Raw genomic sequence first — 133,025 nt, 5'->3', positions numbered from 1 at the left:
AGCTTAACCCTCTTCTTCTGATCAAGTCTGTTTCAGGAAGGCTGAACGACAAGTAGTTTGGAATATGCCCGTGCAGACACAAACATTACGCACACACGCACACACACTTATGAAGATGGTGGTTGTTTCTCTCAGGTCACTCTCAGGCTTTTGCTCCCGATTGTTCAGTTTAATATAATTAAGTCTGGATTCGCTGAGGTCAACTGTGACTGTCACACTTGAGAGGCGTTTATGTAAAATAAACGAATCAGCGATTGGATTGTCCTTAACCATCAAGAGCATCTGAGATAGTGCTGCGATACACACGGGGGGGTAATGGTTTTTGTAAAGAAAGTGATTGGCAAGAATGGATTTCCAGGGTCGAGAGCTAATCGAGACGTGAGTCTGTGGAGAACGTCGATAGTGAGCAGTGGGCGTTTCGATGGATTGTCGGTCAGGCAGAGTCTGTGACCACCTGAGCCAGGCGCCCCAGTCGCTTTTGCTGATAAGAGAACGGGTTCTCATGCCAACCCAGCTATAAGCAGCCACGGTGTACTCCTGCACTGCACTCTGCCCCCTCGCCTCATATCCCAGCCCTGCTTTATGAGCAGTAGGGGAGGTTGTGAGTGGATAGTTGTGTGCCTGTGGGTGCTCACCTTTGCTAGTGATGCCTCTGAGGCCTGTATTGTACGGCAGACATGGGAGAGAACAGTGTTGGTCTTTCGTCTACAGTTGATGTGCTCTGTGGCTGGAACGCTGCCTACACTAAGTACTACTCTGTTGATGTGCGCCCCTGCAGTTTGCTCTCTGTCTGTACTCATGTCTTCTAATGGCAGTCCTCTGGTGGTCCATTTCCAAACCGCTTCCTGGAACTCCTGCGAGGCCCGTGACAAACAGGAAGCAGATGATGGCAGACTAAATAGAGCAATTAACAAACCTGACGCTCACCGCCTCTCTGTGCGTTTCTCCGACTACGGATGATGAGGGCTTTTTGTGGACCTCCCCAAGTAAACTCCCTGATTGAGGGAGTAGCGTTTCTACAGTTTGGTAGTCATTGGCAACGTAGCTTTATGATTTGTTTGGAAGGGTAAAGTGTCTGGTATTTAGGTCCTTTTATCACATCTCCGTTCTGTAAAGATGGCACTGTAGTGAAAGGTCAGAGAGATGGTTAACATGCCCCCAGTTACTCTGTAATGGAGACTTATCACAAGCGCAATTCCTTTTGATGGATCTCCAACTTGAACTTTTGACGACAAGAATTCTGTCTTTCACAAGGATCTGTAGCCGTAGGCGACTCTCAGAGAGAGAGAGAGAGAGAGAGAGAGAGAGAGAGAGAGCTGTAGTAGAACATGTAACCGAGACTGTGTGTGCGCTCTACTGTTTCTACCACACCGTTAATTGTCCGGGTGTTTAGTTCCCATCATCTCTCCGGTGTGTGGAGAGAACCTTGTTAGAACCGACCACCGACGGACCCCGAGATTGGCTGTACGATGTGTTACCATGACGATGGTTCCGGTCTAGGGAGCTCAGAGGGCCATCGTACGCGGCAGACTCATTGTGTGATCCGAGGCAGGGCTTAAACTACGCGGCGACGTCTGGTCAGGGGGGCAGAGACGAGGACCCAGCGTCTGGTCAGGGGGGCAGAGACGAGGACCCAGCGTCTGGTCAGGGGGGCAGAGACGAGGACCCTGTGAACGGCCGGCTGCAGGAGTTAATGAAGGAGACTTGAACACCAGATCCTCTTGTTATTGTTTTTTAATGAAGTTGCTGCATGTTCTTTTAAAAATAAATAATGGGATCAGTCAGTGTTTTACCCTCCTCAGATTTTCTTTCCCTTAGGCAGGGTGCAGAGGCCCCCCAAATCCACATACAGGGTTGCCAATACCAACATGTTCTATGTAAGCCAAGAGGTTTTAGGCAGGGGGGTGAAAAAACAGATCCAAGGGGCCCACTCCACCTAGTCAATGGTAGGGAAAAACCCCTGGTATCAGTTCAAAATCAAAATATTCAGACAATGGTTACCCCCCCCCGATGGTTACCCACCCCCCCGACAGTGTATAGAGTTATAATATGGTGCTCTTCTCCCTGCCACCACCCTGCACTATTCTGGCTGCATGGGAAGGGCTGATGTTGAAGGTTATTGACAGGAGGAATCAGAGCCCTTCCCCAGCTGTCCGCCCGCACGGCAGGGGTGTCGGGTTTACGTACCGGCCACTGCCAAGTGGGTTAGGGTGGAAATGAGCGCGCTGCCGTGGCCACACTCCAACACACTGCCACCAGCACCCTCCCCGGCAGTATAGTACACAGCGTTACACACCACTGCACAACAATAACACTGTAGTAAACCAAGCTGGCTTAAACACCCCCCCCCCCCCCTCTCCGTTCAACAAAACAATAACATTGTAGTATAGACGACGGCATTACACACCGTTGCACGACTCGCAATAACACTGAAGGACACCAACCTGGCTTAAACAGCACTGCTCAGCACAACCGGGCGCACACCTGAAAACAGTCACACGGTAACATTACATCAGGATGTTGCCAGGGCTACCTCTATACTGCAACATTGCTCTGTAGGGCACTGGTTACACTGCACTATAAGGCATTCGGTTCAACCTGAGGTAACATTAACTGCCCCAAAAATAACATGTTGTCCAAAGATGTTCCTCAACTGTTTTTAAAAAAAAAACTAAAAACTAAAAAAACAACTCATTGCACCCTATATCTCTCTACGCTCTTTGGCACATCAAAGTCCTATTTTTCTCTTTGGTGACCAAGTCAGGCGAGCCTCAGCCGGCGCTGTAGATGGACAGGGTAACAAGGATCTCGCATGAATATTTCAGCCGGAGGAAGCGTTGGGCAACTGCCCACTAACTGAGGCCTAAACACCCAAACCGCCCTCGACATGACCCGAGTCAACTTCCCTTTCCCCTCGCTAGAATTACAGGGCTGTATCGGTTTTCACTGTGACGAGAGAGAGAGAGAGAGAGACTTAGGTAGGCAAGCTGCACTGCAGCAGGTGCACCTGTATCAACAGCTTTTCAGACAGCCTGCGAGTCAACCGCTGATTTTAAATTCTCCTAGATGTGGTCAACAACGTCATATTACCGTGATGCTGTCGGCGTTAGTTACTGGTCGTCGTGAACCCTGAACGTGTCGGTGCTCGTGTTTGACTGGGATGCCCTGTGGCGGTCTGATATCAGCCTCAGCCAATGGAGGAGGAGGAGGTGGTGGTGAAGTGGCAGGGTGTTGTGGTTTGGCCTGTAATTGTGGGAATCAGGTCGTCTCTCTCACACACACACACACACACACACACACTCCCAGCCGGGGAGTCCGCTGGGATAGGAGTTGTTTGAAACGCATGCAGTCCACCACCCAACACACTGTTCTAGTGGAATGGCGAGCAGGACAGGTATGTGGTTGTTACTCCGACTCTGTGAGCTGAAGCAGACATGGAACTCCTCTCTAAGCAGTGTAAATGGATATGCAGCAGCAGTAGCAGTAGTAGGAGCAGCAGCAGTAGTAGTATAAGAAGTAGCAGTAGTAGGAGCAGCAGTAGTAGTAGTTTCATAGTTTTATGATATCCAGCCATATATGAATATAACCCTCTTACTCACTGTGACCTGTAGCATAAAGGTCAATGTTAACACCCCTAATTTGGTCACAAAGAGCAAGTAATTGTTTTCCAGTGGGCCTTCAGCCTACAGAGTCTGTTGTGTGATCTATGACTGCACACTGCACACTCCACCCCCATCAGACTCCGTTTCAGCCATGCACATTCCACATCCTCAAGTCACCGCACAGAATGTGTTTGTGCCTGGCTGGAACAGCCCATATCCCTGCTTCTCCCATTGGTTCCTTTCCCTCAGATAGGCCATGGTGTCCTCTCGCTCGCTCGCTCTCTCTCTCCCTCCCTCTCCCTCTCTCTGGGTAGGCTCACTAATGTCCTGGCAGGAGGAGTGAGTGTAAATGAGTGAATGGGGAAATAATTCTTCCCTGGGAGGAGACTGTAACCTCAGCTCTGTCTGAAGGTGATTCCGAATTGGCTCTGTGTGTGTGTGTGTGAGAGAGTAGCCCACTCAGGACACCTGCTGGTCAAAATGGGAACAGCAATTCGACATTGACCCCCGCCACCTCCATCTCTCTCTTTTTCCACAATGTCACTCAGACATCCAGTACGGTTAATCTCTGAGCCTGACGAATGGTTGTCTGTCTTATATATCCTCCATAGTCATTGGTCACACAGGGAAGTCTTGTTTTTTTTTTTTGGGGGGGGGGGGGGGGGGGGGTTTCAGACTATAACAAATGTTCTTCAAAAGCAACTATTCCAGGGTGCATGTCTGTTTGGCAAGTAGTGACAATGAAGTTTACTGGTGTCAAAACACTGACACCCAAGGTAGTACTCAGCCTTTTGTCTATCAGTGACTGAGTTAGTTGTTTCTTCCATTGTGGCAGTCCGTTGCGTTCACCACTTTTTGGATGTTTGCTCAGCCTGCACTCCAGAAGCCCTTGAGTCAGGGCAGGCTGGGGTCCCCTCAGCACAACTGTCTCTCCTGTCACAGTGATAGGCTTAGAGACTAATGAAGTCCTGAAAGAGCTGAGGCGGAGCACGCTCACACACACACACACACACACACACACTACACTGATAGACTCTGCTCATGGACAGAGTCTGACACCCTCAGTTTTGGATTGCCGCCTCAGACAGATCAATGCAACCAACCTTCGCTGAGTAGGACTTCAATAACGCTGTCTCTTTTTCTTCTCCCTCTCCCCTCCCCTCCCCTCCCTCTCTCTCCTCGTCTCTCTCTCAGGGTGTACCCCATAAAGGAGGTTCCTGTGGAGACAGAGCCCCTCACAGACTGGCTGTATCAGAGGTTTGTGGAGAAGGAGGATCTGCTGGCCCATTTCTATGAGACAGGTCTGTATTCACCACTAGCCCACAACAACGCAGCACTATCATGGCTGTCTCTCAGCTCCAGCCAAACCGTGTCCTAACTTCTCACCTTTTCACTCAGTGCATCCACCCTTCTCTCTGACTCTCTCTTCTCTCCAACCCTTCTCTCCAACTCTCCAATTCTTTTTTTGGCAATAGAAAATATGCTGTGTTTTCTAATAGTGTGCATATCCATGTAAACAAACAAAACGTACAAATGGTAGGTAAAGGCCAGTGCTCGACCACGGCACCAGAATTTAGAAAGCGCTTTGTTTGAACAAAAACAGCTACCGATTTGTATCAAGGCCATTTAGTACTATTCCAACACTCAAATCTACATACTGGACCTAAAACTCTCTCTTCTAACATCTTACCCGCTGCTGCCTCTGTGTTTTAATGACTCTTTTCTATCTGTTCATGGATGAGTAAATGTGTTCACACTGAGACGTTAAACACGTTGCTGAAATGGTTTTATTCCTGCGCCCCTCTTTTAACAGGAGCCTTCCCTCCACCAAAAGGCCAGAAGGTGGCCGTTTCCCGGGCGATGACCCTTGACCCGGTGTGGCTCTGCCTCGTCCAGTTCTTTGCCTTTGGCTCTGGCTACCTGTGGTACAACATCCTCCAGTACTTCTACTGCTGTCTGTTCTGAGTGCACTGGTGATGAAAGGGAGTCCTACCAGGGCGTAGGCACTGCTCCAGGATCACTCGGTGTGGCACCAGCGCCACCCCCTTACGATGGATGAATGTACAATTACAAAGCAGAGGGACTGGAAAAAAAAAAAACTATATGGAGGCTTTTTACCCCTGGATACATGAATATACACACACACACTCACACACACAAAATCTATCATGAATCATGTTTACACTATAACACACATTCAAATGCACACGCACACTAGTATACTCTTTCATTCTCTTTCACACACACACACACACACACACACACACACACACATTAATGTTTACACATCCCCATACACTTTAAGTGACATACACACACAATTTTACTCTAAAATCAAGAATGAGGTTTTGGACTACACCAGAGGTTGTTCTGGACCGGACTCTCTCCCTGGGCTTTAGCCGTAGTTTTTCAGAGGGTGAGTGTGTGCGCGTGTGTGTGTGTGTGTGTATGTGTGCGTGCGTGTGTGTGTGTGAGTGCCCTCGTTCCCTTCTGGTGAGAACGCCCACCGCCCGCTGGACCTCTCTAGGCCTGCTGATTGGATGGCTGGGCACACCCTCCAGACAGAGGGGCTGTATGTATACATAGAGACTCCACAGCCAACCCCTCCTCTGGCCCTCATTGCACTAAGGATCCATACTGCCCCCCCCCCCCCCTCCTACTCCACCCCAGGAAATATTCCTGAATGGTAGCTGTTTGATGTTTTTATTTGTTTTTGTCTACTTTGGTTTGCCCTTCCCTCTAACCCCAACAACGGCCATTGCATTTGTTGTTGAAGTTGTTGTTGCTGACTGTCGTTGTCTGTGGTCGTCAAGACATTTTTTTCTGTGTCTGTCTTAGACAGTATTCTGAGCTGACTGAAGGGGAATCATGTTTACACTGGTGGCCCATCTGGGCCTAAAGGGACGCTGGCGATGATGTCAGGCTCTAGTTAGGACTGGTTTCGATGTTGGGCAGGGGGGGTAGGAGGTGACGGATCGGAGAGGGTGGGGGGGGGGGGGGGGAGTGTCACACCCTGTGACGGGGGCAGAGCAGAGCCCAGATGCTGATGACGGAACACTGATGGCACATGGGACAGCACTCTGATTCCAATCCCCCCCCCCCCCCCCCAAAAAAAAACAACTAAAAAAACTCCTTTACATCTGTCAATTGGATTCTCAACACCCCTTTCTGCACCTCCTGCCCTCACTCGTGCATACGCAAGCATACATACATATATATATATATATATATACACACACACACACACACACACACAGAGCCATGGTGCAGCTACACAGAGCAGAGTGGATCTCTGTCGATAGGATCATCTCAGCGAGCCAGACTGAAGAGGCAGAGAAGCTGAATTCCCCCATTGGACTTCATAGTTTTACAAATATTTAAGCCATATGCTTAGTGTCATGGGGTGGGGAATGACATAATAATAATAATTAAAAAAAACTTTTAAAAAAAAAATCAAAAAAATCTTTTTATAGACGGAGCTACCCTAATGCTCAGCATTCTAAAATTCAGATTTTGGCTTAAAGATCCGTAGGTGTCATTACTGTAAATTTACAGCATAACCTGCCTAAGTGAGTGTGTGGTTGTCTTCCCCCCTGCCCCTTTTTTGATATATATATAATTAATGTCGTTTTTTTTCTCTGTGACATCAGAGTTGACGGCAAATCACTGTTAGTGGTCAGATTTTATTTCATTTTAAATTACTTGAACTTTTGTCCTTATGTCACGGTATGTTTAATCTTGTACATAACAAAGCTGAGGAAGAATTCATTGTTGTGAGTGACTGCAACGTTATCTCTCTCTCTCTCTCTCCCTCTCTCTTGGTCCGTAATATTTCTGATTTGTTTTAGTTTGAAATATCATGAATGTTTTAAAGGAAAAAAAGAAAAGAAAAAGAAAAGCAAGGTTTAGACCTGTCACTTCTCAGTGTTACCCTGTTCTCTTTTATTTGACCTCTGACCTGGATGTTATTGTGTGCTTCATGAAACCAGAGCTCGGCCAGGCTCTTAGCTCCTGCACTGTCACATTGCTCAGTGATGCATAGGCCCAGGTTCAACCCAACCCCCTGGCCCTTGCACCTTGATACTCCTCCCCCCGGTTTGCAGATCTGAAAGGACCGGGATGGTCTATGGAATACTTCGGACAACCACCGCACCTCTCCCGCTAGATCTAACCAGTCCTTTCCTATCTTTTAGGGGGAGTAAAGATGTGCACTGTGGTGTGCACCAGGGGTCCTATTGAAACTGGGCCATTGAGGAAGGGAGTCACTCTTTACTTTGAAGGGAAATCCAGACACGGCCCTGCAATGATTGCAGCTATTCTTTCAGCAAAAAAAAAAAAAAAAAAAAAAAAAGGACTATGGTTACACATAGGAGGTAACACTTTAAGATGGCCAGCGAAGATTCTGATGTTGAGATAATGCATAGAGAATGCATTGAGCCATAGACTCTCCTCTAACCATGGAAATATAGAGGCTGTGTATGAAATGCAGAGAGGGCTTTGCTGGCTTGGGAGATAAAGAGCTCATTTAATGATGGCCCATAAATATTATGGTTTCGTCTCACCTGTCCTGTGAGATTGCCCTTCAATGTGAGAGTGACTGGAAGTGAAGCGTCATCTTTTTTTGACTGTCTCTCCAAAGAAGGCAGGGAAAAGGATTATTTTCCTAGATATGGTTTTAGGAAACAAAGACATTAGGAATTTTAACAAATTATACTAGAACTGTCTGTAATTTTCCATTTTGTACTCCTCCCTTTTCTTCCTAGCTACACAGCCATTTTACAACACAAAGAAATTGTGCTGGAATAAAACTGATGGTCATAAAAGATCCTGAAAGCCTTGCCTTGTTTTTTTCCCCCTCTGCCTCATGCACCCTACGACACAAAGATTGACTATTGAGCAACTATTGACTATTGACTATTAAGTGTGATGCTTAGTTCCCCTTCAATAGCATCTCTTACTTTGATATGTCACCATTTGAGGCATATTTTATGCAAATAGAATCAGCAATCCCTTCAGGAAGTAGAGCCATTCTCACTGACACAACTGAGGCTGCTGCAGTGCTGAATGGATGTCACCATGGTAGAATGTGTAATATACTTAATTGTAATATAATGTTGAGCCTTGCCTACTGTACCGTACTCAGTGGAACATGAAACATTCACAAAGAATTCAGAGTGAAACAAATAAAGTGCCAATTGTACCCATCAATCAGCAAGTTTGAAAGAGGGTAGGCCTACTGGTAGGCAAATCCCTGTCTCTCAGCAACGGAAAAGTGAGTACAATAAATCCACTGTATTGAGATGTGTTGTGACATGCTGGCCTCTGCTGGATGATCTATTGTCATGTTAACTTACCCATTCTCTATTGACTCAGGCGCTGAATGCAGAGCGCGGTCTCCAGGTAACTAAAGCCTTTGTTTGCTTTGGTCCGTGCCCGTTGTTTAACTGTAGCGTCTTTCATTGGCCACCGAGAGCCAACGGTTTACATTACAGCTCTGCTTTCAGCTGGGAAATTGGGTTTCCATGTTAGAGAGGAAGTAACTGCCACTCTACTTCCTCCTGCTCTGCACTGGGTATATCTCCTACTGCAGGGATGTCTTTCTTATTGTGGGCTCATTGTTTTGGCATAGGGGCAGCAGAACCAAGATTGTAGCAGATACATGCGTTACCAGATATACATAAACCACTATGGGTTAAGTAGCGAGCGCTAAACCTCGCTGACACTTGTTAAGCTGCCTGAGTGGCAGATGTAGTAATGTTACGTTTAGGGTGAGCAGGAACGAAGGGGCAGCCTGGCATGTCATTGCCATAGCAGCTGGAGTGATGGGGGAGGGGGGCCAGGTCTTTGGAAGAGCCACATGCTGCAGGCAGCCAATGAGGAGCCAAGACCGAGGCACTGGGAAGTGAGCTGGAAAATGGGATTAAAGATGCGCAGAGGAGGTTCATATCCATACTAAACAGCGGAGAGGGCCCGAGATTGGTCAACAACGAGTCAGGGCTGCTCATTTTCAAGGCCAGTGTGGTCCATAGAGTGAATCCTAATCATCTACACATCACCATACTTCTGAAAAGTAGATAGTATGACTTGAGATGTGATCACGTCAGTGTAAAACAGCGCGACAACACAAACCCTGACACACGACAGGTACAGTGTCGCTTCCCAGGATGCCTGCAGTGCATGGTGTATATCTCAAGCATGGTTCTTTCTGCAGGGTCCCTCTCTCACGCTTGGCTGCTTGTCCCTTGATGAATGTTGTGTTTTTGGCTGCTCTGCTTGAATCAACAAACACTAAAACTTCCAGCTGTGTTGGGGAAGGCCAGGGTGACCTGCAAGGGGGACAGAAATAGCTGAGGTGCCTGCAGGCAGGCAGATGAATGTCACAGCAGCAGCCACAGGCTCCAGCACCACCTCCTGTGGGGATCGGGCATGTTGGGCGTGTGATGCCAGTGACCAAACTCCTCAGAGAGGGGCATGAGATAAACACATAAACACACATTCACTCAAAGACCTTAGGATAGATACACATATTGGGTCAAATGGCTTAAGAGGAACTGACACACCTGTGGTGATAGGGGACCCTGTGGCCATAATATCCTCTTCTGTCCCCTCTGGCCTCTCGGTTCTCTTCAGAGGCCCAGTACCCCAAGGCCCCCGGCAGTCTCTGTTGTTTTGGTTGTCAGGTTTCCGTTCAGCACCCCATCGCTCTTGGCTTATGAAGAGGCACTGGTGTCACAGCGACAGACCCTCCGTAGAAATGACCTTTGCGGTGACAGACAAGCAAGCCGCGCCGTGTCCTGAAGCGTGTCAGCGTGTGATGGCAGGACAGAGAAGCGAGGGAGACACCGCAGGGGGGCCCCTTGCCGATCATGTGACTCCACTGAGGAAGAACACCATGTTTTTGCGGTATCTCGGTTCCCATCAACTTCCCCTGTGCCTGATGGGCTGCCATGGAAACGGCTCTGGTGGCAGTGACCTTTTTGTCCAACGTGCACAGACATAATTGGAATTAGATAATGTCGCTAACAAGCCCGTGAACTTGCGCTGATGTTATTAACGTAACGTCACAACAAGGATTAGGCTTGGTGATATGATGGCAGTTAGATCATTTCACACCTCCTACTGATGGTTGTTATCGTTCAGTCTTGAACAAGGGCTATTGATGTCCATGGACAGAGTGTGATGTTTATAGATCCAGTTTCAACAACACTGTAATTGAAACGCTCTGCATTTTGCATCGCTGTACACTCTCTCCGGCCTTCCCGCCAGCCAACTCAACCCTCCGCAGTCAATTGAATGGGAATGATGATGTCATAGAGCAAACATGCCCGGCTATGAAAGTAATAAATCAATAAGCAATGGAGGGAGTATCCATGTCAGTGATAAGAGCAGATCATAACACTTGGTCATAGAGGGTGTCACCCTCTCTATGTGAGGTGAGCTGCTAACAGTGTTTAACACCCTACTCCCCTGACATTGATTTACAGGGTAGGCATTCATATTCATCATCCCTGTGGGACAGAGAACTCCTATGGCCACTCAATTACATGCGAAAACAGCCACACACTATTACCCAAATGGGTCATATGTATGCAAAGAGGATTGTTTCTCTTTTAATCATGATACTCTTTCTGGGTTTGTAAAAGATTTGAAGACTTTTAGTGTTACAAAGAATAATGCTATTTTTATTTGGCATAAGATTTGATATCTAATCAGATTTGTGTTACCAGGCATCCATTGAACATTCTATTCTATCCCATAATATTGTAAAAACTATGCATGAACAAGGACCTGTGCAGACCAGAGCCATAGGTACAGACTTGCTGTAAAATCAGACATACAATACACATTCAGTAAGGAGGAAGGGAGATCATTATTTGCCTGGCTAAACCGACTTAGTCTAAGTCAAGATCATTATGGGGTTTCAAATGAAAGCTTGACTGTTTTGTCCGTGTTTTTTTATATAGTATTCCGAATTTTTCTAATGGAAGAATTTCATGTAGGCCTAATTGAACAGCTGCGATTTGAGTTCATCGAGATCCTTTGGCATTAGCACGGTGTGGTTTTACTGCCACCTTGTGGATAGATGGCACAAGGTAATCGAGGACGCTGGTAGGTACAGTATCAAAAAGGGATCCGTGATATGTGTGTTTTTATTCTAACTCCAGTATTCGATTCAACTACATTCATATGTATTTTTGGTGGGGGATAAATGTACAATAAACGATAAACGTGTTTAGATATCTCATAATAATATATGAACAATTTCCGTCGGCAAAAATGTCTCCTTTTAATCGCTTAGTTCCCCTTTAAACACCCGCGCTACTCTCGCGGGTTTCCGATGCTTAGCAACCTACAGTTTGTACTCTTAATACAGCCAATCAGCATGTTGTATCTCGAATAGGAAGACCAATCCGATCCAAGGATTTAGGCACCAAATTGAAACAAGCGTACCTCTCCTCGCCTGTGTTTTGTCAAGTAGCAAACATAGCTAGCTAATCAGGTAGCTAGCAATACATTACGAAAATACGACCAAAGTAACTTACTTTTCTTTGCGAGAAGCGTTAGCTAGCTAGATACGCCGTTTTTGCTCTCAAGGGAATATAGCTGGTGAACTGTTTATATTTTGGCTAACGTTATAGGATAACGCTATCTATTCAACAACCACCAGTAGTTGCACCTTGCAAGATATATAGCAAAAGCAAGCAACGCTAAAATGCCATCTCGTGTCGAGGATTATGAGGTGTTGTATACCATCGGATCTGGCTCTTACGGCAAATGTCAGAAGATACGGAGGGAAACTGATGGTAAAGTAAGTGTCAAGAGTTTGTCGTCGGGTTGCACAGTCTTGCGTGGATTTCCTGTTACTGCATGCATTTCCTTATTTCGCAGGGGCCATCTCTGTATCGATCCAGTGTTAGTATATGTGCCACGGTGGCACATAAGACATGTGCTCTCTTACAGTTCCAAGAGGCAACAAACAACTCCGAGATGGAGCAATATGTGATCATCACCAACCAATAACGTTTGTAACTCATTTTGTGTAAAGATCCTAGTTTGGAAGGAGTTGGACTACGGGACCATGGCTGAGAGCGAGAAGCAGATGCTGGTCTCCGAGGTGAACCTCCTACGCGAGCTCAAGCACCCAAACATCGTGAGATATTATGATCGCATCATAGACCGGACAAACACCAAGCTGTACATTGTCATGGAGTACTGTGAAGGCGGTGACCTCTCCAGCCTCATCACTAGATGCATCAAAGAGAGGTGTGTATCTGTTTTGTGCTGTTGAAACAAAACCACTGTTGTATTAGCCATACAATCAATCGAATCAACTGTTGGAATGAGACAACACACACATGCACACCCCCAAGGAGAACAGAGTTCAGTGCTTTGGGCACAGGGTCAGCCATTTTCGGCCCCCCTGGAGCAGTTAGGGGTTAAGTGTTCAAGTTCAAGATTCTTTATTTGTCACGTGCATACACGTATACAGTGAAATGCAAAAGTGACAGTGCCACAGAGTAGAGCAACAATACGTTTTAAAATAAAATAGAAATAATAAAAATATAACCAGTATAAGCAGTAAGTGCCTTGCTCAAGGGCACAACAGCAGTTGTAGGCACCTTAGATATGATGTCAGCAACCCTCCAGTCACCAGCTCACATCCGGCTCCCTCCTGGGGAGGGAACCAGCGAGCCATCGATTGCTGGTTCGGCCTCTCTAACTTCGAGGCTACCTCCCGCCCCCTGTTGTATTCACTCTTGTTCCCTGGGGACCCCCCCCCCCCCCATTTCAGCTTGGCATGAATGACCAAATAACGTACTCATGTTTATGTTATGTTCCTGGCAGGCGTTACCTGGAGGAGGAGTTCATCATGCGGGTCATGGCACAGCTCACTCTGGCACTGAGTGAGTGCCACCGCCGGAGTGATGGCGGTGTGACCGTGCTGCATCGAGACCTGAAACCAGCTAATATCTTCCTGGATATCAAGCAGAATGTCAAGCTTGGTGACTTTGGTCTCGCAAGAATCCTGAATCATGACACCAGTTTTGCTAAGACTTTTGTTGGGACCCCTTACTACATGTCACCTGTGAGTCGTACATGTCACCCCACCCCCCCCTCAAAAAAGAAGAGAATCCCTCTTTGTATATGATTTGACGTTGTTTTTCCCTAATCTTTTTGCTAATTAATCCCTTTGTGTGGAAATGTTCATATGTTTACAGGAACAAATTAATCGGATGTCCTATAATGAGAAATCCGATATCTGGTCTCTGGGGTGCTTGTTATATGAGCTCTGTGCCTTATCGTAAGTTTCATTATCTGTCTCCTTTATCCTAAAAAAAAACAATTATCCCCTGTCAGTGCATTAGAAACAATTCTGATGCATATATTTTCTGCTTTGTAGGCCTCCTTTCACTGCTTATAACCAAAAAGAGCTGGCAGAGAAAATCAGAGAGGGGAGGTTCAGAAGGATCCCTTACCGGTACTCAGATGAGCTGAACACACTCCTGTCCAGAATGCTCCATTTAAAGGTTTGAAATACATTTCACCAATTGTATCTCTCTGAAGTTCACCTCAGGTCATTCTGAAAGCAAATCAAGAGGTTGTTTGTCTTCATAAACATACGCCTAGTAGACTACACGATTCAATTGTCCAGGCATTTTAATCCCTCCTGCCATCCCTCCCTTCTTTTCTAACTGCCTGTTTGTCTCTTCTTTTGATTTATTGTTTTGACTGATCTGGGCTTTGTTGTCAGGACTACCTGAGGCCCTCCGTGGAGTCCATACTCGGGAGCAGCCTGTTGGCGGCCGTGGTTGCAGAGGAGAAGAGGAAAGAACAGGCGCGACAACGCAGGAGGTCGGCTGATCCAGAGCGTCCAAAGCCCACTGATTCAGCTCCCTCCTCTACTGAGTTGAGGCTGAAGGAGCAGGTGTTGCGGGACAGGGAGAAAGCTCTGAAGGAGCGTGAAGAGAGGCTGGAGCGTGAGTGGTTCCCCTATAATGTGCAGAGTCAAAGACAATTTACGGTTTAATGGGTCAGTGTTACTGGATGCCCGAAAGCTACTTGGTATAGGGAATGCTGTAGGTCACTGGCTACCATGGAGTGGGGGACGTTTATAGTGTAACACCTTATCAGATGATGACATGTTTGCCATTCCTCCTACAGAGAGGGAACAGGAGCTTTGCCTTCGCGAGAGGCTATCAAACGAGAAGCTTGCGAGGTAAAATTGGATAACATTTTCGAATCGATCTCTAGAAATGGAGCAAACTGCTGCTGAAATTAGGTGCTAGAGTTGTAATCCTCTCCCAAGTAATGCTACATTTGCTCACTGCTTTGAAGTCATAATCTCATTGCTGTAAAACCGATTGGATATAATCTGTTCTGACTCACAATATTGATTTTTTATTTTTTTTCCAGAGCTGAGAGTTTGCTAAAGAACTGCAACCTGTTGAAGCAGCAGAAGGCACCGCTCTATTCCAATGACATAGGTATGGGACTGAGACGAAGGCCTCTGGACCCCCTGAATGTAGACAAGAATTAAGCCCTGCATGCGTTCACTTCTGCAGTTGGAGGGAGAGTGGGAGAGGGTTTTTAGTGTATTTATGAATTTTAACCTTGACTTTGGAAATAAACATTTGTCAATAAAATCTGAAACAAACACGGGGTGGGAAACACAATTAGTGAAACTTCTATTGGAGTTCAACAATGTAATTAAAGGGTAGGCAAAGGGAACTATTTATTTTTCCAGATGTAATAAAAGGGAGGATGTGCGGCTATGTCTCTTTGAGACACCTGTATCTGTTTCACCCTTAACGAGATTTTCTTTGGCTACCCCAAACATTTTCACAATTGGAACTATTTAGGAGGGTGCCCTACACAATATTCTGCGGAGGTGAATTAAATATATCTGTATTTGTAACCCTTTGCTATCTGACCCTGTAGATGAGGGAGAGGAGAATGTCTCCCCTGGAAAGAAGAAGGTCCACTTTGCTGGTGACAAGAGTCTAAAGAAGAGGCTGCAAGCAGCCAACATACGTGCCCATGCCCTGGGTGAGGTGGAGAGGAACTACCAGCTTAAAAGCAGACAGCTCCTGGGCATCCGCTAGCCAAATGGAGTTTGAGTTTAGGGGTTTGACTTATCAATGTCATATGGATGAATCTGTGAGGAACTGTGTTCCAGAAGTTCCAGGTCTCCTTTTCAGTCCTGACTAACAATAGATAGGGAAAGATATCAGTCACACCCTTAGGGGAAAATGGGAAGGTTTAATATATTTGTGTCATGTGAGTGTGCTACGTTGAAAACACCAAATGCTGGATGCCAAACATCTCAATATCTACAATAAAGTTATTGTAGTGTGTGTTTTGTTACAATTGCACAGAAGTAAGTGAGATTACCGGTATGAACATGTGATTTGTAGCCACAATCTACTGTGAATTTGGAAGGCTGTGTTTCATTACATAGAAATATATAAAAGGAGACCCACATGCCCATGTAAGTTATGTTCCAAATACATGTATAAGTTACTATGTAAATATGTCAGAACTTCTGGGAACATTAAAGTTGCAGTTATGTAAACATTGAAGGCAGCTATCTGTAATGTGAGGCTTTGATTATTGTCACTGAATGTAGTCGTGTTTTATCTTGATTTGTCTGAGTCACTCAAATTAAAGAGTTAATCTGGTGATTGATTGATCGACTGGTTTCACTTCAAACAATGGAAAGGGAAACACTAGATGGCATAGTCCATTAACACCTACTGTAACCTAACCTGAGATGTAAGAGATGTAGCTATCAGTATCTCCCACAAGAGGTCATCAATTCTCATCTTTACCCCTTCAGAGAAATCAGTTAAAGGATGAAGGAATGAACAGACCCCTTACTCCCTGATGTATACGTTGCCCTTAAGATTAACTTAAAAATCAAATAGTAAAAATAATAACACCTTTATTTGTAGAGTGCTTTTCTAAACAAGGTTAGGAAGTGCTACTAAACAAGAGAATGGATCATAGAAATACAGCATAAGTAAAATGCCAAACAGAAAGAAAGCAAGATTCAAATAATGCATATAATTGAGAATTAGGAAAGTCATTGAAATAAAATAAAACTAATTAAAACAGACTCATAAAATAATATTTCAAACAATAGACAACATTACACAATACTAAGAGTTTTGTTTATTGTTTATAAACAACTTTCTTTAACACTTTGGATAGAAATGGGAGTTTGGAAATGGGTCTGTATTTAGTAAGTATGGAGGGGTCCAGATTGAGTTTTTTAAGAAGAGGCTGGACAAGTGCATGTTTAAAGTAAGATGGCACTGAGCCAGTGGCCAGAGAGCTGTTAATGATAGAGAGAATGTTTGGGTAAACAGTTACCATGACCTCTTTTAGGAATCTGATGGGAACTATACCTTGGGAACAACTGGGAACAATCGCCTTCAGAGTTTTGTCTGATATTAGGTTAAATTAACTCAAGGTAGCATTCAAATGGTAGGTAACAGTGAGGTCATGTACAGATGGAGTAATCTGATTTCTAATGTTTTACATTTTCTTAATAAAAAAGGGTTAGGGTTAAACTTTTCACATTCTTCAGGAGAGTGCTCAATATTATAGATTGACTGAGCATTTTCTACCTGATCAATGGTTTTAAACAGTATTCTTGGATTATGACAGAGATCAGATTCAAAAAATATCTCATTCTTGCATCCTTAACAGAAGTATTGAATTTCAACATCAAGTCCTTCATATGAATGAAGAAAATGTGTAGTTTACAAGCCTTCCATTTTTGCTTTTCTGCATTCTCTTTTTATAGCACGGATATGGTCATTCAGCCATTATAAAGCTTTGGCAGTTGACCTTTTCTTTGTTTTAATGGGGGACCACAGTATCAAGAGTAGCCAAACACATACCATTGAAGCAATTCTTCTGTTTGTTGAATTGAAACGGAGTCAGCTTAAGAAGATAGGAAAACACTGGCAAAATGACTTGAGTTAATGATGCAATAAGACAGTTTGTTGGTAGGAGTAGAACACATCATGTTAAAAACAACACCAATATGGTCTGAAACACACAAATCCTTTACACGATTCATAAATTCATCATGTGGATGTTCAGCTCTACAAGTATTATGACATTGTCATATTTAGCCATGACACGGGGATATACCTAAAATGCTCTCCATGAATGACAGCCACACCACCACCAAGGCCAGTAAGAATCTAAACTAAATTTGAAGCTGGACAAAAATGTTTTTTTTGTTTTTTTTATAAGTCTAGTCAGTCACTCGAGGAAAATGGTGGTGAGCATGGGGTGAGGTAAGGGCTGTTGATGGGGACTACATGCTCCTAAGAAAAGGGAGCAGAGCAAACTCAGCATGCATGGATATCTTTGAGTTTCACTGACGGGGGGGTCTGCAGCTCTTTTCACAGCCTGGCGTAGCTCATCCTACCAGGCTGTGGCCCCTACAGAGGTGGGGGCTGCTACTGGGGAAGGAGGGTTGAAGACCTGGTCTGGGGAGGTCTGAAGCTGGGCTAGAGGTGCCTGTGCTGGGCTGGTGGTGGGGGTGTATGGGCTGTTGCACTGCTACTGAATGAGATGGAGGGCCTGTAGTTGCGGATAGTGTCTTTTAGGGTCCTGGCAAATGTTACTCTCTTTCTCTAAGATGCCTCAATAGATGGCTATATGACATAGTTTGGTTTATTTAGACTGAACTTATAAACAATGTTGAGATAAAGCATAGTCATGCATAGTTGGCAACAAACGTCTACTTTGGCCATTCATTTACATTCCCACACAGTGACTGGTTGTGGTTTTACTAAGATGACACAATTAGTACAAATAATGGGCAAACCACAGACAGAGAACACATTGTAGTACATCTATAGGACAAACACCCTCTTTGTAAATAAGCAGTGTGAAAACGATCCACACCATCATATGATGACTTTATGAACATTTGCTAGTGATGACTGATGATTCTAAACTCCTCCTACTTGGGGAATGGTTGTAAAAAAAAAAATTTGACCAATCATATTCCAATTGGTCCCCTAGCAACCAATAGCAAACGACCGGGGCGTGCCCCATATTGCCTTGTTTCGTGTGGAAACTTTACCGGCTCGGGTGCAAAGTTTCAACCGTCTGCAAATCGACATCTACAGGCAACGTTTTCTGGAATATGCGTCTGTTGAAATGTTCCTAGAGGACCGCTATTGAGGTGAAACAACATCGGACTGTGCTGTATCCGGGGATTGAAATTCGTTGTGATCGTAATATAAGATAATGATTGTAACCATAGATATATTAACAATACGTCGTTGTGCAATCACATTTAGCTAGCTAGCTTCCGCTTCATTTGATCGCATTGTGTTGTTAGCAAGCTACCATAGCATATCGTAAGCTAGCCGACGAGCTAGCCAGACCAGTCCGCTAAATAAGTGACCAGCTAAAGCAGGGAAAATGGCCTGTGAGCCTAACCGTGTCCGGCTGCTATGCATGCTTTCATTGACTTTTGGTTTTTTCATTGTGGAGGTAGTCGTCAGTCGAATCACTTCATCTTTAGCGATGCTGTCGGACTCTTTTCATATGCTATCGGATGTCATAGCGCTGGTGGTCGCTTTGGTCGCCGTGCGCTTCGCCGAGAAAACTCAAGCGACAAATAAGAACACATTCGGATGGATCCGGGCGGAGGTGATGGGGGCTTTGGTCAACGCTGTCTTCCTCACTGCGCTCTGCTTTACCATCATATTGGAGGCTGTCGAGCGTTTCACCGAGCCACATGAAATTGAGAAACCCCATATAGTCATTGGAGTTGGGGCCGCTGGACTTCTTGTGAACCTACTAGGGCTATGCTTGTTCCACGGACACGCAGGTGGTGGACACGGGCACTCCCACGGAGGACATTCCCACGGGAATAAGAAAAACAAGAGGGGTAAAATATCCAAGTCCGAAAGACCCTCGGGCAATGGCTCATCAGGAGAAGAGACCAACAACCTGGTGGGCAACCATAACAGCCCGAATGGCGTGAATAATGAGAGACACAGACATGGTAAGCAAAGCAACGCAATTTTCCATGTAGCGATGGTTTGTGACTATCAACAACTTTAATCTTCACACCTTCACTGAGCATACGATGCCACTGCGCCTCGTTAATAACAATGATGTGTTTCTCACAAGACAAGATATGTGTTTATCTTTGTAGGTCTGTTTTTTGCAAAGGAATTACAACACCACTAGCTTGTCTATGCATGTATGTGGGTTCATCAATAATACCTGTTGGAACATCACACGATCTAGGCTAACTCTCACAGGCAGTGAAAACTTGGCTTGACTTGTGTGACAGACTGTAGTCCAGTCTGAAGATGGACATATGTTTGGCTTAGGTTAGTCAACACAGCCATCAAACGTCTCTTGATGTCTTGGGTTTCCCTTTTATTGTAACCCATTGATCAATACAGCCTCAGAAAGGTGTAGGGCTGATGTGTGTTGTGGCTTTCATCTAGGCCTATTCTAGGAGTTAGGTTATTACCCCAAGCTGTCAGTGTAGCCCTCCCAGCTCCCCATTTACCAATATAGGCCAGTGACTCATGTACAACAGTCATGAGTGGGCATTCAATCTTTTGAATTAGCCCAAGTGATATTTTTGCCTTGAAGTCAGCGACAGACATAGCTTTAGACAGAGCAATACCTGTGCTGTGCCCCTATTGAGACCTTTTAGATCTGTGATACTTTACTCAAACAAAGTCACATACTGTTATTAATGCATATGCGCTTATTGTGTAGACTGTACCATTTTGTTCAGAGATATTGTTGCTGTCTCTGGGCCTGTCTGTAAAAGGCATATGCTGTCTACACAATAACTGGTCTTTGCATCCATATGTGGTCTTTGCATTCACACTATACTATACAATACAAAGATCAACTCATGGTCAACTTTTCTAGAAAATCTGGCCTTGGCTCAGGCAGGAGATGTTTAACATGTCTTTTTACAACCTGTAAATGTACAGTTTCCCTAGAGAGAGGGAAATGCAATCTGGCGGGAGTCCCGTGTTCTTAACTAGGCCACTCAAATGGTGCTAAATGAATATGGAGGAATCCGATTTGTATGAGTTTAGATTACATATCAGCAGTGTTTTTACTGACGGAGCTATACCCATAATTGGAGGGCAACATACTGCAAACCTCACCACGTTATGTTACAAGCAGTTTACTGAAAGTCCTCTTGCTTGTGCTACAAGCAATACTTCTCTTCTTAGTCATTTAGAGTGTACAGTGTAGTTACAAAGTCCTCCTGTACAACAATGGTTTCACTATAGTTGTTAGGAACATGGCAACCCTTGTCCTGAAAAGGCTCATTGCGTATGCTCTGGGATGTGAGAGTTGGACCTCCTTTTGGGCAAGCAATTTGGGTGGACCTAGAGACCATTTTTCCTCCTGCCCTGTCAGGAGTCTGCCAGTTTCACTAAATTGAGGCCATTTCCCCCTCCTCCATGCACTGATCGCTGCTACACAACCATACATCATCATAAGCAGGGAGGCGACAGCCCCAGGCCCTGGCCCTATTACCCTCTGATGAATTACCCCCCCCCCCCCCCTTTATGTCACAGTGTCACTGGACGAGGCTAGCGCTGGCTCAGGTGCACTGCTCTACCAACATGTAGGGGGGGGGTCAAACTTGTTTTGGTCGTGGGCCACATTGGACAAAATGCAACCTCACGCGGGACAGATATATACTGCATGTTTTGTTTTCATGTCCTCCAATCAGGGGAGGGGGTGGCGGGGGAGGGGGTGGTAGGGATTAAACGATTAAATAAAAAAAATAAAAACGGGGAAGACATTATGCAAGCAATGCTTTCTTCTAGAACTTAATTGCTATCTTCCCAATTCAAAGCTGATCTATCCATAAAAGGAAACCAAAATTCACCCACCGGCCTTATCGTTGTCTTGAAGGAGGGGTGCTTGTAGAGTTCTCTTGGGATGTATTGGTTTCTAGTTCAAGTTTCAAGTTGATTTCTCATTATATTGGATACATTGTAACGAAATGCTTGGGGCAGAGCAGCTCTTCAACATGAATCAACAATAGAATGTAAAAATATATATAATAAAGGTATTAATAAAAACAATGCAATAGTATATGAATTGTTTTTCTACCACACTGCCTGGTTCTAGTTCATGTCTAGGAGTCCTGCATGAGGTGATTAACTGTTTTATTGATGCAGTAGAACATGACTTTCCGGTCTTGGTGACTCACTCTCTCTCTCTCTCTGTGTCTGTCTCTGTCTCTCTCTCGCTCCATCTCTCTCTTTGTCTCTCTCTCTGTCTCTCTCTCTCTCTCTCTCTCTCTCTCTCTGTTTCTCTCTCTCTCTCTCTCTCTCTCTCAGAGATCAGCTGTAGTAACGACGGTATGGAAATGCAGATGAACGGCAGCGTTCCCCCCTACGACGAGCTGGAGCACAGCCACGACTCTGCCTCTCAACTCAACATGCGCGGCGTCTTCCTCCACGTGCTGGGCGACGCCCTGGGGTCCGTCATCGTGGTCATCAACGCCCTCATCTTCACCTTCGTGTGGCGTCCCTGCCCGCCCGGGGAGGTCTGCTTCAACCCCTGCATCAACAGCCACAACACGGACCACAAGCACGTCAACCACACCCTGGTGGACCTGTTCCAGGGCGGGAACGGCACGGGCGAGGAGCGGACCACGGCGGGGCCCTGCTGGGTGCTCTACCTGGACCCCACTCTCTGCATCATGATGGTCCTCGTCCTGCTCTACACCACCTACCCTCTGCTGAAGGAGTCGGCCCTCATCCTGCTGCAGACGGTCCCCAAGCAGATCGACATGCACCGTCTGAACGAGCGGCTGCTGAGCCTGGAGGGCGTGCTGGCCATCCACGAGCTGCACATCTGGCAGCTGGCGGGCAGCCGCATCATCGCCACCGCCCACATCAAGTGCCACGACCCCACCTCCTACATGGACGTGGCCAAGCGCATCAAGGACTTCTTCCACGACGAGGGCATCCACGCCACCACCATCCAGCCCGAGTTTGTCACCGTCAACTCAGAGTCGCGCGCCTCCCTCTGCGAGCTCTCCTGCCGGACACAGTGCGCGCCCAAACTGTGCTGCGGCGCCGGGGACAAGCCGCCCGCCCTGCAGGGGTCTGATAAGACGCTCCGCATGGAGGGCAAGGCGGCGGCTGCTTCAGCCCTGGAGGTGATCAACGAGACCCCAGAGGGCGCGGCCGCTGAGCAGGCTTCCGCTTTACAGGTGGTTCCACGGCCAGAGCCTGAGGTCATCATCACCAGAGAGGTGGAGTCATCTCTGTGAGCGAAGGAGAGACAGCAAGGAGGGACAGAATCACTAAGGTGGATGAAGTTCAACGTTGGGCCGAGGTTGGCAAGGTTGTCATTTGTGGAGAGCTCTCTTGTTTCTTGAGACAGAGGTTGGAAAATGGCGCCATTGTGCTCTGACGAAGATGCTCTCTCTTCTAAACCCTAACCCCACCCACCTCCACTGCCCCCTCCACGGCTACAGCAGCCTCACCCCACACCCCCCCCCACTCCTGACTACCTCCACCTCCTGACCCCTGACCTCTCACCCCTGGCCCCCTCCCTCTCTCACTGTTGTACTGGCAGCACAGTGATGATGTGTGTTGGCTCACCACTCACCCAGGCTGGAGCGAGGCCTGCTGCATGTGTGTTCCCCATTAGCACCGTGTTGTGATGCGTCGTCCCGTCCCATGGTGTTTCTGTGCCAAAGCTTTTCAATGCAGGACGGAAGGGACAGGAGAGACTCTCTCTCCTCCACAAGGACAAAGAACAAATACAACACATGCAAGCTGAAGCACACCTGTCTGCAGGATTTTAGTCTATGGACCTTTCGGTTAAGAGTATAACTTTTTTTTTTAACAGGCTTTGATCAATTCTATTTTCTTAGCCTTGTGGCCCCAATGCAAAGTTATTGTATGGCAAAAATAATTTATGTATTTAAGTTATTAGTAATGATCTTTTTCTCTCTGTAGATGCTTTTATAATATTTAGTTTGGATGATAGAGTTAATCTAGCAATTTTTCTGCCTCTTGAATATTTGAAAAACCATCTATGCTGTAGACATTTTTGAAATGTGATGTTTTATAAGTGATTTTTTTTTTTCTTTTTTTTTCTCATTTGTTTTCTGGCCATGACTCTGTTTTAATGGCAGTTGAGAGCAGAAGCTGTGTCAACACCTCTCACCTCGCCTTTAATGGAAACTGCGTTGGAAGCACTGAGGACAGTTCAAGAAGGTACACGTGTTGGTGACACTGTATTGGCAAAAACAAAACAAAGAAAAAAATCGAATGCCTTGCAAGCCTGAGGGTCGATTGCTAAAAAGTTAGCACTGTACAAAAATGTTGAAACACTATTATACTCTGTTTAAAATCTATGCTGGAGGGCATTCAGATGGCTGTTGAATTAATATACTACTCCTCATGAATGTGTTGGGAAAGGGACCATGTCAAAGTCCATGCTGAAAGTTTTTACATTTCCAGAGACATTCTACTGCAACTTTGCATGACCAAACTGAAGTGTGTTATTTGAATCACAGAGCCCAAATTCAAGCTCAAGGTGCTGCGAACCAGTACATCCTGGTGTTCTTCAACCGTTAGATTACTGTAACATTTAGGGACTGAAATGTGACTAAAGCTTTTCTTTCCTAGTGTCAGGCTTTGTGTGAAAAACTGTTGAATTAGTGGCCTTTTAAATGGTAGATAATCTGATCATTCCATCATCATTATTATTATTATTATTATTATTATTATGTCATTTAAAATGTGATTTCAAGGATGCATTGCTGATTTCCACTCAAAATAAATGTGTATGCAATGTAGAAAAACGTATTGGGAAATGTATTTTGACACATACTGTACACCTCGTTTGTAATGTCTGGTTACTTTTACTCTGTGTCTTGAGACTTGAGCTCTCTATGTGCAAAATTGTCGTTTTTTGGATTTTAGATATATGACATGTCAGCTGATGTGTTTTTGATATATATACAGTACCTGTCAAATGTGTCATTGTGAAATTAAACATGGCTGTTTGGTACAGTTGTATAACTGACGCTTCATGTAATTTGTCTCTTTTTACACTTGCATCACTTGCTTACAATACGACACTGATTAGATTTCAACTCTTTGAAGATCAATTATCTTCACCCCTCCCTGATGTTGTCAACTCAAGGTACATAGGCAATGAATAGTTCAGAGAAAAGGTTATGCTTGTTGGTCATACAAACTCAAACAGGTTATTTGAGTTAATGTCCCACTTATTCACCTTCTAATCAGTGATGTTTATCTGGTCGATAACGGGTTTACAATATACTATGTAGATCGCTGCAATAAGATTACATGTTAGTCCATAAAGATGAACCGTTTTGAATGCCTATGGAATGTTGGCCACCACGTGAAGGTAAATCTGCAGTGGCATTAAACTTCATTCAGAGTTGACTGCAAGGTAGCGGGGGCATGAGGGCTGCGTGTGTGTCTGTGTCTCTGTGTGTGTGTGGACTCTGTAGCCCAGTGGACAGCCCCAAACTACAGTGTCTTATGTAAGAGGCCCAGAGGCGCATTCCATAAAGCTACAGCCACAAGGCTCTAGCCTACCCAGCATTCCAGTCCTGATGCCCCACTCTCCCCTCTCTGTCTGCCCTCATTGCCCGCAGTTACAAAACTGACCTAAAGGGCCAAGAGAGGGGTTTCTATTGTCATGGTTTTCACACCTTTTAGAATGGGGTATTGTATGCACATTCTCGAAATCAGTGTAAGGTGTGGGGGTTTACGTAGCATAGGTGCTGCTGACTTGCTGGTTTGATGTGCTCGGACACCTTTCGATGGATGGTTCCCTGATCTCACTTTGAAAACCGCTTAGTCTATCTTTTGTTGTTTACATTGACTATGTTGGCTTACAAATGTTGTGCTGGGTACGACGAATCCATTTAGCTTCGGCTTGACCTCTAACCCTTGTGAACTTCATTCCACCTGCCCTGGCTTTTAGAGATTCATTCAACTCAGCCCCATGTGCCTCTTGTCACCCCCGCACCTCTCACCCCACCCCTAGTCACCCAACCTGGCTGTAATTTCATGAACAAAGCCAGTGAGACAGATGGTCTGGTCTTCCATCCACACAATGACCATCCCCCCACTACCCATGTACTGAAGGGATGACCCTCTACTACTGACTAGTGGTCAGCCTGGCCTACCAACCCCCCACAGTCAGATGAGGTCTAGAGTTGTTTTCAATGGGCCAGGCACACTCCAGCAGTTTGAGAGTGCACCGCAGCATTCAAAAGGGAAGCGCTGGTTAAATGGTTAGCTAGCTAGACTGCTGACTGGGCAGTTTCAGGTGAGCTACTGGTGGAATGGAAAGTGAGCTGAATCACGATGTTGTGGTTATTGAAACTGAGCACTGTTCTGAGTTAAACCATCTTAATATGAACAAATCAAAAGTTGAATCATTTTGGAAGGGTGTAGTCTAGGTCTACACAGAATATTGCATCTAGAATCTAGGTGATGATGCCACCAGACAGAATGGGGAAGAATCATTGGCAGTGTCTTATAATGTGATACATCATACGGCCAATTAGAATAATCGGTATTAAAGATAATGCAGGCAGGGAGGAGATAGAGTGGACAACTCAATTTCATAGAGGGGGGGGGGGGGGGGGGTTGATACTAAAGGATTAGAGAGAAAGAAAAGAACCGGCACATTAAACTGGATCCTTCCATAATTCCCCCCTCCTCCTCCGCCAACACACACAGCTCCCTCAACCCCTTCCTCAAAGTCGGACCACATGACAACTTTGCACCCAGAAAAGAGCTGTTTGTCCCTGTGAGATTAAGGGGTTTGGAATGTTAGCCACAGCCTCCACTGTCCGATGATGACGGTGCTACTGGAAGTCTCTGAGGTTGGCCAACTATGACAGATATCTCAGATATCTCCTATTTTAGACATACCATATTTGTGTCTCACTTGATACTTTAAACTAGGATATTATGCCTTGCCAGGTTTCTTGCTTTACAGAAGGGACATTATTTTAGGCTGGGGAAAGTCAGGGGGAAGGAAAGTTGGAAGGAAGGAGTTAATGTTTCACCGGCTGCGTATGCATGTACGCCTCATGCCTCACTCACCAATCTCCCAGACTTTGATCAGAGAGTTGAGTGGGGTCAACCTGCAATAATTAATGCCTGACTGATAAACCAACTGTCAAGTAGACTGAAAGGGAAAGGCATTCTGCATACAGTACAGATGAAAAAAACACCTGAGGTGCTTACTCAGTTGGCCCATGTGAAAAACACGCAAACATTGTCAAACATAAAACAACATTGTAAAACTGGATTCTCCACCGACGTTGTTCAAGTCCTGGCTTCTTGACTATCAAGGTTTTTGAACACGACAATATGGTGACGAAAGGTGGGCCTGTATGGACAACATGCCAAGCAAAACTAGAAGTGTCATTGAGACATGAAGGTTCACCAGGATGAATGTTGAAATCACGGAGTGGGATTGGGCATCATTACTCAAAATGGCCAAGGATAAGGTATGTTGTATTAAGCTTGCATGTCAACAAACAAGGGTACAGAGTGAATGATTCTGTTGTAAATCCTAATCTGTGTGTATTGTACTTTATCGTTTTTGTTGGATTATTTTAGCCTTTTAATCTATCTATCTATCAAATAACCATATAAATCATCAACCAACAGAGGTATTTGCAAGTGTAATTATGATGTCAAACATTGCAAAAATAATGCAATTGTGTTTAACACTAGAAAACATGATTTTTCCATATTTATCTATACTACACAGCAAATGTGAGGGTATACACTGATCAGATGGCATACTGCTGGGCTGGCATATTACTGACCACATTCCAACCCCCCATGACCTCTCTGTGGGCTCTGACAGGCCAGTTAAGCCCAAGCTCAATAGAGCTGGCAGCAGGCTAGGTGAAGAGAGCAGACATAGATGCCATGCTGGGGAGGTTGGTGGAGGCAGAATGTGTTTGATACCATTCCTTATTCCATTACAATGAGCCCGTCCTCCACCAGATTTCTACCTCCACCAGCCTCCACTGATGCCATGCCCTATCTATTCTCCACCACAATATTCCCTATGAAGAGTGAAAACAGGGCATTATGGGAAACCAAAGATACCCAGGGTGAAATCTGGTCCTTGGCACTCAATGAGAAGAATTCTCAATACATGAAGCAGAGGAATTTTGGAATTATGAGGTGTGACCAATACACAATCTCCCCTATGCATGGCTGTTTTAGTGATAAGAAACTGTTGACAAAGGAATTATCTTCATAATATCTCCCAACTTCCACACCCGAGAATCTTAGGGAGACACTCTTGTATCAATTCCCACAAACAATTCCCTATTACACACCCACACTCACACACATACACACACACACACACACACACACACACACACACACACACACACACACACACACACACACACACACACACACACACACACACACACACTCTGGTCACATGGATGAGCAGGAGAGAGTGCCTGTGGCAGACTTTGATAAGAGGACACTCTGAGGAGTTCCAGAGTAAACAACACACTGCAATGAGATGCACTGTGCTGTTCTGTACTATCCAATTAACCTTTCACTCACTTTCTCAGGATTTACCAGTGCTCTCACAGCAAAACAAATATCAAAGTTGACATTTCAGTCAAAAATGTCATCGCTTTAAAACTTGCATAATATGTCTTTTCATTTCCTGTATCTCTTTACCCCCCCCCCTCACTCTCTCTCTCTGTCTCTCACACACACACACACACACACACACACACACAAACACACAAACACACACACACACACACACACACACACACACACACAAACACACAAACACACACACACACACACACACACACACACACATACACACACACACATTTCTTCATGTCAATTATTTTGTTGACACTGGTTAAGTGTTGTACTGATATGGTATAGTATGTAAAGTATGTAGGTTGAGTTCACACCTATAAACCATAGGATCTAATGTGACTAATCTCTGTAATGCTCTTCTAATATTTCCACTGCTAAATCTTTAAATATTACCCAATAAGCTTCTATAACACACAATCAGCTCAAAAGCTGAGAGACCAAAGCGGACTTGGTTAAATGCGCTTTCGTGTAAAGTCAATCATTCTGGTAGCTTAACTCCCACTTCAGCTAAGCCATAGCCAGTTCATACTTTCCCCTCAAACAAAGTATAGTATAGTCATTTAACTGTTTAAAGAAGGTTGTAGCAGGTTGCAAAAGGTTGGACAAGAGCAGTCATTCATTATCAGAATAGGAACAACAACACAAATTCCCCAAAGGTTTGAAAGAGTGTAAGCAAAGGTTTGAAACAGAGTGAATCACAAACTCCTAAAGGAGTCAGTTGCAGGGGAGGCTAGTGGGGGTAGAAATTGGAGAACAGGCTCATTGTAATGCATGGAATGGAATGATGAGTGGTAGTAAACACATTAAATTCCATGCATTACAGTGAGCCCATCCTCCGATTTCTACCTCCACCAGCCTTACCTTGTCAGTAGAGTAGAGAGGCAAGGTCAGTTAACCCAGAGCCCTGTAGAACTCTTCCCCTATTAACCCACATTCATTCAGTGCTGGGTGTACAATTCTACCTAGGGTCATTGACACAGCACATCTTACATATTGCAGTTCTGTAAAAGAAAGATGGAAGACAGACAATACATGGTGAAACAGCACGATGTATTCTCCTCTTGAGGTCAAGAGGTCAATTGTTACTCAAAGGTTATTAATTTTGGAATTAATGTATTTGTTTTTATAGGGTCTCTGATTTCCATAGGGTCTGAATACTTATGTACATGAGGTATTTCTGTGGGTATTGTGTGTGGATAGATGGCAAATTCTTTTAATTTAATCCATTTTAAATTGAGTCTACAACACAACAAAATGTGGAAAAAGTGAAAGGGTCTGAATACTTTCTGAAGGCACTGTACGTGGGTCAGAGGCTGTTATTGACTACCACAAACACACAGTCCTCCATTAACTCTGGTTTAAGAGCGTCTGCTATCACCACTACAATCTGAGAGAGGCTGTGACCTCCAGTGTGATCCTCCAGAAACCGGTGTACTGCAGCATGGCACACTGTGTCAAAGCCTAAGGGGAGGACAGAGAGCAGCCTTGTGGAGTCAATTTAACACAAAAACAAGGAAACAAATGCACAACACCACCAGTTCACCCTCAAGAGAGGACAAAAAGTACTAAACTGTTGAATAATCTAGTTGCCATCCCAGCCAAACTCATGGTCACCGGACTGACTCTTGATTCCCCACTGATGAGTCATCAACTGAGCATTGCAGGGCTCCTCCCCCTCTGGGTTATAGGCTAGGCTGTGTGAGCTGCCATTTGTCAGAGGATGCTGGGATCAAAGAGACAGAAAAACAGGTTGACCAAATGGACCACCATGGCTCATCTTTCCCTCTCTCTCTCTCTCTGTATGTGTGTGTGTGTGTGTGTGTGAGTGTGTGCAATTTGTGTGCAATTTGTGTGTGTAAGTATTGAGGTGACTAATGCCTCAGTATTCACTTGGCAGACCTGAGCAGAGGAGGCATTTAGCATAGAATATTGGATATCATAAAACATACAACAACATACAGCAGTGAGGATACTGACCTCTCACCACCACTCTTTGGACTTTTCCAATGATGTCACAAAATAATATCTAGGACAAGGCCATACCGACTGTATCAGGCCCATTATCATCTCAACGTCCAGGTGGGAGAAATAACACTGCGTACTGTGCTGGAGAGAAAATAGGGTGTATGTTGAAAGACTTAATGCGGATAAATTTATGACTTTATTTCAGTGCGTTTCCAACCATCTGCTCTCTCATTTTGGTCATGTAACAGGCTGTGATATGGGCCTCAGGGACGCAATGATAAACTGATTCTCCTTGACTGTGGCAAGCTGGCACACTGTTCTCCACCTACTGGGCTGAGCTGAAACCAACTCACATCAACATCGTTTGCATGAAGAGTCATCTAATAATACATGTGACAGACTGCGTTATTGTTATGTAGTGCACAATAGTATACAACACGAGAGCCCTAATTTTAAGAAAGAACACTTACAACTACATCAGTATCTGTATAACGATCAACTTGTGGCCACTGACCTCATAAACCAACAGGGACAAATCATCCATAAAGGCTTCATATTGTTTTATGGAATGATGACATTTCATGTGGCACCTTAGTTTAATAATGGCTTACCAGGTACAATGTCTTATCAGGACACTTGGACAGTAAAGAACTGTGATTTACAATAAATGTGTACATAATCCACTGAGGCTCCCTCGCTGTCGAAACAGGACCTTGGGCAAAGGCCAACGAAAATGGGGATGTCAGCAAATCCAGGGTTTTTCACTTCGCTCATGTGATCTCGCCCTAACTTCCTTCCCCATAGTCACTCAGACCATGTTTTGCAATCTTGTACGTCTACACGATTATGAATTCAATCAGCTGTGAGTAATTGTTTACATTATGTATTTGTGTATTTGGTTTAGGGTTTTAGGCAAGAGGAATATTGGTTCTAACCCAGTCTTGACAAAAAATGAAGACAACAGAGAGGTTTATGTATATAGCACATTGTAAAAACATTTCATATGAATTCACTACTATTACACCATAAATGTAATGTCTACTAAAGTTACTCGGTTTTATGAAACGTATGGATGTATGGCCCATTCACAGTGGGAGAAGCTTGATTATAGTCTTAATGTGTCAACAGTAATTAAATCAATAGGCCTGACCGTTGGGTGCACTGATCGCACTTGTTTCAGTCTTTCACAGATTGAACACATACCACAGATACTGTATGCACACATAACGTCTGCTTCTGATTTCCACAGACTTCTTCCTTCTCTCTCACACTCCCTCTCCCTCTCTCCCCCACCATTTCTCCTCCTCCCCTTCTAGTGTGTCACCTCACATCTTCTCCCCTCTCTCCCTCTCCCCCTGTCCACCTTTACTCCCCTAATTGTCTCCTGCCCCCCCCCCCCCCCCCGTCTACCCCCCTCTCCCTCCCTCCTCTCACCTTCTCCCTATTCCCTCTTTTTTCTCCACTCTTTCCCTCCCATACTTCTCTCTCTCCACAGAATGGGCCTGAGCAGAGCTGACTCCATGAAAACCAGTGGCTGAATCATGGAAGGCGCTCAACATGTGACTTTGCCATTCCGTTTCGTTCAGTGTGCAAGCAGGCGGACTCTGACGCAATGACAGATGCGGGTGTAGGGGGGCCTATGTGGACTACACTGACAATGGAACAATGCCTTTATTCAGCTTGGCTGTGTCTACAGAACTCCACTGCCCCCCCCCCCCCCCTTTTTCTCTTTCTCTCTGGTAGGGCTAGTGTGTTACTTTGTACGCTCAGTGGAGGAGTGAAAAGGCCTGATTGTCAATGTAGTGCTGTAGTCCCCATTTTATGACAGAGGAAGTACAGACATGTATGAATGGGTGACATACATTTAATCGCAGACACCATAAGCAATGAGCTTTTTTGGCTCTTAAACTAACTTAGATGGTTGCTTTTGTGTGCCTGTTGAACAAGAGGTGTGGGTAATAGTACAAGGAGAAGTTATTTGCTTAATTGGTTTTGTGTGCAGTTTGCTTTGTCAAGTTGAGCTTTGCAATCTTTGGAATGCAAAGTGCCCCAGCTCATTCCTTCTCAACGTCCTGGGTCTTCCAGACTTAGCATACTGACAGCTTAAAATCATCCATGTGAATACGTCAATTACTAGTGATTGATCAATTGCCAATACCAATATGGTAAATAGGAGCCAGTGTGGAATGCTACGTAATTTATATGCCATCATATTTCATTTTACTGCATTTAGAAATATTACAAAACAGTCAATGGACATTAAATAGCACCATGTGCCAAACATAATGTGGCAAAAATTGATGAAAGAGCTCACCCTAGTGGCGATAGTGAGAATTGCCTGTCCCTGAGGTCTAAATGTGGCTGCCGATCAAAACAAACCACTACCACTACCACTACACCTTCTGCATTAAGGAGTAAGCCACTTTATTTATCGTTTGTCAGAGGATCCCCTGCCAACCCACCCGGTCATTAAGGTCTCCACCGCCAGTCACGTCACCAATTCCTACCTGCACAGTTTTGGTGAGAGGGCATTCTCCAGGCCTGCCCCCAGGCTCTGGAACTCACTCTCCCCATCTGTCTGTAACTCTGAATCAATAAATATCTTTCAGTCCCGCCTCAAAACCCAAAACCTGGTGACGTAAACTGAGGGATCTAAACCCCCAGGAACATCACATTGTCTCCCTCCACAGATCATCTGAACACTGATAAACTGTGTGATGACATCACCTAGGGCCTGTGAGTGAGTCACACGGCTAGCAGGCAGCGTTCCAGAGTTGAGGGAAGGGGGGGGGGGGGTTGGGTGTCAGGGAGAGGTGAGGTGACCTCAACCACGTGAGGGTATTACTATGGGGGATTAGACCAGGCATCTGCTTAGATTAGTGGGAGATCTTACCTACCCATCTGTCATCTACAGCCTGAGTCCCTGTAGTTTTCACATACTGTGTAGCCGCAGAGGATAGAGGGATGGAGGATTGAGGGAAAGATAGCAATCCTTCTTTTAGTATCAGACCAGGCAAGTTGTTAGTTATCCTTGAGACATATTTGGAGAACATGAGCAATTGTTCATTCCATGAGGCAAGCTCACGCCTACACAGTAAACCAACCAAGCATTCAAACAAACAAACAAACCTAAAACCCACCTACACAAGTACTGTACACGCACACACACACACACACACACACACACACACACACACACACACACACACACACACAGGCATGCTTTGTCCTCTCAATTCCTCTATTCTTTTCTCTCTTTATCTTTTGCCCCCCCCTCACTCACACACACACACGTATGCGCATGCACACGCACACACAGGCTTCACACACACACACACACACACACACACAGGCTTCACACACACACACACGCACACACACACACACACACACACACACACACACACACTGGTTTTCATGCTCATATTTGTGTTTTCATAGCTGAAGTATTGTATGTGCCAGTAGAGCTCATTAGATATGGGAGAAGATAATTGATATACAGGTATGCTGACCTTTGAACAGCAATTAATACCAGCTCACCACCACATAACTAAGCTATCTTGTCATGTTAGCTCACATACAGTATTCAATATCTCTCTCATCATCTCTCTCTCTCTCTCTCTCTCTCTCTCTCTCTCTTTCTCTCTCTGACACAACCCCCATCCTTTTATCTCCCTCCCTCTCATGCAGTCTCTGCCTCCCTCTCAGCTGATAGTGCTTATTGTGGCCAAATAGGCTTAGGATCATTGCTATGGCAACAGTGAACCATAAGGGCTGTGTGAGCACTTCATCAGAGGCTGTGAACCACAGTTCTCCTCTGAGACAGTGCCCTAACCTCCGGGAACAAGCAACGACAGGCCAGGGCTCCTGGGAGGAGGGGACAGACAATGTACGTGTGTGTGTGTGTGTGTGTGTGTGAGTGTGTGTGTGTGTGTGTACAGGGTGGGGGTTTCACTATAAGACGGAGAGTGGGCTCAGAGACTTCACGAGCAGGAAGGTAATCATCAGAGTCTGTGTGCCAGCTACACGTCTTTCAACAACATACATTTCTCCGTCTGTTTCAGATACAGGGAGTAATACATCTCCACCACGCTGAATTCATTTACCACTGAGTCTGAGGCAAACAAGAGTTCAGGTAAGCTGCTACTTTTTTTTCAAGTTTTAGGGGAAATGTTAAATAGTATATAATGTCAGATGAGTTTTCAACCGGGTTATGGGAGAAATTGAGCATTATGAGAATTTGTCCAAATTGGTATCATGAATAATTTCAATGTGTGGTATGACATTTCTATCTCAGAAAGAAAGCACTATGCAGACCAAGCAGAACATTTTGAACCATAAAAAATGAAACCATTTTGAACCATATGAAAATGTAAATACATTCTAGAAATTCTTAGCTCTTCTTTCCCTATGTATTTCACGACATTGAATATAATCCATACAACACAAGTGGGTACGCTCATTACAACAGCATTGAGGCCAGGACAAAAGTGTGGGACACACCTGCCTTATAGATATTCATAAGCTCCCTTACAAATGTTATCAATCTTACTGAGATCTTATTGAGACTGTATTTCTCATATATAATTATCTCGTATCGAAGTTTGAGAGAGTGGCAGGCTGTAAAGGTTAGGATTGAAGGTTCATAACTACAGAAAATGCTATAGGCTGATAAAATCAATGTAAAAGCCTAATGCAGACAAGGCGTGTACTGTAAGCCTCATGTAAGATTAAAAGACACCTACACTTACCTCATCTTCCCCTAAAGGCAGGTTTGAGTCTAATCTTGAGCTGACTCTTCGTTGTATACTGTATGCATCAACACATTCTTGTAAACAACAGTTAATCTACCTGACCTAGGATACAAAACCAACACATGTCAATGCATTCTGTATTTCATTGTGGATAAAGAAAATAATGGCAGAAACCCAGAGGCAGAAATCATCCCAACAGGTTGGAGTCACAAGACATGGTTGTGATTGATCCATTTGTACAGCTTCTCTTTGATAAAGGCTGTGAAGGGGCTGGATGTTGTGAGCTGTTACAGACACCTGGATACCAGGAGTGTGTGGGTGTAAACACCTCTCCCTGTTCCCTTTTGGAAATATTTTTAGATCTGTGATAAGAGCCTGTCCTGAGGAAACTGCCTCTGCTCCAATCAGGCTCACAGCTGTCGGAGAGAGAGAGAGAGAGAGAGACATCTACTTCTATACCTCCCATGGATCTCATTGATTTGATTTCAACCAAGGCCCAACAAACTCTCCACATCCCCAAACCATCCCAGTCCTCCTCTGAGTCTGCCATATAATATAGAGATCGAAACGTAAAATAACAGAATAACTTGAATTTAGCAGTTACAAATTCAGTATTTTAGTACAGTGTGATTTTCAATGACCACCTGGTTCATTCAAAACGACCAGCATACCTTATGTCAACATAACATCATCATACAATACTACTTTTAAGAGGCTCAGGATGATACCACATAGTTAAGATGAACACTCCTCTCTCCTTTCTCCCAGCACGGGGCGAGAGGGGGACAAGGCGATGGCCTCATGGTTTGGTTGGAGCGAGCCTTACTACCGGAGCCCCCGGCGGGACCCAGCGGACGTGGTAACGGACACCCTGATGCTGGAGCTCAGCTGGCAGCTGAAAGAGGCTGAGAGGATGCAGCGGGAGAGGGACAAAGAGTACAAACGCATCCAGACTGGTGTGGACTACAGCTGGCTGGTCACCACACCTCGCACCACCTATGACATCCGTGCTGGAGAGCGGCTGAGCCTGGAGGACCTCTGCTGTAAGGTGCATCCGTCCTACTGTGGTGCTGTCATACTGAGGTAACTTGATGCTTGATGCTTGATGCTTAATTGACCTGCTGGTCAAGTTACATTGGTGTTTTTCTTATGCTTATATCACCCTTGCCCCTAAACCAACTCTCTCTCCCTTTAATTGGCCAGCCCGTTAGGCCTACAGGACCAGGTAACTCCCTGAGATCATTTGTCTGATTGGGAAAGGTGATGCCTTTGATTTGTTGTCCTGATCTAACTTGCCAGTTACTCCATATCTAGTGTTATAGAGGTGTTACCTAAGGGTTCAATTGTGCTAAGTGAAAATCACACATGAACATGCAGTAGGCTATCTATAGAGACTGGGAGGCCCATAGAGACTGGGAGGTTCCCCCTGTTGTCAAGTAATCTCCTCCAAATCAACTCCCACTGGTTTAACACATAGGGATTCAGTGGATCATTATTTCAGGGTCATAATGTCATATAACTTGCACAATATCAGCTCCTATTCTGAGAGTTGAGATATTGGACAGTGATTTCACATTCTTGAATAAAAACATAACGTTGCAAAACAAATTAGAATCGCAGTGAATATGAAAACAAAAGAAACACCACCTCAGGTAAAGCCACACTCTAGATGCTCTCAAGTCTCAAAACCACTCTGCTCTCATCTCTCTGATCAAACCTCTGTGACTGTACAGCAGGTCTCTGGAGGAGAGGGAGAGAACAGGGCCGGAGGCTATTCAGCCAAATCAACAGGCGATAAGGTCCACTGGTGACTTTCTATTTAAAGGCCTCCAAAGGACTTATCAGCCTCTTGTTGGGAGGAGTAAGTGGCTTTGGTTGGCAGGACTGCCTCTCACTGCCAGACTGTTCAGGCTGCCTTAGGGGGCTGCCATTATCCACCAGAGGCAGGCTGAGGAGCTTGAGAGCACTGATGCTGTCACAAAGGCACAGAGTCAAGAAGAGGGAAGCTTTGTTAACAGGCTTTTTGCATCAAATGGTTTTGTGCATTTGTGATATCATTTGTGATATCATTTGTGATATCATATTGTGCTATGGTACAATGATGATGGTAAAAGCTACAGTATGTAGTATAATAAGCGTTCGCCCTCCTCCCACAAGTTTGAAATGTACTCTCTCTGACCCCACCATGATAAAAGTGTTTTATATTAAATAGCCAGACACCCACACTGTTTCTCTCCTCAACCTATGTTCTAAATAACAAAGCAAACACCTGGTATTTCTTTTATTAGAGGTACTATTTCAATGCATTAGAGATTAGACTAAAGCTTCGTATTTTGCGATTGTAGCGTTGGAATTAGACATTCAGTTATCTCGGTGCATGGCTCTACTAAGGACAGATGTGACTCTTATTTCCCTCCCAATGTCCAGGTTCCGTCAGGTGGTGACGGAGAATGAGCCGGACGTGCAGGAGGTGACAGGCCTGTTTCGCTCCATCCTCCTCGAGGCTCTGGATCGGATGAGGGAGGAAGAGGAGGAGCAGCGGCTCACCCGTCAGTGGAACAACAAGCGTGCCATGAGCATGTCCCTCGTGAACTTCAAGTCCCGCGTCAAGATCAACCCCTTCGGCAGCACTGTGGGCCTGACCTCAGCCACAGGCACTGGGGGTGGGGCCGACGAGCTCAAGACTGTGTCGGAGGATGTGGAGAGGAGTCTGGAGAGGGCCGACAGGGCCCAGAGAGTGTGGAGCATGCCCAACTTCAGACACAAAGTGCTTGGCAGCAAAGTGGTCTGATCAGGGCGTCCACTGGACAGTGCATTGGTACAGTGGGGTTGGTAACAGCTTGTGAGAGGAATAGACCTCCAGGACCTCCTGCTCAGTCTGTTCTGCACAAGGCTGGATAGAAATATGGACACGTGTCTCCCAGTGTGAAGTCAATAAGAATATGATCCACGATGGGGAGCTTTTACCTTGTGAATCTGAATTGGTCCTAGGAAACATTTTTTTATTGATATTTTCAGAACCTTTGCAGTATCTCCTCTTGAGGAGCTAAAACCAAGTTCTTTAAAAAATATTTTACAATGCCTTTTTCATGACACAAACTATCTGTACTTAAATCCTAACAATGTAATAAGATATGCTACATAAAAGTAATACAGAAAGACTAATCAGTCATTTCTGAATATACACTTACATTTAAATTGTGTTTCATCATTTAAATAGGTACCAGGTATTTTATGGCACTCTAAACGATGCTGTCACAATTGCTTGACAGTAACATAAATAATTATTTATATTAATAGAAAACCCACTACATTGTGTATAGCACAAAATTGTAAAATTGCACAAAAAGTTTGTCTGTCTTACTTGTCCTTCATTGGTATTGGCTTGGAGGCAAAAGCAATTTTTGTACTATTATTTTTCTTCCCATTCACATCAATTCTATTCTGCTATGTTTTATCAGAAAACTGCTTATTCTTTCCATGGGTACATTCTGTTACAGCAACTTCTAAAAGAGTAAGCCGGAACTATTTTACACATTCAGCATCTAAGATCAAGGAGCCTGGACGATTTGCAGGGACACAGGAAACACTGTGCCTCTGCATACCTTCACATTGGCAGCAATAAGTCATACACAAAGTGAATGGATGCTTTATTGTATAGCTGAAGTCTTCACATCACTATTGTGGACTCTCACAAGCAGTTTGACTTGGTTGACCCTCACAAGTTAGCCACATGAGTAACCTTCACAAAATATAAAAAGGTCGTGCTTAATCATCCAAATAAAATGTATTAGTATTACAGCATGTCATCCGGTTTTAAGTCAGATATATCTTTTTTTTTTTAATTTTATTTTTTTAACAAACTTTACATGATTTTCTGCTATTCAATTAATACAACACGTCTTCCTTTTACAACGGACCATCAAATAAATTGTAAAAAAAAAAACATATCCAGGGGGTTACAACGAAATGCTGATTCTTAAAACAACTAAAATACATAGATCATCATTAACAACACAATGCAATATCAGACTGTTTTTAAATGTTGAATTACACTACAATAAAGCTTACATTAAAGGTTTGGTTCATCACTTGGATGTTTGCTGATGACTGTTGTCTCCAATCACTGCGACACTGAGATGTTCAAACCTGTTTAGCCACACATGGTGCAGCACATTGGCAGTCTCAGAAAAAGGGAAAAGGGCTCCTTTGATATTATAGTAAAAAATACATCTCTAAAAATCAAACACAAAGACTTCAGTTACATACAGTCTGAAGAGGCCAACAACCACAGGGGTGACAGCACACGTTTGTACAAGAGTCTCAAGTCCAATACATGGCTTTTGTTGCCATTTTGAGACAACATGCACCACATCTCTTGTTGTGATAATTTAGGTGATCTTCTTTCAGAGCAATGCCCAGGAGCCGTCTTTCCCTGAGTTCTGTCCTGGAAAGTGAAAGGTTCTGGAACGCAACTAATGGTGGCCCCACTCTCATTAGACTGTTGAATTTAGGAACTCAAGCAGTTCTGCACGGTTTTTGTCCCTCTGTTGAAAAAAAGAGTAACATACATTCAGCAGCAAATTACCCACTTGTTCACACACCAACACTACTTATAGATTAGTGCAACATTTCAAAGGGAATTACCTGCTTGTCTCTCTTTGACTTCTTCAGTTTCATTTTTATTTTCTTCCCTGAAATCATGCTGCGTTTGCCACTTCTCCTTCTCTCCTTTAAGAACTGAAAGGCAGGTCATTCACTTAAAAATGTCAACAGCTTTTTAACCAATAGATGTCTACAGCAACTTGACTTACATGACAACAAACAGGTTGCCTCATAAATTCATTCTACCTTGGAGATCTTAACAGGTCCAGAGCTGACATCCTCTGCTTTCATTTTCTTGTCCTTCTTTCTTTTATGTTTCTTTTCCTTTTTCCCTTTCTGTTCCATGTTCAAACAAAGCACACATAACTATAGTGGTACAGTAGTGAGGGACAATTTGATATTCCACCATACATGCACCACAGCTTTATGTACGGGAACACAAACAGCCTTGTACTGAACACAATGGAAAATACCTTTTTGTGTTGTTTTTCCTTTTTCGTTTTCTTAGAATGCTTCCTGGACTTGCTGTGGGAATCTAAAGGGGACACAGTGTAACTGGGACAATGCACCTCTCGGGTTCTGATTATTGTACATTTTCCATATATATTTACGACCACAGAGCAAAGAGTAAGCACAGCCACTTACCACTGCTGCTGGAGCAACTCCTACTGCGTGAGGAAGACTGGGATGAGGAGGAGGACGAGGAAGAGGACGATGATGAGGATGAAGACGATGAACTGGAAGAGGAGGATGAAGACGATCTACTGCGGCTGCGTTTCCGTTTCCTTTTTTCTTTCCCTTCAATGGAAAATAACAACATAGTACAATCTATTACCTTGTGATAATGTTACGATGGCCAAGAGAACCTTGCTGCACGGGTTCAAACACACACAACCTCATCACATGGCACATGTACCTCTGCTTCTTGACGATGATGTTGATCTTCTTCTGTCAGTGTCATCCATTCTACTGCTGGATTCACTTCTTACCTTGGAGTCCACTTTTGAGGACTAACAAACAAAGACAATACAAAAGGTAATAAGCAAGGCCAGTTTCTGGTGCAATTTCTGGTCATGGGCAACTCCGCGCGGTGAATGAGTAATACCTGGCTACTCTATACGATGACAGCTCACTACACTGACAACATCAACTGATAGCATTACTAATAACAGCGAAGAGTGAGATATATTCCACCACGATGTTAATTATTTAGTCCTCAATGACAGCCATGATTACCCGAATGACTTGAGATGGGACAATATTCATCTCAGGTGGTTCGTAGAAACTATCTTTCTACATTAGCTTGCTAGCAACAACACAGATGCATGCAATCCACCCGCTCCACGAACATAGCTAGCTTGCGGACTTACCATGGTGTTTGATGTTGTCTCTCGTGTGCTAACTAATGTAATAACAAAGACACTGATTCTTAGAGTGACCTCAATAAAATCATCAAGTTATTATTGCCTTAACTGACAGTAAACATAAGATTGTGGCCAGCTGGCATGAAGAAGAAGACATTTTGTATCCCACAATGCACCATTGATTTAGAGGGCCTTTTTTTCGTTCTGATGACGAGTGATGACCGGAGACTTCAGCGACCTTCCTGACCTTGGAATGACCATGCATATCCATCTTCTGGACTGATTTAGGCATTTCTTTTAAAAGTAGAATATTGCACTCTATACAATATTTAAATATATAAAATATTTTTTAAGTAGAAAAATGCACTGTACTCACCCTTTGGGGATTTAATACCACGCGTCTAACAGCACTCCACACAAGTAGTCAGGCAGATAACGATATAGACGGTACTTAATCCCCAAGAGGAAATCCCTTTTTGTCAAACAAGCTTTAGCCAACTACAACCTGATTACCTTGAAGATTGAATTGGTTTGTTCGGTAAGATTGACAATGATGCAATGTTTATATTTAACTTATTTTTGTTACATTTTGTTTTTTTATGCACACCAGCAAATATTTACACCAGAGACCAAACTTCCATGTGTATATGAAATATTTTGAACAATATATTGAAATGCTGAAATATTATAAGAATAGTAAAGCAATTAAAACTTGTTATAGTTGTGACACATTTTCTCTAATAGATATGTGTTGTCCTGTATTGTAATGTTATTATATTGTAGATCATCTTTGAATCAAAAACAAACAAAACTTCCTGGCCATCATAATTGACAGCCTGACTAGGTCAAAACCTAAAACTGGCCCTAACCTTAACCAAACCCCTAACCCTAAACGCAAAATTAATTATATCGGCAGGTAAGGCGATAAAGTAGTGTGTATGTCCTTTTAAACAACAACTAAATGAGGAAGAGTAATAACTTTGAATTCAAAAGTCCTTAATAAGATACAGAAATAACTTACATAGGCTACAGGACATGCATAATTACAGTATGAAATGTGTTCAAGTCATTAGGTGATTGGTGGTAAAGCACTTGATTAAACATCTAGCCAAGGACGCCTCTCATGTAGTAAGTTGCATGGAACGTAATTATTAATGACAATAATAGGTATAGAGGATGGAGGTGACTTTGACGTACACACACACACACACACACACACACACACACACACACCACACACACACACACACACACACCACACACACACACACACACACACACACACACACACACACACACTCTGGTCACATGGATGAGCAGGAGAGAGTGCCTGTGGCAGACTTTGATAAGAGGACACTCTGAGGAGTTCCAGAGTAAACAACACACTGCAATGAGATGCACTGTGCTGTTCTGTACTATCCAATTAACCTTTCACTCACTTTCTCAGGATTTACCAGTGCTCTCACAGCAAAACAAATATCAAAGTTGACATTTCAGTCAAAAATGTCATTGCGTTAAATGATATGTCCTTTCAATTCCTATATTTCTCTCAATTCCTGTATCTATGTAGTAAGTTGCATGGAACATAATTATTAATGACAATAATAGGTATAGAAGATGGAGGTGACTTTGACGTACACACACACACACACACACACACACACACACACACACACACACACACACACACACACACACACACACACACACACACACACACACACACACACTAACTAGAGTGGACCCACAAATATTTACTTTCAAATTTGGAAAAAATGTACATACTGTTGATGTGGAATTCATGGAACAAATACACAGAGTCACTCTGATATTGTATAAAACCATATTTATAAATGACAGAATTACTATTTTATACATTAACAAAGAGTAATACAAATTCATTTTCTGTAACAAATAAAAAGCTCTGTCAAGCTCCAAACAAAAGCTTGACTGCTGGTGTTCCAAGCATTACTCCTAAATCACACATACTATTTGCAACTGGTAATACTAGCCTATTAATCTATCTATCTATCTACCTACCTATCTATCTGTAGTCTGTTTCATCTTTTCCTGCTCTCTGACAATGGCTTGTTACAGGAACTACTGTGTTTTCACTCTCTAACAATTTAGGCACTCAATTTAGATGTATTGAACAAAATGGTTTAAGATCAAGACATTCTGTTTTATCTGCAACACCCTTAGTACCACTTGCTAGTCCTTTGAGGCGCAGGAATTTAGAGAAACTGACTATATCCATTTATGTATAAACTATACTTTACATAAGAGATTACACTTGAGGTGAAAGAAAGAAAGAAAGAAAGAAAGAAAGTTTATTTATAGTAATTCTCTCAGTGACTTCACTTCCAATGCCCCATAATGCTGGTTTTATGTTATAAACATTTCATATTCAATTGGGCATTGTAAAAGGGGACTTTGTTGTATATTAAAAGTACTGGGTGAGTGAAATCATAATGGCAGACAGTCCACTTCACCTCACCTTAGCAGGGAACCTACAGGGCATTAGAATGGAAGACACTATAGAGTTATGCAATATCTATCCATGCCCAGCTCAGATCTATGTGAGACCTGGGCTACCTCCTGCTTCACAGGAGGAATGGGCTCCAGTGAGTGAGCCTGGCTTTACAGGCCAAAGTAGCAGTTAATTCTCTCTATGAAATGAGACTTAATATCACACAATATCAGCTGTGTCAGTTGGATGGCAGCATATAAGACTGTGAAGAGAAACTATACACTACTAGACATATGTAACAACTGAGAAAAAAACGGACAAACATCTGTTACATTTTAACTGTAACATAAAACAAACTTGCAAGAAAACCTGCAAGAATGTCAGCAATGCCTTACTATTTGTACAGTGGCTCAGGACTGTGGCACATTATTGGTCATCAGATTCAATGTAAAAAAATCCCTGAAAGTAGGCCTATATTCTCTCCAAATGTGTGAAAGAACAGTTTGCTCAATACAACTTAAGGGGTCAAACATATCACTTTTTTTGTTGAAATCAAAAGGTTTTTGCAATAACACAACCCAAAACACTGTAAGCATGTAACATTTGAAATGAGTTTGGGTAAACTGATAAACTTTTTAGCTAACAGAATGGCATCTAAATTGAGATCTGACAATACATCTTGGTTTAACACACCCATCTTTTTCACTTCATCAGTTCAAATTCTCAGAAACTAATATTTGATGCAAGTCTATGGACAATGAGGACTTAGTTTGGTTACACAGAAAAAGTGCAACTTGAGCTAACATTTCCCTGCTGTTGGGGTTGAAGTAGACTTGTGTAAATAAGGTAGCCTGAACCACTTAATTGTTCAAGAACATGACTTGAAACTCTCATGTCAATTTGACTGAAGTAAATCCAAATGGTGTAAAAATAAAACTGACAAATTGACAGCAAGGGTCATCATGTTGAATCTTTTAACTGGTTCATGATTCCTCACTTCCCATCTCTAGCTGAAAGGGTTATGGGTAAAGGTTCTGCAGCATAGGGCCAGAGCTTTAGACCTCTGCTTTGTTCTTGGAATGTTCTCCATGGGCCAGACTCTCCTCATTCTCCTCCTCCTCAGGTACCTAGAAGAGAATCACATGACAGTGAGTCACAAAACGCAAAATGCAGATTCCATTTGATTGTATGCCAATTGACTCATGTTGATTCATAAGATAATATAGTACTTGTTATCTACTGTAGCTACACAAACAACACAAATTGAATACTGGCTTTAAAGACACTTGATTCTTCTGTATATGTTAGATTCAACTGTGTGATAGTGGGAGTTAAGGAAAGATCAAGAGAATTAGTCATGTTTCTTTTCAGACGGGATGTCTCTCATATTCTTACCTCCCAATAAATTGAATCGTCAAAGCAGTTCTGGTCAGGAGGCTGACCCCAAAATGGAAGCTTCATTATCAGACCTGGACAAATAGAGTCATTGACAGTGTCATTCAGTGTTTCACCGCTGCATGGAAGAAAACAAAATATGTGCTTCATTGCCTCAACCTCAAGGAAGAAAAATATTCTTATAAAAAATTACCACTAGGTCATTGACTACTGAATTGTCACTATCTGTCTCCAGCTCCACCCACCTGTGAAGGCTCCTCCAACCAAAGCAATCCCAAGGGATGAGGCCAAGGCTACAGCCTGCATGCTAGCGGTATAACTGAAGGAAGAAGGGTGAGAAGAAATATCAAATCTGAGTGGTAATGTTGTCAGTATTAACAGGCCAGGAGTCGCAAATTGTGAGATTCGTTGATAACTGATTATAATTCATTCAAAAACTAGCTATATAGACATATTACAATACTATGTTATGGACCTCCAGTCACAGTTGTTTATCATATGGAATTTTATGTCAATGATGACTCATGACAGGCTCATATTGTCATTACCAAAGGTCTAGAATCATTCCTGTTTCATAATGCTTAACTGAATTAAGCATGCAGTTGGAAATAGGCTTACCCTTCCGGCTTTACCACAGCCACAGCCACAATGCCAGCCAAACCCCCCAAGATGCCAGGCATGCCGTGCAGATTGTGGACGCCACAGGTGTCCTGGATGCCCAAGTTGGATGCCAGGATGGGCTGAAATGCAGAGAAAAACAGTTTGTTTTTGCAGATAAATGGGTTTGCTGCTGCCCACTCACCATATTTCAAGCCATCTTTAATGACACACAAGGGTATTTCTTTTATTTTTATTTATTTATTTATTTTTTACTCGAAAGCACACTGCCAAGGCCACTGATTGTTTTCTTGTTTGTACAGACTTGTTGGTGTAACCTTTGACTCACACTGAGGAACTTGAAGCCCAGGGTGGAGATTATGCCAGCCAGAAGCCCGATCAGCATGGCACCAAACGGCCCAATGTTCATGTCAGCACAGGTTCCCACAGCAACACCTCCAGCCAGAGTGGCATTCTGAATGTGGACCTACAGTAGAAACACAACCATGTACTGTAGGAGCTACACTAAGTGCTGAATGCAATGGATTTGTATTTTGGCTGGATGTGAGTTTAAACAAGTCTATCGCTCTTTGTGTTTAAGTGAAGTATGTGAAGACTCACCATGTCCAGCTTTCCTTTGTGCTCCACCAGGCTGGAGATGGCATAGGCAGAGAGCACACAGGTGGCCAGAGAGAAGTAGGTGTTAACCACAGCGGTCAACTGAGGGAGGCCAGGTGCAGCAATGGCAGAGTTGAAACTAGGCCAGAACATCCACAGGAAGACAGTACCTGTGGAAGAGGGTTATTTGATTAAGAATATGTGTGGTACTTCAGTTTACACAAATTAGGTTGCATGATTTAGAATCTATGTCGAGAAGAAACATCGGTAATGTAATAATATCACTATGGCCATGCTACATTGTGTCCATTTTAACTGTCCACCAGGTGGTGTAAGTCACTATACTGGTATGAGGAAGAATTGCTTAAGCCCCATGCCTCTTGGTCAGTGAAATACAGGTGTCAGCAGACACAACATGGCTTTCATAAACGTAATACGTAAACGTAAAAAAACTTAATATGTCTCGCCAAGGACTTATTAGTTTCTAAACAAAATCCACTGCTTAAATTGCATTGAGTATGATGACTGCAGTGTGACCTGGTCTTACCGATCATTGCAAACAGGTCAGATTGGTAGACAGACCCGTCATTCTCATGTCCGTTTCTAAGAGCTGGTCGGTACAACAAACGAGCCACCGCCAGCCCAAAGTATGCCCCAAAGGCATGGATTGTCATGGACGCTCCAGTGTCACTGGCCTGTGGGGGTGTACAAATATTCGATCACATATTAGTCCATGTTACACCCCTTTTACCCCCTGCAAGTTGCTCCCTAAGACATTGCTGTGTGGCCCATTAGACTGAATTGCTAATGAAACAAACTAGTACATTTTGGTATTGTCTGACTTTCATCCTCATGAGTGCACTAACCTCAGATCAGAGAATTATTGTTAAGTGTTGTGCACTAACCTTTAGGATCTTTGTCACCAGGTGCTCGTTCATGCAGAAGATGGTGATCTCTAGGATGGTCATGATGAGGAGCTGGACCGGGCTGGTCTTACCCAGAACCGCCCCAAAAGAGATCAGAACTGTGGCTGTGCTGAAGTCTGCATTGATCATTCTTTTGGTGTGGAAGAAGAGAAGGAGAAGAGAGAGAAAAAGGGAGGGAGAGATGAAGAGAGAGGCGAAGAGAAAAGTGTCAAGAGAGGGAGAGAAGGGGAGAAAGAGAGCCCAAGCATTATTGTAAACATTAGAATAGAAAGTCTGATTATCAATTCTGACTGTTCTACAAATGACTGTATGATATTTACTTATCGATGTTGACTTTCATCTTGCCATTGTGCAAGTGCCAGAAGCCCTGCATGAGGAAGCCCCACTGCAATGCGAAGGCGGCAAGGAGCAAGTTCATGCCCACACTGCTGAAGCCATATCTCTTCAGGAAGGTCATCAAGAACCCAAAGCCAATGAAGATCATCACATGGACGTCCTGGAACACTGGGAACAAATGGAAAGACAGGTCAGTGCTGTAAAGTTTGACTGTCAGATTGGTAACATTTGTAGGTTTTTTTTTTTTTTTTCGCAGAAAGATGAGCAGAAAGCACTTATTGAATCAGATGCTACTGTATGTATGCCAACTTAAACCCTACTGTGGTATCTAAAGTACTATATATAAAGTAAAGATCTAAAGTACTATTTATAAAGTAAAGATCTAAAGCACTATTTATACTTTGATTTTGCTGCTCAATTGATTCATTGCCCAGTCACTCCCCCCACCCCTTGAGGGGGTAATTGTAAATCCCTACATGTCCAAGGGAAGAGCAATTCAATAAGGCTCTGAATGGGATACTGAGAAAAGGCCCCCAGTTAACCCTGTTTGACGTGTCTGCAGCCTCATGCTGCTCCATTCACTTCACATGATCTTAATAAGTTTAACCATATTAGCGAGTCTCAGGAAGAGGGCACCCTTGAGTTTAGCACATTCTTCTCTATTCGTTTCAGTTAAAAGAGTTATATGGATGGGGGTGACTGGAATGTGTTTGGATTACTAACTTGTAGATCTGGCCCCCTCAGTGGACAACAGGATGTGAGCTCTATCTAAATATCTATAAAAAAAATATTGTATATATAATATAATATTATGAGCAGATAGGAATTAGGTCCACTGGCCCGGAGGAGGGGTTGCTTAGAAGGGGGGGGCCACCGGGAGAAACAACAACTCTCCAAGCCCCACTCGCACCCAGCTGTGCTGCTCCATCACAAAAGGCTAGCTGACATGCCTGGCCACAGGAAATGAGACTCGTAATTCCCTGAAGCGATCAGTCTAAGCATGATGGGGCCCTCATCCTCATCTGGAAAGAACATCAAGGTGCGGCCGTTCATGGAAATATTCAACAATAGACCTCATTTCCCCAGGTCTGGTTAGCATTGTGGTGAGCTGAGGTGTCAGGATAGGAACTGTACAGGCTGAAAGCCCCCCAATCAATCCTGCACCCTTCCGTTAACGAACACATAAATAACTCAAATCTATTCAATCATCTCCCTGAAATGAATTCTGTGCTGCAGAGTGTGAGAGATAAAAAAATAGCCTCACCTTGACTTGACTTTATTAACAGGAAGGTATGTATACTTGTTAATACCTGCATTCTTTTCTGTTGTTTGGTAGTGATTAAGGGTAAAGCATTGACCCCTGTCTATGGGGAATGGGCAAAGCACGACTTTAAAAAGAATGGGTGGGCATACTGTAAGTGAAAGGACAGTATGCCAACTGTGGAACAATGGCCTCCAGCTGTTTTGTCAATATTGGAGACATCATTTGTTTCTTTTGTTTAATAAAAGTTATTATTATTATGACCTGAACATTTGATCCCATGGTGACATCATACCAGCGGGGGGGGGCAGAGAGAGTAAGGTGCATCAGAGATAGAGAGGTTCATTTGGAACACAGCCTCTCTGATGGGCACATTGCCCAAATGTTAAGTAATCCCCCATGGCTTTGGGTGAGCTAGAGAAAGGGAATCCCCAGTGGGCTCAGTCTTTAAGATTTTGAAGTCCCCTTTTTTCTATGAAAACAAGTAATAATACAGTAATAATACAAGTAATAATACAAGTAATAATACAGTAATAATAACAATAATAACAATAAACAAGTAATAATACAGACTTCCCCTTCACTAGGTTCCTCTCCATTAATTTTTTTCAACACTGATTGGTCCCTTGATGATAAAGCCAAGCTTGGAAAAGAAATTCTAAATCACATTCCTCTGCTTATTTCCTGTGCTTTGAACCTGTAATTGCAGACGTCTGGAATGTACTATATTAGCGGCTCATAGTCTTCCCTCATAGTCTTCCTCATAGTCTTCCTCATAGTCTTCCTCATAGTTTTCCCCAATTCACTTTTTTTTCTGGTTGAAGAATAATTGATGTGAGAGAAATAATAAAAAACATTTCTCCTAAAGTAGGTGGTTAGAAAAAAAACTGCTTTGTTATTTGCTATTATTATGTAACTATTTTTAATTATATGTCTAAACCTTGGATGTTATCCATGGATATAGTGGTTTATTTTGACAACTATAACGCTCTACAGTATTAATTATTAACTGGAATATGTGCAAATGTTAAGAACTAAGCTAATCTCTATGGGTCACATCTGCCCCGCCCATTTATAGGCAAACAGCATACAGTAAGTCAACACATTTTTTCTGCTGCAAGTATTTCAGGACAGATACAAAAACACTTTGGGAGATACCAAAGAGAACTAAGCAAAAATACACAGCTGTACGAATTATATTTACAGTAAAAACCTTTTAAGTAGAGTATGGTACTGCTGGAACATTGATAAAAACTACAAAGTCATACATTTTTTGTATTACAATTGCCTCTAAACGCAAATTCAAACAAACACATGCAAGCACAACCTCAATCATGTTTCTGACTAAGCAAAATAAAAATGTCGTAACACTTTACTTGAAGTTCCCTCTCATGAAGTGCTGTATAGCCTTATAAAGCCTTTATAACATTTGTGGAAACCTATGCAGTCATAGAGGACTATGGAACGTTATGATGAATCAAAAAAGCATGAGAGGCTATTAAACGTTGTGCATAGCTTATGCCTTTCCCTTTATTATTCAGTTTCATAATGCTCTATAAGTAGCTTCTGTAAGCTGCCATGATGCAGATTTCCTAAGAATATGCTCCAAATTAAGTGTTACCAAACTGTCTTTCACTCTGGCAAGTGCACATACAGGACAAGTTCCACTGTAAGCACTGTAACCATTCAGTTCAGGCATGCACCTGCCCCTCTGCCTTCTCCATCTGTGGCCAACTGGTCTGTACCCTCACAGTAAGAGATAGAGTGCGTTGCTCTACTGTTTGACAGCTGGAGCACCTGGCCCTTTCCCTTGTGGGTATTCTTAGCTGTTTGTGCTTCAATGGGCACATGTGACAGACACACACCGTACGAACCCATGACCCCTCTGATTGTTCTCAGCAGACCTGCGTTAAGTCTATACCTACTACCTACGCTATACAATCATCAGTACTAGATCCAGAAAAGCTGTAGCTATAGCTACTACAAAATAAAGGTGGCAGAGGATTTTTGGTTTGTTGCAATATCTAACAGCATTTTCAAGATAAATTGCAGCCACACCTGGCATCAAGAAGAGAAAAAAGAGATCCATTCTTCAACCAGGCTCCCACAGCATGGGGACCCACAGTATACATGACCCACAGCATACACTTCCACTGTGCCTCCAGTGAGGAGCCCATGGTGCACTTACTGGGGTAGAGTTTCATAGGGTCTTCTTCCGTCTGTGTGGCATTGGCACTGTGTGCATGCCCATCCGGCTTCCCATCATCGTAGACCACAAACACTGCAAACAGGATGATGGTGATAAACTCCAGAGTCAGGGCAAGGATGGGAAACTTCCACCTCATGTTGGTGGCATATGCAGGCATCCTGGGACTAACTCTCTCTGGCTATCTCTGGCTTTCCCTCTCTCTGACACACTCTCTCACTCTCTCACTCTCTCACTCTCTCTCTCCCTTCTATCTTTTTGGGCTTGTGGTGATGTGATGGGAAGGGAGCAACTGGTGTCTGGTTTTAAATTGGTGCAGGTTTTGTGGAGACCAATGAGAAGGCAGAATAGTGTAGCCCGGGTCACTCCCCCTCCTGCACTTTGCTCATGGGGATGGGTTTCCTCTCTGGAGGGTGTTTACTCTTTTTAAAAGGGGGCAAAACAAGATATTGGCAAAACACACAGTAATGACACCCTGCCAATGCGTTGACATGGGAGGAATGGTTAATGAGCTTTTTCCAACTCATTTGTCATTGTCAGACTAATGTTGGTGTACATTTGTTTGGTATCTTGCCCAATATGTTTATCCTTCAAGTGTACAGAATGTAATGTCATGTTAAGGCAGAATTTAGCCAAAGTCTTCAGAAATAGCATGAAGGTGCAGTAAAAATGCACTTTTTTTTAATATATATATTTTAGGCCATTTCTGCTTTATTGGGGTAGAGATTGACAGGAAGGATGGGTGAGAGAGAGGAGGGATGACATGCAGGATATGTCGACGGCCGGAATCTAACCAGGGACCTTGCGATGATATGGTATGCGCCTTAGTGTGCTATGCCACTGAATGCCCAAGAAAATTGCTTTATAACTCACATAATTAGATTTTTTTTTATGTTTACAATTTTTAAGAGGTGGAAATTATACATTTTCCGCAGTGCAGATGTGCTACAAGCTAGATCCTATTTGGTCTAAGGCCTGCCACTTACAGTATGATTATAATAATAATAATTCTAAATTAAAACTATATATATATATATATTATTATTATTATTATTTTTACAAATAATCAGAATAGACAGTCACATAAGCATGATTTTGTTCTACTTAGTGATTGCCATAATTTGGATTCCACACAGCATCTTTTTCCCAGTGAAGTCTTTCCCATCGCCAACCAGCCATACTTTAGCTGCCCCACTTCTCCTAGGTTATTACGCTGTAATTGGTTCCCACAGTGCAGGCCTGTTTGTGGTAACAATCTGAGGCCTCCTACCAAATTACTCCAGGTTAGAAGTACTGTACAGTACGTCTATGAAGCTTGGAGCTCAGAGTAGTGGACATGTTCCCAGAACGGTTGGAAATCACTTCCACATGTTGAGAGATGTTAGTTAACCCTCCCTCAACGTTCTCTCTATCAAGTGTTTCCAATGATTGGATAAAAGAAAGAAAGCAGGCTTTTTTGGTCTCCACCTGCCCGCCAGAGTAATGAGCCACATGTGAAAAAGGGAGGTCCTTTGGCTGCATTTCAATGTTTATAAATGGGTGCCAAAAATATAACACACCAAAATCTTATGCTTTCCTCTTTTTCTGTATGTTTCATCACTGAGTCAAACAGGTAGAAATGCTGCATGATTGGCTGTGATAAAGAAAAACTTCAATGAAAATTGAAGATGTGAGCAAAACATTTGTGATAGCCAAACACACAATAGCCCAGATACTTTGGGGGCTTTAGATGGGGTCTTGGACACAAACATCATGCAGCCTCTCTCTTTTCAACTGTGGGTTTCAGAAGCACTGACAATATTAGCAACTGTCATTTATCTTTCAGTAGTTTGATCAGGAGCTTGGGAACTGTTTGTAGAGTGTGCATGCACTCTTCTTTGACCTTACCACATTTCATTTTAAACAAGTGGTTATTTCTTCTCAAAACACTTTTTTTTACTCAGGTCCTTGTTGGGGAGCTGGTGATGACTGGAAGCTGACCTTAGTATGTAGGGGTCAAAGGTCCAGGATCCGGCTGCTATTAGCTGTGGATGGGGTGTGGCTGTCTCCATCCCAACTGGATCTGCATCCTGAGAGAGCGGGATGCTGACAGTGAGGTAAGGCCAAACTGTCATGAGGTCAAATCAGGCTACGGTGGCCCCAGTGGGACATTACAGTAGGTTGTATTACAGTAGATACTCTACTAATGTAATTTTTCAATGAACACTGACTGCCCATGACACATACTATAGGAGCGTTTCTTTCTCTGTTTCTACCTGGCAAAAAACCTCAGCATAAACTACTATCAGCAAGCTCTATAGCCTGACTATGTAGCAGCCGCACGGAGGTTGTAGGGCCCCACAGAGAGGCCCCCCCTCCCCACCAAAAAGAAAACAGGCGAGTATTTTTTATCAGGACCATTCACTATCTTAATCTAAACTCTCTGTGAACTACACATTCCAGGAAGGGCATGAGGCAAATTATCTGTGTTCGCTCACAACCAACTATAAAACACAGATTTGTGGAAAATAAACAAGTCATCAGGCGAAAATGCCCTCCATCCTTTGTCTCAAAACCTCCAACAATTATGCAACTTGCAGTGCACAGAACTCTCTAATGTTCTTTGCACTGAACTTCACATTGATTTATGCAGTTTACTTGATATATACCTTTCTGACCTGATAGTCCCAGTGAAATGGCAGGGGGTTGGTGGGAGATTAGAGAGTAGAGAGCAAGAGAATGATGGAGGATTACCCTTTTCATTTTCATTTACAGCTCTGATGGCCTCTCAACTGCAGGGGTTCTGAGGGTAGTTTTACTACCCTGAAATTCTTTACTCTTACAATTGATAGTTGGTACAGTAGAATGTTATTGTGTCAAGACAGATTCATAGACTAGCACTGCCTGTAAGTGATGTGTAATGTTCTAACTGTCTGTAACAAGCTCTTGATGTTTATATTTCGTAAAACAAGATGTCCAAGTTATTGACTACTCTCTAAATTTGGAGGGCCCCTTTCTTTTCTCATGCAAGGGTCTGTATCACGTATCCTTCGTGTGTAACATAACACCTTAAGCATCAGCTCCTCATCTCGCCTTGAGAAGACCAGTAGTATTTCTACTATGGCACAATGAAGCCTCTAATTTCTGAGGGACCACATGCTTCTCAGTGGAATGTCAAAGGATCACGCCAACATTCCAGAGTTGTCTATCATCTTTAATGGGATTCTGGAGTGTTCTGTGTAGTGATCGGAATGCCGTTTGGTGACCCTGCAGCGTTTTTTACTGGCTAAAGGATGGATTAAGTGTTTTGATTGCCGGTAATCAGTATTTATTACCTGCAGGATTCTTGTGTGTTGTGAGGCATGCATGAGTAGAAACAGAGTCCCCTGTTGCAGTGACAGAAAAAGCCCAGGCCAAGTGTCCTTGTTACTCAAAACTGTGATGCAACCCATGGATGCCTTCTTTAGAGGAGGGTGGGGGAGAGCGGCAGGAGTTTGCGGCCCTCTCCTAACAGTCTCACAACCCACACAGCTTCCCTCAGAGACCTCTGCGAGACATTGTTTCTCTTAGCTCCCCCTAGAGAGGAACCACTCTGTGTGACTGTTGAGTAATCCTGTCTGATTTATCGATCCTGTCTAGAGGAGTGGGAATAGACCAAGAAGTGATTCACAAGTTGCAGACCCCACCCCTGCAGAGCCTTGTGCGTTAGTGAATATTCTATAGACTCTAGTTGTGTGTTTGGAGACAAATTGCTGAGAGAAAGTGCACTAAAGTTCAGTCTACATCTGCATATGAGTATAGCTGCAGGGGTCTGTATGCATTATGTGAAATATTACTACTGGTAGTGCTTTTTTTCTTCTTCTAGTGCTTGGGTGTAAAAGTGACACCCTGTGATTCACCTATGATGGAAAATCATAAAACACAAATAGCCAAAACAATCAACACTAATATCAAATACAACAGAAGAGAAACAACGACACAGAAAAAAAAAATCACCCACATATAGAACCAAACAAACAAGAAGAAAAAAAACATCAGTCATACAGGTAAACATACATTATTCAAATAAAAGCCATTAAATAAAACAACAACAAAAAACACTGGATATTCTCACTTGAAGATATCTATAGAAATGGGAATGTGGTGGTCTGTACTTTTGCTGCAGAAGTTGTACTCCAAAATATCATCAAACATCCTCTGTGAAGGTTCCATCATTTTATTTGTGGACAAAGTAAAGATCAGCAGCTATTTTTCAGCACCAGGTCCAGGTCCTATTTTTCAGCACCAGGTCTTTCTCCTTACTCTTTCCTAAACTTTGAATGTATATTTTACCCCTGTATTTTCTATTCTGGCAACATCTCATCTGACAAATAGGAGAGTTTTCATTCAACCAGTGTAACGTCTCGACCTGCTCCTTAGTTTATGTTTGTCTTTGTTTCATGTTATTCATTTATCATTTCCTATTTATTTTTGTGTTCCTCACCTTGTCTCTCGTTTCAGACAATTCATCACCTGCCCTTGTGTGTTTTCCGCCTGTGTGGTTGTCTACCCTGCCCTGATTGGCTTCACCTGTTCCTCATCATCCTTCTGTGTATTTAGTCTGTGTGTTCCCCTGTCTCAGTGCCAGTTCGTCTTTGTACCTTGTGTCAAGCGGTCCAGTGTTCTTTCCTAGTGTTGAGTATTCCTGGTTATTTTGATCTCTGATAGTGTTTCTGACTTTGCTTTTTGCCTAACCCTTTTCGGATTATCTGCCTGATTTTTTGAACTGCCTGCCTGTGTACCAAACCCTGCTTTGCCTACCCCCTTCCTGGATTATCTGCCTACCCATTAACTGCCTACCTGTGTACCGAACCTTTTTTGATAGTGAAGATTTAAGTTTTTGTCTCCGAGTCGTGCATTTGAGTCCTCTGCCTATGTACAACAGCCATTACAACCAGGATCTTACAGATTGTATCATCCCATCCCACAGAATCCCATCCCACCAATTAGCGTGATAGTACTGTTCTTACTGAAGTTGAGTTTGCTCCATCTTGAATGGTAAAAATGAGGTCATCCTGTTAGGCGTTCTGCAGCGGTGCCTATGAAGAGCTTCTGAAAGGTGATCCACTTGGACCTGCTCACTGAGAGCAACCCCATGTCTATCCATCACTGACCAGGCCTCCTCATGCACCCTCAGCCCTGCAGCTGCTTCACAAATGCACTGTACCGTCAACAGCCCCAGGGCTCAGCCCCCTCTACTGAGAAATGACCAAGGACTATGCCTGAAAATGAATACCTATAGAAGGATTACATGTAGGCTCGAAGGTATGTCAGCATATTTCATATTACATTGTTCCAATCTGTAGAATTCTGACTGCTTGGCATTGGCAGCTGTTTTTTTAGGGTTTTGTTAGAGTCTGCTATTTTCAGTTTGATGTCGTTGAGGGCTAGGGTTTGTACCTCAAAGAAAAACTGGTTATATTTTGTCCAAAATTGTAAATTGTGATTGGAAAGTGTTAACATTAAAACATTTTGTTGGTGGAAAATAGGTTTGCAAAGATGCATCCTATGTATCTTCATTTCTGTAGCTCCATTTGGCAAAACCACAGGGGACTGCTTGGTCAGGTCCTGTCTACTATACACGTCACCAATTGAGGCACCTTCAACCAGTAGATAGGGTTAAAGTGTTGTTACCAACGTTGAATATGATCAGCTTGGCTCCTAAGTAAGCCTAAACCCACAGAGGGTGTCCCAGCCCTGGAAACTTGGCCTTGCTGCTGGGGGCCTGACCTGTGGTAGAGACACTGTAATAAATGACGTGTGGAGGTTGGAAGGGGGGGGACTACGAGGCCGGGCCTTTACAGGTTTCTTTGACACACCCGTGTTGGACCAGGGGGGTTAGGGGGTCGGAATGCAGAGGACACACTGGGGTGCCTCGCAGTGTGGAGATCCTGCCATCGCCTCACTGTTCGTCTGCACACCCACCCCACCCCTTGTTTCCTGTGACCCAAGCTGAGTGGAACAGTTGTGCACCCTGATAAGAGGCCCAGGAGGAAGGCCTATGCAGGCAGGCAATCAGTCCGTTAGATGTTGGTAATCAAGAACAATCGCAAGCCATCATCTTGTTTTGTTGCAACCGCCCTGCATGCTATTTAAGTGAAGGACGTACAATATGCTATAACATCCTATATGTTCCAGTGCAGCATATAACGTGACTCCACTGCTCTTAGTCCACTCAAGTACGCCCCTGACACACATTTAACAGCTGGAGAGAACTCAAGTCACGTACTACTATATGCCCAGAGACGTATCTCAAACAAAGGCAATTCTCCCAATACAGTCATCTAATTTCAATTGAACTATTCAACTGATCAGTCATTGTTATTTGAAGGTCAACAATCACTGAGACACCAGTTGCATGACTGTGTGACTTCTTGACAAAGCTTGCGTTCCATCGTCAAAACCCCCCCATTACACCTACAACCGATCCTCTTCATGCACTTGTATGGCAGTACAGATCACACTGGGACTGTTTGAAGATGGCTGACAGGCGTGATATCTGGGAATTTGTTCCGTGTTTAGAGCGTGGCCCTGGTATGTGCAACAGGCATCGGTCATGACAGAGAGCAGCTCGTAGCGTGTGTAACTTCCCCGTAACACACGCACACCAGCCTTACTGCGGAGGCTGCTGGGATGTTATTTTACATTTCTGTGGTACACTCATGTATTTTTACCCCTTTTAAAATCTCCTTTTTGTTTTAATCAAAACAGCCCTGTAATGTAAAGGATGTTCGCATGATGGGGAGGAAGAGGAATGAGAGAGTTTGGTTGAGAAACAAAGCGACTGCCATGCAGTACTTCAAAGCCCCAATTTAGGCGTGATGACATATTTGTATTGTGCCTTTAGACAAGCGCTCATTGACGTCAGAGCACAATCTTTGTTTGCTAAAACATGCTTGGAGAGAAGCAGCCATTTCCACAGATGACCATGTGTGAAAAGCAGAGGGGGGTTGTTGGAGGACTGGACGAAAGGAAACGCTAATTTTGTAGTTAGCTGATGACATTAGCTGCTGTCTTTTCCTGTTAAAGAGTTTGGCTCCATGAATATTCCCTCGCCTTACAGAGACATCCCTGCTCCAGGTTTAGAGCTGTGTGGCCCAAAGAGAGCCTGTACTGTACATGGGAGGTGAGAGGCGGTGCTGGTTGAGGAAGGGAGGTCGTTTTGTTACTCTACAGTGTCCAGGGACCTCTTCTATTTGCTCATACACACAGATAAAGCATCTCTTGCTTTACTTTTTAGTTTCCTCAATTACAAAGATAACGCAAGCAAAATCAGTTCTCAGTCCACTGCAGACATGAAATGTGCGATAAGCTCACATTCTCCTTGTTACATTGAAATGTGGACATGACCAGTAACCATCGTATTTGTTTTGAGCTCTTTGTGAAACACATTGTAACATTGTGTGTGTGTGTGTGTTAAGATGTGTTCAGAGGCTCATCCTTTCATTGCCACTTAGCTAGATATTGTCTTTTTGCTTTGCTTTCCACCATCTCTATCATTCTCATACTCATATCCAAATCAAATATAAACACATTCCATATTATTCTTGATAATCAAAGATCTGAGTGGCCATTACAATGGCTTCCTCTGTTATGAATCCTGATGTCATGCAGCATTTTAAAGAAAAGGCCTCCCTGCAGCCATGTGTAATTGCTTTTATCTAATGCGGGCTTCTTTAAATGAGGCCTAATTGAGGGACCCCACTCCACCCTTTCCTCATGCGGCTCCATACAGCAATCAACCTGCCCTGTTATCAGGACATCTTAATAAAAACTAAAATGATTGGGCCGCAACCCAGGACTTCCCATAGAAATCAGAATGCGAGGGAGGGGGAAAAAAAAACAACAAGGAAAAAAACATCCTGACTTGAACGACTGGGGAGTGGGCTTTGAATTCACAGGATGTCGAAATTGGTTGTAAGCATGTTGGTACAGAAGAAAAGGGAGAAAAATAAGGGAAATTTACTTGTCACGCGAACAATATTGAAATTCACATATCTGAGGGGAAAAATGCTTGTCTATTTGTTTCAATGGCGTAATTAATGGGTCGTGTTAAACCGCGAACTAAATTATTTAAAACAATGTTTGTCTTACACATTGCAGCGTGGGTTGGCGTGTGAATAAAGGAGAGTTTCCATTACCTCATAATAAACAGCATTCCACTGTTGCACTGATAGTTAACATAATAACCAATTGATTAGTTGGATGAATGATTGCCTTGCATGGGGTAATGCAGGGAATGGCAGCAAATACAGTGTATATTTTTTATGGATTGTCAGACATTTGTGTAAATGTTTTGCCACATGTTAGTGATTATGAGGAATGCTAATTGTTAAATGAGGCAGCACTCGGATGTACTGTATTCATTTGAGCCTTCTGGAATTTCCTGGATGTGGATGGAGGACCATCATGCTTGTTGCTTTAATGCACAGCTTTTCACATGACGGTTAAAAGGGTATGTGTCTCACACACCAATCTGGTGGTAGAAACCTGAGAGCCACAGTCTGAACATGGGAAAGGGGTAGTTAGAGTTCCAAATTCCAAAGGGAATGTTGAGATCTTGTCCAATGTTGTTCTATTCTGACATTCTATTACTGTAGAAATGACACAAAGTCTACTGCCCTTCGCCATGGTATTTGTCAACAGTTGAAGAGGATTTGTTTGGTGAACTGTATCTGAGCAAGGGATCACGAGTTAAACTCAAACCTTAAATTAAGACCAACATATTTTTGCTGCATGCAAAGATTATGCAATGATACAAAATTAAATTGATAGATGACAGCAGCTATGTTTGCTATGTAAAGATAAATGGGCAAAAAACAATAGGAAGACACACATTCCAGCTGTCAAGTCTCAGCAGACTACAGTTGCAATTATATCTGTTGACAGAAACTTTTTTACAAAGTTCAGTATAGTACAGAATGTCTGGTCAAGTAGGAGTGGAATGATTTTCCCACAATACAAATCTTCAAGCATAGTAAATCGTTTCAAATCAATTCTGGAAATGACTTAGGAAGCATCCGTGGGCATGTGTACACAAACCTCCTATCTAGCACGAGGAGTAAGATATCCTTGAACCATTGAAATGCTCTTTTTTGAAGGCCTCACCCTGCCCTGCATACATTCTCCCACATCAAAGACCACTGTACCCAGAATGCAATGCCTGCAGTTAAGATTGACCCTTTCTTGACTGAACCATTCCTGAGTGAAGCATATGGATTTGGTTTTTGCCCCAGTACGACCCAGCATAATGGCAAACAGATTTAAAGGGATGAAAAAAAGGAATGTCCCCCCCCCCCACCCCCCCCACCCCTTTTTTCTGACTGGCCTGGTGAATGTCCATGTCAGATTACCAGAGCGGCTCAGATAAGCAGATGTAAAGACCCACGTGACTTATTTAATTTCGGAGGGCAGAGTGGGGGGGAAACGGTCACGGAACTGCAGCAAGTGCAGTGATGAAGAGAAAACAACCCACTCTCATGCGATATTTGGAATGGCATTAGGCCTCTCTCGTGTGGAATGGCATGAGGCCTCTCTCGTGTGGAATGGCATGAGGCCTCTCTCGTGTGCAAACATACCAGGCCTGACGTATGCTTGTAAATGTGCCCAGTCATGTACTCTTCAGATATTTCGGGGTGTAACAGTTTGCGCTCACATGCAGAATATGAATGTTGATAGACGAGTTTGCATGAGAAACACATTTTTGTGGAGAAATTTGTATTCACAACTTGAGCCGTCAGCATTCCTCGCCTGTAAGGGAAGGAACTACTCGTGATTAGTTTCTTCCCTTACAGGCGAGGAATATTGTGGTCTTATGAGACTGATTTGACATCAGTTCAAATTGAAAACAGGTTTTAAGCTGTGTCTCTCAACTGCATTCCTGAAATTCTGGCGCATGTCAAGCGCATTCACACTGTTCAAGATGCTCATTATTTTTGCTATTTTTCACTCGGTTGCGCTTAGGGATATGGGAACGCCTTGCAATGCATTGTGTTTAGATTCACTTCCACTTTCGCCATTTCCTTTGTTATAGGATTGGGACCCCCAATCCATGTTTGGGATCTAAACATGTGTTTGTTTAATGTGCATTTGTTTTGGGGTGTGTGAGAGGGCATGGGCAGCTTTTTAAAGGAACCCTCTTGGAGAGAAAGAGAAACATGGTGCTGACATTAGTCTCTGTTGGCTTTTAGGGTTGATTGAGAAACCAACCCCCTAAACATCCATGCATCTTATATGTGGAATCCAGTACTTTTGGTGCTGAACAATCTTCTCTTGCCTATCCCTCCTTCTTTGGCTGAAGGTCGAGCTCATAAACATCAAGCTCTCTCTCGAAAACAATAGCCAAAGATCACCCCCACGTCCACTCTGGTAAACCCAGGTCACACACGATGAAACAGGGGCCCCATATACTGTACTTTGAGGTACTCTTTAAAACAATGTAGGGAAGTATAAGGTGCCATAGTACCCCCCCCAACCAGCACCTTCACCCCTGCAGATTAGAGAGAAAGTGCTCCCCATGGCTGTGATGTTTCCACATTCCTCCTTCCTCCATTACTCCATCGACAAGAGGGATCTGTCACTCCTTGCCGTGTGGTGAAGGACACTAGTGGGCTGCTGTTATTGGAGGGGCCTAGTTTGCGTGCAGGCCTTGTGGTTTGCCTTAGAGTATGATGAGAACTTGACAGTCCAGCGAGGGTGCCTGTTAACAGATTGTGTTTTGCCACCGTAAACCGAATGAATGAAAGGAAGTGAGTAGTGATGGCGCCACTTTCTGCTTTCATTGCAAGCTTTTCTTTTTGCGCTATATTTGAGTCCAGACCTGAACTCTTGGATCAATGTCAAATCAATTGTGACTCTTTTTATATTCCGCTTGCTAAGCAAATGTAAGTCCAGGTTTATGACCGCTAATGAATCGCAAACATGGAACATGGAACTCAGTAACGGCAAATTCACCCCAACAAAAAAAATATAATTTCATTCATCCTAGTAACACAATTTAGCCTTTATTGGCAGCTGTGTTTCAGATTGTCACTTAGAAATGTCTGCTTAAACTTGGTTTCTTGGATAGTTTCAAACAGATTGCACTTGCAGTCTTTTCCTCTGATGGTCATCAGCGTTTCCTTCAGCTTCCTGTCTCCCCACCCCAGTGAGACGATGATGTGGCACGATAGCAGCTTAGACTAAATGAACTGTCTATAGTCTCGACAGACAGATGATCAGATATAGCTCCCACTGTCAAAGACGTATTTACATCTCATACAAATGTAGCTCTCTCTTTCTTTCTCAGTTTCTATCTGTCTGTCTGTCTGTCTGTCTGTCTGTCTGTCTCTCTCCTCTTACTCAATACATAACCAACCAACTGCAAGGGAGAGGCATCATGTCTTTATTTCCTCCTCTATGATAACAGATCCCATCAGGTTTTCCACTTTCCTCATCTCAGATTCCATCTTGAGCTTAATACACACTGTGTGTGAGTATTCCTACTACCAGTGCTAAAACCTCAATGGCCAAACTCTTTGTACTATAAATATGGCGCTTAAAGTTTCAGAACACTGGTTTACAATAGAAATGTACACACACAAACACACACACACACACCCACACACTGATAGGCATAGTTTTAAGCATAGCAAGACAGACTGACGCCGATGTCATAAACACTCCTTGGCCATAGGACTAACTGTCGAGGCGCACTGCTCGGGGTGATAAGGCCCACAGGATGGCAGGACTGGGCTTATCATGTGTTGCCAAGCCCAGTGCCCGTTCCCATCAGTGGCCCCACTGGCATAGGAAAGACTCATCCCCCTTATCGTCCCCCAGCTGGAGAAATAACACTTGACTTTTACTCTCTCTGCAGCTCCCTCTGCCCGGGCAATTCATATGAACCCTGTTTCTCTCATTATTCTCTTCTTATTTGACCTCATGGGATTGTGCTCTGAAAGCTTTTTCTGACGTATCACCACCACAACAACAACAACAACATCTGTTTATTATTGTGTATACATGTTTGTAACACTTTATATTAAGGTATACCTTTGGGGTTTGTCAAACCTTTCTAATTAGTTTATAGAGAGTAAAAGGGAAAGTCCACTCCTAAAGTACACACTTAGTAGTGCTTATATTTGTCATTGGTCATCTTTAGTGAAGCTCAGTCACTCTGGTTCTGCTATCACGTGACATCACTTGTAGTTTACTTTGTTTTAAAATACAACCCTATTTTTTATTTTTTTATTATAAATGTTTAACAACCTCCCAAAACGTTTTCCTTGTAAAGTGTTACCATAGAGTGTTTTGAATTGGGGAGTTGGTATGAACACATTGACATATAGAGTACATAGTATAACTTGTCAGAACGAAAACCAATCTTAATAGGGTGCAGACGGAATGCTAGTGAGCTCCATAGTAACCAGATCCAGGCTGGACAAACACTAAGCAGACTCATGGTTCCAGCTGTATTTTCCCCCCCACACAACGTTGAATGGGTCTGACTCAAATAAACAAAGCCTGACTTGAACCAGGACACGACTGTGCAGTTGGAGCGTGTGTAGGTTGACTCCCGTGGAGAGGCACACTCTCATAGCTGTGTGTTGGTATCTACTCCCACTCTCCTTCTGTTGAGGATCAGGAGACCTATGGCCAGACGAGGGTCCACTATGGCCTGTGGAGGGAAAACAAAATGGAGGGGAAAGATACCCAGCGAGAGCCAGAGACGAAGAGCTCAGTGAGTACAGATGCCGTCAATGGCTACAACTCAGAAAAACCTGAGTCTGAGCAGTCAGGGGTTCACTGGTTGACCAAGAAATTTTCTCCACATGTCTGACTTGACAATGGTGTTACAGCAGTCCTGTTATTGAAATAATGTTCAAATGTGTCTGTGGGTTATGTGGCCCTGACTTGTAGTCTTGACCTTAGCAAAGAGGATGCAAACCACTGAGTTATAAACGCACTCAGGGGGTGCACTCCCCTAATTTAAATGCAATGAATTGGGAAGATAGCAGGTGTGTACTCTATGCATCTCTATGATGCAAACCAAGAGGGGGACAATTAAACATTTTTGGTAATGCTGCAAACAGGTAATATTGGTGTGCCAAAGTGGTATACAAGGAGAATAGGTTCTCAATAGGCCCTTTTAAAGTGAATAAGCAATGAACAGCAATGGTCCTCCCACAACTTTTGTGAAAAACTGCTCGACAACTACATAATGTTCTTTAATTATCATAAAACAAAATTTGTTTTCTAACTAAGGACATATATCAAGTGGTCCGTTGAGGAGAAAAGTGAGTTTGAATGAAGGAGTAGTAAATGTAAAGCAGCAATGTATGGGATTCCCTAAAATCACGCCGTTTCACCTTGTACTGTAGCTGGATCTCTACAACTTTCGTGCCCCTTGACACCTAATTGACACCAGAATTAGCAGATGGAAATCTTGGGGAGTAAGAGCACTGAAGATACATATATACTGAAGATGGTGTTGCTCTGTTGATGTGCCAGAAGAGGTTGTCCCTCAGGCAAAGGAACAAGGCTGGGGCCCAGGCTGGCAGGTTCCAGTAGGTGTGGTGCCGACTCTTTTGGCCCAGGTTTGGGTGGAAACTCCATTGTCCGTGAAGTTTACTTTTCGGCTGCCAAATCCAGGACACCCAAATCCGTAACTAACAGGTGATTCCTCCCTCAACTCAGCATTGTCCTTAAACCTCAGACATGGTCATGAGATACTTGTTGTCCTTGTAGGGACTGTTTTGCCAAGATCATTGCGTGCCACGGGGAAAATTTGCCACGGGCCCCTTATGGCCATACCTAACCTGAGCTCAGCTTTGAAAGAACAGAATAAGCAACAACCATGCCTTCACACTCAAACTGTCTCCTCATAAGGCTGATTATGCTCTGTCAATAAGGAAGGTCCACATCAAACCGTTGGAGTTTAGCAGCCCGGTTTAAATTAGCATTTTTCATCTCCCATTGAGAGACCCATAATGCATCATAGCTCTCTGCCTGGATTGGGAGTTTGAAAAGAGCTAGAGGTCTGTTTTTTAAAAGAAGATATGCACGCTACCCTTGCTCAAGGGCACAACGGCAGTGGTAGGGACCTGGATATGATGCCAGTAACCCTCCAGTCACCAGCTCACATCCAGATCCCTCCTGGAGCGGGGATCGAACCAGCCTCAAACCGGCCTCTCTAACCTCCAGGCTACCTGCCGCCACTGATGCTACTCCGTACTGATAGTCCTCCACCCACCTCGTCAGCCCAGGACTGGATGGCACCGCTCCAGGAGTTCCATAGCTGGCCATGTACAGGATGAGCTATATGGCAAAGCAATAAGATTCTCTGCTCAATTTATGACTCAAGGGAATTTACATATGAGGTGAGGTGTGGGTGTTGTTTTTGGTGATGGGATTCTGGTGACGGGATTGGTGCTTTTGCATCATCTCGCAAATGTATCATTTATACCTCGATAGCTACAATGCATATTTTCTTTTGAATATTGTATGTGAATGCATTAAATTGATCATTATTTGCATATGCGTGTTTGTTTTTGTGTAATCCAGATCTCTTTTTACTGTACGGTGACCGTGCAATAGTGACCATAATGGCACTACCTATACAAGGGTCGCCCCGTTCAGGAGAGTGCGCTCAAGCTTCACTATACCAAGTCCCTCAAGTAAACACGCCTCTCCGATGGATTGACCGAATGTTAATACCCACACGATGCAGGTGTTTAATGCAGTCTATTTCAGTGGCTTATAGTATACTAATGACGACTAACTATATTGTTATAGATAGTGAGATATATTTACAATATCAATATGAAATGGTTAAAAAAAAATAAAGTTCAGGGAAAATATTCAAGCCAGCACAGCATAGTTTCAGTCGGCCTAGTAGTGTGTCATGTCCCCAACAAAACACAGGTTGTGAGTTCACGTCAGGCTACCACGGTCGGCATTATACTGACCTCTGACGGCAAATACTGTAAATGCAAAGCGATTGGTTTAAAACGCTGTTGTACATACAGTATCTCGCTACAAACCTTTCTTTCCTCCCCTCCCTTCCCCCTTCCTAGGAGCGACAGACAATTCAGCCTATCAGGATGGTGATCCAGAAATCGAGGCGTCAACGACTCGGTGTGTGTGGGCTCTCCTAATTCTCTTTGGCTCTATTCTTTTGCCAATGATAAGCAACAACTTAAGACTTCCCGTTTCGTTTTCGCGAATTCAAAATAAAAGCGCTAGGTACGAGATGAATGGAATAGGATCACATTATGTTCTCTTATTTTTGCTGAAAAAAGACAATACCGAACAGAAAGTATATATCATTTCGAAAAAGTAATTTTGATCATCATATTTTACATACTGGTGCAATTATGTCATTTTACACATGCCTATTATATGTTGTATGTACACTGGGCTGTACACAAATATTTCTCGAACATTGCAGCTCACAGAACCGATGTAGTTGGCAACACTACTAGAATATGGAGTGAGTTTAAACCACGACTGTGTCATACAAAATGTTGATGGATTTTCACTGTGGTAAAACCGCTCAGGGTACTTAGTCTAATTAGAATTTTGTACAGTCTATCATTATTATGCAATGCTCTTTCATCAGGGTAATTAAAGTATTAGAAGAATTACAAACCCTTAAAAACACAAATAATACATTGAGAGGATTAAATGTTTATTTCCCGAGATAAGTTGAATATAATTAGTGGTTCCTTTATCCATATTTACAATTTTTAAATATTTAATGAAGTATAATGTGGGTACTTTTATTTGGAATAAACTCCTAATTTACATACACCGGAAATAGGTGGGCGGAGTTCCACTAATATTGCTCACGGAACAAAGTTAGCCATCGCCATCACTGTATCGGTAGACGTCGGTAAACATCAACCTCCTCCTTTGGATAATTTAAAGTACGATTATCATGTGGATAATGCAACTGTTCAAGCTTAAACTGTGATATGTTGTGCAACATCTCGGAAGCTAACACAGTTTCTGGCTAGCCTGGCTCGTAGCCAGCGCCTTGGCTTGAAAAGGTTCGCGCAGACTAGAACAAACTGTGCCAATCATTTTTTTGCTACCAGATCCAGGCCAGAGCGAGGACTGGACAACGAAGTCGGCTCGTAAACTAGTTGATAAGGTTAACCAGCTAGCCAGCTGTCAACCTGGGATTTGGACTGTCTATCCAACAACAGTGAAACCCCAACAGCATTTATAAGAGCATATCTCCGTTGTCAACGAAACCAGGAAGTGTGTCCTCTGACAGTTGCTTGTTAGCAGCTTGCTAGCTCAGCCGACAAATCGTTGTTTTTCACAAGGATTCCAAATAAGATTGGCAACGGTTGGATTCTGGCCACATCACTCCAGTTAGAAAGGTAAACTAGACAACTCCGTGCAGATAGCCTTTAGCTGTCGACTACAGTACAGTACAGTAGACGACATCAACGAAATCGGCTAATAATGTTAATGTAAGCTGGATTCACTAAGTTGGCATGTCATGTGTGCGTTGGTTCCAGCTACTTGTCATCCAAACACATAGCAATTTATGTCTAAACACACATTTTCTTGGCTGAATAATGTACCTATGATAGGAGGCCTTAATGTGCCAGCTTGCTAGCTGCCATCATCAGGGGGAGGAGCCACACTTGCTAGCTAAAGCGAAGTAGAACAGGCTGTACTCTGAAATACGTTGCTGTGAAGAAACTTAGTTTATTTCCTCAGCCTTTGCCATGTAAATGCATTCATCCATATTCAGAGTGGTATTTTAGCTATTTGTACTTCGTTATGCATTTTACACTACATACAATGATGCTTGGACGCTTGGTGTGTGACTACAATATTTGTCTTGTTTTGCAGCAGGCGGCCAAGCCTGACAGGAAGTGATGTCAGAGGGAGAGGGGAAGGCACCGGACCCTGTCCAGGAGGGGAAGCCGGAGTCCATGGTAGCTGCCACCACTGGACAGCCTGTGTCATCCGTATCCCCCCCTGTATCCATGACGACACAGCCTCCCCCCACAGCAGCGACTGAGGATGAGGAAGAGGAGAGTGAGGACGAGTCAGAGATTCTGGAGGAGAGTCCATGCGGACGTTGGCAGAAACGCAGAGAGGAGGTACAGTCTTTAATGAACAGCCCTAGTGTAGAAGCATCATGGGAAGGATCACTGTTTTTAGTCAGTTGCTGTGTTTTGTAGAATTTGAGGATTAATCTAAACACCTGCTACTGTTGCCCTATTTTAGGTAAATCAGCGAAATGTCCCTGGGATCGACAATGCCTACTTGGCCATGGACACAGAGGAGGGTGTGGAGGTGGTGTGGAATGAGGTCATGTTCTCAGAGAGGAAGAACTTCAAACTGCAGGAGGTGAGCTCACAGCTGCACAATGCCCTTTATGATGTCACGATGGTTAGTCATCACACACTGACCCAGCAGACATCTCACAATGGCAGACCCATAGAGATAGAACAATAGATATCTGTTCTATGTCTATGGGCTGGCCGTTATTATGTTCATTATTATGTCATAACAGTCAGGTTTAGGTCCTCAGAACCACTGGTACCCCCCCCCCTTGAGAAATGTTCACATTTACTTGATGCATTACAGCGCTGGATCTAGCAAAACGGAAACAGTGTCTGTCACTTTTTCCTCTCTGCATTCTGGTATCAGAGCTCATCAGCTTAAGAAAGAGTTGGTGGGAGTAGATTATTATTTTTTTTCTTTTACCTCTCACCTTTAAGCTCCTCAGGCAAAGTGGTCAGACCAGTTGCTGCTAAACCCATAGCAAATGGTAAACACAAACCCTTTGTGCGAGTGTTACTTCAACAGTTCTTGGAAAGAGAGGAGAGGGAACAGACACCAAAAGATTGTTGTTATATAAACCTCCACATTAGGTGTTGAAACCCTTTTCTGTGGACAGTTCTTGGATGTGTTCCACTCTGTGATTTTCTGTAAGCAGTTTGTGTGGAGTTCTTGTCAGTTCGCTGGCTCAGACGGTTAAGTCTGCCTTCTGTTCTGCAAATGAACATGCTGTGTTGGCGTCTGTTGAACAGAGGCTGAGCTTTGAGTAAGATGAGCTCCCATCTCCAATTTTGTGATGGTGTTTTCCGCTATATGAAAAGCAATACTTTACTTTATTTTGGCATGACTTGCAGAGAATTTTTATGAACTAACATAACAGTGATCCAGTCTGGATCTTATTCTGAATCGTGTGAGCATTGTGCTGCCACCTGGTCCAACAAATCTATAGGAACACTCTGAATTTTTATTTTATTTGTGCTTTTTACGAAACAGTTTTACATACATATTGAACAGTAACCTGTACCCAAGTAAAAGTAAAGTCATTTAGAATTAACTCCTGGGCACACAACGACTGCAAATATGGCAAAGGGCAGGCAACTTAATACTGGGTTAGCCCATTTCCTAAGAGTAGCCCATTCTGACACAGTCAGACATAAACTCAGGCTAAGTGGGCTAGTTAGGTATAAAGAGCTTAATTGGGCTTAAGTGTCAAACTCCATCCGGTAATACCTCAGTGGATTACAGCAGAGATTGTACATTTGATTAGGAAATAAGTATTAAGATCATTGATCCAATCATGTTTATTAGTTGATATTTGGTATGTGATGTTTGTTTTTGTCAGTAAACAGTTTAACTATGTCTCCCTTGTTTCTTTCCCCTCTTTCACTTCCAACAGGAGAAAGTCAAAGCGGTTTTTGACAACTTGATCCAGTTGGAACATCTGAACATTGTGAAGTTTCACAAGTACTGGGCTGATGTCAAGGAGAATAGGGCCAGGGTAAGTGTTCTACTTTCTGGGACAACATAACAATCATTACATTATTCATTTAGTACAAATGCCTTTGTTGAGGGACAATCTATTGCACAGGTCATTGATTTTAATCTTTTTTATTTAATTTATTTTTTTATAAACCCTGGCAGGTTATTTTCATCACAGAATACATGTCTTCAGGAAGTCTGAAACAGTTTCTGAAAAAGACCAAGAAAAACCACAAGACTATGAATGAAAAGGTATGGAAGACGTGTCTACTTTGGTCTTTTAGCTTATAGGAGTCAACAGATACTGTAGAATAACATGAAGGTAGGACTTACCAAACTCTATAAGAAGAATGTATGTCACCTGTATGTACTGCCCTGTGTTCCCATGGCTCAGTTAAAAGTTTCCCCTCTCTCCTGGCTGCAAGGACAGTGTCCCATTTCTTTGGTCTTATGACAGCCCCAATTGTAGACAAATTTAACAAAGCCTTCTGTTAATGCATAACTTGCCCAATGCAGTTACTTGATTAAGAATGTAATTTTAGAACACTTCAAAAAGTAGAAATCCCTACATAAGTTTGTCTCAGTTTCAGACATCATTGTGCTTCACTCATCTCTGTGGTGTCTGTTTTCTTATACCTTTCAATCAGGCCTGGAAGCGCTGGTGTACACAGATACTGTCTGCTCTCAGGTCAGTAACACACACACACACACACACACTCTCACACACAGGTTCACCTCTACAAGACAGATTTTCAAAGGTGCACTTTTCTGGAGACATCTTGTAACCATTCTCTCTCCCCAGTTACCTGCACTTATGTGACCCTCCCATCATCCACGGAAACCTGACCTGTGACACCATCTTCATCCAGCACAACGGCCTCATCAAGATCGGCTCAGGTAGGCCTCAGCCACACCAGACGAGCAACCTTCAATCTCTCTTGGCCTGTAACCAGGTGTCCTTGTTTCTAATCTGTTTCTCCTCTATTGTAGTGGCTCCAGACACTATCAATAACCATGTCAAAACCTGTCGAGAGGAGCAGAAGAGTCTACACTTCTTTGCCCCGGAGTATGGAGGTGAATTTCCACCCTCAGCATTTGTTTTGAGAAATCACTTGATGAAGTAGAGGATTCATTTATTTATTTTGCTGAAGAAATGTCTCTAAAATGGTTAAAAGGTTGGCTTCATTCTGATTTCAGCTGTTGCTGATGTCACCACAGCTGTGGACATTTATTCCTTTGGAATGTGTGCCTTAGAGGTGAGCAGGGAGGCCAACCTATTTCTCCTATGGTTCTGTTGGTCTCACACTCATACAACAAGCAACACATACTCATATTCGTAGATCACATTGAAAAATAAAATCATCATCAAGTAGATGACTAGCCTGATGACTGTAGCTCCACAGTAACTTGATAAAGTATGAAGTTCTAAGTCCACTTATAGTCTTGTAATCATCCCTCTTTTTCCCTTCTCCTCTCCTCAGATGGCTGTGCTGGAGATCCAAAGTAATGGAGAGTCTTCTTACGTGTCCCAAGACGCCATCAACAGTGCCATTCAGTCCCTGGAGGACCCACTACAGAGGGTGAGTCAGAGCCCAGTGGCACAGACCCCATTTGTGTCTTGATTGCCTTTAGATATTGCTACAATCAAGAGATTGAAAACATAAATTGGATATCCATTCTGAGGGTTTCCAATACCAGTCCAAGCATACTGCAAGTATTTGTCAGCATCGTGTGTGTGTGTGTGTGTGTGTGTGTCATAAATGTGTGTTTTCCTATGGTAGGAGTTCATTCAGAAGTGTCTGGAGCTGGACCCCAATAAACGGCCCACTGCCAAAGAGCTGTTGTTCCACCCGGCTCTGTTTGAGGTGCCCTTACTGAAGCTGCTGGCAGCACACTGCATTGTCAGCCACCAACGTAAGTGACCACACACACACACACACTAACACACACACACACGTTAACGCTCACTGCTCTCACAACTGATGTGATGTGAATGTTCTCATTTGGCCTGACCTCCATCTTGTAGACACGATTCCAGAAAATGCTTTAGAGGAGATGACAAAGAACATGGACCCCAACCTGGTGATCGTAGAGTGCAAGGAAGGAGTTCAGATGAAGTAAGTCTTGACTGTTGTAGGGATTCAGCTCTTCTCTTCCCTTTGTGTGACTACAACCTGGCTGTTCGATTCCTTGGAGACTTTTATCATTCAGAGAGAGAGAGAAAGAGAAAGCAACTCTGTCACCTTTTGATCACACACTGTCATGTCTCTTCAACATCAATGATCTGTTCATATCCTCAGGCTTTCACACTTTCCTGCTCTTGAGCTGGACAAGTTCCTGGAAGACGTGAGGTAAGGAAGCCCTCATGCGGTGTATGTGTGTAGCGTGTTAGAACCATCTGTATCGTGCGATACTTCACATTCTGTTTCTCTTCACTTATCCGTCTGGCTTTCAGAGATGGTTCCGTTTCGGTTTTCTGATTGTTTAAAGGCCGATCCAATCCCAATACAAATTAGTTTTGCGCCACACTCCTAGAATGAAAGGGGGAAGGTCACACTGATATGTGAAGTGAAGCAGAGTGAACGTGGCGATCAGGCTGATTCCGTCAGGCTAGTATGCGTGTGCTGTTCTGTTCTGAATATCCGTAGATGTATCAGTGAGTGTACGTTGATTTTAAGTCTGACCCATCTCCCTTGTGTGTCAGGAATGGGATCTACCCCCTGATGGCGTTTGGGGTGCCCTGCCCCCAGCAGCCCCAGCAGGAGGCGGCCAAGTCTCCCATTGTGCCCCCCTCAGTCAAAAGCCCCACCCCTGAGCCTGCAGAGCTGGAGACCAGGAAGGTAAGAGCTGGAGGAAGGGATTGATATTAGGGACGAGTAGAGGGATGGATAGAAAGGCACAACGAAGTGGAAAGAGGAGGGATGGTACAGAGGGATGATGGGGTGAATGGAGGAGGCCTTGTGTCTGAATATTACCGATTGTCTGATTGTATTGAAATACGCAAGCTGAAATAGAAACTCTATTTTTTTTGTTAACCTCTCATCCCTCACCAGGTCCTGCAGATGCAGTGCAACATTGAGCCTGTAGACGAGGCTAAACACCATGTAAGTCTGTGTCATGACTCCTAATGTTCTAGCGTAGGGGTAAGACATGTGGACCGGCTTCATTCAGCGGAGAGGCTGTGATTTGCAGCCAAAAGACTCTTGCACCTCCTTTAAACCTTCGTTTTGTCCCTTCTCTTTTTCAGCTTACGTTGTTGTTGAAGCTTGAGGACAAGTTAAACCGGCACTTAAGCTGTGATTTGTTACCAAGTGAGTATTCCCACATCTATGCTTGGGTTGGTTATTCAGAGCAGAGGTTGTGTGGTATATGTGTATATATAAGGGGAGGGGGGGGGGGGGGGGTTGTAGTGTGTCTATGGCTACGTCTGTTTGCCTAGTATGTCTGACAGCCTATGCGTCTTCTCTGTGCAGATGAAAATGTGCAGGAATTGGCTGTGGAGCTTGTTCAACTGGGATTTATCAATGAGGTAAGTGAAGGGATGATGAGGCCCGCAGCCATAGGCTCAATCACAACATACCAGCAGAGTTCAGATTTAAGAGAGCAAGGTCATTTTAGCCTGCAGTTTTACCCTCTCAATGACCTGTTGGTATTTGTAACTTAACTCGATCTCTCTCTCTCTCTCTCAGGGTGATCAGCCACGTCTTGCTTCAGTTCTCGAAGAGGCCTTCTCCAAGTTCTATAACCGCAATGATTCTCTGAATCCAGTCACTGTCTCCTCATAGCGGTGGAGTGTTACCCCCCCCCCCCCCCCCCCATCATCCCCACTCTTCCTCATCCTCTCCCACAGGACTCGCTGTCGCTCACCCCAAAGGATTGTGGGAAAGCTTTGCAGGGACAGAGGGAAAGCCTTGGTCTTTGCTCCCAAAATTATTCCTGCAGCCTGTCTTCACACCTTATGGTGGGAAAAGCTGCCACTAGGTGGTTGTCTTTTTGTACTTCTGTTTTGTTTTTGTGTAGCTAATAAGCTATCTGCTTCTCTGTTTTAAAAGAAGAAAACGACTCGTAACTGAAAGTCAGTATTACAAAGCTGTATTTTGAAAGTTTTTACTCAAACTGTTGGAACGTTTTCAGTCTGTATGTGAGCAAAATGTTCGTTCTCGCATACTACAGTGTATGCATGGTGTTGTGTGAAGTGAGTCTGGTTGTGATTGGTCTTTTTCTCTACTTCCTTCTCTCAGCGAATAAGGTATGTCTTCCTCTCAAGAATCAGTCATAGATGGCTCTGACGTGTCATGTTTATTTATTTGTACATCTGAACAAACTGTAGCTGTGATTATAACACCAATACCCGATCCTTCTGAGCCAAAATGATGAGAGCAAGAGACTAATATGGTAAGAATGTCGTGGCGATAAATTATGCTTATCAATATGGTTTATCATAAGTGTGTATTTCACTTTCAGCCCGAAGACGTTGTTTTTGTGAATGTTTGCATTTAGTTGCTGTATCGCTTTGAATCATACTTTAGTATGTGAAAAGCGGTGGTCACTTTATCATAGTTTGACTATAACTTGTATTTTATAAAGTGACACATTTTCACCTACTATGTTTCAGTGCCATTTCAGAGCAGAGACCCGGTGTCCATGTAAGGACCTCTGGTTTACACTTTGGGCCATATTTATAAAAACTCCATGGTCTGAATTTGTTAATGATTCAAAACGTAGTGAATACATGCATGTCTTCTGACTCCGTATAAATAATCAGTAGTCACAAAAGTTGAAAACGATCATTCCCTAATTCTCTTAGAGGACCTGGGTGTCTGTTGGAAATCTGCCAACCCTGGCCACAGAGGTGGAATTCAGTTTGAAATTCCAAACAACACTCTCCCAAATAATAATATAACTCCCTGAAATGGACTTGCAGTGTCAGACATTAGCAGTTGTGTTTCTTCATGCACACACGGTTTGAAGAGGCAGCCACCAGATACAGGTGAAAATTGGTGAGTCCACTCCCCTAGAACACCCCATGCAAATGGTCAATTGTAAACAATCCTAGTGTTGCACCTGATACTCCCACTTTAGAAAGCACTTTTCCGGACCAAAACAGCATTGGGAAATGAATTATGTATTTCATTGCCTGATCGCTACCGATTAAATATTGTCAACATAAGTCATTTAGAACCATTCGAAAGCTTGAGTGTTACATATTGCACCTTTTTAAGTATAATGTAGCACTTTCTTTTTTCTTTTTTTCTTTTCTTTTCTTTTTTTTTTTTAAACAACCATGGTGAAGGCAGGATGTTAATTTCTCTTCATGAACTGAAATGATAGTGTACCCTCCTTAGAGAAGTGGAAGGCTTATGTGTGAAACTGAGACAACATTTTGTCGTCACTGTTGAAGTTACCTGACTTTCTGTCACTAACCCTGTGCTGCAAGCACACACTCTCCTGCTTGCAATTGGAGGCAGTAAAGGAAGCTCATACAACAGTAGCCCACACGAGTCACAGAGCACCCACTTTTGCTATTATTTTCAGAGATATCCAACTCGCTGCTAGTTTGCACTACTGTACTGTTTTCCATTTTAATTCCTTATCTTTCAAATGCTGTACTATAGTCTACGAATTGTATAGACCAGCAACGTACATATTTACATGTTATGGGAGAGGTGAGGGTCTATTAAGCGGGTGTTCAATATTCCAGTTACTAAGTCATTGTCAAGACCCACAGTCTATCTATTGTACAGTCTGTATATCTTTACAGGGTGTCCTATCAGACACGGTTGGTATTGTGGGACTGCAGAGAGTGCGTATCCATCTTGTACACTGTCATAATGGACGTGTGCTTCTGCAACACATCTCTCCCCTCTTGTGTTTTTGATTACACCTAAAATAAATGACACCTAGAGCACTTCGCTATCTTGTCTTCCTTGTGGTTCTTCCTCTGACTTGTTTCCATTAATTAACTGTATGCTTGTTTTTTATGTGCATGTTTGTGGAGCCTTGTTTGTTTTTTTAAAAGCAGTCGTAATACAGTATAATCATTCTTAGGACAAACTCTATTAAGCCACATTCAGAGATGATTGGTTAAAAGTGTTTTATTAACAACTGTTCATCAGAATTGTAAGAAAACAGGAGCCCTTGTACTAGTATATTCATGTACTGTACTGCACAACCTTTAGTCACAAAAATGATATTGTGCTCAAAGAAATAGGAATTGTAATACACAACATTTCATGCTGACACACTGACATAAAAAATTAAATAAGTAAATTTTCATGTGAAAAGTACATCATGCCAAAAAAATATTTTCATATAAAACACCCTGTAAACATTGAATCTAAACCAAGAGACCAAAATGGTAACAACAACTTTATAAGTGTTCCTCAATTCTATAAACAATTAAGGGTGTTTTCCATTTCTTTACATATTGTGAGTGTAAAAAAGAATACAAAAACAGTACATAGCACTTCAAACACATTACTGTCTCACATCAAATAGTGTTTTACTTCCAGTTGTGAAAGTAATGTTGTATATAGGCACAAAAAGTCAATTCATGAGCAATTCTGCACATCCAGTATTTTTGGTCCACAAAATTCTGTGTTAACACCTCCCTATACCACCCACTGTAATTTATGGACAATATACATTTTCATTCTATAGAACACTACAGCAACCTCTTAGATGACTCGAAATGGTTGATGGTGCAGTGTCAACAGATAGTCAAAGGACCACTAGCTTGATGACCTGGGCTGGGTTTGTCCACTAAAACATACATTGAATGAATGTTACTGTTAAACATAGAATGAATGTTACTGTTAAACATAAGGCAAATTAATACACAGGGAAACATAAGGCAAATTAATACACAGGGAAACATAAGGCAAATTAATACAGAGAAACTGAAAACAACATTAGGACAGAGTTGCTGAGAGTGAGCTAAGACAGCCGTTCTATCTCTTCCAAGTTCTTTTTGACACGATTCTGCATTGAAAAGCCAATTGTGTCCTAACGGACAAGCACCTATGATATAAAATGTTGTCACATTTAGTAAACTGTAGCCAGGGGAGCTCAATATAGGGTTTACACCTGTTTCTTACCTCGCTATTTATTTGTAGAGACTTACTGATGTGATTTGTCTCTCCGTTCATGTTTTGTGAGAACCGCGATGTATCTGGTGTGGCCAGTAATTGGCCTGGAAAGTGTTCGAGCTCTGTGACACCACGTCCGTGAAATCTCGTAAATCCTCCATCCTCTTGGAGACGAGCGTTAAAGGTGTGTGTGAGCACAGACAGAGGACTGCCCAGGAGAGAGCCTAAGGAGGTCTATGGTGTGGAAAGGCCATGGCGTCTCTCACTTCTTAAGACACTGGTACATAAGTGCTCGTGGGTTGAGCATGTAGTGCTCAGAGTTGAGGTACTTGGTGAGATACTGTGGCACTGCAGGGCGTGGGGTCACATATGACATGCCGGGACTGACAGCCATGACCTCTGCAATTTTCTGCTTCATGCCTCCGATCTCCTTATCTTGCTTGATTACTTTTCCTGTGGGATAGAGGCAGAAACCTGGTAAGTAACCGAGGAGCCAAAGGTTTCTCAAAAGCCCATTGGAGGAGGAGGTCTCAGTAGAGGAGCCTCAGACCTTCTCCTCCAACGAGTTTTGAGAAGGAGGTGACGATAGAGGATGCGAGGAAGCAAGGAAAGACTTTTGAGATTTGGCCGTAGTATTCAAGGTGGGATTCATACAGGAGGAAGGGCTCTATGAAGTCAACGAACTGTTATAGAGCTCTTCACTCCTTAATGCACAAAGTGAATGTACAATTACTTTTTTGCTGAATATATACATGAAAATATATGACAAATGGCCAGTGAGAGGACAACCTTGTGCTAACTCAAGCTGCCTGCGTGCGTCTCCGAGGGCTGAGAACAGGTCCAGTTTGATGCGAGTCTCTGCGCTCAGGTTGTACTCCAGATGCTGAGCCTTGTCCTGCAGGGCAGAGAAAGCTGAGAGCAGCACGTCTGCCTCTTGCTCCACACAACGGTACTTTCCCAGTGCCTAGGAGCAGGGAGAGGGAGAGACTTAGAGTGGCCCAGGCATAGACAGGAGCAGCACAGACAACACTGACAAACTGGTGGTGTGAGCACTCTCAGGTGCTGGGTGCTTTGAAGGATGTGCTTTGGTTCCCAAAATTTCATTTCAGTCTCATTGCTTTTGAGTCGGTTATTTTTGTATGCGTGCACAAGACTATTGCAGTGTCAACATTGACATACATTACTTTCCTGGCGACTTTTAACCTCTCCAGTTTGGGAACCAATGCACCACATATACACATTTCCAACGGTGATGGTGGATTGGTGGATGGCAAGCCATTCAAAAACAATGAGAGCAGTGTATTTTTTTTAAAAATGCTATACGGAGATGATTCTTTCTGTGCTTATAGGTCAAAGGTTTTGACATTCACTTCAGAGATCTCATGGCCATGGGTAAGTAGGGGGGTTAATTTACTAACCTATGAGAAACTCACTGAAAGCTGTACAATGTTTTATGAAAGACTTGGCTTCTGCCTCTGCATGCTTCATGGATTACACATGTCACCACAATGAGGGAAAATATTACAGACAACAAGATATAAACTTGATGTAAAACAAATTACAACCACTTACATACAATATTAATGAATGCCAATACGAAGTGCCTTAATGTTGAATTCAAGCCAACACAAATGCTGATCAAAAAAGGCATAAAATCACTGCCACCAATACAGTCAATCCTACTCAAATCCACAAACAGCATACAGTGCACAAAGAATATACACACAAGTCACACACCACAAACCACACATCTACACAACTGCTTCATCCAAAACTGCAGACAACCGAGTACCACTTCAACAAGCTCTGTACATGAGTGCAGACATTGAACTCACAAACGTGACATGTACATCTCAAAGAATCCACTGATGCGAAAGGGTAATTTACCTCCACTTCATTCTCTAGAGCTATCACACGACCCTCTTTCCCTTGATACTCCAACTGTAGTTGTTTGTACTCTGTCTCTAGATCTTTAGCTTTTTTCCTTAACATTAGGGTCTCTGAGTGTTCCTGCCTAGTGAGGGAGATGGAGAGAATACAGGCTTTTGAGCAGGGGCAAAGAGGGGCTGCTTTTAGAGGGAGGGAGTATGTCCACACAGAAAGAAACATTACACACCATAAAAAGTGACCTCAGAAACATTTCAGATATCTTGCAATCAGTCTCAGAATGACAATTGGTGGCATAGACCAAGTCACTGATCACCTGATTCCTTCAGTATTATGCTCTTTTACTTTCTTTCTGTAATGTTGTAATTTTCTGTAATGTTGTAATGAAAGGCAAAGCTGTTATGAAAAGGCAAGTCCCCCAGTAAATTAATTCCATTTCTATTACTGAGCATCAAAAGAAAAACTTTTTTTTTTTTGTCACCTACAAGTTCTTTGGCACAGTAAGTTTTAACATTCAATGTTGACACAGCAGCAGGAAGGTGAGACGTTACCTGTTTGACAGACTACGTGCTAAGCTGGCCACCTCGTCTAGTTTCTGAGCCTGAAACTCCACCAGCTGTTTCTCAATGGAGAGCCTGGCCTCTGTTTCTGCTCTGGCCTTTTTCTCCAGCACTGTGCTGGTCTGCTTGTCTTTCTGCTTGGCCTTGGTCAGACACATAATCCTGAAACACAAACACAAACCCCACCGTTCTTGAGGCAGACCCAGCAATGTGACCCCTAAAGGCTATCAGTTACAAATTGTGTTGCCGTTGTCTTTGTTTTATAGTGGTGCATGTCCGTTGCACACAGGGAGGGATTGCCCCTTGGTGCAAAAGAAAGAGAAACAAATGGAATAACCAGTGGAGGGAGCCAAAGGCATGCTTTTGGTTGCAGGCAAGGTGGAACACTCACTTGCTTTGGAGCAGCTCATTGTTTTGTCTGAGCAGAGACACCTCTGGCCTCAGGCTCCTCTCGCTGTTTGTCAGGTTACAGACGTGGCTGCGCAACTCCTGCTCGCTCTGTCTGCTTGCCTGCAGCTCCCCCTTTAGCTTCCTGAACTCCTGCTCCAGCCTGGGGATAGAGAGAGAGAGAGAGAGAGAGAGAGAGAGAGAGAGAGAGAGAGAGAGAGAGGGGATTGAGGGAATGACAGAGTGGGGGCATGCTTAAGTACTTTATGCTCCAGCAGATTTCTCTACTTAGCAAATTATGCTCCGAAAATGTGGCCTACTTAGTGATCTGTTCAGCATGATGATTCTGATTGGACGAGGCATTCTTGTCTGTCACATCCCGGTTGGGACTAACTGTTTTGGAGCTGTTCTTCTGTCTCTTGTCTGTCCTGCCCACGGGTGGCAAAGGGGTGTTGGAGGGGATCCTACGAGCTTTGGGTGAGGAGCCCTTCACGGCCCGGGGGGCTTTGCTGCCCTGCTCCTCCTGAGGTAGATTTTCTGAGGTCGCTGAACACTCTGTCCCTCCTGCTCCATTAGTGGGGTGGTCTCTAGGTTCATTGCTGCGGTGTTTTGAGGATGGAGGCTGGGTGGTTGAGTCGCCCGGCCTTGTCTCCTCCACTCCCTTCTCTGCTCCTCGCTCCCCACTATGGATTTGGAGGCAGTCCACTGTGTGTCTCTCGTCAGAAGCCAAAGCATCATTCTGACACTGATATTGGCTGGACTTTGAGTCTGCAAGTACAATGGGCCATATTTCAGAGCCAATATATACTGATTTTTGGACACAGTTACTGAGAATCTAACATGTCTTTGATTTCTACAAGAACAGGAGCATTAAAGTGAAGCATTTAGTAATGTCTGTTCAAATGAACTATCGCTATGCAGAAATACTGACAGCTAATGAACATAAGAGCATTATAATGAATACTGTCTATATATGAATACTGTCTGTATATAGACCATACTGCACTTAGCATCAAACGGTTCAAACGGTTCAACCTATACAGTATTAAATTGTCATTCCATGGAAATCATTTCTGTAAGCAAAAAAAAACCCGGTATGGAAATGAACATATGAGTGCGCTTACCGCCGTCGCCATCTGTGAGACTCTTGGGGTAGATATGCAGGCCCGGAGGTAGGGACTGCTGCAGGAGGTGCATGTGGAAGTCGTTCTCGCTCTGCACGGCTTTCTGTGTGCGCAGCTTAAAGATGCTGGTGAAGTAGCATGTGGCATCAAACCCCAAATAAACAACAGGGTAGCCAATGCTGCAGGGCAGTACAGAAAAGAGAGACACTCATGGGTGGGCTACATAATCACAATGCAAATAGTGCATGATTCCCTGGGCTAAGCTCGATAAATACAAAACAGTTCTTTATTACCTCTGACATACTCATATAGCATTTATTTGACAGTTCCCCATATTAATGATTTATAAAACATGCTTGATTCATGCTTTCAACGGCTGGATTCAAATAGTGTGGAAGTCCTTGCGTGATAAGCAGATCATTTAATATGATCTACAGTAGACTGAGTCTGTTTTGGATTCTGCTCGAGGGAGCCTCTCCTGTGAGAAGTGCTTTGTGTTAAATCGACCTACCAGTGTGCAGCGAAGAGATGAGATAGGTTAGCGTGGGAGTTTTTCAGGTCTTTGAGCCTGAGTGAAGCCTCTGTGTAGACTAGCAGGATCCACAGGGACACTGTTGACATACAGATGCCTTTCTCTGAGAAAAATAAACTTTGCATGAGAAAATACAAAAACTATGCATAAAGCTACTACCACCACACATATGATTCAACTATGAACGATCACAGATTTGTTTAAACGGAAAAAATTATTACAATTATATTCCACAGCATGATAATCAAAATCAATGCACAGCTATCCATTGGCTATTTTAAGATAACACATAGCAATTTTCCATCACTAAAACACTATCAAGATACGTACCTGTGTGCCATATGTAATTGAATAAAACATAGGTGCTGGCCGCAAAGAACAGCCAGTGCAGAGGAACAAAAATTAAACAAAATATGTCCAGGGTGAACGCCGCACAAACAAACACCACACAAATAACCTGCAATAGAGAGAATTCATTCACTTTGGTGCCATGTCTTGGATTCACATTCAAAGAACAGAGAGCAAAATGATGTCTTGAAAACAAATTGGGACATAACCTCTATTCTGACGGTTATACTGTACTTGAAGATTCAACAAGAGGAAAGGATTAGGGTTGGTTTAAACAAAAAAGGTTAAAAGACATTTTCTTTAATTTATCGTAAACACTATTTTCTGCACATCTTGATCTTGTGTGCAGAATAAACCTAACTGGAACTGTCATGATTCCATGGAAGATTAAAGGAAGTCCTCACCAGCCCGTGACAGTGGAAAGTGCTGTACACGCTCCCAAAGAATAGCCAGCAGGGCCACAGATACTCCAATCTAAATTCCAGTATAAAATCTGCCAGGAGCACCAGGGTCCACACGATCATAAACTTCAGAAAGGTGTAAGCGCTGGCAAAACATAATTGTAAATGAAATATGTCAAAATGTATCAATACAATTGCATTAAAATAGTCAGGTGCTTGAATGAAAGTGAAACAGCTGAGATGAACCTTTGTAACAATCACTTCGGCATGCAGGCACAATAGTCATGCAAAACTGTCAAAAATGTGTTTCCCAAGTCGCTATCAGGCATTTCCCCTACTTTCCCGTCCATCCCGTGGACAATAGAGACGTGTGCTTGTTGCTTTTGTGTTGTTTTTATAGTAGGCTAGGCCTATAGTCCATTATTTGAAAACAGTCCAAAGACAGTATTATTTGAAAGCAATCAATGTCTGCTTTTGTGAACCTAAGTAGCCTAGACTCCGGCATTAAAAAGATAGCAGCCTAATTAGGAGCATTACAAAGATCATCCTGCACGCAAAGAACAGGTCTCTATCCCCCTCCAACCCACAGTCTCGTATCGCAAGTCAAAATCTGACCTACCATGCGCGGCCATGGTCACACGAAAGTTCCAGTTTCCAAAATACATGGCTATTAGGTATTTCACCTCCTGTCCCCGTCTCTCGCTATCCAACTTATGGTTAGTTGTGTTTATTTGATTCATTAGCAGCCCAAGGAGAGTATTATTTGAAGGCAATCAATCAATGTTTATTTTTGTAATCCGAATGAGCATTATCCTACCGGTCCTCTGTTCCACAGTCTCGCGCCTATCCACTTAACCCACATTGCGGTTTCTTGATCAAATCAAAAGTTGCCGTTATCGTGTATAAAAGCTCATGTTTGTAGACATTTGTGTGGATGCATGAATTGACCTTGCTTTATTGAGTAGCCTAGCATTATTTGAATTTAGCGCACAGATTTAGGGTTAGATAGTCCATAGCTGTTTAATTCAGTATCAACCTTGTTTTATTTTAACATTAAGCCTACTTGAGAGGAATCTAATCTTTAAGCATTTGAGGGTTAGTTTAGGAGTTCAGGTCAACGGGACCTCGTCGAGTTGTTATCCTGTGCCCATGGACTCCATGGACCACTGCCATGGACGCGCACTGTATGGGGATCGGAGACACCAAAGAATGTTGAATGTTTCATTATAACAAAACCGAATGTTGTATACAGGCAATTATGGGTAGGCCTATGTTGCCTAGTACTTTTCGAAACGGTCTATAGTGATGTCAGCAACATATTATGTCACAACAGCTTCTAAGCCCTGTTGCCCCGCGTTACCGACCACCTAAAATCACAAAAAAACTGAAATAAACAAAACTACGTAAAAGGAGGAAATTCTAGAGTAGATCACATCACGCTCACGGCAGCCCGGTTCGTTTAAACCGAAAACTGGAGATTACTCGTTGCACTCTCCTCTTGCTTAGAGAATTAGCTTAGGCTAATAGATAATGTAGCCTATATCAAATGGCCTTTAAATGTTTTTAAGTTAATTACATTATCATCTCACAGTTTCTTACACAGTGGAACAAAAGGGTTAGGTGATGTAGCCCTCATCCTTACAGGCTAATCTCTATTATCCTTTGTTCGTAGCCTACTTTGATCGTCGCCCCTTTTTTGTTTGGTAACCATGACAACCTCTCATCCGCTACACATCATGTTCACCATCTTATCAAAAGAAAGCGGATTTACAGCTCTATGAATCCGTAAAACCTAGAAAAGGTAACAAACACTACCCTTTACCAGAAGAACAATGGACCAAATTATGATATTTAAACATATATATACATATTATTATTATTTTATTTTTTATTATTATAATTTGTTTTGTTCTTCTTTTTTTTTGGGGGGGGGGGGGGGGGGGGGCTTTTGGGTAAAAGTGACAGATCATTAATGTGGACCATTCCCCTCTCTTGAATAATGCAAAAACCTCCCAACATTCCTTAGCGCTTTGTGTCGTCACACAGGGGAAATCGAATTGTCCTTTAGTCTAGACACGCTGTCTGTAGCCTAGTGCTTCAAATGGCTACCTACCTTTTGAGCAACTTGTATAACCCTTGCCACGAATTATGTAAACACAATATATTACAGTGGTAGTAATTAACAACAACAATAACAAAACAGCAGCAATATAATAATGATAACGATAACAACAACAATAATAATAATAATAATAATAACAACAATTACAATTATACTTCAGTCAATCATTTTTAATGGTAAGAAAGACTAACACGAAATAATGCATGCATAATGCGCACAGGCCGTCAAAATGTAAGTAGCCCCCTAATGGTAGCTAATGAATTAGCTTTACTGTATAATGCACGCCTGGTATGGGTTTCATGTTGACTTTGGGTAGCTAAAATGACTGTATTTTGCAGCTATGCTCCGTTTACCATAATCTATAACGTCAAATAGAAAAGTGAACAAGAAGAAGCAATCGTATGCCGATTGCGATAACAAAAGACACACAGGTGAGAATGACGAAGATGCGCATTTAAACAAAGCCTTGCAATAACAAAAGCAACGGCATCCGGTCGATGCGTCACCTCATCGCCTACCTTTCAGATATCTTCTCTGTAATTTTGAGTTTTTTCATTTTCCGTAGCCTGCTAGCGTCCACAAAACGTTTCTTCATTGTATGGCTTCTATTGCTTGTGCTCTAACTAACCGCAAAACGCGGCAAACAAAGTAGGAAAACCAATATGGATATGGATGGCCTTATACAACAACCTGATGTTTTGAGTCTTTGTGTATCTGAATGAAACCCACCCGCGAATGATACAATGCGCATGCTCTATGCCTATGTTTCCAACGCGCGATGGAGATGACAGGCGCACTGTGGCCAGGCACCAGACCGTTATCCCTCTCTGTTGTGGCTGTTGAAATTGCTCAGTGGGAGATATAGCACGTACGTCCTTCGCGTGCAGCGCGAAGAATAGAAAGTGGCTGTGTGTACTGTGCGTGCTTTATTTTCAATTTCCCTCCTGAGAACGTGAGACTATAGTGATTAGTCCTTCAGATTAAATGTATAGGTATCACAATGGTGTAAATGGGGCAATGCGGGGCCTCCTTTCCCAAGTGTGATGGATCTCTCCACAAAATCCCACCCTTAGTTTTAATCCTATATGCATTGGGTTTGTCATTACTCCAAAGCCTTGCATCAGCGGATATTCGACATATCTCTGAGTAGACTGCACATTGTAGACTGGAAATGATGAGAGAGGGAGCCTTTTTTGAGTAGCCTCCACGCCTCTCTCTTGAGGACTATTTTTAGATCCAGCACCAGAGAGGCAAAGGCAAGTGTGTGTGTGTGTGTGTGTGTGTGTGTGTGTGTGTGTGTGTGTGTGTGTGTGTGAGGGAGGGAGGGAGGGAGGGAGGGAGAGAGAGAGAGAGGGAGGGAGTTGGAGGGAGCGTTTGTGCATAGTGTGTGTCCTCGGCATATAAAGGAACTGAGAGTGAGAGTAAAGCACGAGGGAGGAGACGGGAAGTTTTGCAAGTTCATACTCTGCATCTGCAAATCTTAAAGGATTCATAATTTGGACTTTTAACTGACCCTCGAGGAATGACAAAGGGGGAGGCTCATACAGATAAGGGTAAAGACAAAGACAAGATGGCCCAACATGAAAAAATTCCAGTGTCAGTGGCGTTGCAAACTGGAGCATCACCTTTGTCTGAGGATAAAATGAATTACCCCACCACTGCCAGCAACGCCATGTACACTGCCATTCTGAGCAGAAACGAGGCCGTCAAAGATGCCAAACGCCTGAAGAACTTCTTGGAATTGAGGGACAAATATGTACGCAAGAATGTGCTGTTTGAAGACCCTCTGTTCCCAGCAAATGATTCCTCTCTTTTCTACAGTCACAAATTCCCCATGACTTTTGAGTGGAAGCGCCCATCTGTAAGTGTTCTAGTAACTGGTTTTCCATTTTAAGGTGTTGAATTGCCTCAGGGTTGGAACTATACCTCTATGTTGGGGTAGAATATTTTGTTGTAGTAATTACCCTATAAGAGCATCACCAATGTATACAGGTCTACCAACATTCTTCACCAATTCATATCGCATTTAAGGTGGCTAGAACACAGGATCTCAATTTACAAATTATGTTTTATAAGCCAAGACAAAGAAAATAGATCAAGCATGCAGTCAGGTAGATTAACAGCCCAATTTGTGGCTACCCCCCATACAAAGAAAGCTGGCTACAGACTGTATGTGAAATGTCACATCACTTCCTATAGACTATCCTGAAGCATTCGAGGGTAATCTGCTGCATGTTTGCTGAGGCATAGTTTTGGTTTATCACATTCTTGAATCTCATGCAGTTGAGACTTTGCAACAGGAGGCCTCACCAGCATTGCTGGACACGGCACAGGGCTGTCAGCAGGAGAGCTGGGATATCATAGTCAGCCAATAACCGGCCTTGTCAGGGGTGTGCAGTTACAGGACTCTGACGGGCAAATCTGTGTATTCAAGGCTTTGCAGCTTTCAGTTTAATGTTTTTTTTAAATCTTATGTTGCTGTTAGCCAGTTCTCCATGATGAAAATGAAAAGTATGATATTATGCATACAATCAAATATTGGTTTGGCATTAGAATTTCTAAATTAAAAGTATGCACTCTATTCATATCTATACACATTATTGTTTACCCATTATTCATTCGGCAAAAAACGTATGCAAAGTCACTCATCAGTGCATACAAATGTATGCAATACAGTAAGTTTGTATTGATTTGATGGTCAAGCTTTCTTGCAGGCATGTTTGAATAAGTTCCTGCCAAAGGGTCAACATTTGTCCAAGCTAATTTAAGGACTTTGCCATGCCACAAACCCAAGGGACATCTCATGTGATGTGGAAGGAGGGGTCACTGCTGGTGTGAGCATGCTGACTTGACATCTCTTTATGACAAACACGTGGTAATTTGTGCAAAATAACAACCATCAGAATCTTATCATATTATTTTTAGAAATAAATGTTTTAACCATCTGGGAAACCGGCCCTCATCAGGTTACAGAAGAAGCTGCCGACTGGTCGACTGCCAGACGGTGAAAATTGTAAATCGAGGAGTAATGAAGTTCAAACATTTCAGCGAAAGCAAGTTTAAATACTGTACCCTCAAAGGGTCAACGAAAGAGTGGTCTTCATAATGATAAAGCTATCTTTCTTGATACACTTTTTATCAAGTAGCTGTCCAAGTTGCTGTTACTCAACCCCTTTTTATAATGACCTCAGTATGGCTTTAACATATGCTCCCATAAACATGGCCTCACTGAACGCTGTACTAAGCACCACTGATCAGTACTAAACACACCAACAACATGTTCTAGAAAGCAGGATCACTAAATCAGCCAGCTAATTCAGATATATCACTTGATTTTCTGGTTTATCAAGATAGCTAAACTTGAATATGGGTTGTTGGGGGATGTCTAGTAGTCAATTACAACAAGAACTATCATTCTTTATACATTTGGAAATATGAAGTTATTGCAAGATATTTGACAGTTAGCTGGAGAACTGATCCTGCTTTCTGGAACAGACCCCAGGCCTCATGTTGACAGACTCCTATCAACCAACATCTTGATCATTTAAGAAAATAGTTCTCACTGCACTCTACCCCCTTGGCACTCAATCTTACTGACTGTAACATAGAAATGGCTGAACCTATTACGAGACACCACATTAACCTCTGGTGCGAGGACTCTCCAGGTCTTGACCTGAAACAGCTGCTTTCCCATGACAGAGCCCATGTAGTTGTTACGTCTTACTCTTGGTTGCAATAGTATTCTTCAGCCCAGCCAGAGCAATCAACCTGACCCTGATATCCTCTTCAATCATTTTCTTTGCTCTTGATGGACAGAAATTCTGGCCAGTCAGCACTATTTTGCTCATTGGTCTGATCAATCTAGCAAAAGCTATGTTCATCTATTTGGGGGTTGACACATTGTCTCTTTCTGCCAGCAATTCCTTTACTTTAGTGCTGCCACTGTTGGTATGAAGACCCCACTTCAGAGCTGTCATTGCATTGTACAGCTCTTAACATAATTGTTGGTAGACTGACTCGATCCACTGAGTCCTGTGGCTCTATCACAACTTGAAAAGGTTTTTGGCGAGGCCTTGCAATCCCCCCCCCCCCACACACACACACACAGTCCTGTCATCAGGACATGATTCACCTCATATTCTCGGTCAACAATTACACAGTCCCAACTGTAGGCTTAAATTAATGTTGCTTTTATGGTATTGATGCCCAAGTCTATATAAATGTCATTCTGCGGATGCCTTTATCCATAGCGATTTACAGTACAGTGAGAGCATGCATTTGTATGGTCTCAGCAGGAATCAGACTCACAATCTTAGCGTTGCTAGCGTCATGCTCTACCAACCGAGCCACACAGGCCTACTCTAACTATGATCAATGCCCTGATTCCTCCCACTCTCCTCCCAAGGCATAGAACTGTTTGATATGGAGTAGCTCAACTTTCTTACAAGATGCACCACATCCCCCAAAAAAAACTTCACAAAAACACCAGCACAGTTACATCTGTATTTCTGTCTGTTTGTCTTTGGCAGGAAATCTGTGACAACCCCCAGTTCATCATAGATGGAGCCAATAGGACTGACATCTGTCAAGGAGACCTGGGTAAGGTTCCTTCTCTTTGCACATGATCAATAGTTTCAAGCAGGCACTGAAAATAACATCTGCACACAAATTTAGACATCTGCACACAACTCTCATTAGACAGTGGGGGGTTTAGCGTTGGGATGTGCAAGTCTTAAAGGGAAGTTCCTCCTTTTAACATTTTGTTCCTGGTTTGGCAGTAATTGATAAGCCCAGACAGTTTTTAGTTGCATATTTTGCTTCCTTAGATACTGAGTAGTCATATTTTAGGCCCCATAGGGCTCAATTAACTCTGGAAATATGTCCAAAACACCTTGCAGACACCCCAAACCAACTAATAATATGACAGAATCATAGACAGAATAATGAAGACTTTGTCTGCATTACATTTTTGAAAAGTCACTTGACTGCCCTGTAATCGCATTTTGTAACAACTACTCTACTCTGTGTCTTGGTATAGTGGTCCTGTTTTAGCTTTGCTACAGTATACAGTATGCATGAACCATCTGGGTGCAGTGTGCCATTCTCTCTGGGGAGGTTCGCTTAACATGACACCGTCTGAATCAGTTTTGGAGAAAGGGATCATAATGTTTTTTACTACTGGATTCCACAGTGGTCTTTCTGAACCATCACATAGTATGTGAACTGATATCCTGCCATTTGACCTTTGCTTTTATAAAAGCCTTTGTTATTGACAGGTGACTGCTGGCTGCTTGCTGCCATTGCTTGCCTGACATTAAATGAAAGGCTGCTGTACAGGGTTATCCCTACTGACCAGAGTTTCACAGAGAACTACGCTGGCATCTTCCATTTCCAGGTATGGCCGACCGTTATCCCATTACCTGGAAAGAGCTGAATCTTCTGAGTATAAAGACATGTATTCCCAATACTGAACATGTCACACAACACAATCTCCTTGATACCGAGCTCTCATTCCCTGTCAATGCCTGTGTCTGCTCTACCCTGCAGTTCTGGCGTTATGGTGAATGGCTGGACGTGGTTGTGGATGACCGCATCCCCACCTCGAACAACCAGCTGGTGTTCACCCAGTCTGGCAGGAAGAATGAGTTCTGGAGCGCTCTCCTGGAAAAAGCCTATGCCAAGTAAGTGTGATGATGCCCACGAATGAAGTTTATTAATATACCCTCTGGAAGAGAAGGGTGCACAACACTTTTTCCTCTGCCACCCGTGACTAACCCTCATACTCCTCACTCCTCACTTTTCGACATCTCACCTGTACATATAACATTCAATGATTGGAATTAAATTCATTAATTTCAACTCTAAACAGGTAACATTTTATTCATATGGAAGTAAGCTCAGATAATCACGTTCTATAAGATCGTATGTTGCTGCCTTGCTTCCTGGTCAGGTTGCACGGGTCCTATGAGGCCCTAAAAGGGGGCAATACCCTGGAGGCCATGGAGGACTTCACTGGGGGCGTGACAGAGTTCTTTGAGGTGTCTGAGGCGCCTAAAGAGCTCTACAAGATCATGAGGAAAGCCCTGGAGAGAGGCTCCCTTGTGGGCTGCTCTATAGATGTGAGTCTGCTCTGTAACCCAATAGAGCTCCCTACTAATAGTCATGGATCCTAACATGACAGCTTGTAGACACATCTACTGTACAGTCTGTCTACCATCTGATTATCACACTTGTTATTCTCACTGTTCAGTATTTCTACTCGTCTTCTTGCACAGTTTTTCTCTCAAACACTTTCCACATAGCTTTACTTACTGTTTCACAGCAATGCCACCAAACCCTCTAAATATATTGGTTTCAATCTCTAACCCTCCTTCACATTTCCTTTTCTTTAACTCATGCTGAGTGGCCTTGTTTCACTGTTTTGTTGTGTGTGTATTTCCTCTGGTGGTCTGAAGGACCCACTGGGCTATGTCCAACCCCACTGTGTCACTTGTTGATAAGATGATCAACGGTGCCCTAATCAGCGATAAGGACCACCAGCGGAGTGGGGTTGGTATGACTCTACCACTCAGGAACGAAAAGCGTGAGAAAGAATGGCAGATGTCTGGGTTGGGTCTCTCCGAACAGGCACATTGGATGGAAGATCAGTAAATAGGCAACACACCAGCACATCCCAATTGAGCAAGAATCATTAAAAGTGGTACAAAGATATGCTGTCTTGATTAACCTCTTGAATAAGTGTATGCTGCTATTCCGATATGTTTAATTTCAGGCCACAGGCATTCAATTATCATTTGTGTATTGAATGAATGACAGTCAAATTAATATATATTGCAAACATTCACCTCTTTCTTGTGAAATTGAATACCGTTTTTGTTTTTATCTTGCAGTTGTCTTGCATTTTCTAAACTCTTATCTTGCATTTGGTATCCATGGTATCCATTGTGTATGTCTTTCATATGTGTCACCTTTCTGCATCTCAAAATCATGCATTACCTGGTTGGTAAAGTGATTAAAAAATTATAGTCTAAAGTGAGTGAAGACCAGCTGTATAGTATAAACTACTGCATAGCAATGCTTGGTGGTAAGACTGAACAATTAATTTAACATATCTTAAATTATATGCATCAAAAACAGTATATGGTGCATTATAGCCCCCCAATCTAAGTCTAACATCATGTAGTATTTCAAGCAAATTTTTTAAAAACTAAAACTTTTTTCACATCTGGCTCTCTTCTGTCCATCATCTCTCTCTCTCAGGTCCTGAACCCGAGTGAAAGTGAATCTAAAACTAAACATGGACTAGTCAGAGGCCACGCCTACTCTGTCACCGGACTGGAGGAGGTACAGAACACAAGCATGAGTGATGATGGTCAAAGCTGCCTAACTGCATCATTGCCAAGAGCAATCACTATTTTAAAATGCTGGCATCCCCTAGTGTTGACCGTGGGATCTCTTTCTCAGTGTGACACAGTTAGCAAGAATGCCAAAATTCGCCTGGTTCGCATGCGGAACCCCTGGGGTCTGGTGCTATGGAAAGGACCATGGAGTGCAAAGTAAGTAAGCTGCAGTCATCCAACCTACAGTCTTGTTTAACATCTATAAAGCATCACCCCACTGTACATCATGCTATACTGTCTCGTTGGCCCTCTCCTCTCCACAGGTCAAACGACTGGTCCTGCATTTCCAGCTCAGACAAGAACAAGCTGAAGAAGCAGACTGTTGAGGAAAGCGAGTTCTGGTAAGTGGGGCCGTAGATATAGAACTGCTCTCTATGAGTGGGGCCCTCTGAAGGTCACAAATGTTATCATCATAAACGCAAATACAGCACGATAAGCTGACACCGGTTAATGAGATGTTTGTTAGCTTAGCTGCTCATAAAGTATCTATAGTTTCTCCCCAACATTCCTCCCCTTTGCTGCTTCGTCTTCCTTCTCCATTCCGTCTCTTCTCTCCTCCCCTCCCTCCTTTCCCTCTGTCCTCTCCCCCTTCCCTCCTTTCCCTCTGTCCTCTCCCCCTTCCCTCCATTCCCTCCCGACTTGTAGGATGTCCTTTGATGACTTCCGGCAGAATTTCACCAAGCTGGAGATGTGTAACCTGACCCCGGACACGCTGCAGACTGACCAGACCCACAGGTGGACGGTGGCCGTCAACGAGGGCCGCTGGGTACGAGGCAGCTCCGCCGGGGGCTGCAGGAACTTCCCAGGTATACGCCTCGACCTCTGCCCTCTAACCCCTAGGACGAGAACAAGCACAGCTATGGCTCATTTTGGGCATGTTCATGCAATAGAAAAGGAGATAACGTTGGAGAATGTTGTTAAGATAGCTCCAATTGGACTGAACTGTGATGCGTGTCATATTTTGGAGTGCACTCGATTGATTTGATCAGCTGTAGTTGTGTCTAGGGTCATGTGGAATTCAGGTCCGTGGAAGGTCCTTAAGTTGGTCTTATAATGCACATCCTGGTAGCAACAAGTAAATAGACAGTAGGGAAGAAAACAATAGGCACCTCTGAGACGGTCTTCTATCGATCTATGTCCCACAGACACATTCTGGACCAACCCTCAGTACCGTCTGCGTCTGTACGAGGAGGACGACGACCCAGAGGATGAGCAGGTGGCCTGCACCTTGGTGGTGGCTCTGATGCAAAAGGGCCGGAGGAGAGACCGCAACAAGGGCGCCAAGCTATTTACCATCGGATTCTCCATCTACGAGGTACCCCTGGCTGCACTAAACTGAAATCATAGCCCATAATGTTAACAATCAACCCATAACATTAAAAAATCAGCCTCATGAACTGTCATGACCTATTTTTAGTTCATTCTGGTGGTTGTGATAGACTTTTCTATGTTCTTTGTCGTAGGTGCCCAAGGAGGTATGATCGTCTGGGAGGAGGACCTTGATGTGGTGATGTTAGAGCTGTCCCAGTTGTCAGGGTCTCCAAAGTGCTGCTTGTATGTGTTTGCTTCTGCATCTAAACCTCGGAGTAGCCCAAGACGCTCCGGTCTTCTGTCTTTCGCGCAGTTTTTCTGTCTTTAGTTTTCACCCATTCATCTTCTCATTCTCTCCTGTCTCTTCTTCTTCCTTACTCCCACCCCCCTGTCCTCTTCATCCACAGATGCATGGGAACAGGCAGCACCTGCAGAAAGACTTCTTCCTGTACAACGCCTCCAAGGCCAAATGCAAGTCGTACATCAACCTACGCGAGGTGAGCGAGCGCTTTCGTCTGCCCCCCGGCGAGTACATCATCATCCCTTCGACCTTTGAAGCCAATCAGGAGGGAGAGTTCATCCTCAGGGTCTTCTCGGAGAAGAGGAGCACCTCAGAGTGAGTGCCTAGCAGAGTGGACGGGTAGTGTGTGTGTGTGTGTGCGTGTGTGTGTGTGTGTACCTGCGACAGTATGAGGATTAGTGTGTGTCTATTTGTTTGAACAAATATACTTGTGTGGGTGGGTATTTGTGTGAGCCTGTGTGGGTGGATGGGTGGATGGAGTCAAAATCAAGATTAGCAGTAACAGCATCTTTGAGACCTTTCAACCTCAATAATCTGCCAAGTTGATGATGAGTAATGTCTGCCTGCACTCTCTCTCTCTCTCTCTCTCTCTCTCTCTCTCTCTCTCTCTCTCTCTCTCTCTCTCTCTCTTAGGGAACTAGAGAACACAATTGGGTCTGACGAAATAGAGGTGAGTAAGTTTAGCTGTGTCCCTCTCTCCCTCAACTCTGCTGTCCTAAATCACTCACCTCCTCTGTCTCTATATCCACCTGTTTGTTGTTCTCCACCTACCAAGAACAAATCTAAAAACCTGCATTAAGATAACATCTGTCATTTACTCTCTTTTGCCATCTTCCATCATCCCACTAATAAATCACTGTTGTCACTGATTCTGAACGACTGTACCTGTTACCGAACAGGCTGTTCCTCCTTGTCTTTTCCTCCATTTCATTTGAATGTTCTCCTTTCCATTCCTGCCTCATGCCAACAGCAAGGCAAAAGCAGCAAACAGAAAGTAAAGGTAATGCAATAACAACGCCTTTTACTCAAGATATGTAAATTGTATGTGTGACTGGTACTATTTCACATGCAAACTGTAGCCAGTAGAATGCACTTCCGGTAAACTGTCATTTCCCTTTCTACTTTGTCTGTAAACTCTATCATCTCTTACCCTTGGTGTCTCACTCTTCCCCAACCCCCACCCATCTGCCCTTACCCCCCCCCCCCCCCCCCCCCCCACACACACACACACACACACACACACATCCGCCCACCCTCCCCAGCCCATTGTGTTTGTATCAGACAGAGCACGGACCAACAAGGAGATTGAGCAAGACGACATTGAGGTGCAGAAAAAGAAGGGGAAGAAAGAGAAAGACAAGGTTGTTCTCCTTTGAGAGAGCAGAGGGGGAGGGGTGTGTGAGCATGCTGTAGTGAAAGTTGGTCAAGGGCGTCTGCAGTCAGGGAGGGGGAATCAGTGCAAGGACCAGAGGAGGCTGGTGGAGGCAGCTCATGAGCCCGTCCTCCAATTTCTACCTCCATCAGCCTCTCCTGGAAGTGACACATGAAACAGTTATGCTTTTAACCAAAACAATAAAATTGTTGGTATAGAGTGTGACCTTTGCCCTGATGTAATGTGTGGTCATAGACAGGACTGAAACCCAATCCTAATCAGGCCACATACTGTATCTCCTGACCAAGAATAAGTCAGCCCACTGAACCACACTCAACTTTAAAAGGTCAAACAATCTCCAGTGGCCATATTGCACCTGTTCTCAGAGCTGTGTTTACACTGTTGATGTTCAGTTCCGACTATTAAGCAGAGGCACTGCCCTCCTCTGGTGAAAAGAGGTACTGCAACCTCCAGAATCTATGCAGATGCATGGCCGATTTGCTAAATAGTAACAAAATAAAATAAAATAAAAACAGAAAGAAAAGAAAAGCATGGTTCGGTGAGGTGGAGTTGAACTATTGTGTGGTAACAGCATGTATTTATCTTTCTCTTGTCTTGTCTTTCTAAATATTCCCCCTCTCTTTCTATTGTACTCTTTATCAGCCAAAATCAAACAAACCAGAAGAGGAGACTGAAGAGGAGAAACAGTTCAGAGCCATTTTCCAGCAGGTTGCTGGAGAGGTAAGTGCTGGGTTTACTGGGAGCACTGGGTGCAGTGAGAGGGTGAATGTACCGCTAGGTCTAAATCGAAAAATAGATCCTGAGAAGTCAACATGGACACAGTTCAGATGATATTTGTCTCCCTCTAGGACATGCAGATCTGTGCCAATGAGCTCAAGGTGATCATGAAGAAGGTACTGGCCAAACGTGAGTATACACGTAGGACAGTGTGTCAGTCTGTCACCCAGACTTAACCTCTGACCCCCTCCTCTTCTCCTGTTCATCCTGTGTGTCTGCAATTCACTGTCTCTTTAAGATAATGACATGAAGACAGAAGGTTTCAGCCTGGAGAGTTGTCGGAGCATGATCGCTTTGATGGATGTATCCTTTCATTTCATTTGGACTGGGAATCTATTATCTACAGTCTTTTTCATAATCTTTTTATCTGCTTACACTGGTTAACAATGTAATCACAGAGCATGGTGTTGTACGATACTGCCCGGTGTTGTTGCCTTCACTGCTTCTCCTCAGACTGATGGAACGGGGAAACTGAACCTGCAGGAGTTCAAACATCTGTGGAACAAGATCAAACAGTGGCAGGTAAGACAGTGTGTCCATTTTTTTGTTCTCTCACTAGTGTAAAGGCGGCGGCCATCAGCATAAAGGGCCAAATCATATTCATCTGGCCAAACCCAAGCAGATATACATCATTAACATCTCATCTCTTCTCTGTCTACAGCTGATCTTTAAGCGATACGACAAGGACAGGTCCTGCTCCATCAGCAGCTTTGAGCTGAGGAACGCCGTGAATGAAGCAGGTGAGCACTATGAATACAACACTGTACACGCATTAACTCCCAACAAATGAATTGTCTTCCCTAAAAGCCATGGGAGTGATCCTATATAAACCCCAGGCTACAATGGATCATGAATGTATGCCTCTCATCATGTCCTGCTCAGGGTTCCGTCTGAACAACCAGCTGTATGACATCATCACCATGCGCTACGCTGACGAGCATCTCAACATTGACTTTGACAGTTTCATCTGCTGCTTCGTGAGGATGGAGGGCATGTTCAGTAAGTATGCACTTTAGTTTTCTGAATTTCAATTGAAATCAGAAACCACCTTGTTGTGCAGGCATCAATCTTTCACTGAGGAAGTCAAAGCACTGTCTGATGTGTACGGGGTCTCCTTGCAGGGGCGTTCAACGCCTTTGACAAAGACGGAGATGGCACAATCAAGCTCAATGTCTTTGAGGTAAGCCAACTCAATGATAGAGGTGATGTCACAAGGAAATAAAGGGACAGGAGGTCCTTAGACTCCCATCTCATTTTTTGTTTTAACCTGTCTCTTACTCTCCTTCAACAGTGGCTCCAGTTGACCATGTATGCTTAGGTCACCCTGCCCTCTGATGTGTCCCTGTCTCGGTTTAACTACAGCTAGGCTTCTACAGTCAATGGCACCATTTCATCCCCTCCTTCACCTACCAAACTCCTCTACCTCCACCTGTCTTCTTTTCTCTACAAAGAAGTCTCTGCTACTCTTTTCATTCAAAACACATAGCCTACTAATTCAATCAAAATCTCAATTGTGTGCACTGATTGAATGAGTATTGTGTTTCGAAACCATTTAGAATAAAGACATACACCATTGTCCCTCTTGTGTTTTTGAAGGACAATGAATAATATACACATCACAGTAATTAAAATGTGTCATTTTACTGTTGTATACATATAGATGTACAGTCTTGTAAAACATATTATACACATCTATCATATACAGAAATTAGTTATATAATGTGGCCCCAATTAATATGATCCAATAAGGCTGCTTGGTTTCTATAACAGCCATAAATCAATAGTCAGCATTTGTTTCATAACTTTACATAAGGCTTTTCAGAGATGCCACATATCACCTCAAACACAAGAAAGGTGGCCATTTGGAGGTAAACAACAGTGAACTCTTCTCAGAGTACCTATGAATTATCTGTGTTAGTTGTAGCAAACAGTCACAGCAAACCCAAAGCCTATTCCTTAACCACATGCCTAAACTTTCACAGTTAGCAATGGTTTTTTAAAAATCTACTGACACAAAATAAATTTAAATGAACTTTCCCAACAAAATCAAATGTCATATACTTTAGGCTAGAAATAATAAGATCTTACAAAGCAACTGGAACAGTAGGGAGAGGGAAAAAAACCATCTGGATATACGTTTTGCGTGTGCGCACAGCCCATCACATATTACATGTGAAAATACATGTTTGGAAACATATAGAATTTGTTTGTGCCTTCAGGGTACATGTATGGGTAAACACAACCTTTCGGCACAGTTATGCAAGACTGCTTATGGTAGGTGTGTTTCTTCCCTTTCTCTAGCACTACAACTGCTTTTGGCACTTACACTTAGAGAAAGTCTTCCTTATGATGATTGTGATGCAATGGTGTTCACTTATGAGTACATTCGCCTCCAGTAAGTCGCTGGATAAGAGCGCCTGCTAAATGACAAAAATGTAAATGTAAACATTTTATAGCAGAATACTATCCTTTTTTAAGCCCTTTCTCAAAACCTGATGGAGGAGTGATTCTTGTCTCCTCCTGTTATGTTGAATGGACCAGGATATTACAGGATGAATATATGGTCCAATTACTATGTGAGAGAGTAACTTCCCATACACACTGGCTGGCCAGTTCGGTCTCTGAACCACACCAGTATTTATACTATACATGAAGCTCATTGTCAGAATGAATGCCACAAGTTAATCTGAGTACCATGTGTCTGCCACAGTGCAAATAAAGTTCAGGAGCTGTGTCTGAAGGTGCAGTAGGTGATCCCCACACATCAGTTGCGGTGGGAGAAAATGTCTCTTCTCTCAGGTCAGGTCTCCAACTTGCTGTCCTTCGCTATGTGGATCTGCATGTGTCGAGGCAGCTCCTGTAGAAACAAGGGAGAGATCTCTAAGAGACATAAACCACCCAAAAACCCTTCTCACACGGCCACATAAAAAACAAATACGGTAGATCTCTAAAAATCGTTATTTTTTCAAAGAAAATGTAAAAAAAAAAATGAGCCTCTTAATTCACATAATTAGGTTATTAGATGTTGTGCACTAGACATTGGACCCATCTACTCGCTATCCATGACAAACATGAGCCAATCAGCTATTATCTCTGTCAGTCTGTCAGTCTCCTACCAGCTTGCATGAGTCTTGTGTGGCAAAGAAGGAGCTGCAGTCCCTCCAGCGGCACTTGAAGGTGTGCAGGCTAGGGTTGCCATGGTCATTGAGCAGGTGTTTGAGAAGGTGCTCCGTCACACCGAAGATCAGCGTGCAGCCATGCCACTGGACAAAGGTCAGAGGAAACAAACTCAAAATAGGACATATTCCACAATGTACCGTCTCTTCTGAACCACTCTGGTAAATCCCAGCGATGGTCTTACCCAGCAGCGGTGGTTACACATCAGGTTGAGCCTCACCGCCTGGACAGAACCGTCGTAGCACCCGGTGTAGATCTGGAGGTGGGAGCAGACATGACATCAGACACCATGGAATCAACACGATTATGGACATGTGTGGTGTCTCTTTTCCAATCTACTAAACGGAGCTGCATAGTAACCTTCCATTATTCATTCCCTACAATAGGACGACCATGCGACAGGTTCAGCAGACCAAGACACTCCCTTACCACGCTCTTATGGATGGCCATACACATCACCATGTCACTGTGGCCCCCATAGACCTGAAGGCGGTCATGAGACTGTGAAGAGAAGACACAGAGTGGTTAATTACAGGGACAGTAAATGAGTGAAGTGAGTGAGTGGAGGAGGAAGCAGACCTACATGCAACTCATAGACGCGCACCAACTTGTCCAGACAGGCAGTGACCATAACCTTCCCCAAGATGGCTAGCGCTGTGACCGCGTGGCCATGGCCCTTATAGATGCGCACCAGCTCACCTGTCTACAATGCAGACAAAAGAGAGAGAGACACAGGAAGGGGTTAACTTGCCAGGCACGAGCCAATTATACAGTTTCAACTATGTTCAACAAACCTGTGAAGCATATCTTCATACAGGAATGAATTGGCTTTATCATGATAACATGAGGGCAAAGCAGGAGAGACTCACATGGATGTTGTGGGCGTGGACAGATCTGTCACTGGAGCCACTGAACACCAGGTCATTCACCACCTACAGATACAACAGACATGGGTTTGTATTCAGGAACCATCGTGATTGACATACAAATACACCATACATGCAATTGCAACATACATGGAAATGTGTGACATGTCAGGGCCAACATTGTGCGAAGGAGATCCCCCAGTCCTCGGTCCCGTACCTTCATACAGAGTACGGTCTTAGTGTGGCCCTCCAGCGTGCGCAGTAGCAGGCCGCTCCTGGCATCGCGCACGCTGATGGAGCTGTCGTAGGAGCCCACCAACAGGACCCTTCTGGCGCCTTCCTGGGCGGTGTCCAGGCAGCTCACCCCTCGCGGGCCGTGGCACTCAAGCGTATCCAGCAGCCTCTGGGTCTGCAGGAGAGAGAGGGGCAACCAGGGAAGAGAGAGAGAGAGAGGGATAGTATAAGTGTGTGTATGTCCGTGCGTGTGTATGAGAAAGAAAAGGTATGAAAACAAACATCAGCCAGGTATAGTATTTTTTTTTTTACACAAGCTACTGAATGCATTACTAGACAGAGGTTGGAAACTGTGACAGGACATGGCCTCACACTCACCTTAAGGTCAATGCTGACCACAGATCCGTTGGCCAGCCCCACATACAGAATTTTCCAGCAAATGTGTAAACACAGAATCCTGTCTGGCAGAGAGATCAGCTCTAGGCACTTCTTTGACTGAGAGGAAGGGAGGATAAAATGATATTGAGTACAATATGGAGTAAAATCATGGTTAAAATCATGATGTACAGGAACAGGATATATGATATGATATCTCTCTGAGCAGAGTACCAAGCAAAATACCTTGATGCTGTAACAGCGGATGGTCCGGTCACTGGAGCCGGTGTAGAGGCGTGCTGGCAGGCCAGGGAGGGAGAACACCAGCAGGCAGTTGACCTTGTTACTATGGCCCTCAAACACCGCCTGGCACTCCCTGGTCTGAACACACACAGGGACAAGAACGAGGACATTATCAATGTGTTTGTGTGTTGATCTCACACAGTGCATTCTCACGCTGGAGTGCAAGGAGCGAGTGACACTGATGAGGTGACAGAGACCCATCCTAAAACAAAGTCTCTTCATACCAACGTGCCAAATCCCTATTCTAAAAGGTTACTATATTCCATAGTCCTTAATCACTCTCCTAAAACACATACATATCATGAACAAATAAGGAATGAATATAGACATAGGGAAGCAGATGTGAGTGACTCCATAGGTAAGATGAGGGGAGGGAACTGACCACCAGGCTATAGGCTTGTGCCGTGTGTCCTGAGCATGTGTACAGGAGGCCCCCGTGGATCTGGAGGTCATGAACGAGGCTGGTGTTGCCCTCGAAACTCCCCAGAGATGGCTCCTCTTCTTCAGCCACATCAGCAGACCCTGAGGGGGTGGCGGAGATGGAAGGCGAAATGGTTCAAACGTTCACATTGTCTATGCCTCATTCTTACCTGTCCTTTGTCTATGCCTCATTCTTACCTGTCCTTTGTCTATGCCTCATTCTTACCTGTCCTTTGTCTATGCCTCATTCTTACCTGTCCTTTGTCTATGCCTCATTCTTACCTGTCCTTTGTCTATGCCTCATTCTTACCTGTCCTTTGTCTATGCCTCATTCTTACCTGTCCATTATCAAACTATCACTCTGTAATCAGGGCAGTATTGGTATTAGAAGCAGTATTTGCTGTATTGCAGGTAACTCACCTGAGGAGATCTTTTGGTCTTTCACAGGAACAGGGGATAACTGGTCTTTGCTGGAGGATCAAAAGCCAAAGGCAGTTCACGTCAGAAAAAACCCACTGCATTCTGAACTCAAGACAGAGGGTTCTAGTGAGGGCTCAGGCAGTTAAGTGGAAAGACCATAGCACAGGGATGTACCTGAAACATTACTCTCCTAGTAATACCATCAGTATTTGATCTTGATTACATTACCTGCAATAAAACCTAGGCTAAGTTAAGCTACTTAGATCCTCATAATCAGCACATTATAATTTATTCCTGTCCAAGACAGGATGGTACATATACAATATGAAACTGACCTGTTGAAGTATTCTGTCTTTAGTTTGATGTTCTTCTGGTCCTCTGTTCTAACGGCTGTCTGGGTACTGCTAGAGCTCACCCCGACACAAACCTCTGTCAGGGACTTGGAAGGGTTGTGGCCAACAGGAACGTGAGCTCCAAGGTCGTCCTCTACGTCTGAGTCATCGATGGCCACAATCTCTAGGTCGGATCCTGAGGTGGACTCCACCGTCTCAACAGAAGAGTCACTGTCCTCCACTTCTTCTATTTCTTTTTCTGATACAGGGGCTCCCAGCCCCAGCTTGCCGTCAACAGACGAGATCAGCACTAGGTCCTCCTCAGACTCACTACAAGTTGATTCCTCATATTCTTGTTTCAACTTCATTATCATCTTCTCCTTATACTCCCTCACGCTCTTTAGAAGAGGTAAAGGCCCTCCTGAGCTGGAGTTTTCTGCCCTCTGCTGGTTGTCGAGTGGAACTGCAGGTAGGATCGTGGAGGGCATGGGTAAAGGTGTGGGGAGGGGCACAGGTATGATAGAGGAATACTTAGGAAGGGGGTGAAGAACTGTGGCGCTGGACATCTGAGGGGCAATGTTGTGAGTAACTTGCGTGGCTGCCTGAACCAAAGGGAAATGGCTGTTCCTCAGGAGGTCCTGGGAGTGGGAGGAGACACGCTCATGTTTGATTGACAGGGTAGGGGAGTTGGAGGGGGCAGGTTGGAGAGTGTTTAGGGTGGGCATGGAGGAGGTGAGGTGAGTAGGGGTCAGAGAAGGCAGCGAAGTGACCAGATTGGGAAAGGCAGGCGAGGGGATAGTGGGGGCTAGAATGGGGGAAGCAATATGTGGGATAGATAGGGGGAGAATCTGGGGGTGCTGGTTAGATGGCACTGTAGCTGCAGCCAACCCTGGCTCCACACAATCCTCTTCCATGCCAGACCCTCCAGAATACCCACCTGAAAATCAGAGGGGATGGGGAAAATAAAATGACTTAATTGCAAAGTAATCAGAATCGATGTGGAAAGCTGATAGATAATGACATTGTATTATTGTTGTCCCACTGCTACCAAAAATATGCTTGTCTTTTTACACGTGCCTATCTTCACTAGCAGAGCATTATTATCCAGTTTAGTCTTGACAATTTATCACTTGTCTTTGTAAACGTAAACTCTCACCTTGCATCCCCTGCAGAATGTCAATACGCTTGGCTCTTAGCTTGTTTATCTCTGCAGTAACCTGAAATGGGGAGGGCAGGTACATAACTAGCATGTTAAAGTTATGAGACAAAAACAAAAATAAAATCAACATTCAAACAACTAAATGAAACAAATGCTGTATCCTCATCCTTCACACAATTCATATTAGAACATTGACACAGGTCACCTGTGGCCCTGAGCGTACCTGTTGTTTGACCACTAGAAGGCGCTGCACCTCCGAGTACGCAGACTGTAGGACGTTACGGGCCTGGATCAGAGAGCTGTCCACAGAGTGCATGGAGCTGCTTAGCTCCTCCTCCCTCAGAGACACAGCCAATAGCTCGTCCACCTGGCCTTGGTCTACAGAGGAGGGGGAGAGTTACTCTGGATATCGTGACCACAGAGACATACTGTGCAATGACCGCAAAGTGACCTGACAGTCATTTCAATGGGAAATGACTCTGTTAAGCAAGTTGAATGGTGTATACTGCTGACAGAGACAGAGCACAGTTATAGCAGACACAACAGTGAAACAATATGGCAACTTACCATTTTTTGACTTGTTCACTTTTCGCTTCTTCACACAGTGATTCAAACTTGAAGTATTAGTCAATTCACTATCCTGGAGCAAGGAAAACAATTGAAGAAAAGAGTCAACAATAAATTGGTACAGTACCATTGGTAGAATTTAGATGTTTGTGTCCAATGAACCAGGTCCTTACCAGTTTGCGCTTCTTTTCTTTCCTCCTCACACTTATCTTGCTTTGTTCATCGCATGTGTTGTTGACACCTCCTGCACGCCCATACTGCTTCTCCAGTGCCTCAGTCTTCACCGTGACCGGAGCCGAGGGCTTGGAGGTCCTAGACGCTGTGCTGGGCTGCTCCATGTGCTGCGTCGAAGCCTCTGCTTGCTGCTGTCTGGCGACGTCATCAGCAGGTGTACTCTCGGGGGCAGAAGGCAGGGAGGGCTGTGCAGGTGGGGGTAGGGGCCCGTCGGGGAAGGCTGCCTCCCATTGGAAACCCTCTGCCAAGGGGAGGTCCTCGTCCTCATCCAAGGTGAGGCCGTCTGGGTCGCATAGTGGGTTCACCATCTCAATCCCAAACCTGCAACATTATAAAGAACTGTAAAACTTCAACAATCATGTCCAATAACAGATACATTGTCAGCAGGCAAAATACTGGATAAATGCTTTAAAATAAAGCAGTCAAATCCATTTAACATCTTGGCTTTCAATAAATCTGACCTAGGCATGCCTTTGATCGTCTCTTGCTTCTTCCTGTTGGCCTCCTGGTACATCTCCTTCCAGTTCACCTTCCTCTGTGATCCTGCCGAGCTGAGCAGCTTCTTCAGGGTGGGTTTGAGCCCTGCCACCTTCTCCACCTCCCCTTTCCGCGCCTCGCCGACGTTGCGGATCCTACGAGCGGCGTTCAGGTTGGGCTCATGGGCAACGGCCTTGCCCACGTGTCGGCTCAGAGAGGTGGGTAGCGCCACGGCACTGAGTCTGGGCACAGCTGACTCCCCCAGAGGCTCGGTTTCTCCGCTACAAGGCCTGTTGTTGTCAGAGATCATTTCTCTGCTTACCTTCGATAGAGGTGTATTTTCCTCTGCCTTGTCCGTTCTTGTTCGTAATTGAGCTCTACTGCCAGCCAGTGGTGGAAGAGGCATGCCACCTTTAGGTACAGAGTTAGAAGTGCTAACCTGTGGGGACTGTACAAATGAGGTGCTGGATGAGGGGAGGCTGGCAGGCTTGCTGACTGCTGCACTGTGCAGAGAAGTTGCCAACTGTATAAGTTTACTCCCGGGTGCTCTTTCTGCTCTGTCCTCCTTCATCCCTCCGGAGTGTATCCTGCTGCCAAGGGCTTCACCCTTGGCCTCTGCTCCCCTGCTGTGCCCCTGAGTCGGGGTGGCAGGAGAGCCTCTGCATGGCTCCCTCACCCTCAAGGCCCTCTTAACCTGGCGCAGCATCGCCGGGACGTCCAAATTTCGTACAGGACTTGTGTTATCATCCTGTGAGGGACCAGATGTGTTGTCCTGTAACCTGGAGGGAGGGACGGGGGCAGAGGTACTAGGCAGATCCTTGTCTGGACAATTGTTGAAGATGATGGCTCCAGACGAAGGAAGGTGGTCACTGGTGAAGTCTATATCTGTTCCATTCTGCGTTCCGTAACGCCTGTTTGTGCAGTTAATCCAAGCAAATTGGCTAATTGGTAACGTGGTATCTTCGTGGTTGGAGTACCAGGTATATTCTGGGGGTTTCCAAAAATTCGGAAGGGAAGGCTGAGCTATACTCTGCTGTGGTGTGAGTTTACCAGCAAGCCTGTTCTCCTTGTTTTGTGCCTTCTTCTTACCGTTTTTTATCTGCAGGGATTGCTTTGGTGTCTTCTTTTTAGGTATAGGTATAGGTAGAGGTTTCTTCTGAATTTTCTCCTTCATCTGTGTTGGTGTCACTTTCTTCTCCAGTGATGGTTTCACCTTCTTCTCCTGTGATGGTTTAACCTTCTTCTCTTGTGATGGTTTCACCTTCTTCTCCTGTGATGGTTTCACCTTCTTCTCCAGTGATGGTTTCACCTTCTTCTCCTGTGATGGTTTCACCTTCTTCTCCTGTGATGGTTTCACCTTCTTCTCCAGTGATGGTTTCACCTTCTTCTCCAGTGATGGTTTCACCTTCTTCTCCAGTGATGGTTTCACCTTCTTCTCCTGTGATGGTTTCACCTTCTTCTCCTGTGATGGTGTTTTTTGTTTCTCCGACTTTGCTTCTTTAAGATTTTTTTGCATTATGAGGTCTAGCTTCTTTTTCTTACTCTTTTCCTTTCTCCTACAATAGAAGATAAACAGAATAATAGTCTGATCAATAATAACTTCTTAGATGAACAGCTGTAGGCATGTGCAACATAACTTGGACAACAGACAGAATTAGAATAAAGGAAATAAACGGAAATTACGCAATTCTCTTCAGCTCTTTGTTTCTTGCATGGATTTGGATGATGAGAGCCTTGTCAAGGTAACTCTCTAGAGCAAGGGGCTTTTTATTCATCCTACACATCGTCTTCATCTTGACTCCGTGTTCAGAAGTGGAGATGTGCTTGGCAAAGTCATTCAGACCCTTGATGGACATCTGGCATGCCTGGCACTGGTGGTAACAGTCCCTAGGGAAGATAAGAAGCAGCTTTTATTGTCTGTTTGCACAGACATGCGCTTCACCTCATGTCAGGACAAATTAAGAGCACAACAGCAAACAAGAATGTATAGAAATCCAACATATAAAACAATGATGTATGGTTTTGTATAAAGTGCTGTAGTGTACAGTAGGCCAACAATAACCTAAAGTGCATGTAGTAATTGCAGTGTGCATGTGCCTGAAGACTAGTATGTATCCTCAGCTGCCACCCTGGTTCCGCAGTTTGATAGTGTGGGGGGACAAGGAAAAGAGGCAGGAGGAGGACAAGAGGAGGTCAGGGTTACCCACCTTCAGGCTGTTTTAGTAGCCAGTCCTTACACATGAAAGCACCCAAGTGTGGGGATATTATAGCTCACCTGCCCTTGACATTCTCAAGCTCTCTGTGGTGCAGCATGCCTTGCATGTGGTCATGCACTTCCTGTTGGATTGATATTAAATAACAGTCAGATAACGTTGAAAAATATATTTACCTAATCTAGCTAATACATATTATGGGAATCTCAATCTCTTCTGACAAACACTTTCCACAAGATAACATGTAGATAAATGTGTCATCGTGTCATAACATGAATCCTACCTTTTTCATATACATCTTGCGGCACAGGATACAAAAGCAAGAACCGATTGGGGTCTCGGCCGGTGTCATCTCTAGAAATAGCAAAGGTAGCATTCGGTGATTACATAGACATAGGAACACTTAGCTACCCTACCCTTTAGCTTACCACAAACCAATGCAGAACTATCTACGTTCAAACATCTTGACACGTTCAAAAATATGATCAAGCCCTCAGGAACACATATTTTGTTGCCTATGATTGGTGACTGCAGTTGATCACACTTGAGAAAACCATACCTGCTTCAATTTTGCTCGTAGTGTTATTATGCGAGTATCACATGGACTTTAGTTTTACGCCATGCTTGTCGGGTTCACATAAACCCCGCCCTTGGCTGTCGACGACACGATGTCGGAAGTTCGGGAAAACGCAGCTTTCACAGATCTTTCTACAATGTCAATTGAATACAGACGATAGCATGCTGGCATTCCCCTGAATGCATACTATATGAATCTATTTTATCTTCAGCACAGGGAAACGCATTCAGCAGCGTCACGCAAGTCTGTCTGCTGCGGAAGTGTAGGTCCAAGGAGGAAATCATTTTTTTGTTTTCAATTTCACATTAGTGAGCAAACGAATTACTGCTAGCAACTTCTTGGAAAATAGCAAAAATGTGCAATGGTTGTGTGCAGAAAGAATACCCTGACAGGGTGAGTTATTATGTTTAAAAAGATAAATCGAACATCACTGAGAATCTAAATGTGCTACTCTGCTGCCTGTAGCGAGATTTTTTAACCACCTATCCATGATGTCTACATTACATTTACATTTATGGCATTTAGCGTAGGGTGAAGAGGTCTTTAGGAGGGACCGTTAAGATGTAGCCTGAAGAGATGGGTCTTCAACAATGTAGCTTACTGAACTGTGCATTGACATGCTAGCCATATTAGATTGCCAGTGTTTTACACATTATGTAAATGTATAAATAATAAGAATAATCGGAAGGCAATTGTCCAGTTATTGTGCATTATTGATGTCTCGGTCATCGAAATATCCTCACCTATGGTTCACAGGGGAACACCTGTTTGGAGAATGGGTCCTACCTTATGAACTACCTAGGATGTGCAAACTGCCACCAGAGGGACTTTGTGTTGATCAGCAATAAGGCCACAGAAGATGAGGATGGAGAGGAGATTGTCACGTACGACCGTGAGTCATGTTGTAACCCTAACCCGAGCAGAAAACAGTATATCTGCAGTTCATATATATATATATATGTATGCCATTTAGCTGATGCTTTTATCCAAAGTGACTTGCATTGCAGTGAGTGCATACATTTCAGTATATATCAAACCTAAGTGTTGTTAGCACCATGCTCTACCAACTGAGCCACAGAGGACCACACAGATGCATTTAATCTGACAAATAACCTTTTCACTTTCTTGCAGATGTGTGTAAAAACTGTGACCATGTCGTAGCCAGGCATGAGTATACATTCTCTGTGGTTGATGATTATCAGGTAAGGAGCTTTTTGTGAGACCTCTTGACTTTATGCAGTCTATGTGAAAGAACCTCAAATTGAAAATTGGAATATGTTCTAGTGCGTAATATGTCTGTTATTGTGTTATAGTGAATGAGGTTGGGGGTATTACTTACACTTTGTCACTGCATTTACCTAATATCTTGTTGTTGTGACTTCTCTCCTGATGGCATGGTCCAGGAGTATACAATGCTCTGCTTGCTTTGTGGGAAGGCAGAGGACTCCATCAGTGTGCTGCCAGATGATCCCAGACAGTCGGCCCCTCTATTCTAGAACTCGGAGCACCATGGCTGATCATAAACACCCAAGAACTACTAGGCCAACAGGGACCAGAGCGGACATACCTTATCACTGATCTAGAACACAGAGCACATATTAAAATCTAGAACACATATCGCACAGACTCCAATCTTCTAAAACAGGGCCAAAGTCAAAACATTAACTACCAGTCCTCATTTACATACTTATAGAACACATCAAAGACATAATCACCAGTATGTAGACACAAAGACCACAATGCAGTCAGAACATAAAACTCACAGGAGAGTATTCCAGAAATATAATTTCTGCTAGAATCCTACAGCAGGTTTCAACCTCCCAGACAGTTAAAGGAGTTTGGAACCAAGGTAGATCCCAGCAGTCTGCTGCTTAGAAGAGAAACTGTTATAGACCTCAAAGTGTGTTTAGTAAGCTTTGACAGTATTGTTTTTTATGTTACAATTAAAAACATAATGGAAGTGTTGGGGTAATGTTTTTATAGCTTCTGAAAGAGCAAGACACGTTTGTATGCATGTTGTGAATCATTAAATTTAAAGATGAAGTTGAAACTTAATAATTTCTTGCAGTTAAAGACTGAATGCAAACTGAATTTGCTGTAAATTGTAATAGTTGTCTGATATCAGTTACACTGTGGGGGAAAAATACAAATTGACTCTGATTTTGCTGGTCTGCATGATAAATATATTTGATCAGGACCAGTTCATTAAAAAATACAGATTCGTTTTAGCTGACACTGTACAAATGATAAAAAAAACAATAACAACATAGGTTATTTTGCGATGATATCCATGCACTTGTTACATTAATTCAGCATGAGTGCATTTACTGTACATTCCAACATTGTGACATTTTCACATGACAGAAGAGAGCTTTTGCTAACAAATAAAGGCATACAAGTACATTGTAAATATGCCAGATTGAGTGATACTACTTGTTTACATAGTTTTTAGAATACATTTCATCTAATAGTTTCTGATGGAAAGGAATGAAGTTAAAATGGGACTACATGCCCTGGTCCTTATGTAAGATTGAATGCTGATGTTGGTACAATAAGGAGAAAATGTAGTGTTAAAAGCAGTTGAGTGCTTTCTATAATATATATTTTTTCAAATGGTACATATCTACATGGCAACACCCTTTATATCCCTTGAATATTACGCAGTACAGATATTTTTGGTCTCATGGCATACAGAGTGTTTAGAGAACAGAGATTAGGGAGAGAAGAGTTGGCAATCAAGGCTCTGAAACCTTTGTTTTGACTGCGGAGTCAAGCTACATTGTCAAGTACTTTGAGACACATCCGACCAATAAATAAATAAATAAATAAATACATTCTATCATACATTTTACATTACATACAGTACATTCCCTTGAGTAGATAATATATTTACACATGCTTTCAGAGTTAACATCATTGGACCAGATACATCCTCGTACATTAATACAGTCATGGTCGCCACCTGTTTCCATCTATTGACTTAGCGGCTCACTTTGCCTGTGCCTTTGCCCTCATGGCTGTGGCCTCTGCCTTGCGAACCATGACCTGACCCGCACTGCCCCTGCCCACTGGGCCTGTCCTGGGGATAAGCATGCCTTGGAGGGGGGGATCCTGAAAAGCTGGACGGAGAGCGGCTACGCCCCAAGAAGACCCCTCCCTCGCGGAGCTCGTGGCGGGACGGGGAGGAGCTAAGTGAGCGCTGCAGTGAGGAGGAGGAGCTGCGGGGGCGTGGCGGAGGGCTGAAGAGCGCACCACCACGGTCCTGCATTAGCTGGGTCAGACTGGCCAAGAAGTCGGCGTCACTGGTGCTGCTCGCACGGACCCGGAACCGCCGACGTCTAGTGGGCAGAGAATAACGTTAAAATGTACAAATAAAACTAGGATTCATACTACCCTTTATAATAGCACAGAGATCTATGCTCATCAACACTAATAAGGTGGGTGCAATCATATTTTTAGAAACCCATAATCTATCAAATCATTTCCAATTGATGTGGGGTGAGGGCTCGAGAGAGATGGCATAAGTTCTGTGCTTTGCTCGTACCTGTTGTCCACAACCGGGCGGGTAGGTGGTTTTCCAGGAGGTGGGCGTGGCAGAAACTTGCCAGTGAGCTGCTCCAGCATGAGAGGGGTGTTCACAGGCCGGGGGATCTTACTCCGGCTGCCCGAGGAGGAGGACAGAGAGAGGGCATCCTCCCCCAGCCAGTCAGAGCGGGAGCCCCGGTCTGAACAGGAGAGCCTATCCCGGGGCAGGGCACAGGGCAGGTTGTCGCAAGACAGAGAGGGCGAGGGTGAGTGGGAGGGGGAGCCGGGGACAGGGCTGCTCCAGCGATGGCGCCTCTCCATGATAGGGTCTCTGGTGGGGGAGTCCAGGGGGCCGGTGAGGTCTCGTCTGGGGATGCGGCTCAACCTGGGGGAGGAGGGGGAGTCCCTTAGACGGAGCAGGGGTGGGGGTGGGGAGGAGGAGACTGTGCCTGTGCTCTCCGCACCACCTACGGCCATCTCTGCCTGGGGGCGCTGGTTGGGCTCTGAGGAGCGATCGGGTAATCCTGAATCGCTCTCTGGGTCTTTGTCATTGACAAGGTGAGCTGAGTGAGCTGAAAGGAGGCTTAGGATGGGGCAGGGGGCTGGCCCAACCATCTCTCCCTCCTCAACCTTCTCCTCTTGGGGCTCAGTGGGTTTGGTGGACGGGGCCTCTAGGGGTATGGCACCACTCTTCTCCTGCACAGGGGACTGTGGCACTGTGGAGTTGGCAGACTGTTGAGAGACAACAGAGATCGTTAGGAGGAGCTAATGAGAAGGCACACGTGAATGGTCTACAAGTAGAATGGATGGATGAGAGAAAGGAGGATGAGAGTATTCATCTAAATGCCTTACTTGCTCCAGCGGGGCTCTGCTCATGTGGATGGCTGAGGGCATCTGGCCCAGCATACCAGGCAGCCTCCTATGGCCCAGTAACCATGTACAGGGCATGGCCATGTGGGATAGGACGGGACTGCTTGGGGGGCCTGCTGCTGACTGGCTGTCCTGGGGATCCTGAGGGCCGGATGTCTGGTCCTGAGTCTTTGCTTGCTTTGGGAGCCCTTGCTTGTCTTCATCCAGAGCATCTGCTGGAGGCTTGCCCACCCCAGAGCCACTGCCTTGCTCCATCTCCAGCATCACCCACTCCTGGGAGTCCCCTTCCTGGGGCACGGGGCTGAGGTTCAGGGCCACAAAGCCACTGCTAGCCGCCCCCTCCTCCTGGTCTGGGGTCCCAGCGCCTGTATGCTCCTCATCACACAAGGGCACCTGCTCCCCTTGCCCCCCCTCAGGGATGGTTTTCTCTCTCTCCTGGGAGTGGCTGGGACGCTGCTTCCCTAAGCTGAAAAGATAAGACAAGTGGGATTTGCATATGGGTTCAATTCATCTTTGAAGTCACTGATGAGAATTAAGGAATAGCATCATTAAAAGCAAAACAAAACATACATGTCTAGTAAATGAACAGTCCAACACAAGAGGTGAGGTGAGGGTGAGGTGAAGCTCAACTTGTAGAGAACAGAGAAGCCCATGGCTGTCAACTGGTGTGTGTATCACTCTGCCACACTATAAATCCACTAAATTCAGACTAATGAGAGAAGTTACGGTACTGACTAGGCCTCCAGGAAGCGTTCGATGGTGGGTTTGGGCTCAGGGGCCAGCCTCTTCTCAAAGGCTAGGCTCTGGCTGTGTCTCATCCTCCTGAGCAGTGGTGCTGCCCGGTCTAGGAACATGGTCTCTGAGCGCACCCGCCTGGGGGAACTCTGGATGGACCCGGTGTTGGGGCTCTGGTTCCCCTGGTTCTGACTGTGCTCATCCTCACTCACCACCTGGGAGAGAGGGGAGAAGGTTAATATCATGTAGTCGTGTCCCAACGGTGTTGTGAGAGAATGTGTGTTGTATGTCATAAAATGATTGACTCTCTGTGGTGCGTATTCACTGCATTGCAGCAGATTTTCATTCACTGCACAGTGAAATAAAGTCAATTGGAAGAGACAATGCCTTCACAGCATCACAGCAGTGACGAGACACTACCGGGAGCCTCAAACAGTGGCCTATATTATTGTCCCTGTCATAATGTGTTCCTAACCTTCCTGATGACTGGTTGGGCATGTTTGTTGTTGCGGTTGCGGTCCATCTCCTCCCATATGTCGGGCCCCTGGGTGTTCTGGGTGTGGATGGGGGGGCAGTTGTCTGCGTCGCTGAGGCGTTCACCCTGAAGGACGTCCTCTGTGTTCTCTCTCTGCAGCTCGCCCGGTAACACCGAGGCATTGGCCATGCTGAGAGCACACAGGCAAGGACAGAGAGAAGGTCATTTAGCTGCTCTGCTCATAGCGCAAAATTAGAGCAGTGGTTTCTGAGGGATCTCTCTGGCTTGTGCAGGTTCCCATTCCAAAAAAAGATATATGCAGATTTCATACATGCATATGATTTGAAATATCAGTTATAAGGATGAGTATTGCGACAAACTTTGGACCCAATTGATTTTAAGGGAAGATAACAGCTGAATCTGAAAATGTTGTCCAGAGGTGTCATCAGTTTAAAAAATGAACACCATCAAAGAAGAGATGTTCCACATGGTGTCATCTTTGATGGCATTAATCAACACTGACCCTAGGGAACATTAGACAAAGTGCTGTTGTCAACAGTTCTACCTTTCCCCAGAGCTCCCCATTGATGTACTTACCCCATGTATGCTGGTGTGAGGCGGGTGAGTTGCTGAGCAGTGGTTGCAGAGGCTGTGATGTTCAGCATATCCTCTGAGTCACACTTCTCCCAGTCATAGGGGTCATTCTCCAACACGTTGTGGCTCTTCATGGCGTTCTCAAACACGGACATTAGAAGCTGTGACAGAACAACCAAAACCATCAACATTAAGCATTAAGAGTCAATAGGCGACATTTTGTTTTCTTTCTTTCTGAGAGACGTATGGACAAATATACCTGATAGTCAGGCTTAGTGAAGTAGTCCAAAGTCAAGACATGATCCAGGAAGACAGTGAACTCTGAGGGGAGGTGTTTGAGCATGAGACGATGGTCATACGTCTCCTTTAGATTTCCTACTTGTTCCTGGGAGTAGAGGAAAAATGAGCATAACTTCAGAATCACTTAACTCCTTGATACAAGTTCAAATATAATATGATATTGCTTTGGAAACTTACTTTATCTTTGACCTTCCTCCATGGTAGCTGACCCACCATGAACTCCACCAGCATGTAGAAGAGAGACCAGAGGTCGTCATGCCGACCCATCTCCTGCAGACGCAGACACACATGGGTGAGTACATTGAGACTGTAGTCAGCGCGGGCACGATGACCTCGTGCTTAGAAGTGTATGTGTATGAGGCCGAAAATCACCTTATTTTTATGTGCATTTACTGAGGCGTATCTCACTGTTCCTCTGAACCCTGCCACAGGACGAGGCTGGGGGGGGAGAGAGGGACATTTAGTGATGGAGATATCTACTGCCCATTATACAGAATATAATACATAGTATGTAACACCGCCAGGGTGGGGCTAAAATACTTACTGGACGCACTTCCTGACAGGAGTTGGTAAACTGACGGGCCAGACCAAAGTCAAGCATGTAGCAGCATCTGCATGTGCTGGAGAGTCGTCCCATGGCAAAGTTTGACTGGTGTTGTAAAAAAACAAAACAGATTAAGAGTCATTCTTGTCCATGCTGTAAAACTGATTGAGCAGGCATTAGTCTCAAAGTAAATCTTGTATGCCTGTTCTCTCATGCCTGATTCATCGCTCCCTATTCTCTCATCTTCTAACCATATTCCCTTACCGGTTTGATATCACGGTGAAGGAAGCCCACGGAATGGATGCTCTCGATGGACTCCAGCATCTGCCGGCCCAGTCTCAGAGTGGTGGAGACTGTGAAGGTGCCTCTAGTCATAGTTCTGCGCAGGTCCGCCAGATTCCTCCCCTATAGCACAAAGTAAGTGTTTGAAGAGTCAGGCATAACCCAAAGCTGGGAATGAAATCACACCCCCAAAAAACACTTAGAGAGGCACTCCTACCTGGAGTTCCATCACAACATAGTTGAAGCGGTCATTGCGACCACAGCCCACAAAGCGACACACATGATCTTTACCTGAAAAGAGAGAGTCAAATGAATTACCCCTGGGGTACAGTGACACCTTAACCAGTGGGGGGAGGGAAAGAAGAAAAAAAAAAAAAGGCTTTCATGAACAGAGGTTGTTTTTATTTCAAGTGTTCTTCCAAACTTAAACTTAACTTGGTTACCATCATATTTGTCACACTGTTTTTATTTTGCTTTGAGTACAACTTCCATAACAGCGGATTGTGTCCCTCACCCTGGAGTTTCTTCAGCACAGCCACCTCCATCTTCAGGACCTGTTTGGGCTGCTGGGCAGACTCCACCTTCAGGGCCACATTGGCCTGGCTCAACAGATCTAGAACCTCGTAAATCTCCCCAAACCCACCCCCGCCAATCTTCTTCACCTGCAAAGAGACGGGAAAGGTGGAGAGGAAACATTGAAAAGTACGGAAGAAGCGAGTGAGAGAGAGAGAAAGAGAGAGAGAGTGTGTGTAATTACATTACATTCTGTAATAGGACTGACAGAGATAAGCGTGCAGATCTCTCACTGTACATAGTGAAAATAATGCATCTGCTGTTGCCAGGAGTGCAAATGCAATGTTGGACATTCATCAGCTCTATTCAATAGATTTTGGGTGGAACTAAACGTGTAGATTTTGCCTGCTCTCATTAGAGCTACTTACCACTCTCCATCTCTCCCTGACCAGGTCTGCCACTGACAGGATGTCTGCCTGCTCTCCAGCCCCACTCATCCTGAGTGCTCTGAGTGCTCACAAGAAAGGCCTGCACCTGGCATCAGTGATGCTGGCTTCTCACTGCACAAAGGGAGAGATTTTTTAAGTGACAATTCATGCAAAATGGGAGACCATGACAACCTCCATCTGCAAACGATGTCCTCAGTCAAAATAATGGTTAGTCACTGTGTGCAATACATCAACATGCTCCCTGCAAAGGATGTCACTGGCTGCAGTGTAAAAGCCAAATTAGCTGTAATTCTATTGCAATCCTGTATAGCTTTACCAGAGGTTGTAAGAATCATGCATCTCTGCACACCAACGTATTATGACACTATGATACATGCACCACACGCGTGTTTAATCACAGTTGGCGGGCACAAAACAGACTTGCCTTGCAGGAGAAAGGATGTATTTAAATGGCTTTGCTCAAAGTGGCTTGCACCAGGATGACTACCTTGCTTGACAAAGCGCCCACTGCATCCATACAAAACATAGGGGAATTCAAGTCTAGATTGCTAGCTAATGTTAGATAGCTAGCCAATATTGGCGTTAGCTTTTGCTGCTTGATTCAATGCCATGGGGTTATCCTAGATGTACGTGATAGTCACCTAGTCCCGCGTAACAAATGGTAGGTATCGGGAACGCGCTAGGGTTAGCAAGTTAGCTAGCAGATCAACTGGCTCCCGTCCCACAACAACGGTCGTTAGCTAACGATAGCTAGCTAGAATGTGTTATTATCAGACTATCTGCCCATGCAGCTGGTTCAAAACGCTAGCTAGCTAGCTACTAACCTACCTTTGATTGCACCATCGCAAGCCTGTAGTAAAATCAGACAGTTAGCTGATATGTTTGTCCATTGGTGTGAGCCTTATGGCTATCAATCCATTTGCTTTTGATTCCTAAAATATTTTATTGTGGACATAACAGAACGGGGAGGGTTTCTTCTTCGCTCATTCACACAACAGCAGCGGCGGTGGGCAGTTACGTCACAGTCAAGCACTCCTCCTTGTATCCATTGATTGATCATTCTGCACCCCTCTGCATCCTTGCAGAGTTCTTCTGCGAGCCTCTGTATATGCGCTGTCTGCCTAACTAAAGAGACGATGATACTATACTGGTAGTTGTTGGAATACAAATGTTACTGTCACTTTTATTGCGCAAGAGTAGGAACGCACATGACACTGCAGCACTGCAAAAGAAAAGGTCGTTGGCGTACCATGTGTGACAGGTGAAACTGGCAATAAATGACAACCAATGTTGTGTATTGTGTTGTGTTGTGTCATCAAATCCTACAACGCATTATTTTGAAAATGCAAATGATGGATTGACATTGCCTGACTTTTGAACTACCCAATCGGCCCAAACTGGTAGACCCTTATGTCCAATGCACCCTTCGGCTTTTGACCACAGACTGACTTATTATTATCCATGTGGAAGCCCCCCATTGCTGATGGAATTTCCCCGCAGACGCAAACATGTGTGCAGCAATTTATTGGATGATGTCATATGTATTAGGTGCGCTCCATTTATTGAACAGGACGCACATGATGGAAAATGTTTGCACACTGCACACCCTTCCCATACACACCAACCCCACCAAGAAAATAAAATCGAGCACACCTAGGGGGAAAAAACATTACACGGATATGGAGATAGGCGTGACACACATTCGGATTGGATAACAGTAGGCCTACGTCAGTTGAGCACTGAGCAGTTGAAGGGTGAGGCGGCGTACTCACGAGCGTCCGAACGTCAAAGTGTTTGCGCAGCTTCACAGATTTGAAAACACTCTGCACGGACTGATTTAGCAGTCGCTTAATACTATAGAATCGGTGTGTATGGTGGTCAAGTCTGTGAACATAAGCAAATAACTTAAAGTACGTGGCATTTTTGATACACTCAACGATTTTAGTAAATTAGCTGTGTACGAACGAACGAGGAGAAAGTTGTTGTGGACATGTTTTTCTGGAAGTGTACATTTAACTGCGGGGTGCAAAACTGTAGCCTGCCTGTATGAATTTGTGATCTTATATACTGTCTACGGCACCATATGTCGTGTTTTTAGTGGTTTAAAGTGCAACATAGCCTATTTACTCTTTGAAGAAAAGTTCTCGAAGTAGCCTATGTCATCTGTTGCGCATGACCCCGTTATGGAGATGCATGCAGTCGACTTTGGCCGAGAGCAGTTGCTCTGTTGAACTCGCCGTGAAATGCACAGTGCCATATTGAAACGGTAAGATCCGTGGATTAAATTATGAGCTGTGTAATTCGTGTCATGTGTCTATTGTGTGTGGATATTAACATAGTACAGTATCATATATGATTTTAAACCAAGGACATGAAATTTCGTTTGGGTAAATGTATAATAAGGAAGCTACGCGTTTACAGTAGGCGAATTTCAGACTGAAGCCTGGGGACATTCGACTTCACTCAGGCTTTACACACCGTAAACGATTGTTGTAGCATGTGGTACGGTTACTCTAACTTCCCTGCAACAAAAGGTTGCACGCCACGGGCTGGGGGGGGGGGGGGGGGGGGGGCGCTCCGCGAGGGGGGTGAAAAGTGGCTCTGCTTGTTTTCCCTCGCTTCCTGTATTTCTCGTTGTGTCAAATGGCAGTTCATATAGTGCATGCCTCGCAGTTGGCTGCTGTTATTATCTTCGTGGAAATCAATAGGGTCTGTAAACACAGCTGACACGGCTACTTTTACGCTCTGTTCGTTTCTGTGTGACTGACATTGCAGCGCATTGGAAGTAAGTTGCATTCTGTTAGTTTAGTTTTGTTTATACATAGCTGGCTCTGGGTTAATGGAGTGTTACGTGTACTAGACTGTGCTCTCTGGAACGCCTTTTTACTTTCGACTTCCCTGTGTATTGATGCATTCCCGTGCAGAGCAAACATGCATACAAGTTTAAACGTACTTTTCCATCCCAAGGAAATCAGGTGGATACTCATTTTTTTCTCATTAACCTCATTAACAACTCTTTATTCCAGGTTCCTGCACATGAATGAGAGTCACACAGGGGGATCAAGGGTTGCAGCGACCCCTTGCAGCACACTTCAGATCTGACTTGGGGAGGAGGGGTGTGTGGTCCCCACCCTCTGCCCTTTCCTGTAGGACTTATGCTTCCTCCCAAATCCCTCTGTTCATGGAATTAAACAAAGCAGGCCAGAATATTCCCAATAAGACAGAGGCAGTGTAGGCACATTCTAAGCCTTGGTCCTTTGTGTCACTCAATTGAGCTCAAGCAACTGAAGACAAAAAGGAGCCCAACTTGTTTTCGTTTTCTGTCATTGACTTTTTAGCTTAATGTTATTATTATGAGTAATCCCCCCCAGCAGAAAGCTAACACTGACAAGAGTGGCAAACCCAGGGCTGCAGCCATGAAGGAGCCTGTGCAGCATGCTGGGGAGGTATACTATGGTATGGTGACCCCAGCTCTGGAGTCCACTCACAGTGAGACTGGAGGCAGCTCTGGTGTCTTCAACACAGAGAAGGGGCCCCAAAGTCGAGCACACTACCAGCAGACTGCCCCTGTTAAATGGATGCACCAGGAACCCATACAGGCCCCTGGCTGGTCCCAGGAAGCCCCCATGCCAACCTGGGGGCAAAACATTGGCCCATTTATCGGTGGGATGAATAATGTTAGGGCCCAGATGGCATTCCCCAAGGGGAACCATGAAGGAGGAGGTTTGCAGATGGGAGGAGAGAAGCAGCCCCAGGGATCCATGGAGGTTTATAGAGAGACCGCTCAGGGCCAGTCTAGGGGCCTGGAGTGGGAGCAGCATGCTATGCGCCAAGCCCAGCTCCAGGCCTTTCAACAGGGCCATAAGGGTGCGGACCAACAGAGTCAGCCCCGTGCCCCCACACACCCTTTGCCAGGGTCCATGCTGCAGCCCTTTCAGCTGGCATTCGGACCCACCAAACCGCATGCTCCATCTGGGTACTATCAGGTGTTCCAAGGCAACAAAGGTATGCCCAACCTGAGCTACAATGAGCAGCCTAAAGCGCAACAACACCAACTGATGCAGCAGATGCAGCAGATGCAGAGGCAGCAGCATCAAATGCACCAGCAGCATCAACAGCAGCATCAACAACAACAACAACAACAACAGTTGCATCAGCAGCATCATCAACAACAACAACAGCAGCACCAGTTACAGCAACAACACCAAATGCAACAGCATCAAATCCAACATCAGCAGCTGCAACAAATGCAACAATATCGACAGCAGCAACTACAGGAGCAAAGGCAACAAATGCACCAATTGCAGCAGCGACCACACAGTTTACCACAACAGGAAATGCCGCAACCTCAGTCTCAGCAAAAACAGCAGCAAAATCAACACTTCCTGAGTTATCACCCCCCTGATGACTGCCTGTCAGACATTAGCCCACCGCCTCAGAAGGACAATGTTCAATCTGAGGATACTCGAAGACAGCCACTGGAGGCAGAGAATCCCCCCAGTGACACCTCAGGCACTCCTGAGCCCTGCCTCCAAAAGGTGTCCCCAAACCCCATGGAGCCCTCTGATGCACCTCATGTCCTCCCCCGCCGCTCACGTCGTCTTTCCAGGGATGGGCTTTCCCCACTAGGTGGCCCTCCCATTCTAAACCCCTGGACCCAGATTTCCAGGGAGCCCCTGTCCCCCCAGAATGGACTGGAGGAAGGAGGAGAGGGGGTCAAGATGGAGGAGGCCCAGGTTGCGACTGGGGGCGTCATCCAGAGTACGCGCAGGAGGAGGAGGGCATCTAAAGAAATCAACTTGGAGACTCTGGCCCAGAAGGCCTCTGAGATGGAGTCCCTGCCTTCCAAGGTTGCCAAGGTAACAAAGCCTGTGAGTGATGTGTTTACTCACTTTATAAAAAAAATAATGTTTATTAAAGCCTTTGTACACATTGTGTCAGTCAGAGAATAAAGGACTTTATTTTTTACTTAAATTCCTTTTCTTGGGATGTTTTCCCTGAATGGGATCAGAGGACCCAAGTTAGTTTAGGCCTTGTTGCCTGATGTGAAATGATTGTGTCACTCACATTCTTGGCTGCCACCACTACAAAGCTCTGTTCCTCCTCCAAGAGAAAGAACGTGGTTTCTATGCAGGACTTCCCTATGATTTAAAAGCCTTTTTGTGAGATCCATCTGCACACAGGCCACACACACACACACACACACACACACACACACACAGTTAATTTCATATGCTTATCCTTAGACATAGATTCTTGAAAAAGCAACTGTCCTCAGTCGAGTCATATCCTTATGTTATTGCGCAAGGAGAGATATCAAACCTTGCAGTATGGGATTTATGATGTTTACCTTCCTCTCGGCACACCCTCTTGCAGCAACTGCATTTTTCTCACATTTGTAGCTTACTTGTCTTACAAAACACGATCATGCTAAACATTCCGGTTTGTAGTTGATCAGTTTTGGGACGCGGAGGAGGCCTGTGTGCAAAAACAGAGCTTGATGCACTGCTGAAGCAAGCTGCATGTCTGCACACCTCCACATTCCTTAGGCTCTCCCCAGCTATTCAGCAGAACTAGGGAGGGCCGCACTCTGCAGCACAGCCAGGCCTGCATACTCACACTCCCACACCCAGATGGCTCCAAACAGTCCTACCAATGTTATTCACAATCCAAGGCTGAACCGTTTATTTTTGAATTACAAGTGCTGAGTCAGATGACTGGAGTAGAGTTGAACAGAGTAAAGTACAGTTGAGGTCAATCCTTGCATTGACTGGAATGAATTCCATTTTTATGTGAGCTTGGCATAATGGGTAGATAATGTTGCAGATTTTGACTCGTAGTGGATTTTCAGTGGGTTCTGTTCGCTGTCAGTGACCACGTGCAGTAAGTGACTGTGAATGTCAAATAACATGCACCAGTGTCAAATGTGTGCATTCATTATTCTCCAAATGCCTTGATGCAGGATCTATCCACATTGGGTGTGTAACGTTCATACCTATGATCTGACAGGAAGAATTGCTGCAGGGTTTTCTATAATTTGAAGCGTGTTGAATGGAAAGTTTACTCATGCCTGTATTAACTTGGCACTCTCTATCTTCCCCTTTCTATTTCTCTACTTATATACTTGTCCCTTCCCTTCCCCCCCTCTTTCTGCTATATCTCTGTCTTTTCTCACCTCCTCTGTTATTTCCCTCCCCCCTTCTCAGCTGTCCCAGCAGGAGGAGGGTCCCGCACCCAGACAGACGGGTATGGTGCCCCTGGTTATCCCAGTGTCTGTGCCAGTACGTCAGGGTCAAACAGACCCCCTCGGCACCTGGCCTCACGGACGCCCAGGCCAGCGCGACCCGGTCCCTCCCAAGCCTGAACACAAGCCTTCGGTCATCGTGGCCCGGCGCCGCTCACTGAGGAACTCTCTGTCTGAGAGCTTTGGCCAGGTAAGTCCTGCAAGGGGACAGAGATTAGATGGAGAACCACAGTTGGATTAGTAAGAATTGTCAATTATTAGAAACAGTGGGGCCTCTGATGTTGATGGCAAACACCTCGACTGGTTACTCCTGTTTGTTTGTTTGTTTGTTTATTTGAGTGTTTTTAAGCCCATCAAAGGCTAAAGAGGAAAGAGTGCTTAAAAGACTAAATAAATGAAATGAAGTACAGTGAATGAAGAAGAAAATATTGAAATACACGATGTGAAAATAAAACAAAAATAATGTACTCATAATAGTGTGTTTCTTCAAATTTTCACATTAATATTCTCACAGTTCTTTTCAAGAATGTTTACCTTTACTATCACAGTTTACTTTCCCACCATTACAAATCACTTGATCTCATATTTGTTCAAATATGTTTGTTGTGTATTTTCCATTTATCAGAAACATAACTGAATTCCTCACGTTGTGTCATTCAACTAGGATGGAGAGAGCGATGCAGGGCAGGATGACGACGGGAAATCGGTCAAGTTCAAGCGGCGGCCTCGCCCGGAGCCCCTCTTCATCCCGCCGCCCAAACCGGCTACGTTCATCGTCCCCTCCGTGTACTCCAGCATCACTCCGTACCAGAGCCATCTGCGCTCCCCTATACGTCTGCCGGACCACCCCTTCACCCTGCCCCCCTACACCCCCCCGCCCATCCTGTCACCGGTGCGTGAGGGCTCAGGACTCTACTTCTCCACCTTTCTGTCCTCCATCGCTGCCGGCAACCAGAGCCTTCCGCCACCGCCCACACCCAAGTCCGCAACACGTAGCCTCCTGCGCTCAAGTAGGTCTTATGAAGGCTTATGGAACCTCTCATGTACATGTCTAACCAGTTTTCACTATATCCACTATCCTTTTTTCAACCTGTCTGTCTCTGTTCCAGGCTTTGTTTGTCTTCCTTGTCATTCTTACTTTTGTATCTTTTCCTGTCATTTATCTTTAGTCTTTTTATGCTGTCACAAGGAGACATGTAGTACAAAGTAGCCTGTTTGTATCCTGTCATCGACTACTTGGGAAGGCTTGTTACAGCAGGTTTAAGAGTAGCAATAGACCATGGCTGTTTTCAGAGATGAATACCTCCAAGCATACTCTTATCTCAGTCTTATCTCAGTCTAGATAGTGCCTAAGGGGGGGGTCTGTGTCCTTTTGTGTTTTTCAGCCAGTTCAGACATCACGCCTCCGGTTCTCCCTTTGATCACTGATGCCACACCTGTCAGCTTTGACCCGTGAGTATGAGCTTCCCAAACAGTCCTTAAGCCAGAGGACACAATTTTGGCCTTGTATGGCCACAATGTCTTCTGATTTTCTAACTCATTCACTTTACTCTCTCTATCTTTCTTATTCTCTATCTCGCTTTTTCTCCCTCTTTCCATCCCTCTTCTCTTTCTGTCTTGGCCCTGTATTCCCCAGGCGGATAAACATAGGGCTGAGGTACCAGGCCGAGGTTCCAGAGCTGCAGGACCGTTCCTTAATCCAGTTTGATCAGCACAAGGCTGACTTGGTGTGGCTCCCAATGAAGGAGCCAACGCTCAGACATGCAGAGCAGGAGAGCGGTAACTACACTGCTCTTTCTCAACGATCGTCTATTGTCAGCTATGACTACCTGAGTTAATGAGTTATCACATAACAACATGTTCACTTTGTGCTCTGTGTCTTTTCTGGTCTCTCTCACTACTTCTCTCTCTCCCTCTTTCGCTTTTCCTACACCTCTCTGTCTCCCTTCTGGCGTCCTCCTTCAAAAAACCCTACTCACTTTCCCCCCCTAGTGGATGACTTGATGAACTTGGCCTGTTCCAGTGCCCTCTATGGCGGAGGCACTAACCAGGAGCTGGCACTTCACTGTCTGCACGAATGCGGGGGCAACGTCCTTGTGAGTTTAATGACTCACCATCACCTGGTTGACACAGTGATTGATGTGGACTCCTGATGATGTGGTTACTTGGTAAATCATTTTGGCAAATGATTCCTTCCCACGAATGATGAATTGTGCTCATTTTCAGGAGGGGCTGGCACTCTTGCTGCTGAAGGAACCTATTTTCTCCAAAGGCCATCACCTGGCTGACTATCACTACTCAGGTAGGAGGTGACTCTTGTCTCAGTATGGGTTTGTCTCTGAGGGCAACAAGGAAGCTGGTTCGAAGGGAAATGGGAGGTTGGGAGTGTCACTCATTCACTCACTCTCTGACACACACACACACAAACCCAGTGTGACCTCAGCAACAGTAGTGTGATTCATTTACCCTCAGGATCAGGCAGTTGGTCTCCAGCAGAAAAACGCTACTTCAACAAAGGGATATCTGCCTACAGGAAGGACTTCTTCATGGTGCAGAAACTGGTACGCCCATCTGTTATCAGGCCACATCTGTTACGCCACACAGCATGAATCATCATATTATGACTACCATGGTAAACGGTGAGATTGGAAGTAATGAATACACATTTTTAACGTGTGTTTATGCGTATACAGGTGCAGACCAAGACAGTGGCCCAGTGTGTGGAGTTCTACTACACACACAAGAAACAAGTAATGATGGGCCGCAATGGAAGTCTTACCTACGGCCCTCCTGATTGGCCGGTGGAGAAAGCCACAGACACAGAAGTGGATGTAAAGGTGCACAAGTTGAACGTTGATTAAACAGAAGTGTTAAACTGGTTAGTAGCCTACATTGTTAGTCTAATTTGACTCACTGTTCCTCTTTTGTTGCTCCTATTTCACAACAGCAGAGCTCTCAGGGAACTAAACTGGTTCAGGCCGATGAGGATGACAGGAAGTGGGAAAGGACATATCACCAGGGCCAAGATGGCAGCCAGGCGAGGGTAACCCAGACACTACAGGCCCATGAAAAAGTAATTCTTCTTAATTTTCACTTGTTTAATTGTGCACGGTCTCACTTTTTGCTACTTTCTATTCTAAGCTTATTTAAGAAATGTTATTGATGGTTGATGACGACAGCATTTTGCAGTTGGTGTGACCCATAACACTCGACATTTTTGACCCAAACAGGCAGGAGCAGTGCTATTGCGCATGGACCAGGATCATGTGAATAAGGATGGGCCTCTCAAGTCAACCCCTCCTTCTGCACCCCGTAAACCTCGCCCGGAGTCTGCAGGGAAGAAAAGCAGAGCCCCCCCAAAGCCTTCACAGGAACCGGAGGGCGTGTTCCCCTGCAAGAAGTGTAGCAGGTCTGTACGTGCGTGTGTGCGTGCGTCTGCGTTTTTATACCTACACATCCCAGGCCAGTGTTGTGACCGTATGAAATGCGACTGTATGAACCATTGTTTATGTGTACCTTTGACCTCCTAGGGTGTTCTACAAGGTGAAGAGCCGCAGTGCCCACATGAAGAGTCATTCGGAGCAGGAGAAGAAGGCTGCAGCGCTCCGCCTTAAGGAGGAGGAGGAACGGGCGGCGGCCGCAGCAGCAGCAGCAGCCGCAGCAGCAGCAGCAGCAGCAGCTGAGGTGCAGGCTAGGGAGGCAGCAGAGGCCATGCAGAACGGGAACGGGAATGAGAACGAGAACGGGGGTGCGGGTGCAGCTGCACCTGCAGAGGTCAGTAGCCAGGAAGAGTCCTCAGAGACCGAAGATGATAATGATGAAGACTGGCACTGAGAGAGAGAGGGAGAAACTACGATGAGGAGAGGAGAGGAGAGGGTGGGAAGAGGGGCAGAAAAATCTTCAGGAAGGAGATGTGTAGAGGCAGAGAGAGAGGGAGTGAAGGATAGAGAGATATTTCACTTCCAAGAAAAAAACAAAAACAAAACAGAGGAGGCACAAGAATCTTTACCTAAGACCATGAGATGCAGCTTGTCTCACCGTAGTGCCACTCAGTCTTCCAGTGAGGCCCTTCACACTCCACCTGTTTAGGAAGATTTGTATGTGTTTACTTTCACAGCTTCAAGGAAATATATTTTTGTAAATGCTCTTATATATTTTATTCTACTGCTTGTGCCAATCTTGCTTCTTTTTATATCACTTATTTAATTGAATATCTATATTGAAATATATTTCTATTTCTTTGTGTGGACTCACTGTAATGGTTGCTCTTTGATATTTTGTCAAAATAGTTACTCTGAGAATGCCTGTTTTGTAATAGCCAATTAGATAATGATCAAAGCAATTTTTTAACTTTTATATTAGTAGTCTGTTTTCTAAAATGTTGGATTTTGCAGACCGCCTTGTATAAATTCTTCTTTGCTTTTTTAAAAGGAAATATTATGGTCAATTTTAAGAATTGTCATCTAACTCTAAGGTTGAATTGCACGTTTGTATTACAATTAAGGGACCTTTAAATTGAATGTGTTTTGTATAAAAATGTTTATGAAATGTCATATATTTAAGATGCTGCATTGCAAAGATTTATGCTAACATTTAACTAATCAATCATGTCAACTGCCCTTTGAATAGTGAATTGAAAAGTTGATTAAAACCTTTGTCTATTCACTTTAATCTCTGTGTCATGCTTTGGAGGGTTCAAATCAGTTTGAACATTCAGGAGTGATGGTTATCAGGAGACTACCTGGATGCTGTTAATAGTAACATCCAGTAGAGGGCAGCAGTGCCTTAGTATCTATTGTCCATTATGCCAATAGTGTCATCACGTAGAATGGAGTTACAATTCATGTACTTTCCTTATGTTCCAATTAACACATACATACATACACAAAACATCACAAATATATTTAAAAAAATACATTACAACAGCAAAGCATTATAGGATCATGGAATATTACAAGTGAAGTTATAATAGAAGTGTTGATATAGCAGAGCCCCATACTAGGTTATATATGTGAATCTGTTTAGTCAGTCACTCTTGTACTGTTGGTTACAAAAATGGGAGCCAGCCTAAATCCATGTGGGTAATGGTCAAGGTGGTACTGTGTCCTAACTGTCTGTCAAGTTGGCAGAGGGACAGAGGCAATTTCCCCCCCCCGAGAGTCTAGGGCGTGGTGAAGGTTGATGCTGACCATGCAGCGGTGATATAACTCAACCCTTTTAAAGCACGCTCAGTGAGAGGCGGACAGCCTGGCGCAGCCCTGCAGCACTTAAGCAATGAGATGCAGGGCAGACGCCTGGAGATTATAGTGAATAAAGTGGCCCCGCCTGCATCCCACACTCATCGCTGAGACATTTGGGCCTGACAGCCCTCGTTTACATTTCTACCATTGCAAAGAGAAGCTGGACGAGAGAGAGAGACCTGGACGCAGGCCAAGGCTGTCCCCTCTACCAGAAAGAATATATGGTTGTTGGCCAGAGAAAAAATCGACCACCACTGCTCCTGTCTTCTTCCTCTCTGGGTGATGTTTTCATTTTGCATTATCAATCATTTATAATGTCTATGAATACTTCAAGGATGCTGAGTGGATGCCCATGACTTGGCCCTTCCTCTTGTAGGAAGTCATGATGGGTCCTATTTCCCTTTGGGGATAATGCTGAGACAAGCAGGGTCTAAGTGGGGATCAGATGTCATCATTGAGCACTCTGCCTGCTAATAAGGCCCCATTAGGAGCACAGCCACATCCATACTGGGTGATGGGTTAGGGACTGAGGAGAGGAGGATGACATTAGGGTGTGGACTTAGAGAGAGAAGGGGACAAGGACAAAAGGAGGATCAATGTCACTGATGTCTCCGAAGATTAATGTCCAGATCAATTGTTTTTTTCCCGGCAAGGTTAAAATTGACGTACATTGGAAATCTATCACTGTTCAGACAGGTAGGCCTTTCAACTGGATCAAATTCAACCTATAGGCTGGGATCATTTTCAGAGTATGACCTGCATTAACACATGTCATGGTCATGCTTGCTGTAGACCAATAGAGAAAAGTGTTAACATAGGAAGCACACTGTATCACGTGGGTGCTAATGTACTGTTAATACTGTAAGTGATCTCAAGAGCAATGCACGAGTACAGCAGACCTTGATGTGGACTCCAGTCCATCTCCATCTTGTCTGTCCGTGACAGGTGACGATGACGCTGCTCCGTTGAGATGGGTTGGGGGAGGGGTAGGTCACCAACCTTCAGGATGATTTGTAGTAATCACTTGGGCAACTGGGAGATTGAATAATCAAATGGGTCTATCTTAAACCTGTATTCACTAGCCCTCAGGGACCAGGGACCCAATCTCGCTGAATGACCCACTGACCTAACCTTTCAAACCCCTCCCTCAGACTGGCTATTGGTAATATCCGTCAACCACACTTCACTGTGGGATACGTTACTATACAGTTTGGCTCAGATCTGTATTTACACAAGCCTGCGCTGAGCTGTGGCATGCTGTGTAGATCATGCTCTGCTACTGTACTCCACCCTTACACACTAACCCACTTAGCATAATTAAACCCATCTGTCAGTATTTTAGACAGCGTCAGCAACATAACTCTCACACAGTTATGCAAATAACCCCTCAGGTACTGTACATTCATCTCCACCTGCCATTGCTCGGAGCTATCAGAAAAAAACAAATGAGGACGTAAGTCTGCCTCGTGTCAGTGTGAGATGTACAGAGACGCTCCTGTGCTTCTCTGCGGAGTGCTTACGGTGGCAGAGTGTATCTGTCTTGTCCTCAAAGTCCATGGTGCCTGTCTTGCCTTGCCCTCAAAGTCTATCCTGCCCTCAAACTCTATGCTTCTCTACGGAATGCTTACGGTGACAGAGTGTGCCGGTCTTGCCCTCAAAAGTTTTTGGAGCATGAAGTATTAGGCGTGTTTAAAAGTGAAGAGTCCCTGGGCTCCAGTTAGGTCCTTTGGCTGTCCTCCCCAAGTGACGCCGAAGGAGTCCCAGGGCTTAGGACAGACACGTTGTTGCTCCTGTGTTGGGAATGATGGGGTGTTGCTTACAAGGCAGGGGGATTATTTTCAACTCTTTAATCAGTTGAGCGTAAACATTAGTGAGGTGCGGAGAGGTTGAATAGAGTACCTGATCTATTTTTAGATATAAGAACTCTAATATTTAGAACTCCCAAGTATAATATTTAAACGCATTAATGTTGACAATTTATGAACACTAAACAACAGCAGAGGCCCTCCCTGGGTGACTTTTCTCTATCTCCCCACTAAAGTCGCTATTTGTTTCCTGTCGACTTGGCAGAATAAGGGTCAGATGCGTCATATTTGATATTATATACTATGACTGAGATGATGAAAAACGGTCTGTGGCTGAAGCATTGCCAAATGCACTTACTAAGTACGTCCGTTCAGACCTCATTTCCCTGACTCCTGCCAATACGGCGATGAGAGAGCAGGGTCCGTTCTTGCTGAGTCACTGCTTTGACAGAAACGTCCTATTGAATAAAACAGAGTGCTGCTTCCTTATGTTAATGCTTTACAGACAGTAGGAAATTAGGAAAAAGAACCTCAGCAAAACAAAGTTGGGCCAACCACATTTGCATCTATGAATTTCTTTGTGATCTGAATTCAAAGGGCTTGGCCTCAACATGGTTTACAAAGTGAAGTTTGTTCACACAGCACTTTCTTTGGACAACATCAGAGAGGGATTTACTTGAATAATTGCTCAGATACATGAATATCTCTGTCTCCCTTTAAGCTACTTTCTTTTAAAGATGGTTAGTAAGTGAAATATGATGAAACCACATGCTAAATAAACAAATTCACAGCTAAACACAGATGACAGGTAGGATGGATGGGCTCTTTGGATTTCTACCTCCACCAGCCTCCACTGGATGACGCATGAAAAACAATGTCAGCATGTATACATTTCCCCTCTGCCCACATTTGTAGGGGAACTGCTTCTTCCGAAACCCTGAGCCAACAACTTCAGAGGCACACACCCGGTCAACCTGCACTACTGTGATTCATCACCCGTTCTGATGGAATCTGAATCTGCCATCCATCATAAACCCATCAGCATCCAGCCTTCTCCCCTCAGAGCAGAGGTGATCTAGTGGCCTGGATGGGTTGATTTATCTGTGTGTTTCACTGCAGGCTCTGTGTTCACCCCGCTGTCCATCTCACCTGCCCCCATCCCTCCACAGGTGTGATTAAGCGGCACTTGTGCATCCAGGTTGAAGGGGTCTGTGTCCAGATTGTGTGAATTCAGGGATTGTTCTGCATTACGGCCTCATGATTGATTCTGGCACCCAGCCAGAGCTCCATTAGTGATGCGGTAGATTACAACACACTGAGCCGGGAGTGAGATGATGGCACTTCAGCGGTATCGCCGTTTCCAAAGGGCTATCCTGGATTTACTTTACCATAAGTGTGTATGAATCTATGCATGAATACAGGAATATCTGAATATATAACAAGCTTTCATCAGTAGCCTTTTCACTAACGTCTGACCCAAAAGTAATTGATTTAGGGATGTAAAGGTCATAACAAGTAGCCCTGAAACACTGTATAAATAGAGTGTTTAAAGAGCCATCGTGTCTGAGGAAAGGATCTTAAGATGTAGAGGCAGGTCCATCTATGCCACTGACCTACGAAACAAGCAAGACAACTTGGTAATGAAAAGAGACAGACTTTCCATACAATGATTGATGCTGTTGTGCAGTTCTTAGCTCCTAAAACATAAAACTCTCCTTCTGATTTAATTTGGGAGTTGCTGACATGACTAAGAGCATGATTTGTCTTTGGCAATCACATCATTTTCTCCATCAGCAACGATCAATGTAATCTGCTCAGAGCTGATATCATCAGAGACTGAATGGAACAATATCAAATTGGACAGGCGAGCTTTCTATCCTGTCTGTCCTAATCCTAATACCGAGTACAAGATGTGAAAGCAAGTTGTGATACAGAGACTCTCATGCACCTCTGACAATGTCCTTCAATAGAGCTCTTGTCAGAACAAGGTTAATCTAATCAAGACATAATTGACAATAGAAGAAAGTGCTTGTTGCTACTGCATAAGATTCCAGTACACCACTGTTGCCAATGCATTGCTATGATGAAGCCTAAATTAGTCGAACAGTTCTCAATACGAGCTTCTACAGAAAATAATTGAATAACTGAGTACCTACCATGAGTCAACTAATCATGGTCTTGATGCTCAGTTGATTCATGCAGTTAAATGTTTCTTTGCTAGGCTGGAACAAAAGCCTGCACATCCTTTATCTCTCCCTGACCAAGGTTTGTGAACACTAAGTTAATGGAATGGTTCCTGTTGCCCTCTGTCTACTGCAACTAGTTTCAGTATGCCAGTCCACAGGTTTTTTGGGACAGGACTGCCCTGTCCGGACTCCAATTTAACTGGATGTGTCTTATTGCAAAAACATGATAGGGTCTTAGACAAGAAAACATGATCCTAGGAAAGTGCTGTGGACTGCACCAATGGAATGACCTTCCTCAGTTTACCTGGGGGAAGGAGGCTCTAATAAAACTAATTTTAACTGTGAGAAAACATTGGGTGAGAAGTTGTATCGTTTTTGGTTTTTTTTTGCATTGCCTTGTAGCATTTTCCAAACAGACACAGATACTGATTTGCCTTATGGCTACGTCTCCTACTCAAACTGGCAGTTTTATTTCGCTGAATAAAGATGACATCACATAAAAACTATTTTAGTTTAGCTTTATTGTCCATTAGGTCACCATGAACTTGCGTCTGGCGTCTGGAACTTGATCTGGATGAATTAGGCTGTTTTTATTCTCTCTCAGTGACCACAGCAAGTGCTTGATATTTCCCTTACTCCTCCGTCTTTATTTGTTTGGACACAGAGGCAATAGCGTTGCTCTTTGAAGAACCCTGCCGCTGAGTTTCGTACTGTAACTCTCTGTTTACATTGCTCTGGTTACAAGTACACAGTCAGTTTTGCTCTTCCTCAGTTCTTGTTCTGATTATCGCAAATTACGTTATATCTAATGTATCATTTCAGACAGAATTTCCATTCTGCGGCTACATAGCTATCCCATCAAATGGCAGTGTATGAGAAGAAATGCATTTACGGTACCTTGTTAATATCACAAATAAGAACGTCATAACTGCTGCACTACCCTTTGGCCAAAACACTACACCTGACCTGCATGAGTAAATACTGTACTTAGCTAATTAGATGGATAACATACCACGCAGAAAAGAGCAACAAGGTGATACCTCCAGGTTGGTTGAGGCACCTCCTGGTTGGTGTACAAGTAAATAATGCATATAAATTAACTATTTAGGTCACCTAAGGCCTGAGAGCAGTGTAGGTATTCAACTGGATGCAAACACCGCTTTGAATGCATTAGACAATTACCCAATGAATAATTACGTTGTTAGTGCCTTTGGACACAGTGCACAGTCATTGTGTCCTGAAAGGATTCCTTGACAGCAAAAAGCCAAATTCCTGTCCTGTGTGACTGATATTGACACCTTGAAACACAAAATGGACCATGAAGTCATGTGAGCAAGTGCTTGGAGAGCTTGCTGTATTTGTTATACTGTCAGAGCAACCAGACAGCCATGCCAATAGGACAGAGGATAGATGAGCCCCCGAGACAGACGTGACCTTTGAGGAATGACTCAGCAAAACAGCATGATTTGTAACTCTTGTGCCAAGGTGCCCCAAACTATGATATCACCAGAACTTCTATTTGGGGTGTGGAGTAGAATTGATCTAACCACCATTTGGAAGCTTCACCACTAATGCATGTAGTATTTCTGTGCCTTTCCTGTAATGAACGGGCTGGGGAACTCCCTTAAGGTGCTGTCAAGGGATGTGTGTGAGAGCGATATTCTTTCTCCTATAAGCTTGATAGCTTTTTACCATTAAACATTAACCTTTCTCAAGGTCTAAATTGAGATTTTGTCACAGGCCTCTCAAACACATGGGGTGGGGAATGGCTCAAAGATCTGTATTAGACTACTGGGTTGGAGTAATTTGGCACAGTTACAGTGAAAAAGGACAGGAACGTATGCATATCAAATATATCATCATAAAGTATCCTGTCCCGATTCGCTTTCAGCTGACTACAGCCTGACTTATGGACCACCTTCACAGAGATACAATACAGCAGGAGTGCATTAATCATATTGAATGAAAATACAATTGGCAAAGTGCTAATTCTGTAAGAAATATGCCTTTACAACTTGTGTTTGTCTTCCATAATGCAAAGTCGATGTATATAGGCAGAGAGAGAGAGAGAGAGAGAGAGAAAGAGATTCATCCCTCCATCCACATCCCAAAAGTTGCCTCATTTTTGAATGATAATCTAATTTTTAAAGCCTTTTGATTCTGAACACTATAATCATGACCAATAGTTAAATTCAATTCATGTTATGAGTCTGATTATTGTCATTTTGTAAAATGGTAAACACTTCATTGACACAGTACCAAAAATGTGTTCCACTTTTCACTGATTAGAAACAGTATTGGGAAGCACTATACAGAAACCCCATACATTGGATGGACTTAAGGAGATGGCTTTCACAGACGAAATCATATCGCATAAAATGTATTTAAGTATGATTCTGTAAAAAAGGAAAATGCCCTGTTGCTTTTCATTGATTTTTCATTACTTTGGTTTATTAGTGTTGTGAGAGGTTGAGTGCGTGCAATTACAAGGCGAGACCAGGCTCAGAGAAACACTCTCTCTCTGTCTCTCTCTGTCTGTCTCTCTGTCTGTCTCTCTCTCTCTCTCTCTCTCTCTCTCTCTCTCTCTCTCTCTCTCTCTCGTATATAACTCATGCAGGCTTGACATAGAATAGTTGTAAAAAACCTCCTGCAATATTTTACACGCTGTATACTGAATGCATTT

The 133,025-nt window shown here is 44.0% G+C and overlaps 13 protein-coding genes across 21 annotated transcripts in view; 8 read left to right on the top strand and 5 right to left on the bottom strand.

The window, feature by feature from the left end:
• lpgat1 (lysophosphatidylglycerol acyltransferase 1) overlaps window positions 1-8,602 on the top strand; it is a 28,152-nt gene extending 19,550 nt beyond the window's left edge. The window contains exons 7-8 of the mRNA XM_083688846.1: window positions 4,797-4,903; window positions 5,416-8,602. Of these exons, the coding sequence (XP_083544972.1) occupies window positions 4,797-4,903; window positions 5,416-5,567 (259 nt within the window). The 3' untranslated portion in view covers window positions 5,568-8,602. The remainder of the gene's footprint in view (window positions 1-4,796; window positions 4,904-5,415) is intronic.
• Window positions 8,603-12,159: 3,557 nt separating this feature from the next.
• Window positions 12,160-16,227, top strand: nek2 (NIMA-related kinase 2). The gene is made up of 9 exons (XM_083688853.1): window positions 12,160-12,411; window positions 12,649-12,866; window positions 13,449-13,689; window positions 13,823-13,905; window positions 14,005-14,131; window positions 14,356-14,581; window positions 14,766-14,820; window positions 15,018-15,088; window positions 15,543-16,227. The coding sequence occupies exons 1-9, from the start codon at window positions 12,316-12,318 to the stop codon at window positions 15,704-15,706; spliced, it is 1,281 nt and encodes a 426-aa protein (XP_083544979.1). The 5' UTR covers window positions 12,160-12,315; the 3' UTR covers window positions 15,707-16,227.
• Window positions 16,228-18,755: 2,528 nt separating this feature from the next.
• slc30a1a (solute carrier family 30 member 1a) lies at window positions 18,756-24,681 on the top strand. The gene is made up of 2 exons (XM_083688843.1): window positions 18,756-19,644; window positions 21,977-24,681. The coding sequence occupies exons 1-2, from the start codon at window positions 19,056-19,058 to the stop codon at window positions 22,915-22,917; spliced, it is 1,530 nt and encodes a 509-aa protein (XP_083544969.1). The 5' UTR covers window positions 18,756-19,055; the 3' UTR covers window positions 22,918-24,681.
• A 9,506-nt stretch (window positions 24,682-34,187) lies between these two features.
• rd3 (retinal degeneration 3, GUCY2D regulator) lies at window positions 34,188-38,541 on the top strand. The gene is made up of 3 exons (XM_083688850.1): window positions 34,188-34,412; window positions 35,800-36,114; window positions 37,459-38,541. Exons 2-3 carry the CDS (start codon window positions 35,825-35,827, stop codon window positions 37,820-37,822), a joined length of 654 nt encoding a protein of 217 aa, XP_083544976.1. The 5' UTR covers window positions 34,188-34,412; window positions 35,800-35,824; the 3' UTR covers window positions 37,823-38,541.
• A 127-nt stretch (window positions 38,542-38,668) lies between these two features.
• LOC310818090 (uncharacterized protein) lies at window positions 38,669-41,160 on the bottom strand. Its single transcript, XM_083688852.1, has 7 exons — window positions 41,007-41,160; window positions 40,553-40,646; window positions 40,282-40,434; window positions 40,110-40,171; window positions 39,883-39,972; window positions 39,679-39,771; window positions 38,669-39,578 (listed from the first exon to the last, which is right to left on the bottom strand). Exons 1-7 carry the CDS (start codon window positions 41,007-41,009, stop codon window positions 39,528-39,530), a joined length of 546 nt encoding a protein of 181 aa, XP_083544978.1. The 5' UTR covers window positions 41,010-41,160; the 3' UTR covers window positions 38,669-39,527.
• A 1,669-nt stretch (window positions 41,161-42,829) lies between these two features.
• Window positions 42,830-51,071, bottom strand: rhag (Rh associated glycoprotein). The gene is made up of 10 exons (XM_083688622.1): window positions 50,792-51,071; window positions 47,327-47,510; window positions 46,986-47,136; window positions 46,628-46,775; window positions 46,084-46,250; window positions 45,812-45,949; window positions 45,484-45,605; window positions 45,111-45,184; window positions 44,866-44,939; window positions 42,830-44,597 (listed from the first exon to the last, which is right to left on the bottom strand). The coding sequence occupies exons 1-10, from the start codon at window positions 50,967-50,969 to the stop codon at window positions 44,526-44,528; spliced, it is 1,308 nt and encodes a 435-aa protein (XP_083544748.1). The 5' UTR covers window positions 50,970-51,071; the 3' UTR covers window positions 42,830-44,525.
• A 15,621-nt stretch (window positions 51,072-66,692) lies between these two features.
• nrbp1 (nuclear receptor binding protein 1) lies at window positions 66,693-75,508 on the top strand. Of its 2 annotated transcripts, none has more exons than XM_083688399.1 (18): window positions 66,693-67,197; window positions 67,682-67,932; window positions 68,060-68,182; window positions 69,513-69,614; window positions 69,758-69,847; window positions 70,243-70,283; window positions 70,398-70,492; window positions 70,586-70,669; window positions 70,793-70,851; window positions 71,077-71,175; window positions 71,377-71,509; window positions 71,622-71,712; window positions 71,896-71,946; window positions 72,300-72,435; window positions 72,649-72,699; window positions 72,843-72,906; window positions 73,069-73,124; window positions 73,285-75,508. In XM_083688399.1, the coding sequence occupies exons 2-18, from the start codon at window positions 67,705-67,707 to the stop codon at window positions 73,378-73,380; spliced, it is 1,599 nt and encodes a 532-aa protein (XP_083544525.1). In that variant the 5' UTR covers window positions 66,693-67,197; window positions 67,682-67,704; the 3' UTR covers window positions 73,381-75,508. The 2 variants fall into 2 exon arrangements, with proteins under 2 accessions (XP_083544525.1, XP_083544524.1); XM_083688398.1 differs by having other exon boundaries at window positions 67,679-67,932.
• A 1,372-nt stretch (window positions 75,509-76,880) lies between these two features.
• On the bottom strand, window positions 76,881-84,645 carry LOC310818126 (macoilin). Its single transcript, XM_083688904.1, has 11 exons — window positions 84,563-84,645; window positions 81,926-82,067; window positions 81,504-81,630; window positions 81,153-81,276; window positions 80,642-80,820; window positions 79,838-80,285; window positions 79,522-79,680; window positions 79,122-79,292; window positions 78,571-78,697; window positions 77,473-77,647; window positions 76,881-77,136 (listed from the first exon to the last, which is right to left on the bottom strand). Exons 1-11 carry the CDS (start codon window positions 84,637-84,639, stop codon window positions 76,946-76,948), a joined length of 1,920 nt encoding a protein of 639 aa, XP_083545030.1. The 5' UTR covers window positions 84,640-84,645; the 3' UTR covers window positions 76,881-76,945.
• Window positions 84,646-85,456: 811 nt separating this feature from the next.
• Window positions 85,457-96,735, top strand: capn3b (calpain 3b). Of its 4 annotated transcripts, XM_083689058.1 has the most exons (23): window positions 85,457-85,905; window positions 88,574-88,643; window positions 89,321-89,439; window positions 89,592-89,725; window positions 89,995-90,163; window positions 91,305-91,388; window positions 91,509-91,600; window positions 91,708-91,785; window positions 92,090-92,250; window positions 92,590-92,759; window positions 92,908-92,919; window positions 93,163-93,371; window positions 93,690-93,726; window positions 94,027-94,056; window positions 94,319-94,417; window positions 95,092-95,169; window positions 95,298-95,355; window positions 95,465-95,529; window positions 95,680-95,748; window positions 95,888-95,966; window positions 96,109-96,225; window positions 96,348-96,406; window positions 96,518-96,735. In XM_083689058.1, the coding sequence occupies exons 1-23, from the start codon at window positions 85,567-85,569 to the stop codon at window positions 96,542-96,544; spliced, it is 2,355 nt and encodes a 784-aa protein (XP_083545184.1). In that variant the 5' UTR covers window positions 85,457-85,566; the 3' UTR covers window positions 96,545-96,735. The 4 variants fall into 4 exon arrangements, with proteins under 4 accessions (XP_083545184.1, XP_083545185.1, XP_083545182.1 ...); XM_083689059.1 differs by lacking the exon at window positions 94,027-94,056; XM_083689056.1 differs by lacking the exons at window positions 85,457-85,905; window positions 88,574-88,643; window positions 89,321-89,439; ... (7 more) ...; window positions 92,908-92,919; window positions 94,027-94,056 and having other exon boundaries at window positions 93,100-93,371.
• Window positions 96,736-96,858: 123 nt separating this feature from the next.
• znf106b (zinc finger protein 106b) lies at window positions 96,859-106,640 on the bottom strand. Its single transcript, XM_083688994.1, has 21 exons — window positions 106,563-106,640; window positions 106,287-106,357; window positions 106,066-106,127; window positions 105,474-105,677; window positions 103,775-105,346; window positions 103,253-103,634; window positions 103,080-103,152; window positions 102,736-102,890; window positions 102,510-102,570; window positions 101,357-102,290; window positions 101,022-101,071; window positions 100,564-100,703; window positions 100,125-100,259; window positions 99,882-99,998; window positions 99,487-99,678; window positions 99,273-99,335; window positions 98,987-99,106; window positions 98,833-98,904; window positions 98,588-98,659; window positions 98,343-98,489; window positions 96,859-98,083 (listed from the first exon to the last, which is right to left on the bottom strand). Exons 2-21 carry the CDS (start codon window positions 106,353-106,355, stop codon window positions 98,027-98,029), a joined length of 4,677 nt encoding a protein of 1,558 aa, XP_083545120.1. The 5' UTR covers window positions 106,356-106,357; window positions 106,563-106,640; the 3' UTR covers window positions 96,859-98,026.
• A 185-nt stretch (window positions 106,641-106,825) lies between these two features.
• Window positions 106,826-109,157, top strand: churc1 (churchill domain containing 1). The gene is made up of 4 exons (XM_083688504.1): window positions 106,826-106,973; window positions 107,337-107,472; window positions 107,712-107,782; window positions 107,984-109,157. The coding sequence occupies exons 1-4, from the start codon at window positions 106,935-106,937 to the stop codon at window positions 108,074-108,076; spliced, it is 339 nt and encodes a 112-aa protein (XP_083544630.1). The 5' UTR covers window positions 106,826-106,934; the 3' UTR covers window positions 108,077-109,157.
• ttbk2b (tau tubulin kinase 2b) lies at window positions 108,542-115,838 on the bottom strand. The gene is made up of 15 exons (XM_083688503.1): window positions 115,696-115,838; window positions 114,847-114,978; window positions 114,420-114,567; window positions 114,123-114,196; window positions 113,888-114,028; window positions 113,624-113,728; window positions 113,452-113,517; window positions 113,257-113,349; window positions 113,039-113,164; window positions 112,783-112,940; window positions 112,186-112,375; window positions 111,711-111,925; window positions 110,958-111,441; window positions 110,125-110,837; window positions 108,542-109,918 (listed from the first exon to the last, which is right to left on the bottom strand). The coding sequence occupies exons 2-15, from the start codon at window positions 114,913-114,915 to the stop codon at window positions 109,561-109,563; spliced, it is 2,940 nt and encodes a 979-aa protein (XP_083544629.1). The 5' UTR covers window positions 114,916-114,978; window positions 115,696-115,838; the 3' UTR covers window positions 108,542-109,560.
• An 899-nt stretch (window positions 115,839-116,737) lies between these two features.
• mideasa (mitotic deacetylase associated SANT domain protein a) lies at window positions 116,738-125,473 on the top strand. Of its 5 annotated transcripts, none has more exons than XM_083689215.1 (13): window positions 116,738-116,777; window positions 117,894-119,738; window positions 121,074-121,301; window positions 121,776-122,121; window positions 122,497-122,563; window positions 122,748-122,890; window positions 123,104-123,207; window positions 123,338-123,413; window positions 123,584-123,672; window positions 123,805-123,948; window positions 124,059-124,184; window positions 124,342-124,520; window positions 124,642-125,473. In XM_083689215.1, exons 2-13 carry the CDS (start codon window positions 118,221-118,223, stop codon window positions 124,943-124,945), a joined length of 3,324 nt encoding a protein of 1,107 aa, XP_083545341.1. In that variant the 5' UTR covers window positions 116,738-116,777; window positions 117,894-118,220; the 3' UTR covers window positions 124,946-125,473. The 5 variants fall into 5 exon arrangements, with proteins under 5 accessions (XP_083545341.1, XP_083545342.1, XP_083545343.1 ...); XM_083689216.1 differs by lacking the exon at window positions 116,738-116,777 and adding an exon at window positions 116,821-117,133 and having other exon boundaries at window positions 124,062-124,184; XM_083689217.1 differs by lacking the exon at window positions 116,738-116,777 and adding an exon at window positions 116,822-117,133 and having other exon boundaries at window positions 117,894-119,726.
• The last annotated feature ends 7,552 nt before the right edge of the window (window positions 125,474-133,025 follow it).

The sequence above is a fragment of the Argentina silus genome, assembly GCF_951799395.1.
Source record: "Argentina silus genome assembly, chromosome: 17".
In the NCBI taxonomy this organism is placed as follows: Eukaryota; Metazoa; Chordata; class Actinopteri; order Argentiniformes; family Argentinidae; genus Argentina; species Argentina silus.
This window is presented reverse-complemented; position numbering and strand designations above follow the sequence as displayed.

Excerpts from the sequence above, each read along its gene's own strand:
- nek2 (XM_083688853.1), top strand. The coding sequence starts at position 12,316 with ATGCCATCTCGTGTCGAGGATTATGAGGTGTTGTATACCATCGGATCT. Across the intron at positions 12,412-12,648 it reads GGAGGGAAACTGATGGTAAA|ATCCTAGTTTGGAAGGAGTT; the intron begins GTAAGTGTCAAG and ends TTTTGTGTAAAG. Across the intron at positions 12,867-13,448 it reads ACTAGATGCATCAAAGAGAG|GCGTTACCTGGAGGAGGAGT; the intron begins GTGTGTATCTGT and ends TGTTCCTGGCAG.
- slc30a1a (XM_083688843.1), top strand. The coding sequence starts at position 19,056 with ATGGCCTGTGAGCCTAACCGTGTCCGGCTGCTATGCATGCTTTCATTG. Across the intron at positions 19,645-21,976 it reads TAATGAGAGACACAGACATG|AGATCAGCTGTAGTAACGAC; the intron begins GTAAGCAAAGCA and ends TCTCTCTCTCAG.
- rd3 (XM_083688850.1), top strand. The coding sequence starts at position 35,825 with ATGGCCTCATGGTTTGGTTGGAGCGAGCCTTACTACCGGAGCCCCCGG. Across the intron at positions 36,115-37,458 it reads TGTGGTGCTGTCATACTGAG|GTTCCGTCAGGTGGTGACGG; the intron begins GTAACTTGATGC and ends CCCAATGTCCAG.
- LOC310818090 (XM_083688852.1), bottom strand. Across the intron at positions 40,172-40,281 it reads GAGTTGCTCCAGCAGCAGTG|ATTCCCACAGCAAGTCCAGG; the intron begins GTAAGTGGCTGT and ends TGTCCCCTTTAG. Across the intron at positions 39,579-39,678 it reads AGTCAAAGAGAGACAAGCAG|AGGGACAAAAACCGTGCAGA; the intron begins GTAATTCCCTTT and ends TTTTTTCAACAG.
- rhag (XM_083688622.1), bottom strand. The coding sequence starts at position 50,969 with ATGCCTGCATATGCCACCAACATGAGGTGGAAGTTTCCCATCCTTGCC. Across the intron at positions 47,137-47,326 it reads ATGAAAGTCAACATCGATAA|AATGATCAATGCAGACTTCA; the intron begins GTAAATATCATA and ends CCACACCAAAAG. Across the intron at positions 45,185-45,483 it reads GCTGTGGTAAAGCCGGAAGG|TTATACCGCTAGCATGCAGG; the intron begins GTAAGCCTATTT and ends TTCTTCCTTCAG.
- nrbp1 (XM_083688399.1), top strand. The coding sequence starts at position 67,705 with ATGTCAGAGGGAGAGGGGAAGGCACCGGACCCTGTCCAGGAGGGGAAG. Across the intron at positions 71,947-72,299 it reads AAGTTCCTGGAAGACGTGAG|GAATGGGATCTACCCCCTGA; the intron begins GTAAGGAAGCCC and ends CTTGTGTGTCAG. Across the intron at positions 73,125-73,284 it reads AACTGGGATTTATCAATGAG|GGTGATCAGCCACGTCTTGC; the intron begins GTAAGTGAAGGG and ends TCTCTCTCTCAG.
- LOC310818126 (XM_083688904.1), bottom strand. The coding sequence starts at position 84,639 with ATGAAGAAACGTTTTGTGGACGCTAGCAGGCTACGGAAAATGAAAAAA. Across the intron at positions 80,286-80,641 it reads TCTCACAGATGGCGACGGCG|ACTCAAAGTCCAGCCAATAT; the intron begins GTAAGCGCACTC and ends TTGTACTTGCAG. Across the intron at positions 79,293-79,521 it reads AATGAGCTGCTCCAAAGCAA|GATTATGTGTCTGACCAAGG; the intron begins GTGAGTGTTCCA and ends TTTGTGTTTCAG.
- capn3b (XM_083689058.1), top strand. The coding sequence starts at position 85,567 with ATGACAAAGGGGGAGGCTCATACAGATAAGGGTAAAGACAAAGACAAG. Across the intron at positions 89,440-89,591 it reads CTGGCATCTTCCATTTCCAG|TTCTGGCGTTATGGTGAATG; the intron begins GTATGGCCGACC and ends TCTACCCTGCAG. Across the intron at positions 95,967-96,108 it reads GAACGCCGTGAATGAAGCAG|GGTTCCGTCTGAACAACCAG; the intron begins GTGAGCACTATG and ends TGTCCTGCTCAG.
- znf106b (XM_083688994.1), bottom strand. The coding sequence starts at position 106,355 with ATGACACCGGCCGAGACCCCAATCGGTTCTTGCTTTTGTATCCTGTGC. Across the intron at positions 100,260-100,563 it reads CACAAGCCTATAGCCTGGTG|ACCAGGGAGTGCCAGGCGGT; the intron begins GTCAGTTCCCTC and ends GTGTGTGTTCAG. Across the intron at positions 98,490-98,587 it reads TGTGTAACCACCGCTGCTGG|TGGCATGGCTGCACGCTGAT; the intron begins GTAAGACCATCG and ends ACCTTTGTCCAG.
- churc1 (XM_083688504.1), top strand. The coding sequence starts at position 106,935 with ATGTGCAATGGTTGTGTGCAGAAAGAATACCCTGACAGG. Across the intron at positions 107,473-107,711 it reads GGAGATTGTCACGTACGACC|ATGTGTGTAAAAACTGTGAC; the intron begins GTGAGTCATGTT and ends ACTTTCTTGCAG. Across the intron at positions 107,783-107,983 it reads CTGTGGTTGATGATTATCAG|GAGTATACAATGCTCTGCTT; the intron begins GTAAGGAGCTTT and ends GGCATGGTCCAG.
- ttbk2b (XM_083688503.1), bottom strand. The coding sequence starts at position 114,915 with ATGAGTGGGGCTGGAGAGCAGGCAGACATCCTGTCAGTGGCAGACCTG. Across the intron at positions 113,350-113,451 it reads TAAATGCACATAAAAATAAG|GAGATGGGTCGGCATGACGA; the intron begins GTGATTTTCGGC and ends CTGCGTCTGCAG. Across the intron at positions 112,941-113,038 it reads TCACTAAGCCTGACTATCAG|CTTCTAATGTCCGTGTTTGA; the intron begins GTATATTTGTCC and ends GTTCTGTCACAG.
- mideasa (XM_083689215.1), top strand. The coding sequence starts at position 118,221 with ATGAGTAATCCCCCCCAGCAGAAAGCTAACACTGACAAGAGTGGCAAA. Across the intron at positions 122,564-122,747 it reads ACACCTGTCAGCTTTGACCC|GCGGATAAACATAGGGCTGA; the intron begins GTGAGTATGAGC and ends TGTATTCCCCAG. Across the intron at positions 123,208-123,337 it reads AATGCGGGGGCAACGTCCTT|GAGGGGCTGGCACTCTTGCT; the intron begins GTGAGTTTAATG and ends GCTCATTTTCAG.